The 144179-nt window shown below is 45.5% G+C and overlaps 1 protein-coding gene across 1 annotated transcript; it reads right to left on the bottom strand.

Annotated features, from left to right (window-relative positions):
• Positions 1–57324: 57324 nt before the first annotated feature.
• LOC309330892 (septin-2) lies at positions 57325–115961 on the bottom strand. The gene is made up of 13 exons (XM_081842829.1): positions 115834–115961; positions 106715–106766; positions 105834–105933; positions 101901–101987; positions 97917–98040; positions 91740–91874; positions 90337–90454; positions 85364–85465; positions 84969–85114; positions 83506–83589; positions 80861–80918; positions 68557–68648; positions 57325–58613 (listed from the first exon to the last, which is right to left on the bottom strand). Exons 2-12 carry the CDS (start codon positions 106739–106741, stop codon positions 68580–68582), a joined length of 1050 nt encoding a protein of 349 aa, XP_081698955.1. The 5' UTR covers positions 106742–106766; positions 115834–115961; the 3' UTR covers positions 57325–58613; positions 68557–68579.
• Positions 115962–144179: the final 28218 nt, after the last annotated feature.

Below are 144179 nucleotides of genomic sequence, written 5' to 3'. Positions count from 1 at the left end.
CAGGGGCTCACATCAACCACTGGCTGATGACTTCTCAGGCAGACAGGCCTTCTCACCTCCCAAAATGTCACTTTTAATACTAGACTCTGGTGCTCATCCCAAGAAGCAACCAATGAGTTTTAGCCCTGTGCAAATTAAAAACCCTCTCCCTTTTTGCAGAATTCTGTTCTTCCACTAGAGGGGTGCACCGGACTGCAATACAGGCAGCTAACACCTCCCCATCCTTTGTCAATCTTCCGTCTACTAAATTAGCCAGACCTTTGTTTGATTGTTTTCCAGACAGGGTTCTGTGGAAGGCTCCCCAGGATGGTCTGTGAAACATTGTCATTCTGGGTGAAATACTTATTACCACATTTTTCTTCAGTTTCATGCTTTGCATGGGGCAGGGAGAATAGAGGGCTCAGGTTCTGCAGGGTATCACGACCACACAACAAGGGTCCCTTAACCAAAAGAAGAAGAAAGGGGATTGAGAACCAAAACAATACAACTGAATTTTGTTAGCAGGATGTTTGGAATTAATAACTTTGTGGAAGAGCACTTTAGGGAAGAGAAACATTTGTCCTGGAATATGTCCACGAATGGTGGCAATGAATCTTGCCTTGGATGGGAGAGAGCGGGGCATGTGTAAAAACTTCAGAAGGTCACAAGGCTTGAAGGTGACATACTGCACAAAGGCGATATTCACATACCGTCCAACATTTTCAGATCAAAAATCAGGAAGCGCATATTCTGGGATGTACTCTCAGGCAGGTCACGTGACCCACTTCACTATCTCAGCCCCAAAAAGTGCTTGGGGGGGGGGGCACAATCTCACACGGCACCAGAAACCACACATTTGGGGATGATTTTGTTTCAACATGAGAGTGCATGAGATTGTGGAACTCAAAATGGCCACCGCGATCTCGCACGAAAAAAATGGGAAGCCCCCTTTTTCTGGGACACTCATGGCTTCCCTCAAGGGGGTGCAGTTTTTAAGGGTGCTGAGAGTTGTTAGGGAGACAGACCCCTGTGAAGAGGGACTGGGGGGGGTTAAGCCACTCTGGGAATTGTAGCTCTGAGAGAGGATTAAGGGTCTCTTAACAACTCTCAGCACCCTTAATAAGCACCCTGAATCCATTGGGCGGAGTCATGACTGTTCAAAGTGATATCATAGTGCTTTATATGGCTAGTGTTGATGAGGCTAAAGAAAATCTGTCGCTCCATCCACTTTCTACCTCAGACTGTAGACTTTGGGCCAAAAATATTGCCCATCCCCGACACACGAGGAGGGGGCATTGCAATCCAATATTGCAGGAACACCAGAAGCCCAGAGTGGCAAGGGCAACCAAGTCAGATGGGCAGGGTCAAATGAATTATTATTATTATTATTATTATTATTATTATTATTATTATTATAGCTGCTTTATCCTGAACCAAGCCATTGTTCCATCTAGCCAGGGCCCCCATGAGCCCTTGAAAGATGTTGGTACCCCCCTGTATATCTAATTCAAAATATAAACAATAATAAAATGTTTTTTTTAAAAATCCTGAAATGAAGCAAAACCTACAGCAAGATGGAAAAAAATATTTGTTTTTGTATACTTCCACTTTATTTATAATTGAAAATGAATTCTCCTTCTTTTTCTAATTGCAAAGTCTTTGATCAGATCTTCAAAAGCAGGCTTCCTCAAACTTGGCCCTCCAGATGTTTCGAGATTACAATTCCCATCATCTTTGACCACTGGTCCTGCTAGCTAGGGATCATGGGAGTTGTAGGCCAAAAGCATCTAGAAGGCCAAGTTTGAGGAAGCCTGCTCAAAAGTAATCTTGCATAACACATCTGCATCTATACTTAGTGGAGAGGAAGCAGCCAACCTGCCTTGTTGCATAGTTGTTCTGTTGGGATTTTTAATATACTTCAACTGAGAAAATGAAAGCTCAGCTGAGTGATTTGTGACCATTAATGTTAAAAATCCAGCAACGGGGAATTTCTGCAGTGCCCTCCTTTCCCTGATGCCCAAAGCACATGCTTATTTTGCTTAATGGTTAATCCAGCCTTGCATCTCACCCTATATTATCTATACAGACTGGCAGCAGTTCCCCAGGGTTCCAGACGTGGTCCTCTCCCAGGTGGGTATTCAACCTGGGCTCTTTTGCCTGCTTTGCCACTAAGCTACTCCCCTTTCCCCGTAGCTCCTCTGACAGTGATTCAGTGGCTAGCCCAGTGCTGGATTTACATACAGTGGTACCCCTGGTTTCGAACGGGATCTGTTCTGGAGCCCCGTTCGCAACCTGAGCAGAACGCAACCCGTGTCTGCGCATCTGCACGTTGCGATTTGCCGCTTCAGCGCATGCGCATGACGTCATTTTGAGCGTCTGTACATGCGCGAGCGGCACAACCTGGAAGTAACCCTTTCCGATACTTCCGGGTCGCCGGGGGACACAACCTGAAAAGATTTAACCCGAAGCGTCTTTAACCCGAGGTATGACTGTATAAGCTAAACAAGCTATAGCTTAGGGCCCCACTCTCTTGGGGGCTCCCAAAAAAATTAAAGGGGAAAAACTGGATGTACATTTCCAAAATATAAGATAAAAAACAAATAATATTAAACCCACATACAGCAACAGTATTTTGTGTTGTGTAGGCTCCTATGATGTAAGTAATGGGCCCCGCCTGCTAGCCTGCTCCCTAAAATATCACTGGTAATTATTTCACTATTAATATACTTCTTCTTAATTGTATTTCACTATTAATATACTTCTTCTTAATTGTATTTCAGTTCAACAAGTACTTTGATAAAATACATATTTTGTTATGTGCAAATAGCTTTAGGTCCATAAATTACCATATAGCATATATTCAACACAAAAAAACAGCAACAATTTGTTGTTGACAAAGGACAGCAGGACATATAAAGGGCCCCATTACCTTCAGTAGCTTAGGGCCTCATCAAACCTAAATCCAGCCCTGGGCTGGCCCAAGGCAAGTCATGTACAGTGGTACCTCTGGTTACGTACTTAATTCGTTCCGGAGGTCCGTACTTAACCTGAAACTGTTCTTAACCTGAAGCACCACTTTAGCTAATGGGGCCTCCTGCTGCCACCGCGCCTTCGGAGCACGATTTCTGTTCTCAACCTGAAGCAAAGTTATTAACCCGGGGTACTATTTCTGGGTTAGCGGAGTCTGTAACCTGAAGCATGTGTAACCTGAGGTACCACTGTATTCCAATTTCCACGGTGGAGATGCAAAATAGAGTTGGTTCCCCCCCCCCCCCACTCAAGGACTCTACAAGAGTTGGCCTCCCTCCAGCTGAAGCTGCCCATGACCTCGAGGGGAACAAAATTTTGGTATGAAGTGACAAGTATTATGTTCCTGAGCCAGCAATATCAAAGCAGCCGAACGACAACAAAAAGACACACACACCGAGGCCTGGAGACATAATACAAATGTGGATCCTCCTTTCCGATCCAGCGCAAAATGAAAACAACCGCCCTTTTGTCTTCTATCCTTGGCAGAGTGAAATCAAAGGAGCCTGGAAGCGCTTTGTCTCCATCTGACATGTTGAGTGCAGACATGTTTGGGAGGTGGCAGTTTTATGAAAGGGTGAATTATTTTACCCAAACGAGCCGTCGGTCAGCTGAACTGTACACTTGAGGCCCTCAGTGCTGGGAGCACAAGCCTTATATTGAGTCTTTCAGGCCCTTGGGTCCAGGGCAGGGCTGTAGCTCAGTGCCAGAGCACATCACATTGCACACAGAAGGTCCCAGGTTCAAATCTCGGCATCTCCAGGTAGGGCTAGGAACGTCCTCTGCCTGAACCCCTCAGAGATCTACAATTTCCAGAGTGTTTTATCAGTCAATGCCTCTTCCCAGAGAATTCTGGGATTTGTAGCGCTTTAAGAAGAACAGAGTTTTCCTAACAACTCTCAACACCCTTAAGAAATTACATTTCCCAAGGGGAATAGCTCTGACTGTTTAAAGTGGCATGATGATGCTTTAAATGTATGGTGTGCCATTTTGAATAGCATCATTGTTTTCTAACATAAATCTCTCACATTTCTTCCACCATGTACTCGTTGCAGCCCACATGCTCTTAGGGTTAATCAATAAATAAATCTGAACTAGACTGGTGAAAATTTAAGGAACTTTGGAATAGTAAACAGAAGACAATTAAATACAGTCTTTCTGCCATTTTTATGAGAAAGTATGGCATCTTAAAAAGCAGAGACATCACCTTGCCAACAAAGGTCCGTATAGTTAAAGCTATGGTTTTCCCGGTAGTGATGTGTGGAAGTGAGAGCTGGACCATAAAGAAGGCTGATCGCCAAAGAATTGATGCTTTTGAATTATGGTGCTGGAGGAGACTCTTGAGAGTCCCATGGACTGCAAGAAGATCAAACCTATCCATTCTTAAGGAAATCAGCCCTGAGTGCTCACTGGAAGGACAGATCCTGACAGTGAGGCTCCAATACTTTGGCCACCTCATGAGAAGAGAAGACTCCCTGGAAAAGACCCTGATGTTGGGAAAGATGGAGGGAACAAGGAGAAGGGGACGACAGAGGACAAGATGGTTGGACAGTGTTCTCGAAGCTACCAGCATGAGTTTGACAAAACTGTTGGAGGCAGTGGAAGACAGGAATGCCTGGCGTGCTCTGGTCCATGGGGTCACGAAGAGTCGGACACGACTAAACAACTAAACAACTAAACAACAACGATGGCTTCACCCGAAATGATCAACATTTTGAAGCTCAGAATAGCAATATTAACTTTATCATAAGTTCACTTCTTTTAATAGGTATTTGTTACTCCACTTCTGTACTTAATATTATTTTAAATGGGATTTGGACAAGGATTTACCCACAGGTTATTTTTAATAACATTATGTTATTCTATTTCCCAGGAGTTGCATTCTCTTAATCTCCAAATGAAATACTTTTTAAAGATAACAATAAAGGCAACCAAAAAGGGGAAGGTCTGTGCCTTCCTTCTTGTCGCACTTAACATACAAAAAAACCCAAAAAACCGACGAGTGTGTCGCTCCCATGGCAACCATTTGCTTGTTCCCAATCTCAGCGTGTGCCTCTTATTTGGCAACTGTGCCTCACACTCTTCCTAAAGAACTAATCCCTTGACACTGCCAACAGATGTCAAAGGCTTTGGTTTGGGCTCCCTCGCTCTGCGTTACACCAGCGACCCTGTTTGCCCTCCAGAAAGGTCCACTGAAGGCTCAAAAGGAAGATGGCGCCTGCCACCTCTCCAGAGTTGCCTCAGTGTCAGCATGGCACTGCCAGTTTCCCTGGGTGCTGGGTGGGCATGCTTGGCACACAACTCTAGAGCTAGCAATGACCAGACATAAGCCACATTTGCACCGTATGTTGGACTTCCCCCAAAAGAATTCTGGGAGCTGTAGTTTGTTATGGGTGCTGAGAGTTTTCAGGAGACCCCTGTATTTCCCTCACAGAGCTACAATCCCAGAGCACCCTCGGAATTGGGGTTGGTTCTTAAACCATAAGGGTTTGGGGATGGGTGAGTCTACGCCAGGGGTCAGCAAACTTTTTCAGCAGGGGGCCGGTCCACTGTCCCTCAGACCTTGTGGGGGGCCAGACTATATTTTGAAGAAAAAAGTATGAACAAATTCCTATGCCCCACAAATAACCCAGAGGTGCATTTTAAATAAAAGGGCACATTCTACTCATGTAAAAACACGCTGATTCCCGGACCATCCACGGGCCGGATTTAGAAGGCAATTGGGCCAGATCCGGCCCCCGGGCCTTAGTTTGCCTACCCATGGTCTACGCCTTCTCCATCTCTTTTTTTTTCTTCTCCTGAACTGCAACGGAAATCATCCTTCTTTCTCAACGCCAGAATTTCACAACTCTGCCAAGTCTGTTGCTCAAGCCCGCTTCAATTGGGGTCAAGCAAGTTCTCCTTTCTCAGGATTCATGGTTCCTCTTTCATCCGAGCATCATCTATGCAAATAGCTATCTGAATTCTCCTCGGGTAACCAAAACAGCAGCACCCATCCACGGGAGGAAGGTTTCGGCAGGCTTGGGGAACAAGGGCCCAAAGTTTCTAGAAGCACAGAAACTATTTTTCCGGGGGTGGGAGTGCAACTAAGCAGGAAAGCGACTCCTGAACAGCCCAATGGCTGCAGTGCAGGTTCAGTTGGCATGGAATTGTGACAGATGTTTGGAGTGGTGGAGGCAACGGAATGGAGTATCCTGAAAGAGGGTGGTGACTGACCAGTGCAACAGCAGGTCAGGAAATGCAACAGCTGTATACTGTCTGTACTTTGTTATATAATAAAAAAAAGGTTTGTGAGCAGCCTGAAGGACTTCATTGATCAACAAAAGAGAAATGTCATAAATAAAAATGATTAGTGACATGGAAGTTTCTCTGACCGTATTTTTCGCCCCATAGGACGCACTTTTCCCCCTCCAAAAATGAAGGGGAAATGTGTGTGCGTCCTATGGGGTGACTGCAGGAGGCAGGCAGGCAGGAAAAGCTCCCCAAAGCCGCACACAAGCTCCGCGCGGCTCTTGCGGCTTTTCCTCAGGAGGGACAAGGGACTGACGCAGCCAGTCAGTCCCTTCACCCTCCTCTAGAAAAGCCCACAGGAGCCGTGTGCTCCTTAAAGGGTGTGCGGCTCCTGTGGGCTTTTGCAGGAGGTGGGGGTATTGCCATAGCTGCACGCAGCCTCTCCCAGCTGGAGAGGTGGCAGGTGGCTATGGCAGCAGCCTCTTTAGCCGTGCGCCATCTCTCCAACCCGGAGAGTGTGCGCGGGGCTAAGGAATAGCCCCGCGACCCTCTCCCAGCTGGAGAGGTGACGCGCAGCTTTGGAAGCAGCCTCTTTAGCCGCGCGCCATCTCTCCAGCCCGGAGAGTGTGCGCGGGGCTAAGGAATAGCCCCGCGACCCTCTCCCAGCTGGAGAGGTGTCGCGCGGCTTTGGAAGCAGCCTCTTTAGCCGCGTGCCATCTCTCCAGCCCGGAGAGTGGGGGGGGCTAAGGAACAGCCCCGCGACCCTCTCCCAGCTGTAGAGGTGACACGCGGCTAAGGCAGCTGCCTCTTCTCTTCCTCCTCCAGCTTCGCTTGAAGGGCGCTGCACAGTTCTCCCTCTCCGCGCAGCGCCTCTCCTTCGCAGGAGAGGTGTTGCGCAGAGAGGGAGGACTGCACAGCGCCCCTTCAGCCACGCGCCTGCCTGGAAGCTGGAGGAGGAACAGAAGGGTCTCCTTCTATTCCTCCTCCAGCTTCCCAGCGAGGTCTTCCACTGCATCCCAAAGCCTGGGGCGTGCTGAGCTCAGTGCGCCCCAGGCTTCGAGCTTCGCGCAGCTCTCCACAAGCCATGGGAGCCCGGCGTGACTTCGCACAAGCCTGGGGGGGGGGGATAAAAATTTTTTCCTTTATTTCCCGCCCAAAAAACTAGGTGCGTCCTATGGGCCGGTGCGTCCTATGGGGCGAAATATACGGTAATTAAATAGGAAAGGGTGTGATCTACAGCCCCCCCCAAAAAAAATTTATTATCAATGGTCTTAGTATTAGATTTGTAAGTTGCCCTGGGTCACTTTTGTGAGTAAAGCAATTAATAAATATTATTGATAATAATAATACCGGAGGCCTTTACAGTCTGTAAAAAAAGGGCTGAAAATGGACTTGATTCCAATACACATATAATTAGTAGAAGAAGAAAGAGCTACCAGATGGAACTAGTTTAAGGAAGCTCATTTCCTAACAGCTAAGCAGCCTAGAAATTCCAAATCTTCAATGTACGAATATTCAGCAGAGGCAGAACATAAAAACATCATGGCTGGCAGACAATGATAGCTTTAAACTCCGTGAATCTGTCAAATTCTGTTTAGAAGAGCTGTGGTGAATCAGGCCAATGCCGTCTCTAGTCCAGCACCCTGTTCTTACAGTGGCCAACCAGATAAGGAGGCCACAAACAGGACTTGGAGGCAGCAGTTGTCCTCTTGCCCCTCGTGATTCCCAGCAACTGTTAATCAGGGGTCTACTGCCTCCGATAGGGGAGTTGGAACATCGCCACCCTTGTGGCTGTTAGCTGTCATAGAATCATAGAATCATAGAGTTGGAAGAGACCACAAGGGCCATCGAGTCCAACCCCCTGCCAAGCAGGAAACACCATCAGAGCACTCCTGACATATGGTTGTCAAGCCTCTGCTTAAAGACCTCCAAAGAAGGAGACTCCACCACACTCCTTGGCAGCAAATTCCACTGTCGAACAGCTCTTACTGTCAGGAAGTTCGTCCTAATGTTTAGGTGGAATCTTCTTTCTTGTAGTTTGGATCCATTGCTTCGTGTCCGCTTCTCTGGAGCAGCAGAAAACAACCTTTCTCCCTCCTCTATGTGACATCCTTTTATATATTTGAACATGGCTATCATATCACCCCTTAACCTCCTCTTCTCCAGGCTAAACATGCCCAGCTCCCTTTACCGTTCCTCATAAGGCATCGTTTCCAGGCCTTTGACCATTTTGGTTGCCCTCCTCTGGACACGTTCCAGTTTGTCAGTGTCCTTCTTGAACTGTGGTGCCCAGAACTGGACACAGTACTCCAGGTGAGGTCTGACCAGAGCAGAATACAGTGGCACTATTACTTCCCTTGATCTAGATGCTATACTCCTATTGATGCAGCCCAGAATTGCATTGGCTTTTTTAGCTGCCGCGTCACACTGTTGGCTCATGTCAAGTTTGTGGTCAACCAAGACTCCTAGATCTTTTTCACATGTACTGCTCTCAAGCCAGGTGTCACCCATCTTGTATTTGTGCCTCTCATTTTTTTTGCCCAAGTGCAATACTTTACATTTCTCCCTGTTAAAATTCATCTTGTTTGTTTTGGCCCAGTTCTCTAATCTGTCAAGGTCGTTTTGAAGTGTGATCCTGTCCTCTGGGGTGTTAGCCACCCCTCCCAGTTTGGTGTCATCTGCAAATTTGATCAGGATGCCCTTGAGTCCATCATCCAAGTCGTTGATAAAGATGTTGAATAAGACCGGGCCCAAGACAGAACCCTGTGGCACCCCACTAGTCACTCTTCTGTCGGTAACCTTCTCCTCCAGGAATTTGTTTCCCCCTTGTTTTGGAAGCCATCCAAGACGGCAGCCACAGTGACATACCGTGGATGCGAAATCCATCATTTAACTCTGCACTGTGTGAAAAGGTCTGTCCTTCTGTCTGTCCCCAGTCTTCCAACGTTTAGGTTCCTTGTATGGCTCCAAGTTCCAGTGATTTGAGAGAGGCGTTTCCAGAATTATAGGGACAGAACTACCAATTTTATTTTATTTTTTGTATTTTTTGTATTTTTTATTTTATTTTTTTGTATATTACAGTGGTACCTCAGGTTAAGTACTTAATTCGTTCCGGAGGTCCGTACTTAACCTGAAACTGTTCTTAACCTGAAGCACCACTTTAGCTAATGGGGCCTCCTGCTGCTGCCTTGCCGCCGGAGCACAATTTCTGTTCTCATCCTGAAGCAAAGTTCTTAACCTGAAGCACTATTTCTGAGTTAACCGAGTCTGTAACCTGAAGCGTCTGTAACCTGAAGCGCATGTAACCTGAGGTACCACTATATATATAATTGTATATATATAATTGTATAGAAATTGTGTGTGTGTGTGTGTATATATATATATATATATATATATGCAGGTTTTGGTGTCCTCGGGTGTCTTCCCGTGTAAAAGTTGGGGTGTCTAGGCGACGTTTCGACGAGGTCTCACTCGTCATCTTCAGGCTGGTGCTTTCGGCTTCTTGTTACTGGAACAGAGCAGAATCTCAGTGTTTGAGTTCCTATAAATACTGTAGAGGGGGTGTGGTGTATAGCCTCCAATGTTCTGGGCAGAGAGGAAGTTCCCAGGCTAGTGTGCCTTTTCTTCTTTTGTTCCTTAATTACTTGAGAGATATCTTGAGTGATTTCTTGAGTGATATCCTGAGTACCACTTAGGTGGGTCATTAGGTGTGGATTAGTTGTTAAAGTCTTTGTGTCTTGACCTCTTGAACTTTGTGAAGAGTTTTCCTGAGAAGATGGCTGTACTGTACTTAGTTGTGCTCTGGCTTGGCTTCGTGTATAGGGGCGAGCTGTGGTTTTGTGGCTTGTGTCAGCCAGATCTGTGTAGGGATTGCAGGGGGGTGCAGCATCCGGAGGTGCCACCATGGATTGGCTACTGGATGGTGTCTGTAATTCATCTGTGGAGAGGGTCTGGGTTTGGGTCTGGTGTGGTTGATTGGTGTTGGCGTTCTGTGTGCCTCTGGATCTGGTGTCAGTTTTTGTGGGGAGGGCTAATTTCCAGATGTCTGGCAAGCGGGATGTGTCGTCACGCTTGTTCATGTTGTGAGGGTGTTTCTCTATCTCGATGGCTTCCATGATTATTCTCTTGTGGTGATGTTCCGTGTTAAAGAGCAATTTGGAATCTGCAAAATTAATTTCGTGTCCTGTTTCTTTCATGTGTTGGAAAAGAGAGGAAGTTTTTTCTTCTTTTTTGACGGCATTCTTGTGTTCTGCGATACGTGCATTTATTCGTCTGTTTGTTTGTCCAATGTACGTGGCTGGGCAGACTTTGCAGGGTATTTCATAGATCCCTTGGTTTTCCAACTGGATTTTATCCTTGGGGTTTCTGAGGATATTGGCTATTTTTTGGTTGGTGCAAAAGGCTGTTTTGATATTGTGTTTATGGAGGATTTTGCTAATTTTATCTGTAGTGCCCTTGATATAAGGAAGGAGGGCCATGCCATTGTTTTCTTCTGTGTCTTGGTTTTTGGGGGGTGTTTCCTTTTGGATTAGCTTCGTAATCCTGTTTTGCTGGTATCCATTGGCAATTAACACGTTTGAGAGATTCTGTAACTCAGTTGTCAAGTGGTCTTTGTCAGCCAGGCGTTTGGTTCTGGAGATGAGAGTCTTGGCTACGGAGTTTATTTGTGCAGGGTGGTGGTGTGATTGTGCATGTAAGTAGCGGTTGGTGTGTGTTTTTTTCCGGTAGATAGTGTGTCCTAGGGAGCCATCAGGTTTTTTGTAGATTAGGACATCTTTCCATCTTCTCAGGAAAACTCTTCACAAAGTTCAAGAGGTCAAGACACAAAGACTTTAACAACTAATCCACACCTAATGACCCACCTAAGTGGTACTCAGGATATCACTCAAGAAATCACTCAAGATATCTCTCAAGTAATTAAGGAACAAAAGAAGAAAAGGCACACTAGCCTGGGAACTTCCTCTCTGCCCAGAACATTGGAGGCTATACACCACACCCCCTCTACAGTATTTATAGGAACTCAAACACTGAGATCCTGCTCTGTTCCAGTAACAAGAAGCCGAAAGCACCAGCCTGAAGATGACGAGTGAGACCTCGTCGAAACGTCGCCTAGACACCCCAACTTTTACACGGGAAGACACCCGAGGACACCAAAACCTGCATTCCTGTACCCGTGAAAATCTACGAAAGCAAATATATATATATATATATATAATTGTATAGAAACTTATTCATGTATGCAAATACAGCGGCAAGAATGTTACTTGCCCAAAAATGAAAATAAGAAGATGTCTGAGATGTTTTTGGTTGGGATGTGAGTGAGGAGAGGAAAAGAATTTGGTTCAGTTCACATTCCAAGGTGAACCTACCTAACAGACTGTTTCTGAAACAACACAATCTGAAGCACAGCCGTCCTTCAATGTTTGCTCTTCCCTGGATTTGCAGTGCAGTTCTCAACCCAAGTAACGGGTGCAACAATGCATCTACTGGGGTAAATTGTGTCTAAAAAGGCATATATTCATGACAATAACATACAAAAACGTGCTGTGTTAGGGGGAATTGCGTGCAAACAGGAGATTATTGGGAAAAATTCTGATTAATTTTCATGAGGACCTTTAAAAAAAAAAATGCAGACTGATGTGGAAATGTGGAGAATCGCAAATCGCAGACATCCTGCCTCCAGCCCAGCCCATGCAGACAGAGGTTATTATGTGCAAGCAATAAATAAATCTGTATTTAGGCAAGGAGCCTAAATACATGCCTTGAAGCAAAGTATTTCAGAGGAGGCCTGCGACATACCCTCCAACTTTTCTCTGATGAAAATAGGGGCATCCTAAATAATAATCCTAAACGGCGTTTCCGTGTGCTGCACTGGTGCTGGCTCGCCAGAGCAGCTTCGTCACGCTGGCCACGTGACCCGGAAGTGTCTCCGGACAGCGCTGGCCCCCGGCCTCTTAAGCGAGATGGGCGCGCAACCCCAGAATCGGTCACGACTGGCCCGTATGGGCAGGGGTACCTTTACCTTTAAATAATAATAATAATAATAATAACAACAACAACAACAATAACAACAACAACAATGGTAATAACAATAATATTTATACCCTGCCCATCTGACTGGGTTGCCCCAGCCACTCTGGGCAGCTTCCAATATATATAAAACATAATACAGGGCTGCCATACGTCAATAATTTCCTGGACATAGCCAGTATTTGTCTGTTGAAATTAGTGTCTGGTCAGAATTTTCAAAAATCCAGGCATATGGCAGCCCATATTGGAAGTGTTGATTTTTGGGGTGAATTTTCCAGAAAAATAGCTTTTAAAAGCGCAACAGGTTTGCGCGCGCACACACACACACACACACACACACACAAAGCTTTGGCAACCCTAACATTAAAAAACATTAAGCATTAAAAAACTTCCCTAAACTGGGCTGCCTTCAAATATCTTCTCAAGGTTATATAGTTACTTTTCCCCTTGGCTTGGGGGTCGGATATTTGCACACCCCAGATATTTCTCTGACGAAAATAGGGACATCCTAAGGCAAAAACGGACACGGGTGGTGCTGTGGGTTAAACCACAGAGCCTAGGTCTTGCTGATCAGAAGGTCGGCAGTTCAAATCCCCGTGACGGGGTGAGCTCCCGTTGCTCAGTCCCCGCACCTGCCGACCTAGCAGTTAAAAGCACACCAGTGCAAGTAGATAAATAGGTACCGCTCTGGTGGGAAGGTAAACGGCGTTTCTGTGCGCTGCTCTGGTTCACCAGAAGCGGCTTAGTCATGCTGGCCACATGACCCGGAAGCTGTACGCCAGCTCCCTCGGTCAATAAAGCGAGATGAGCGCCGCAACCCGAGTCGGCTATGACTGGACCTAATGGTCGGGGGTCCCTTTACCTTTAAGGAAAAAACAGGACATTCCAGGAACAAATCAGAATACTGTTGTGGGCAGAAGGATGCAATGGAATCTCTGGAATCCTGATTTGCAGCCCTCCATTCTGCAATGTTTTGTTGCGGGTCTCACTTGTAAGAATGCAAGAGCAGCTCCACCGGATCAGGCCAACGACCCATCTAGTCCAGCATCCTGTTCTCACAGTGGCCAGTTAGATGCTTATGGGATGCCTGAAAGCAGGACCTGGCTGCTACTTCCCACGTTGCTGGGAATTGCGAGGCATACTGCCTCCGACAGAGCACAGCTACGTTATCCCGTTTCTGTGGGGCAACTGGGGGAGCGGGCTGTTGCCTCCATGCTCTGCCTGCCAATTTCCCAGAAGCATCTGGCTTTCCACTGTGGGAAACAGGATGCGGGACTTAATGGCAATTTGGCGTGATCCAGCCAGGCTCGTCTAATATTCAAAATTCCTAATGCAAGCTGAGTTGCATGAGAAAGCGAGCTCACCACAGCCTCAAGAGCCCCTCAAGAGTCAGCACATGAATCAATCTTTTCACATCGAGAGAGTGTGGGTGTGAGGACGCATCGGTTTAACACATTTATATCCTGTCGTTCTCCCGTCACAAGTGGACTCTGCAACAAAATGTTGCAGCATGACAAAATAACAAAAATAAAAACAAACAACAGCAAACAAACAAACAAAACTGTAAATAAAAACAATATCAAATCCATAAAATGGGATTCTCCGAATCCCATGACTTTCCTCCCCTGGTTCCTTAATTTTCTTTTTCAGCTGCATATCATTTCTACTCCAAATTATTTTTCTCCCTCACGTTTCTTACATTATTTCTAAAATTACAAGTGTTCTTAAAATCCTGCCAGTGTATTAACCCGTTTACAATACTTTTGTAAGTACATAACAAACATTTCCCATTCTTTTTTAAATTTCTTGTCCTCTTCGTTTCTGAGCTTTCCGTTTAATTTAGTCCATTTAAAAATAAAAATAAAATGTTGCAGCATGAAGTGCTGCAGTTCTGCATTCTAGGCACTGCATACTATTCCCATACCTCCATTTTAAACTTTTTCTTTCTCCTCCTGCTTAAGTCCCATAAAATCCGCACTTCCATCTCCATTCCCCCAACAAACACCTCTCGAGGCCCCAAAATATATGATCTGACTGGCGTCAAGAGCATGAACAAAGTCCGCATGCAACTCTGGAAACTTAGAAGTCAAATTTTCTTTAGCGGGCCTTCTAGGTGCAGGAAACTGTCAACAGAGCAGAAGGGAAACATAAGCGCTTGCACACAATCCAAAGATCTCATGTTGCACAACTTATTTTACCCGTTTTTGCCAAAGAAGAAAAAGAGACCTTTCAGAACGTCGCTTGGTCTGCCTGCTATAATTATTACTTTAATCTGGTTCAGCAAGGCCAGTGAAGTTCATAGCTCCCGGGTTCAGAATACAGATCTGTCCAGCTTGAAACACCCGGTTACATACAGTGTGAACAGAGTGCCATTTTCCTGAAACAGTTCTCCAGTGTCGTGGACTGGCTGGACACAGAGGGATGGTGGAGGCACTAGCTGGGCCACCCCCCAAGGGACGAAGGCTCAGAGCCCGGGGGTTGGTGGTGCGACAAGGATGAGTGGTCAGAGGGAGAAGAGGGAAGGAGAAGACTGGGAGTATCAGAAGTGGCAACAAGGTTTAGTGAGCAGGAAGTGGCTGTGGAAGAGAGACCTCCAGAATCAGAGGCAGAAGTGGAAGCAGAAGAAGAGGGAGGCCAAGAAACAGAGAGGAGTCAGGCTGGTGAAGAAGCCAGGGGGTCTCCCCCTCCTGCTGCGATCAGCTCCCTTTCCACCAGCCTGCCAGAACCAGAAGAGGTATGAAGAAGGAGGAGCAGAGGCAGGCGCTTTGGCAGAGTCTCAGATTGCTTGGGAAGGATCCAGGAGATGAGGAGGCTTAGGCAGCTGTGGGGAGGTATGGACCTTCATATCATGAAATTCTACTCAGTATTGATCCAGGGTAGATTCCAATGTATAGTTAGCAGAGTAACAACTTAAACAAGTTGCAGGATTCCCATGTATTTCATCCAGCAGAACTTTACTGCTACTGAAGGCAAATGAGCATAATGGTCACAAATCCAATACATTCAGGATTGGCACTGCCCATAAGAAATCCAGTTGCAGCAGAACTTAACTTAAACTTACAATAACTTAAAATAAGTCTAAATCTTAACACTTCCTGCAGCCAATGGGAAGCCGCGCCTTGGTTTCCGAATGTTTTGGAAGTCGAATGGACTTCCAGAACAGATTCCTTTCGACTTCTGAAGTACCAATGTATAAGAAAACAAGGGAGGTGTCCATGGTGAATTCTAGCACCTCTTTTTCTATAAAAATAGCACTGCAAGTCCCTTATCTTGGATCCACTAGTTTCTAGAAACAACACAATTCTTTGATTCTTTTACCAGTGTCGCACCTTGCCTGAACTCCCTGCGATATTGACCTTGGACTGTCGCCTGACTTTGTCTGTGGACCACATTTGGACAAGCGTATTGTCAAGGCAGGGACATGGGTGGCGCTGTGGGTTAAACCACAAAGCCTAGGACTTGCCGATCAGAAGGTCGGCTGTTCAAATCCCCGTGACAGGGTGAGCTCCCGTTGCTCGGTCCCTGCTCCTGTCAACCTAGTAGTTCGAAAGCACGGCAAAGTGCAAGTAGATAAATAGGTACCGCTCCAGCGGGAAGGTAAATGGTGTTTCCATGTGCTGCTCTGGTTCGCCAGAAGCAGCTTAGTCATGCTAGCCACATGACCCGGAAGCTGTACGCCGGCTCCCTCAGCCAATAAACCGAGATGAGCGGCGCAACCCCAGAGTCGTCCGCGACTGGACTTAAAGGCCAGGGGACCCTTTACCTTTACAGTTATTGTCAAGGCATCTACGGCAAAAGCTCGCCTCTCCAAAACAGTATGGGAGAATGTGATGCTAATGGCCAATACCAATATGAAGGTCTACCAGGTTTGCGTGCTGAGCATGCTACTTTATAGTAGTGAGACGCAGGCAACATACACGCCCCCCCCCCCAGGAGCGATGCCCCAGCCAACATGACCAGTGGCTGAGGATCATGGGAATCGGAGTCCAACAACATCTTGGAGGGCCACAGATAAGCCACATCAGAAGAGGAAACAGCAGAGTTCGTGGAAGGGTCATCTTTGAAATAATTGCTTTTGATTTCCCCAAAAATCTGAAGAAAGACGTCGAACTCGGAGTGCCCGGGAGGCGAGGCGGCGATTGCATGGCAGAAAAAGGATATGACAGCCACACAAGACAAAGGCAAAAGCCACATCCAGCATGAGAGATAGAGAAATAGAGAGGGTGAGATGCAGTCAAAGAAAACGGTGTGTGCCAGATTATGTTTTGCTAAATGGCAACCCTGATGGAGAAGAGGGAAAGATTCAGAAGTCAGCACACTGCTGGAAGGAACAGCCCCGTAAGTGTGCTTAATTAGGGAAAGATCTCTCCATGGCACCTGCGTCAGAGAGACCGTTGTATCCGAAGCGACAGAATCAGGCTAGCTAGGAGGAAATAAAAAGGGCATCAATCACGGCATGTCAGTTTGGGGCACAATCCTGAAGCGGTTGAGGGGCTTTTTTTGCTAACAGGGTGCAAATCACCACTAAGGTTTTTCTTAAAGTTTCTTCATGATACAATATAGGAAACTGATGTAAGTAAAAACAAAACAAAAAAACAGCTTCAAAAAGTAAATAATAATAATAATAAGCAGTCCTCTCTTAATGGCAGCTCTCGCCACCCCCAGAAGGTTGTATCCCCTCGCAGGTCTTATCTGGGATGTTTCCTTTCTCCTCTCAGTCTCTCACCATGGGGGACCAGTATTTTCCTGCCTCCCACCAAGGCCCCTCCATCAATCATTTACCACCCCCATGAGTGTACAATCCCTAGACCCTAATAAAGGCCCTGAGCAGAGGTCACCAAAGAAGGAAAAGAAGAGGAAGAAAAAGAAAGAATAAAAAGAAAGAAGCAAGAAATCAGAGAAACGAAAAGAAAAATAAAATTCAAAGCACAATTCAAAGTGTTGGTGTTGACCTTTAAAGCCCTAAACAGCCTCGGCCCAGTATACCTGAAGGAGCATCTCCACCCCCATTGTTCAGCCCGGACACTGAGGACCAGCACCAAGGGCCTTCTGGCAGTTCCCTTACTGCAAGAAGGGAGGTTACAGGGAACCAGGCAGAGGGCCTTCTCGGTAGTGGCACCTGCCCTGTGGAACGCTCTCCCATCAGATGTCAAGGAAATGAACAACTATCTGACTTTTAGAAGACATCTGAAGGCAGCCCTGTTTAGGGAAGTTTTTAATGTTTGAAGTTTATTCTGTTTAATATTCTGTTGGGAGTCAACCAGTGTGACTGGGGGAACCCAGTCTGATGGGTGGGGTATAAATAAATTATTATTATTATTATTACTATTATTATTATTATTACTACTACTATTAATGATAAAGAAAAAAGCGAAATCTGGGAGTTATAGCTCTGGTAGAGGAACTGGGGATCTCCAAATAATTCCTGGACTCTTTAACCAACTACAGCTTTGGGTGTTTTAAGTGGGTTGCCACATTCCCAAAAGTGAAAATCCAGACAAAGGGGTTTTTGTTTGTTTGTTTTGTTTTTTTGGCAGGGGGAGGAGTTGTTGAGCTGGGGAGGCCCAGCCAGATGGGCAGGGTACAAGTAATAAATTATTATTATTATTATTATTATTATTATTATTATTATTATTATTATTTCTATTTCTATTAAGGGTTTTTTTGCAGGTGGAGTTGTTGAGCCTTTGTTTGTTTCTTCTTTTGGGAAACATCTCCCAGAAAAATATAAGTTTTGGGGCTTTGGGGGGATTTATAATGCATTTTTAAAAAGAAAAATCACACTACTTGCTATACATCCAGGTTTTTCTGGACATTTTGCCGACTCAGCAAAAACCCGCCCAGATGCCATTTTGCAGCCCAGATGTGTCCGGCAAGACCAGACGTATAGCATCCCTAGGTATGAGCCCACTTTAAATGTCCAGAGCAGATGGGCCTGTGGGCTGCAGGTTCCCAACCCCATCTTAAACCACCCCTGAGAGATGGAAAATGAAGCCAGCCACACTCCCCACTTCTCCCTTCCTCCCGCCTGCCACAACAAGTCCATAAACAAACATCTCCAAGTCCAAAATGCACATGGCACAACATAGTTTGAGGCCAAACATGCCCGTTCTGAATATGTCAAAAGTTTTCCCCGGCTGAGTAACAGAGAAGCCATGTAATGGCTGATGGGTCTTGAGTTTGAGCCTTCTTGGCAAGTGTCAAAACACACACGCCCCTTTGCTATATATTTTGGCTCTCCCCCTACCCAGGATGTAAATGGCTGCGTTCAGATTCAAGTCCACACCCTGGCTGCTGGAACATCTTAAGAAACATTCAGTTTGCCTTCCTTATTGGAAAAACAAAGTTAGCAAGGTGCTGCAGACTTTGAAAGAGTCTTTTCTGTGCCTTTTCCAGCTTTTGCTGATGGATTGGCCAAAACTGTACCAGTATTCCCCATAAGCCATCACGATCTGGCTCTGATGGAGTGCTCTGATGGTGTTTCCTGCTTGGCAGGGGGTTGGACTCGATGGCCCTTGTGGTCTCTTCCAACTCTATGATTCTATGTTTCTATGATTCTAGGTTGCACCATAGCTTGTCTCTCCCGCTAAGAGGGAGCTCAGGGTACTGAGTGCCAACAGCTACATAGCTAAGACAGAGCCACAATGCGGAGAGGGAGGGAGGGAGTGATCAGGCAAAGAGCAAGGTTTGTGTAAGAATTTGAAAAACCGTTAGTAGGGGAAACCTCACAACAGCCCAGTGAGGACCGAGCACTTAAAGCGGTCACATAATGCCGCTGCTTTTGGAGGAGGGAGAAATGAAACGTCCTGGAAGCTGACGTGGTTGGCATCTCGAACCACAGCACTTCACGCTGCAACATTTTGCTGCAGATCTGACTTGTATTTTACAAGTTCCCTAGTCTGGATTTGCCCAGTTGTAGGGGGTAGGTAATTAGAGTTAGGAGTGTCCGCTGGTAGAGTTTTGGGTGGCGTTAGGAGCTTTGAGCACCTCCATGCCGGGGGCGGGAGGGAGGGAGGAGAAATTTGATTCTGTTTGCTTCAAAAAGTAAACCTTCATAATCTGTACTTCTTGGAAAAAATATTCGAGCCAAGAAGAAGCCAAATTTGCAAATCTGAATTTTTGCTGTGCAGTTCTCCAGCCAAGCAATGTGTACACGAACTCAGGTACTAGGATAAAGTGTGCATAAAGGTGCATATATTTATGCAAATAACATGCAAATATACGTTGCTATTAGGGAGAATTGTAACATGTCTGTATACAGAGCCGGAATGGCGCAACGGTTAAGAGTGTTGGACTAAGACCTGGAAAACCAGGGTTTCAAATCCCCACTCAGCCACGAAACTCACTGCCTCTCAGCTTAACCTAACTCACAGGGTTGTTGTGAGGGTTAAATGGGGAGGAGGAAAGCTATGCATAGCCATCTCGAGAGAAGGTGGGATTGAAATAAAAAAGTAAAAATATTAGTCACTTAGAGGCCATTGCGGCTTGCGAGCAGTATATGAATCTAACAATTAAAAATGACAGAAGAAGAAATTTGCACTAAGATGCTGATGCATTTCTATGGGGACTTTAAAAAATAATAATCTCAAACTGTTACAGACATGCGGAGAACTTAATTTTAGACTAGAAGAATGAGAAACCAAAATGGACTGGCAAGCAGCTCTTCAAGATTTCAGGTAGATAACATTTCAAGGTGCTGAATCTGGGACTTTCTGAACGCAAGGCAGATGCTCTATCCTTACGATCTTCAAACAAAAATATATTGGAGGTCCTGGGTCACAGGGAGGTTAGGCTGGCCTCAACTAGAGCCAGGGCTTTCTCGGCTGTGGCTCCAATCTGGTGGAACCGTCTGTCACAAGAGACTAGGTCCCTGCGGGACTTGACATCTTTCTGCAGGGCCTGCAAGACAGAGCTGTTCCACCAGGCCTTTGGCCAGGGCACAGCCTGACCCCCTCCTTTGGCAATCCTCACAGAACTCTAGTCCAATGGTTGTCATTAATTTGATTTGTACAGATTTTATAATGAAATGATTTTAGAATGTTGTGTTATTTTACTGTTGTTAGCCGCTCTGAGCCCGGCTTCGGCTGGGGAGGGCGGGATATAAATAAAAATTATTATTATTATTATTATTATTATTATTATTATCATCATCATCATCATCATCATCATCATCATCATCATCCTTGGGGTTGCCAGGTGAGGAGCACCCTAGACCTTGAGATTTCAAGCCCAAATCTGAGACCTAGGGGCAGGCCCTGGTGATGTCATAGGGGCGGGCCCTGGCAGTTCTTCCTCTGTGCTTCCTCCCACCATTGATCCTGGGAGACGGAGGTTAATTGGGAGAGGAGAGGTATATGCAATACAGGCGTTCCCTCCACTTACGCGTAATCAACTTGTGTGCGACGGCATATACATGCGGTGCTGGGAAATAAAGAAACAGTAGATTTAAACCAGGAAATGATGGGAGAGAGCGGCAGAGACCTTGTGAAGAGACCCTCCCCAGAGCCCAAAGAGGACATAAGTGAGGGTGGAGGAACCCCTGAAGAGACTGGAGGTGCAGAGGGACTTCGTTTACGTTGCTCAGGCTCCCCGTCTAACAACTGACGCATGCAACAGCTGCCACTTTTCTACGGGGCCAGCCCCACAGCTTCAACTCTAGTTGAGAGGAGAGTAGCATGGAAAAAGATTGGGGGAGAGAGCTGGAGAGCAGGGGACGAGTGTTTAGAGGCTTTCTAGAGTGCTCCCCACTCACGCAATTTTCGCTTAAGGTCATGGGGTCCCGAAACATAACCCCTGTGTCTGTGTAAGTCGGGGGGATGCCTGTAATTTGCAGCCAGCTCCTGCCAGGATGATGCCTGCAAGCTGCATGTATAGTCTTTAATATAAGGAAAAATAATAAAGAATAATAATTTATTACTTATACCCTGCCCATCTGGCCAGGCCTCCTCAGCCACTCTGGGTGGCTCCCAACAGAATACTAAAAACACGATAAAACATCAAACATTAAAAACTTCCCAATACAGGGCTGCCTTCAGATGTCTTCCAAAAGTCAGTTAGTTGTTTATTTCCTTGACATCTGATGGGAGGGTGTTCCACAGGGCGGGTGCCACCACTGAGAAGGCCCTCTGCCTGGTTCCCTGCAACCTCACTTCTTGCAGGGAGGGAACCGCCAGGAGGCCCTCGGAGCTGGACCTCAGTGTCCGGGCTGAACGATGGGGGTGGAGACGCTCCTTCAGGTATACTGGGCCGAGGCTGTTTAGGGTTTTAAAGGTCAGCACCAAAACTTTGAATTGTGTTTGGAAAGGTACTGGGAGCCAATGTAGGTCTTTCAAGACTGGTGTTATGTGGTCTCCCTGCCACCGGGACTGGCAGTCCTAATCACTTAGCTATTTGCCCATCCCTAAGTGGGAATATGTGCCGCCACCCGTAGAGTCTTTTATTCCTCCCATCTATACACAAAGACTAAAAGGAAAAAACAACAGCGCCTGGGCCCACCGCTATAGTTGTTTACCAAGTAAACGATCCCGCTATGTCCTGACATCTCCCCTCGATGGAGCAGCCAGGAAGCATCAGGGGGGAGAGAGGTTTGGAGAAGAGAAAGAGAGAGAGCCCATCAGCAATTCAAATCGAGCCTCGCAATTAAAAGTCCTGGTACTGGCTGGAGCCTGCAAGCAGCTGCCCAAAAGGACAAGGCCTCCAGCCTTAAAACAGGAAAGCCTTTCACTCGCCGCCAGTGTGGGACGGCTTAAAATAATACTGCCACACAGCATCTTGATGGCATGCAGCCCTGATCAGTCACACACACCGAGCAAGGGGGGGGGGGGACAGCCGAAGAGATGAGGGAAGCTGGGATCTTTCTTTCTTTCTTCCTTTTTCTTTTTCCTCTACTGGGCTTTGTTTATTTAAACAGTTTTTATATGCGGAGTCAAAGCTCGGGAGCTTTCCCAGAGCCTGAGTGCGCATGGTGGAAGGGCGGAGGTTTCATCAAAGCTGCAGAGGGAGGGAGGGAGGCTTGTTTTCAAAAGATGACAACATCCCCGCCAGTCTTCCGAAGGCAAAAACAGTGACACGCTCGGAACGCCCTGATCCTCATACTGAGCGTCGCTGCTCAAGCCTCACCCTTTGCTGTCATACATTGTTGAGGGCTCTACCCTATGGCTCCTCCTCTTGAAAAGAAAAATGGACGAGGATACTAGTCCTCATCGTACTAAATAAAGGGTAAAATAAATAAACAAAAAGGGACATGGGTGGTGCTGTGGTGTAAACCACAGAGCCTAGGGCTTGCCGATTGGAAGGTCGGTGGTTCGAATCCCTGCAACAGGGTGAGCTCCTGTTGCTCTGTCCCAGCTCCTGCCAACCTAGCAGTTCGAAAGCACATCAAAATGTAGGTAGATAAATAGGTACCGCTCCGGCGGGAAGGTAAATAACTTTTCCATGCACTGCTCTGGTTCGCCAGAAGCGGCTTAGTCATGCTAGCCACATGACCCGGAAGCTGTCTGTGGACAAACACCGGCTCTCTCAGCCTATAGAGCGAGATGAGTGTACAACCCCAGAGTCATCCGCGACTGGACCTGATGGTCAGGGGTACCTTTACCTAAATAAACAAAGGGGAGAACATTGCAGTCCAAACTCGTAGGGACATACAGATGTGCGTCACATCACTGGTCCATCTAACCAGGAGACTTACAGACCCTGGGGAGCTGCACGCCCCTGCCTCCCATAAAGGGTAGGGAGACCAACCTGACCCCATCCATCTGTCAGTGAAAGAGGAGCTGCTTTGCTGCTCGCTTTCCTCTCCCCCCCCCCCAGTCCTCTTTCCTTTCATGAGTTCTGCATGGGGCTACCCTTTAAGGCAGTCCTGGATCTGCAGGAAGGGCAAAATGCTGCCACCAGAGTATTGGCTGGCATCTTGGTGTGGTGTCATAAAGCACTTATTTTACAGTGTCAGAACTGGCTACCTGCATGCTCCTGGGCCCAATTCAGGGTATTGATGCCCTGAACAATTTAGGACCCAGATACCTGGGGGTGGGCCTTTCCCCGTATCAGCCAGTCCAGGCTTTTAGATCTGCAGAGGGAGTCCTTATTTTTGACCTACTGCTTTGTTTACCATATTTTTCGCTCTATAGGACGCACTTTTTCCCCTCCAAAAATTAAGGGGAAATGTGTGTGCGTCCTATGGAGCGAATGCAGGCTCCTTGGCTTCAGCAATAGCAACGCAAAGCCTCCAAAGCGAAGAGGGAGCGCTCCCTCCACGCTCCGGAGGCTTCGCGTTGCTTTCGCTGAAGCCTGGAGAGCGAGAGGGGTCGGTGCGCACCAACCCCTCTTGCTCTCCAGGCTTCAGGGATAGCCGCCTGAAGCCTTTGGAGCGCAGCGGGAACTCACTTCGGGTTCCTTTTCCTGAAGCTAGGAGAGCAAGACTCTCCTGGCTTCAGCAGAGAGGGAGAGCTGCGCAGTGCCCCTTCAGCAAAGCGGGAGGAGAAATGGAAGGGGCTCAGTTTCTCCTGCCGCTTCGCTGAAGGGGCACTGAGCAGAGAGGGGGAGAATTTTTTTTTCTTGTTCTCCCCCTCTAAAACAAGGTGCTTCCTATGGTCGGGTGCGTCCTATAGAGCAAAAAATACGGTACTTGCTCAAGTTGTCTCTGAGCAGTTTGAGCATTCCTTCCAGATCTGTTTCCACAAAGCTTACATGGAGGTTAAATTATATCCGGTCTTTACTGAGCCTTCGATCTCATTTTCTTCTGAGGTGCTTGTAGGACAATGAGCATGGCTCCTGATTTTGACTGCGGGGTGTTTATAAAACTTCCCACTTGTCATTTGATCACCCAGCATTACTCAATGCATTTTCCCGTTGCTTTCCAAACTGAGTATTTTCTTAAGAAGTGGATGTGTTGGGAGAGATCTCTGATTTGCTCTTGAATTCCTTCCGCCAGATAGTGACAGTTCGGAGACAACTCAAACATTGCTTGCTGGGTGTGAGGACACAAGATTCCTGAGACTCTGGAGATGCTCACAGATGCTTACATTACTGATGAGCTTCCGTCGCTTAATTAAAACACATCTGTTCTCTCAGGCTTTTGGAGGGCTTAGCTTTCCGAGGGTGGCTTGTGTGATTTATTGGTGCTGCCGATTTGTGTCTCAGCTGCCATTTTGTTTTAAATGCTGTGTTTTATTTCCGGGATGGAGACACAGCCCTCTGGTTCTCCATCTGCAGTAAACGGCAGTCTACAAAATTTATAACTGCAAGGACATTATAAAAAGGAGGGTAGGGAGTTATGCAACCCCTGAGCCAAGGAGATAGGTAACTACACAACCTTTAGAAGACAACTGAAGGCAGCCCTTTATTGGGAAGTTTTATAATGTTAAATGTTTTATTATGTTTTTATATATGTTGGAAGCTGCCCAGAGTTGCTGGGGCAACCCAGTCAGATGGATGGGGAATTATTATTATTATTATTATTATTACTATTATTATTGAATAGGGTGTCCCTATGCTAATGAGAGAAATGTTAGAGGGTATGCATTTACTCTAAGTTAATTGTTGATCGAAAGGTTGGCGGTTCGAATCCCCGCAATGGTGTGAGCTCCCAGCTCTTGCCAGCCTAGCAGTTCAAAAGCATGCCAGTGCAAGTAGATAAATAGGTACCACTCTGACAGGAAGGTAAACGGCGTTTCCATACACTGCTCTGATTTCGCCAGAAGCGGCTTAGTCATGCTGGCCACATGACCCAGAAAATCTATCTGCGGAAACAGACAAACGTTGGCTCCCTCGGCCTGAAAAGTGAGATGAGCGCCGCAACCCCAGAGTTGTTCACGACTGGACTTAATTGTCAGGGGTCCCTTTACCTTTACCTAATTGTGTAGTGAAGGCTATAGCAGGACTCTATACCAAACTTAAAAATGGAAAGCGTAATGCATATGGTCAACAAAAGACGTTTAAAGACTCTCTCAAGGCAAATCTAAAAAAAAGTAGTATAAACACCGACAACTGGGAAACACTGGCCTGCGAGCGCTCCAATTGGAGAACAGCCTTTACCAAAGGGGTCATGTTTTTGAAGACGCTCGAACTCAGGACGAAAGGGGAAAACGTGCTACTAAGAAGGTATGCTTGGCAAACCCTCACCGTGATCAACTCGCGCCCGGAAACCTATGTCCCCACTGTGGAAGGACGTGTGGATTCAGAACTGGCCTCCACAGTCACTTACGGACTCACTGCTAAGACCGTGTTCATGGAAGACAATCTTACTTGGCTACAAGTGATTGACAAAGAAGAAGAGGAATAGCAGGAATGGGGACACTCAGGCCTAAAGTCCATGTGTGGTCCTCCATATATTTCTATCTGGCCCTCAAGACTCCCCACAGCCACATCCCTCTTTGTACTCTTCTTGGGTATTTCTGCCCAGTCAGGATGTGTCCCCAAACTCTGATAATGCGGGATGGTGTGTAGAAACTCGCCGAGCACCCAAAGGCAAAATGTTCACTTGATTTCCCTCCCACCTTTGCCTCTGGCCACCGTTGGTATGTGGCCCCTGCAAGGCTGCCCAGATGGTTGTGTGGCCCTCAGACTGAAAAAGGTTTGCCTCCCTCAGAGTAGAGGCTTAATCCATTTGGACTGTTGAGTCCATTTGACAGTTTGGGAGGAATACTTCTATACCTGCTTACAACAGCAGGCACCGGGGCTTACTTCTGAGTAGACATGCCTAGGGTTGTACTGTGCCTCTTTCTGAAAGCATTTTGAAGTAATAATATTAATTCTCACCCAGGTTATATTCCAACCAGCCCCGAGCCGTTGTAATAGGGCGGGTAGACACTCTCAGAGGCACTACATTTCATTCTCAAAATTTCTGTTTGGAAAAACTGGAATATAATTGCCTGCCTTACCAGTAGAACTGAGTGAGGATTAGCACTCAGTGCTTTAATAACTGCTGATGAAAAGAGGATGTATTATAGTCAACTTCTTCAGAGGCATCATCTCCACCTGTCATCACAAACTTGCCTAAAGCGTGAGCAAGATTAAAATTAAGAGTCGGAGCTGATTCAGTGAATCTGTCCATTTTCATGCCTCACTTTTCCTGTCTTAAATTCAGTTTCTGCATCAGGTTTTTTTAAAGCCCACGTGAACATTTCTCTGAATTTTAGGGTGCATTTCCCCTAATATATCCATTTTTTTCTGCAAGCAACTCCTCTCTCTCTCTCTCTCAGCATTTACATTTCTATCCCACCTTTCCAAGGAGTTCAGGGTGCCATCCATGGTTTTCCTCCTCACCATTTTTATATGCACAACAACCTTGCGAGGTAAGCTTAGGCTGGGAGTCTGTGACTGGCCCAAGGTCACCAAGCCACTTTTATGGCTGAGTGGAGATTCGAACCCTGGTCTCCCTAGTCCTAGTCCAGCACTTTAAATGCTGCACCACACATAATCCATATCTGTACATTATTTGCACTAGTGTGTGCATTTGTGTGTTCACTTTCTCCCAAACAGGGGTGGCAACTGGAATAAAGGATTGTGGGGGTCCAGGTAAGCCCCGCCCTTCTTAATCAATCACATGATGCAGTGCACACACATCCGTTGAATGGCGACGCCCATCAATTCGGGGGTGGGGCCTCAAATACTTTATTGTGGGGGCCAAAGCCAGAGTTCTCTGGTAGGGCTGAGCAATATCTGGTTTTCAACATCACGATATATCACCAGCTAAACACTGCGATATACTGTTATATCAAAATGTCTGAAATCAGGATGGAGCTCTGTAGAGGCATTGGCTGGCATCAAGGTTTTCCCCACATTGCGATTTTATGCATAGAACCAGTGTCGGATTTACATATAAGCTAAACATGCTATAGCATAGGGCCTCACTCTCTTGGGGGCCCCAAAAAAATTTAAAAGGGAAAAAACCTGGATGTACATTTCCAAAATATAGGATAAAAAACAAATAAAATAAAACCTACATACAGCAACAGTGTTCCTACATGCTTAGCTTTGGAGCATACAGAATTCGTTCTCACTGTCCTTCTGCAGAGTGACCTTAGGAGCCAATCCTCAGTGGATGATTCACCTCCTTTCATGCTTATTGGCTCCAATCAGGGCAAAGGGGAGGGAGAGACTTTTCAGTGGCTAAAGTGCTCCCTTTTGTGCTAACTTGTGGTTCTAGGATGCTGGACACAGGACCCCTGCTACAGAAATAGTAAGGGGTCTTCAGGCCACTAGAACCCCAAAGCACTACACCTTTGATTCCCAGGCCTGGCCTAAAGGTAAAGGTAAAGGAACCCCTGACCATTAGGTCCAGTCGCGGACAACTCTGGGGTTGCGACACTCATCTTGCTTTACTGGCCAAGGTAGCCGCTGTACAGCTTCCAGGTCATGTGACCAGCATGACTAAGCCACTTCTGGTGAACCAGAGCAGTGCACGGAAACGCCGTTTACCTTCCTGCCAGAGCGGTACCTATTTATCTACTTGCACTTTGACGTGCTTTCGAACTGCTAGTTGGCAGGAGCAGGGACCGAGCAACGGGAGCTCACCCCGTTGCAGGGATTCGAACTGCCGACCTTCTGATCGGCAAGTCCTAGGCTCTGTGGTTTAACCCACAGCGCCACCCGCCTCCCTTAGGCCTGACCTGTTATATGTTATTGTGTGAAACCAAACCTTTGCCTCCGGGAAAACTAACCAGTGGAAGAAAAACCAGGAGGACCTCTCTGAACCAAGATTTTGCTGGAATTGTATTTCCACTCCTTTGCCTTAAATTTCTCTTCGGGATGCTTGTTCAGTTCATGCCTTACCTGTTCTACCAGACCTAGAAACTCAGAACAATACTCTTTCAGGCTACAATCACACCCTTCACTTGGTTACTCCCACAAAGTTTCAGGTCACCTCCACACCCAAAATCCATCCCCAAAACAAAGTTTCCTTCAAGTTGGGCAAACACAGTTTCATCTGCTCTAAAGGCACCATCTAACCCTTATTTAGTTCACTCCACTCAACAACCATATATCATTGATTCATTTGGTTTATCCGTCTGCAGTCAGGTTCTCACCCTGGCTAATCAAATCCTTCAGCTTCCAGCTGCTCCAGAGAAGCGGACACGGAGCAATGGTTCCAAACTACAAGAAAAAAGATTCCACCTAAACATTAGGAAGAACTTCCTGACAGTAAGAGCTGTTCGACTGTGGAATTTGCTGCCAAGGAGTGTGGTGGAGTCTCCTTCTTTGGAGGTCTTTAAGCAGAGGCTTGACAACCATATGTCAGGAGTGCTCTGATGGTGTTTCCTGCTTGGCAGGGGGTTGGACTCGATGGCCCTTGTGGTCTCTTCCAACTCTATGATTCTATGATTCTATTATTCTACCCTCTAAGACAGGGATGGGGAAACTGTTCTGGCATCTTATGACTGACAGGTCAAAACCCAGGCACGCACTTGGGAATCGCAGCACAAGAAGCATTTCCTCCCCACCCCCCCACCCCTTTGCCCACCACAAAAGGATATTCCAAACATTGAGCAAGCATATTCCCCTGGTTATCAGCTGGCCTTTACCAAAGACAGAGCCTTTAGTGTGGCAGGCCCTGCCCTGTGGAACTCCTTGCTACTAGAAGGAAAATAACTTTTGTAATAGCACGCCAAACACTGTTGCAGACCTTACTCTGACTGCATAGTTCTGTATCCACTACATGCTTTCTATAACTCAATAAAAAATCATTTACCAAGCAAAAATTGTCCTGCCCACACAGGCCTTTGGATTGTGAAGTTTTATCAGCCGGTGTTATTGTTGTCGTGCTCTGTTGTTTATAAATACAATCAAATCTTGCTTCTCGAACACTTTGGCACGCATACATTTCGGTTCCCGAACACCACAAACCCAGAAGTGAGTGTTCCAGTTTGCGAACGTTTTTCGGAAGCTGAACGTCCGACACGGCTTCCGGTTGACTGCAGGAACCTCCTGCAGTCAATTGGAAGCCGCGCCTTGGTTTTTGAATGGTTTCGGGAGTCGAACAGACTCCCAGAACAAATTAAGTTCGAGAACCAAGGTACCACTGTATTTAAATAAATAAAAAAATAGATTTCAAACTCATTTATTTATTTCTACACTGCCCTTCATCCAAGAATCACAGGGCCATCCACAGTATAATAACACAGAAATACATACCATAGTAACAAACAAAAAGAACACCTCTCTCCACCAACAGTTTAAAAGGCTGCAGATTGTTCAATTAGCCCAAGGCCTGGTTGCAGAGGAATATTTTTTCCTGGCACCTAAATATATGTAGTGAAGGTGCCAGGTGAGCCTCCCTGGGGAGAGCATGCCACAACAGGGAGCCACCACAGAAAAGGCCCCGCTCTCGTGTTGCCACACTCCAGACTTCTCACAGAGGAGGCACAGGCCCTGAAGAAGGGCCTCAGTTGATGATTGCAGGGAATGGGTTGGTTTATATGGGGAGAGGCTGTCCTTGAGGTATTGTGGCCCTGAGCTGCTTCATATGGCAAGCTTGAGGGCAGGCAATGGTCATTATTCCTGGTATTTGCAATTGGTGTCTTTTCTTAGCGGCAGGAGCAGGCTAAGTGCTTTAGAGATATTAAAATGTGCCCCAGTTCTATGCAGAGCACAACCCTGAGATCAGCAAAGATAAAATTTATCCTCAGACCCTGAAAATAGCAGAGCCGTCGCTGAGACTATGGTTGGGAAGTTATCAGGAAGCAAGTTAGAGAACCTGATCAGAGGCTTTCAGCTCTCGACGTGCTGAATCTTGCTCTTGTGCCATTAAGATGACAAGCCATGTGAATCGCATTAGGACATCTTTGACAGTTGAGGGACATTTGCAAAACCACCCTTCCAAGAAGAATGTGCAACAGTAAACAGGCAGCACTTTTCTTTCTTTTACTCTCCCTCCCTTTGCTTCGAGGCTAAACATAGTGCTGACATTTTAAAAAAAGCAAAGAACACACGGACCACATTACTGACCACAGGGGAATTACTCTGTGTACTGAGGAACTCCCTGTCAACATGCACACACACACACACACACACACACACACACACGCTGATGGGTTTTGAATTGTAGATGTTGGATGGGACCCCAAGGGTCATCTAGTCCAACCCCCCACAATGCAGGATAAACATAAGTTTCTATTTTGTTCTTTTACAAATTTATAATCCGCACTTAGTACAACGTATAACTATAAAGCCAACGAAAGATTCCCCAAACCTCACCCAGCTGTCAAGTGACTGAGGTCACCGATGTTTTCAACTGACAGGTGGGAGGACAGGGTTCAATCCTGCACTGGCTGTGCGATCTTGATCCCAGCGAAGAACAGGATCCTGAAGCCAAGGCAGCAAGGTTTAATCGCTACTCATCATCTGAGAAGGGATTAAAGCCCTGCGCAAAAGCGTCCTTTGAAGCCACTCTCCTGAGAGAGCTACTTCAAAAAAGCTTTAGCAAAGGCTTTGAGACAGCGCCTCTGCTCCCATTTGCTCAAACAGGACTGCGGAAACCGTCTTAAAGCTGGTTGCCAAACCGCTCTCAGAAACAACCTTTCCCCACCCTACCCACTTTAAAAATTGGGGGGAAGTCTCGAGATTTAGAGAAATCTCATTTTACGGATATGTATTTGGTATTGTAATAAATTTATACTTGCATCTTAAAAAGCAGAGACATCACCTTGCCAACAAAGGTCCGTATAGTTAAAGCTATGGTTTTCCCAGTACTGATGAGCTGGACCATAAAGAAGGCTGATCGCCAAAGAATTGATGCTTTTGAATTATGGTGCTGGAGGAGACTCTTGAGAGTCCCATGGACTGCAAGAAGATCAAACCTGTCCATTCTTAAGGAAATCAGCCCTGAGTGCTCACTGTAAGGACAGGTCCTGAAGCTGAGGCTCCAATACTTTGGCCACCTCATGAGAAGAGAAGACTCCTTGGAAAAGACCCTGATGTTGGGAAAGATGGAGGGCACAAGGAGAAGGGGACAATAGAGGATGATATGGTTGGACAGTGTTCTCGAAGCTACCAGCATGAGTTTGACCAAACTGCGGGAGGCAGTGGAAGACAGGAGTGCCTGGCGTGCTCTGGTCCGTGGGGTCACGAAGAGTCGGACACAACTAAATGACTAAACAACAACAAAATCAAATAAAAATGTTTTTTTTAAAAAAAGTAATAAATGTATAAACTGGCAAGCATTTTGCCTGGACCCACCCCCTTTGAAAGGATGTTTACAAAAGGCTACTTGAAAGTGACAGCAATCACAGCTTCAAATAGATGAATCACTTGACATCACTATGACACCAAGTGACTGACAAATGAGCAGCCCCGCCCACTTGTCCATTTTGGCCCAATAGGGGTGGGGAAGATAAAGATCTCGCCCTCCAGCCAGGAAACAATCCCCACCTCTGAATGTAGACCATACTTTGCTCAATGGACCAATAGTCTGACTCAGTATAAGGCAGAATTCTACGTTCCCCCTAAATGTATGCATCTGAAATTGCTGGAGTAGACAGAACGGGGAGAGGCAAATAATGGAAAATCCAATTAGGGTAAAAAGTACTTAGAGTTTATATTCTGCAAACGGTTGGGTCCCATGTCAACAACACAGGGCATGGACGGAAAGCTTCTTCCCCCTCCCTGCGGGCCGTTTTATCCATTTGTCGGATTAATAATTCAAGGGAGAAGAGCCCAGCAGTGGCTCCACGATGCTGTTGGCAAGGCTTTGATGAGCAGGCCTCCAACCGCTGGGACATGCATTTCCTGACCTCCTTTTTGCCACCGACTCAAAGGCAGCAGAGGACAGATATTGTTGAGGTGCATTTTCCACGGGGGGGGGGGGAGCCTTCCCATGTGTCTCGAACAGGCCATCTGGCCAACGACAGGGGCTCCTGCCGCAGAGCCGCTTGGACAGATGTGCAGAAGGAGGTGAAGCTGGCCGAGGTTGAAAACCTTCTGACCTACACCTGACCCAGCCTGGCTAATATCCCAACTGTTGTCTTGTTCTGAGAGGCAGCACAGATTGGCAGGCTGCATTTGGGCACAAGGAAGCCAAACAGGCAGTTTTTCAAGAGAGAAGGAAGATGCATTTTTTCTTTACTTTTTGGTGTTCCTCTCTGACCTAGAAGCAGATGAAGAAGAAGCAGCAGTAGCTTTGAGCTTTGGGAAGGGCCGATAGCCAAATCGTCTGACCAAGTAGAAGGCAGATTCTTGTGACAGGCTTTTCCCCAGAGCTTTTCAGAGCTAACAGATGACTTCTCTGTGGCCAGAGTCCAAAGACCTACTTTATACAAATATTCAGGAGTTTTCATAGGCCTGGGCCAAGCAGGGGCTGGAGAGGGCATATGCCCCAAGCAGGTTAAGGGGGCAGCAAAACAGCATGTAATGTCAAAAGCTGCTAGGAGACCAGACCCCCCCAAAGTGTCCCTATTTTCCAGGGACAGCCCCAGATTTCTAATTTAATCCCGGAATGTTGCTTAGGACATGCATATTTTCGTCAGAGAAATGTTGGAGGGTATGGAGTTATGTGACGCCCCCAAAGTCAAGGAGATGAGTAAACTATGCAACCTTTAGAAGACACCTGAAGGCAATCCTGTATAGGGAGGTTTTATAATGTTTAATGTTTTATTGAAGACAGGAGTGCCTGGCGTGCTCTGGTCCATGGGATCACAAAGAGTCAGACACACTAAACGACTAAACAACAAACAACAATGTTTTATTATGTTTTTATATATGTTGGAAGTTGCCCAGAGTGGCTGGGGCTACTCAGTCAGATGGGTGGGGTATACATGGAATAATAATAATAATAATAATAATAATAATAATAATAATAATAATAGGACATCCCTATTTTTATTCAGTGTCGGATTTACGTATAAGCTAAACAAGCTATAGCTTAGGGCCCTGCTCCCTTGGGGCCCCCCGAAAAAATTAAAGGGAAAAAAACTGGTTGTCAATTTCCAAAATGTCAGATAAAAAAACAAATAAAATAAAACCTACATACAGCAACAGTGCTTTGTGTTGTGTAGGCTCCTATGATGTAAGTAAATGGACAAAAGTATAAAGATTCACAAAATGTTTAGGGGTATGCGTATCCCTGCGTACCCCCAGAAAAAAGCACTGGATAGATAGATAGATAAGACTATATATATATATATATATGCGCAATGGGAAAATATGGAATGGCTCACTGATGCAACATCATCTAAGCTCCCCACAAACAATTCAGAATGGATGCTCCTTAAACAGTCAACATCATCTAATCTCTTTGCAAACAAATCAGAATAAATGCCCATGGAACAGGTTATTTGGAAGCACCAGTGAAATCAGACGACTTTAACTTCCAGCCTCTACCTCTTCAACCAGCTGCTTCCAAACCTCTAGTCATCTTCTCCTCTGCTTGCTGCAAAGGCAACAGAAAAAAATTGTCCATCTGAGACCTTGTGGAGCCACTGGCATTCAGTGCACACAGTATCCTCTAAGGTAGTCCAATGGCCTGGCTTAGTATAAGGCAGTTTCTGATGTCCCTAAATATTGCCGTTAATAATAAATCAAGTTCCTTTGTCTAGTATAAGGGGCGGCAGTCTCCTTGCATGTAAAGGTTTGCTCTAAGCTGACTTCTGACACCTAAACACAACCGTAATCTTTGCCCACTGAAAAGGGAGCAATGTATTTATCACATTACCCTGGGGAATCCTGAGGTAAACAGCTGGAAGCTTGTCCAAGCACAGCACATCTGTTGTGGCTTTCTGTCTCTCACATCTGCTGCTTCAAGGCCAGTCACTTGAAGAATGCAGAGTCCAGAGAGAAAAGAAATCCTAATAACTACTTGCCTCTGTGGGGAGGGAATTCGCCACTTGGGGCTGCCACAAAAAATACCCTCTACCCTGGAATACTCTCACCTGCTGCCCAACTTCTGAGGACAACCAAGAGGGTCCCCCCTCTGCTGATGTTTACACCGAAGAGGATCTGTAGGGAAGGAGGGGATGTTGCAGATATTTGAGGCTTAAGTCATTTAAGGCTTTAAACACTAGCGTGAGTACCTTTAAAAGGTAAAGGGACCCCTTACTGTTAGGTCCAGTCATGGACGACTCTGGGGTTGCGGCGCTCATCTTGCTTTACTGGCCGAGGGAGCCGGCGTACAGCTTCTGGGTCATGTGGCCAGCATGACTAAGCCGCTTCTGGCAAACCAGAGCAGCGCACGGAAACGCCGTTTACCTTCCCACTGGAGCGGTACCTATTTATGTACTTGCACTCTGACGTGCTTTCGAACTGCTAGGTTGGCAGGAGCAGGGACCGAGCAATGAGACCTCACCCCGTTATGGGGATTCGAACCGCTGACCTTCTGATCGGCAAGCCCTAGGCTCTGTGGTTTAACCCACAGCGCCACCCTTGTGAGTACCTTTAGGGCTGCCATATTTCGAAAAGTAAAAACCAAAATACCCCAAAAGTTGTAAGCTTCTTTTCCAAAGACCCCAATGTTATTGAGCCAAAAAACCACAATTTTTTTATTGACTTGCATAAGATCCAAGACAAAGTGCCGCCTTTCAGAAATTTTCCCCTGACATCAATTCCGCTTTTGAAATCCCAGTAATGTCTGGGAAAATCTGTGCGTGTGGCAGCCCTAGTACTTTAGACTGAGCCCCCAAACAAACTGGCAAATGGTAAATATGCACACTGGAACACTGTTCCCCTTACGTTTTTGCACTTCTTTGAATTTCACAATATATTTCCCAGTTTTAAAATGCACACAAAATCAGCATCGTAGGTTATAATGTGTACAAAAATCACATATTTTAGAATACAACGCATTCCGTTTACTGTTCTGGGCGCCACAACTTAAGAAGGATATCGACAAGCTGGAACGTGTGCAGAGGAGGGCGACCAAGATGTTCAAGGGTCTGGAAACCAAGCGCTTTATGATGAACAGTTGAAGAAGTTGGGCATGTTTAGCCTGGAAAGAAGACTAAGAGATGGCCACGATCAACACCTTCAAATATCTGAAGGCCTGCCACATAGATGATGGAGCAAGATTGTTTTTTGCTGCTCCAGATGGGAGGACCCCAACCAATGGATTCCAGTTACAAGAAAGGAGATTGCGAGTAAACATTAGAAGGAACTTTCTGGAAGTCAAAGCTGTTCAACAGTGGAACGGACTACCTCAGAAGGTGATGACTTTCCTTCTTGGGAGAGGGATTCTTTGGCTGTGATTCCTGGACTGGAGGGGGTTGGACCAGTTTGCCTTGGGTCCCTTCCTACTCTACAATTTTGTGATACAAAACTTGTAAAAAGATATGTTCCAAAACAATGCAAATGTCTGTAGTCTGTAGGCATATGACACATGTGGAAAAAACAACTGGACTGATCTATTCCATTCCTGTTTGAGGCCCAGTCCTCAAGAACAGTTTCACAGCATTTACTCCCAAGGTAGTACACAGGAAGATAAGACCACATGGGATCCACTCAAGGATAAAACTGGCTGGGAATCTTTCTTCTTTTTTTTTACAAAAAGGTAACTCTGAAGTAGGGGAGAAATAAGATTCAGTTTGTCTGTAAATTGAACCTATCTAAATCACACCTAAATCACAACCAGCCTCTTAATTTTTCAAATAATGTGTACTCTAAGTAATGCATACAAAAATACATACAGCATATTGAAGGAAACTGCTTTGCAAAAATGTGCATATTGGGCAAAAATTGCACCAAACATGTATATATATCAGCAGAAATTAGCAGAAATATATTAGCACTAAAGTGCTGGTGAATTTCATGATAACTTTCTCTTTAGAAAAATGCAAACTCAGAGGTGCCTTAAAATGTCCTCCCACCTAATCCTAAATCAAATCCCACTGGGGGTAAAACTCGGACAGCAATAATATTTAATGATCTTAGAAAAATAAAAAGGTGGTACTTCATTACTCATTCATCATTTTTATAAGTTTTCTCCATGTGTCTAATTGTTCAAAAGTGTGCTCCCTGTTAATTTAGCAAGAGATAAAGCATTTCAATGAGCCACTGATGATATCATTAAATAAAATAAAAAGCAGAAGATAACTACGTTAATATTTACATTAACAGTACTACAATCCAGAAAAACCCAAGGATCGATCCCTGCATTTCTTTAGCCTATAATACGGTTCTTGAGATAAGCCATATCACAGACGGTTCCCCAGATGGTCTGTGCAAAAGGCAATCCTTTGATGGCATGAGTCATCGTTACAAAGAGTGGGTAGATCTTGCAAAAAGGGGTGGAAAAGAAGTCTCTCCAAATATAGAGACAGCCCTGTGTCTAATCAGGAGGTGCAGGAAAATGGGACAAGCCGATAGTCAGAAATTCAAGGCTAATTGGGAAAACGAGATCTACTGCATATTTCAGATGCCCACAAAAGACACACGCCAAGACAACAAAGCTTGTACAGCAGAGTTTGTGGAAGCAGACACTGCCTCCTGACAACTCCAAAATTTAAATAAATGTTACTCTCCTTGACAGGGACGCGGGTGGCGCTGTGGGTAAAAGCCTCAGCGCCTAGGGCTTGCCGATCGAAAGGTTGGCGGTTCGAATCCCCGCGGCGGGGTGCGCTCCCGCTGCTCGGTCCCAGCGCCTGCCAACCTAGCAGTTCGAAAGCACCCCCGGGTGCAAGTAGATAAATAGGGACCGCTTACTAGCGGGAAGGTAAACGGCGTTTCCGTGTGCGGCTCTGGCTCGCCAGAGCAGCGATGTCACGCTGGCAACGTGACCCGGAAGTGTCTGCGGACAGCACTGGCCCCCAGCCTCTTGAGTGAGATGGGCGCACAACCCCAGAGTCTGTCAAGACTGGCCCATACGGGCAGGGGTACCTTTACCTTTACCTTTACTCTCCTTGACATTATTTTCAGTCATTTTTTATACAGTCATACCTCATGTTACATCCGCTTCATGTTACATTCTTTCAGGATACGTCCTGCGGCGACCCAGAAGTACCAGAAAGGGTTACTTCTAGTTTTTGCCACTCGCGCATGCGCAGACGTGCAAAAGCACATGCGCAGAAGTGGCGAATCGCAACCCACCTGTGTGCAGACACGCCGCTGCAGGTTGCGCTCTTTTCATGTTGCAAACGGGCCTCCAGAACGGATCCCGTTCACAACCAGAGTGCCACATGCTTCTCCGCCGAAGCACAACAGACTAGCTGCCCGTTCAAAAAGGAGTGGTGCCCTCTCTGGGCATACCAAGGCCCCATCTGCACTATACATTTAAAGCAGTATCATACCACTCTAAGCAGCCCACCCAAGCAGCCCACTCTAAGCAGCCCACCCAAGGAATCCTGGGAAGTGTAGTTTCTTAAGGGCGCTGAGAGGTGTTAAGAGACCCAAATGACCCTTCAGAGAGCGAAAATTCTCAGAGCGGTTTCACAGTCAATCCCTCTTCCCAGAGAAATCTGGGTATTACTGCTCTGTGAGGGGAAGAGGGGGTCTCCTAACAACTCTCAGCACCCGTAACAAATCACAGTTCCCAGGATTCTCTGGGGGAAGTCAAGACTGTTTAAAGTGGCGGGGTGGTATGGATGAGGCCTTTCTCCGATGCTGTTGATGGGACAGAGTCTTCTGTGGCACTTGAGGGCAAGTCAGCCTGTGGAGGGCAGGACAGGTGGGACACACAGCTTGGGATGTCCAGCACTTAGCCAAATCTATCTAGATTTACGTCTGTAAGATCAGCGGTGCTTCTTTCAAAGAAAAGGCTTTTAATACTGCAGTGCAGTATCTGAATTTTAATAGACCTGTTTTTTAAAAAAATATTTTATATGGTTTTAATTTTCTTCTATTTCAACAGTGGCATTTTCAGCTGTTGTCTTTTATGGGTTTCCAGCGTTCTGTATTTTATCCAGGTTGTCTTAACTTTGGTAAGCCACCTTGAGTTTCGGACTGGAGAAAAGGCAAAATATTATTGATAATAATAATAATAGGATGGTTGTTATTCCAGCCCTTTCAATATCCAGGCACCGTGCAGATTAGATAGATAGATTAGATAGATGATAGATAGATAGATAGATAGATAGATAGATAGATAGATAGATAGATGATAGATAGATAGATAGATAGATAGATAGATAGATAGATTTGCCTTTAAATGCAAACTGAATCTAATTTCTTCTTCATCCCAGAGGCACCAACTTGCTCCCAAGACTGAGGAGAGCTAATGGAGTGAAAGCAAGCTATGAATACAATCCAGTTAGGGCAAAATGAGCATCATTATTATTATTATTATTATTATTATTATTATTATTATTATTATTATTATTATTATTAAATTATTATTATTGTGTGGGTCTGCCTTCCATTTACAGTCCTATTGCACTAAGCCCTCTCTATTTTCTTCGCACACCTCTGCCACTCTCTTCTGGTACTAATTGGTCATCCTTTTCCTAAATTATCAAGCTGCAATGCTTTGGGTCCCATACCTTTACCTCTTGCTATGCCTCCTTTGGCTCCTTTTTTTCCCCAGGCTACAGGAAGGGGCATAACTTGACTTCCAATTGATGGGGACCACAGGGTGGGCTTATGGGTTTCAATACGGCCTCTTCCTGAACACTGGCAGAGGAAGAGGGGTGCAGTGGGGGCGGATCGCCCCAGGTGCCATCAATGGGGGGGGTGACAAAATGCAACTCGACGCTGTCCATATCCCACCCTTGCGGGGGGGGGGGAACCCTGCCTTACCTCATGAGCAGCAGCACAGCTTCAAGCGTGGCCGCACACACACACACACACACACACACACTGAAGGGGGTGGCATTAGGCGCACTGCTCTCCTGCCTGCGACTCCCAAGTCTACCCCAGGTCGTCGGGGAAAGGCAGGGAGCTGCGCTGCTTTGCTGATGGCCTTCCCCCTTCTTTTTGACAGCTTGGGGGAGGCTTGGGAGTCGCGGGCAGGCAGCGCACCATTGCCCCGTGCGCTCCCAGGCTGCTGGAGGGGGGCAGGGCACGGCTTTCTTTGATGGGGGGTTGGAGAGAGGAAGGGGGAATTTCAATGTGGGGTGGAGGTGACAAAGAAATTCTGCCCTGGGTGCCACCTGACCTTGCTATGCCACTGCCCCAACTTTTGCCTACGCAATGTGAGCATGGCACATAAAATCTGCCCAGCAATTCTGCACAATCTCAGGGTGTGTCCATATTGCCACTTACTCTGCTTCCACTCCGACTGGAAAACTGGACGCAGAGGAAGCCCTAATTTGAAAATACTCTTTAACAGTCACCGCACATGCGCAGGTGACAGCTCAGTGAATAGGAGCAGGGAAACCCAGTATGCATGACATTTCAGGGCACCCCTGCCCTCTCTCAGATATGAACAACACCATGCAGATTCAGCTTGAAACGCAGCGGGGGAGAAATGACCTTGCAGCATTTCGAGCTGCTAATATTAACGTGCCGTCATGCTCCCTAATTGCCACACAGACAGGTAGTCACACTTATTATTGTGCACTGTTTCTTCCTTGAAGTGCATCTTGAAAGAGTACAGATGCCGGGTGTTGCCTAGCTACAAGACTGGATGCAGATGCAGAAAAATGCCTTCTGTCCCCAGCAATGCTGCTAAACCTATTCTTATCCCACCAAGGCTTCGTGTTTCTCTGTGACTTACTAGCTCAATCCCACTGTGCGTGCCTAGTTGACAGAGGGCCAGTTCTCAAGTTACACCTGTGTAAGCAGAATTAGTGGTGACCTTTCTTTCCCCCCCCCGAAGGCACACAGGACGGAGGCACACAGGACGGCAGTTCTGAAAAATGCAAGGTCTCCATATTGGTCTGAAAAACAACAGATCTCTCAGCAAAACATCTTGGGGTAATATTGGCATTTGATGTGCTGACCTTTATGGCAGAGTCAGGGAACCTTTCTTCTGTGTAGGACCATTGAGCCAATGGTGTGCAGACATCACAAGATTGTACAGATCTCTGTGAGCCACACAGCTCTGTGGGTTTCATGAAATTAAGGTTCTTGTGCAGCCTGTGGGTTGCAGGTTCCATACCCCATTGGTCAAATCCAACATGGCAGACATATTGAGGGTGTGCCTAACTGAACGTTAGTTGCAAACATAGGTTTCATTTTCCCCCCCAGGCTTTTGAGGAGGGGGGATTTAGAGCAGCGGAGGTCCCAACCCTTTCCCATCCACTGTTAACTCTAAGTTGCCCCATCTCAAGAAGTCTCCTTTGCAAAGTTCCCGAAGTGCATTTAGCAAGATACATATGCTTTTGGAAGAAGAAGAAGAAGAAGAAGAAGAAGAAGAAGAAGAAGAAGAAGAAGAAGAGTAGTAGTAGTAGTAGTAGTTTGGATTTGATATCCCGCCTTTCACTCCCTTTAAGGAGTCTCAAAGGGGCTAACATTCTCCTTTCCCTTCCTCCCCCACAACAAACACTCTGTGAGGTTAGTGGGGCTGAGAGACTTCAAAGAAGTGTGACTAGCCCAAGATCACCCAGCAGCTGCATGTGGAGGAGCGGAGACGCGAACCCGGTTCCCCAGATTACGAGTCCACCACTCTTAACCACTACACCACACTGACTCTACACTACACTACACTGGAATTCTAATGGAGGGCAGGAGAGAGATTTATGTAGAAGAAGCAATAATGATAGCATCATCAATTGGTTCGTCTGACTCAGAATTGTTTATTCCATGGGTGGCCAACATTATCCCCTTGAGATGTTGATGGACTACAACTCCCATCAACCTCACCCAACATGGCCAATGGTCAGGGGTGAAGGAAACTGTAGTCCAGCAACACCTGGAGGACCACAGGTTCCCCATCCCTGCTCTAAAGCAACCTTCTCCATCCTAGTGTCCTCCATTGACCATGGAGTCCAATGACATCTGAAGGATAGCATGTTGGCTACTCCTGGTATATAGGATAGCTATCTATCTTGGTTGTGCCTAAAACTAAGAAGGCAGTTACTTTGGGAGCATGTGTGCCTTTAATTGACTTATTTATCCCAGCACATAATTTGAGAATTACTGCGCCAAGAACATGGCAGCAGCCCAGCTAGATCAGACAGAAAAGGCCCATCTTGTCCAGCATCCCAATTTCCACTATGGCCAGGTAGTCACTCCTGGGAATATAGAGTGTTGCTATAAAAGGTAAAGGTAAAGGACCCCTGGACAGTTAAGTCCAGTCAAAGGCGACTAGGGGCTTGCGGCACTCATTTTGCTTCAGGCCTAGGGAGCCAGCATTTGTCCGCAGACAGCTTTCCGGGTCATGTGGCCAGCAGGACTAAACCGTTTCTGGTGCAATGGGGCACCGTGACAGAAACCAGAGAGCACGGAAACGCCATTCACCTTCCTGCCACAGTGGTACCTATTTATCTACTTGCACTTTTTGGCATGCTTTCGAACTGCTAGGTTGGCAGGAGCTGGGACAGAGCAACGGGAGCTCACTCCGTCGCAGGGATTTGAACCACCAACCTTCTGACTGGCAAGACCAAGAGGCTCAGTGGTTTAGACCACAGCACTACTCGCGTCCCTGGTGTTGCTATATGCCAAGTCAGACTTGTGGGCCACCTATCTCAGTATTGTCTACAACCTTTTTTATTTTTTCATAAAGGCCACACAAGCTTATAGCAGGTCAGACTATTCATCCACCTAACCCAGTATTATCTACCCTAGTGACAGTCAACATGTTGTCCTGAAGATGCTTTGGACTACAACTCCCATCATCCCTGATCATTGGCCATACTGGCTAGTGCTGGTGGGAACTGTAGTCCAACATCTGGAGAGCACTATGCTGCCTACCCCGGTCTACCCTGGCTGACAGTGGCTCTCCGATTCCCCCAGTGGTGCCAGGGATTGGACCCAGCCATAGGAAGCTGCCTTCATACCAAATCAGACATTTGGTCCACGTACTGCAAGAAGATCAAACCTATCCATTCTGAAGGAAATCAGCCCTGAGGGCTCACTGGAAGGACAGATCCTGAAGCTGAGACTCCAATACTTTGGCCACCTCATGAAAAGAGAAGACTCCCTGGAAAAGACCCTGATGTTGGGAAAGATGGAGGGCACAAGGAGAAGGGGATGACAGAGGACGAGATGGTTGGACAGTGTTCTCGAAGCTAGCAGCATGAGTTTGACCAAACTGCGGGAGGCAGTGGAAGACAGGAGTGCCTGGCGTGCTCTGGTCCAGGGGGTCACAGAGAGTCGGACATGACTAAACGACTAAACAACAACAACAACAAGCTCAGCATTCTTCACCAGGCATGGACAACCTGTTCCCCCGCCCAGATATGGTTATACTCCAGCTTCCATGATCCTTGGCCATTGGCCATGCTGCGTGAAACTGATGGGAGTTGGAGTCCAGAAAGACCAGGAATTCCAGATCTTGATCTCGATCATGCTGGAAGAACCTCAGGCCTCTCTATCCGGTCCCTCAGGCCTCTCCCCTGGCCATCTTCCTTGGGCTGTGCCCTCCACAACAGCTGGTTCTGGTGCCTGCAAGCCATGCCTTCAGTGAGGATCTTCCTTTGCAGCTTGAGTTCAAGCCAAGCCGCAAAGGAAGAAATGAAAAAAGGGGAGAATGCACGTTCCGGATTCTTTCCTTTGAAGTCAGGTCCCCGAAGACCAGGGTCACAGCTCCTCTGGTTGGTTCCAAAATCAACTGCTCTAAAGCAGAGTCATTTAGCATCTCTTAGAAAGTTCGCCTCTTGACTGGAACAAGTGATTGCCCCAGTCTAGGAGAAGGGAATTGAAGTCACCCCTTTCTCTGCCCCCTAGATTTCATCCTCCTTCTCTCAAGAAAGTGCAATGGCTCAGTGGCTGAGCACACAGAAAGTCCCAGATTCAATGAGCATCAGCAAAGCCACCACTTCAAGTCTGCACTTATCTGCCGTCAGAAATGATTAATAACCAGGAGAGTTGAAGCATCACCCCATTCACTCCCTAGGCCAATTGTGACGGTAATTGCAGAATAAACTATCTTCTCTCTCTCTCTCTCTCTCTCTCTCTCTCTCTCTCTCTCTGTGTGTGTGTGTGTGTGACACACACAGTCCGGTTTGTAATATCAAATACCAGCTTTTCTTTTCTTGCAATTCCTTTAACCTCTGGATTTTCTGTCCCACCAAACCTTGAATACCAAGCCAAGAGACATTAATTCAACTCTTCCTGTATCTCCATTGAGAATGATTCATGATACTGGAAGGCCAAACCAGTCTCCGTTCACTCCCTGGGCTGATGCTGAAGCTTAATCACCAGGAACAAAAAAATCTTTCTCATTAAATACACAGAGAGACACACTCCCAGGCTTCGGTTCATCCTAGAACGCCGAATAACAAACCCACATTTTAAAAGGCATGCAGATAGATCAGCCACACACACCAAACACACACATACACCATTTTCTGCTAGATGCTAGAAATACAAAGGCGCAAAAGAAGTCACAGATAAACAAGTCTTTCTTCCTTGATGCATTCTAGTTACATCAGCCCTTCCAAGCTCACGCAAACAGGCACACATCTCCAGAGAGATGTGTGCCAAAAGGATGCTGAAGAGGTGTGGACCACAGCAAGGAAGGGAAGTATCAAAAAGGAAAGCAACAACAGCATGCTTTTAATGTCAAAAGAAGGATCCCAGAGAAACGTGGGCTGACTGTGACATCTCCACCTGCCTGGCCTCTGGTCCTAAGTCTAGATGCATTCCAGTTCCATCATCCCTGGCCAATTGGCATGATGGTGGATGGAGCCCAAAAACATGCTGGAGAGGTCACAGATTTCCCAATCGTGCCCTAAAGCACCACGAGGGCAACCAAGTGAGGTTGTCTGACCATCCACTGGGTGTGGAGCCTTGCTTCAAAACACATGAAACCCACAACGCCATCGCCAGCATCACACAGAGAGTGGATGCCACCAGAATCCATCATGGGATTTTTCTTCCAGCCATTAAAGAGGAAACAGAGCTCCTTTTTCTCCTCCCTGCCTTCCCCAGTGTCAGCGACCGACACAGGCAGACTGGTAGCAAAATACACACACAAACACGTACAATGAACCTTCCACAAGTCCCTCAAGATTAGGGGCTGACAAAGAGGATGAAGGGGGAGGGGGAGGGGTGGAGAATAGGTTCTTCCTTAAAGCAGCAAAAAAAAGGGATGCGCCTCTTTTTCGGGGGAGGCGCCCTGATTTGATACCATCATTTGGGGACAAAAAGAGCCACAACCGAGAAAATAAAATAATAATAATAAAATCAGCCTCACCTGTTTTTCTTCTGCAAAGGGACACGTTGGGAAGCGGCAAGAGATGTCCAGGAGGGGATCGGAGAGGAGGGGAATAAAACGGGAAGGCATTAGCAACGTCCAGCATCAGTCCCAGTAATAATAATAATAATAATAATAATAATAATAATAATAATAATAATAATATAGATGCATGAATGCAAACGCACCCATTAGGAGCCTTACCTGGGTTGACCAGCTTGCTTTTGTATCGTATGGCCGTGCTCATCTTTTCTCTCCTAAGGGATCAGAGGGGATTGAACCAGATGTAGCTTCCTCCGGAGAGGCGAGCCACCCTCTTTTCCGATCTGCTGCTCTCCCTCCGGTCCTCCCTCCTGACTACAAAAAGGTCTCTCTCCCTCTCTCTCTCTGCATGCGCCTGTCAGCCAGAATCTGCTGCTGCCGCCGCTGCCGCTGCTGCATTAGAGAGGCTGGCCGAGGGAGAAAAATTAAAAAAAGGAAGGCGGGGCAGGATGCGGCCCAGCCCTGCCCACAGCGCTCAGCCAATCAGAGCCTCGCCCTGAGCCACCCTATCTGCATCCTCCGCCTCCTTTTCCAGCCTGCAAGCGAGTGGCCAGGGCTGGCCGTGTCTCTCTAGAGCATCCTCCGTTCTCCCTTCTGTTATTAGTATTACTCTTTCGCAGACATCAGATGGAAAAGGAGGGGGGATAAGCGAGGAGCATGGCTCTGGGCCTCCCTTCCAAGTTGGAAGCCCTCAAGCAGCTCGCAAGGAAACAGGTCTTCTGCATGTGTGCGTGTCTAGCTGTTGGGTGGTGATAGATAATAAAGTGTGTGTCTGCGTTATATGTGTTTTTATGACACATACATGCATGCCAGTGTGGAGGAATGGTTAAAGTGCTAGGACATTGGGACGCGGGTGGCGCTGTGGGTTAAACCACAGAGCCTAGGACTTGCCGATCAGAAGGTTGGCGGTTCGAATCCCCACGACAGGGTGAGCTCCTGTTGCTCAGTCCCTGCTCCTGCCAACCTAGCAGTTCAAAAGCACATCAAAGTGCAAGTAGATAAATAGGTACCGCTCCGGCGAGAAGGTAAACGGCGTTTCCGTGCGCTGCTCTGGTTTGCCAGAAGTGGCTTAGTCCTGCTGGCCACATGACCCAGAAGCTGTACGCCGGCTCCCTCGGCCAATAAACTGAGATGAGCGCCGCAACCCCAGAGTTGTCTGCGACTGGACCTAATGGTCAGGGGTCCCTTTACCTTTATCTAGGACATTGGGAGGTTGGGGTTCAAATTCGCAGCCAGCCACGAAGCCCACTGGGTGACTTTTGGGTCAGTTACCCTTGCACAGCCCGAACTGCCTCACAAGGTTGTTGTGAGGGTAAAATGAAGAGGGAGAGAAGTGTGCATATCACCTTGGCCTCTCTGGAGTGGGGAGGCTGGATATAAATGTAAGAATAAACAAATAAACTGCTTTTTGGTAAACCGCTCTGAGGTTGTTTCTACAATTTTACTTTTATTAAGTAAAAAAAAAAAAAAGCAGTGTAAGCCTGTGCACAGTTTTTAAAGCATCGCAAGTCTGTTCTGAATGTTTGAGCGATGATGTGTCAGTCACTAAAACCATCTATTTACTACAGTGACAGACAAAGCAGACATTATGGTCTTGAAGGCAGAAGCCGAGGCTTTAATATCTCTGTTTTGCTAGTCATTGTAATTCTGTCTCTCTCTCTCTCTCTCTCTCTCTCTCTGTGTGTGTGTGTGTGTGTGTGCAAGCACTCCAGATACACACAAATGTATGGAAGTTTATTTTGAGGGGGGAAATATTGATATTAGAATATAAGAGAATCAGTAAACGAGTAAAGAAACTAACTGATTGCAACAGCCTTATGCAGCAGGGTTGCCTGGGAGTAAGTTTCTCTGAATTCAATGAGGCTTACTTCAAAGTAGACATAAAAATGCTCGCAGTGTTTGCATATTAATATGATTATGAAAGTTAATTCATCAATTGCATTTTAAACCACTGTCTCAAGGTGATTTGCATCTCTCTCCTTTCTTTGGCGATCCCTTGTAGCCGAGTAAGATTATCATGAACAAGGTCTTAGCAATGAGTCCATAAGTGACTGTGGAGGCCAATTCTGGATCTACACATCCTTCCACAGTGGGGACATAGGTTTTCCAGGTGGGAGTTTATCACGGTAAGGGTTTTCCAAATGTGCCTTCCTGTTAGCACATTTCTCCCTTTCGTCCTGAGTTCAAGCATCTTCAAAGCCCATGACACCTTTGGTAAAGGCTGTTCTCCAATTGGGGCGCTTGCAGGTCAGTGTTTCCCAGTTGTCGGTGTCTACACTACATTTTTGAAGATTTGCCTTTAAACCTCTTTTGTTGGCCACCAGCACTACACTTTCCATTTTTAAGTTTGGAATAGAGTAGTTGCTTTGGAAGACAATAATCAGGCATCCACACCACATGACCAGTTGATGCTGAAGAATCATTGCTTCAACACTGGTGCTAAAAGGCTCTCCTAGTCACTGAAGTCACCTGTTCCTCCAGTGACAGAGTTGCATCTAAGAGCATCTCCACACTACACACCTGGCAGAGTGTGACCCCATCCAAGGTCACTTACCTTTCCCTGACCAGTACAACATGCTTGCTGGACAGCAGCACTAAAACAGCCCTAGAAGACCAATGTGTGTAACCTAGATGAGTTGTAGGTGACATTTTCAAAGAAAAAATACATGCATGAGACTAAGTCATAGAGTTGACCCATTGAAATTAATGAAACTGAGTTAGTCACACTCATCAGTTTCAATGGGTCTACTCTGAGTAGGACTAGCATTGGATACAACTCAGAGGTGCCTGAACTTGTTAGGAAGTGGAACAGAGCCTTTATGGGTATCCACATTGGAAATAAAACTATTTCCCCCTGGAAATAAACTATTTTCCCCAGCCAAACCCTCCATCAAATTAGCAAGGGTTGGTTTCTCCACCTTGGGCAATCTTGCAAATGGCCTATTGGGTTTCAATTGCTTGCATAGGAAAGGGAGATTCTGGCAAAAGAAAAGTATATTTGGAAAGGGACTCGACTGGCGAGCTTGCTCCTAGGACAAGTCTTGAAGATTTAATATTCCCCCACACACCCCACTCCGGTGTAACAAGAGTGGAGGCTGGGAATCCAGCATCCCTGTACAACTGTGCTCTCCTGGACGCATGGCATGCCAAGTCTATTTTTAAGGCTGGCAGCTTAATCATTTCTAAAACTCAAGCTTGGAAAGGAATTTGCCGCCTCCTCCTCAAACCTGTATTTGCCGAGTGTCGGCAATGTTGACTGGAGCCGTACAGAACAGCGGGTCTTTTGTACAATTCACCTTGTGGGGGGCGGGGTGTGTGTTTGACAGCCCACAGCACAGGTTGGGTCGAAGTTTACATCAGCGATCTGTTGGTAGATCATCTGGGTACCTGCAGGAGATCACCAGGGGTTGCTGTTTCAGCAATAGCAACAAATCTACTCTCCTGCACCTAAATTAGATTTCTGAAATGAAGAAGGCTTGCGGGTAACCAGGAGAGGATATTTGTGTGTCTGCGTTTTTAAGCACTGTGAGCTCAGCTCTGGTACTGAAAATGAGATTGCTAGGCTCAAGATGTGCTCAGAAGCACCCTGTTCTTTAATTCTAACCAGTGGGGACCAGAGCTGATTGGGAATCGTAGGGCAGATGTCCGGGTGCCTGTTAGTGGGTGGAGCCAAGGAAATGGGGGGTGGAGCCAACTAATTCTGGTTTTGTCCCTATCCTCTCTGCTGAGTTCTACAAAGGCGAACCTGAGACCAAGGAGAATACCCTAATGCAGGGGTAGGCAACCTAAGGCCCGGGGGCCGGATGCGGCCCAATCGCCTTCTCAATCCGGCCCGCGGACAGTCTGGGAATCAGTGTGTTTTTACATGTGTCCTTTTATTTCAAATGCATCTCTGGGTTATTTGTAGGGCCTGCCTGGAGTTTTTACATGAGTAGAATGTGTGCTTTTATTTCAAATGCATCTCTGGGTTATTTGTGGAGCATAGGAATTCGTTCATTTCCCCCCACAAAAAATATAGTCCGGCCCACCACATGGTCTGAGGGATGGTGGACCGGCCCACAGCTGAAAAGGTTGCTGACCCCTGCCCTAATGGATTGACCTCTACTGATTCTAGCTGACTTCCTTTTGCAGTCCTCTCTGATTGGTAGGTCTTGGAGCTGTAGTAAAAAGGGAAAAGGAAAAGGAAAGTAGATCTACGAAACCTGTGGTGTGCACATCCCTGGCCTGCAGGACTCAGCCAGCCAGTTCTGCGTTTTAAAACTGGATAGTGCTGTTTTCTGTTTATGAAAACAAGGGTAGGCCTGGGATAGCTCAGTCGATAAAGCATGAGACTCTAAATCACAGGGTTGTGGGTTCAAACCCCAAGCTGGGCTAAAGATTCCTGACCCTAATGGTCCCTTCCAACTATATGATTCTATCAGGCACTCAGAACACTTTCCAAGTCACATGTAGGCGCCATGACCCTCAAACCAGAACTAATAACAGTTCCGGGGGAGGGTGGAAAATGAGCTGGTCACATCATGGAGAATCCTGTCAGCCTGTTTTGAATCTAAGGCTGCTGCAGTTCTGCACATGCTTGCCAAGGAGGAAGCCCTACTGAAGAGGAAGAGGAAGAAGAAGAAGAAGAAGAAGAAGAAGAAGAAGAAGAAGAAGAAGAAGAAGAAGAGTCCCAACTCAAGAGCCGAGCACTTTGCTTTGCATGCAAAAGGTCCCAGTTCAATCTCCAGGAAGGACTGGGAAGGAGCCCTGTCCAAAACCCTAACAATAATTGAGCTTCTTGGGTCGCAGCTCAGCGGCAGGGCATCTGATTTTCACAACAGAATCATCACAGAATTGTAGAGTTGGAAGGGACCCCGAGCGTCATCTAGTCCAACCCCCTGCAATGCAGGAATCTTTTGCCCAACATGGGGCTTGAACCCACAACCCTGAGATTAAGAGTCTGGTGCTCTACCGGCTGAGCTATTTTCATGCAAAAGATCCCTCAGCATCTCCGGGAAGGGCAGGGAGAGAGACACCTGTCTGAAACCCTGAAGAGTCACTGTCGGTCAGTGTAGACAATATTGAGCTGGGTGGAATGACTCTGAATCAGACAGCATCACAGGGACCTAAATACCTGAATGATTTATTATAATTATGCGTTTTCTGAGTTCTGACCCAGAAGACCTTTGTGAAAGGGCTAGGCTGAATAAGTTGGGACGCGGGTGGCACTGTGGGTTAAACCACAGAGCCTAGGACTTGCCAATCAGAAGGTCAGCGGTTCAAATCCCCACGACGGGGTGAGCTCCCGTCGCTCGGTCCCTGCTCCTGCCCACCTAACAGTTTGAAAGCACGTCAGAGTGCAAGTAGATAAATAGGTACCACTCAGATGGGAAGGTAAACGGTGTTTCCGTGCACTGCTCTGGTCTGCCAGAAGCGGCTTAGTCATGCTGGCCACATGACCTGGAAGCTGTACGCCGGCTCCCTCGGCAAATAAAGCAAGATGAGCGCCACAACCCCAGAGTCGGCCACGACTGGACCTAATGGTCAGGGGTCCCTTTACCTTAGGCTGAATAATCAACTGTTACTTAAAAGAAATAAAAAAGAGGGTTTGGGGTGTTAGGGGAGGGTAGTACCTCTGGTGGGTGACATGTCCTGCTCCTTATAGGGTACTTTGTCCACCTTTGGTCCCCACACTGCACTCAGATCTCACCTGTGGCTCCTACAAGCTGTAAACACATGACAGTGGCCACACCCTGGGAATGGCTTTGACTGGCCGGCTAAATCAGGTGAGGGTAACCCTCAGTGAGTTAGGGATTTCCCCAGCATGCAAAGACAGGCTCCAGTATGTTTCCGAGCACAATTCAAAGCGTTGGTGCTGACCTTTAAAGCCCTAAATGGCCTCGGCCCAGTATACCTGAAGGAGTGTCTCCACCCACATCATTCTGCCCGGACACTGAGGTCCAGCGCTGAGGGACTTCTGGCGGTTCCTTCATTGCGAGAAGCAAAGCTACAGGGAACCAGGCAGAGGGCCTTCTTGGCAGTGGCACCTGCCCTGTGGAACGCCCTCCCATCAGATGTCAGAGATAAACAACTATCTAACATTTACAAGACATCTGAAGGCAGCCCTGTTCAGGGAAGGTTTTAATGTGTGACATTTTAATGTACAATGGTGCCCCGCAAGACGAATGCCTCGCAAGACGGAAAACCCGCTAGACGAAAGGGTTTTCCGTTTTGGAGGTGCTTCGCAAAACGAATTTCCTATGGGCTTGCTTCGCAAGATGAAAATGTCTTGCGAGTTCCTGCGGGTTTTTTTCCCCTCCCCCCCCTTTTTCTAAGCCGCTAAGCCGCTTATCTGCTTATCCGCTAAGCCACTAAACCGCTAATAGTGCTAATCCGCTAAGCTGTCAATGGGCTTGCTTCGCAAGACGAAAAAACTGCTAGACGAAGAGACTCGCGGAACGGATTAATTTCGTCTAGCGAGGCACCACTGTATTTTTAATCTTTGTTGGAAGCTGCCCAGAGTGGCTGGGGAAACCCAGCCAGATGGGCGGGGTACAAATAAATTATTATTATTATTATTATTATTATTATTATTATTATTATATACTTATATTCATGCAGGAAACTGGTGTGTTCAAGTGGTTGTTGCCATAATCAAATACCACCTTTCTGAAGTGATGCAGCGATTACCGCAGGCCTTCTTCCGTCACCTCTTCCACATAAAATGCTTCCCTCACGACGACGCAAAGAAGAAAAGCTCAGAAAGTTGGCCACTGGCCTGTCGCAACAAATGCATGTAACCAAAGCTGCTTGGAAACCTCTCGAGTTCTCGGTTCAATTCAGTCAATGGGGGTGGGGTGGGAAAGAAGAAATGGAGTCCATATCGGCATGATTTTTTAAAGGCCAGACAACCGCAAAGCCGTTTGAGTCTCTGCTGCGCAACAAAAGGCAACCTCACCGAGTCAGATCCATACATTGTTTGACAGCCTGCCACCAGAAATTTAAGTCGGATACAGACTAAATGGATAATTCAAAGCTTGTTCAGGAGACCGTGTCGTGGTGGGTTTCCTCCTAGCAAAACACCACAGAAAAAGAGGCCTGCTGCCTGGATCCAACCAAGGGTTCCTCTAGTACAGGCATGTCCAAACTTGGCCCTCCAGCTCTTTTGGGACTACAACTCCCATCATCCCAAGCCAACAGGACCAGTGGTCAGGGATGATGGGAATTGTAGTCCCAAAACAGCTGGAGGGCCAAGTTTGGACATGCCTGCTCTAGTACGGGACAAGTAAAGATAATGGGACCCCTGACCGTTAAGTCCAGTCACGGACGACTCTAGGGTTACGGCGCTCATCTCGCATGTGGCCAGCATGACTAAGCCGCTTCTGGCGAACCAGAGCAGCGTTTACCTTCCCGCCAGAGTGGTACCTATTTCTACTTGCATTTTGACGTGCTTTTGAACTGCTAGGTTGGCAGGAGCTGGGACCGAGCAACAGGAGCTCACCCCGTTGCGGGGATTTGAACCGTTGACCTTCTGATTGACAAGCCCTAGGCTCTGTGATTTGGACCACAGCGCCACCCGCTCTAGTACAGGACAGAGGGAGAGGTAATTTGCAGCTCTTGACTTAATCTCAGAAGACGTCTGCAAGAGATAATTTCAGAGCTATCCTTCCCTCTCTTAGCAGCCTGCTAGATGGGGAGTGGGAGGGCTAAAAGAGAGGGGGAAGGGATTGTCCCACCCACTTTTTGCTCTAGTCCCACCCACTTTGGCTTTGGTCCTGCCCACTGCTGGTTTTAGTCCCGCCCACCACTAGTCCCGCCCAGTACTAGATGCTGGTGAAGCAGATGCTCCCAGGATGCTTTGGGGAAAGTCATGTGACATGGACTGGCTGGATGCAGAGGAGTGGTGGACATGGGAGGCACCAGCTGGGAGCCCCCAAGGGAAGACAGCTCCGAGTCGGGGGGGGTGTGATTGGATGGCGATGAGTGGTCAGTGGGATCAGACTGGGAACAGGTGGTGTCAGAAGGTGAAGAGGCAACAGGATTTTAATGAACAGGAAGAGGCTGGGGCAGAGAGCAGGCCAGAATCAGAGGATGGTCAAGAGGTGGAGTGGAGGCAGGCTGCTGAAGAAGACAGGGAATCTCCCCCTCCTGCTGTGACCAGCTCCCCTCTCCACTGGTCTCCCAGAACACACAGAGAGATGAAGAGGGTGGAGCAACGAAAGACAAGACAAAGGAGCTTCAGATTGCTGGGGAAGGACGTGGGGATGGAGCCTTAGAGAGCAGTCGGAAGGCAGGGACCTTCAGTCCTTGCAACTGCCTCATTGGGGCAAGATCAGGCTTCCTCAACCTTGGCCCTCCAGATGTTTTTGGCCTACAACTCCCATGATCCCTAGCTAGCAGGACCAGTGGTCAGGGATGATGGGAACTGTAGTCTCAAAACATCTGGAGGGCCGAGGTTGAGGAAGCCTGGGCAAGACCTACAGTGGTGCCCCGCAAGACGAATGCCTCGCAAGACGGAAAACCCGCTAGACGAAAGGGTTTTCCGTTTTGGAGGCGCTTCGCAAAACGAATTTCCCTATGGGCTTGATTCGCAAGACGAAATGTCTTGCGAGTTCCTGCGAGTTTTTTCCCCCTTCCCCCCCCTTTTCCTAAGCCGCTAAGCCGCTTATCAGCTGATCCGCTAAAAGCCGCTAAACCGCTAATAGCGCTAATCCACTAAGCTGTCAATGGGCTTGCTTCGCAAGACGAAAAAACCGCTAGACGAAGAGCCTCACGGAATGGATTAATTTCGTCTTGCGAGGCACCACTGTACTGGGAAGAGTTGCTGTGATCACTAGGTCTGTTTGGGTTTCTTTGAATAAAGAGTTCACTGACACTAGAAATTTTCTTGCTGACCTGCCCCGGACTCCAGCTCCTGACATGCTTTTTTAAAGTGCTATGATACTGCTCTGAATGCATAGTGTGGATGTGGGCCTTCAGATAGAGGCTGCAAAGCCTGTGAGTCAGACCTTGGCTACTAAGCCATTTGCATTGGCTCAGCAGTTCCTGGGCTATTTCACCACCAACGGCACAACGGGGAAGAAAATCTCATCCCCTCCTCTCTTTCCCTGCCAACACCACCAGCACCAAGCAGAATCAGAGCACTCAGGAAACAGTCTATGGGAAGCTTAGAAGAGTTTACATTACTGTGAAGAAAATGACAGCTCATTTCCTCATCAGTGATAGTCCACGGTTTTAATCTCCATATCTTTCTTGCCTTTATGGACCCTTTTGATTCAGACCCTGGCTGAAGTTCTTCCCTTATAAGGCTGCAGGCATGCCATACATTTAAAGCACATCCCTCCTCCCCGAAGAACTGCGGGAACTATAGTTTACCCCTCACAGAGGCTACAATCCCCAACACCCTTAAGAAATTACTGTGCTTTGAATGTATGGTGCATATGCAACCTAAGAAATGGATTTCCCATTGACATTCCCTGGGATTTTAGGGAACTATTTGTATGCTCAGTGTTTAGGTAATCAAAGACAGTGACTTGTTTATTTTCCTATCAGCAATCCATGCCGAAGATCAACCCAAACTACCACATCAGTTTCAATTTCTGGATGGAGCCAACACCCTGCAAGGGTTTCCCCCATGAAAACACAGTAAGACAACTGTATTCCTTATGCACATTTATTTGGGAGAAAGCTCTGGTGAATACAGACTTGCTCCAGAACACGGGATTGGGCTGCAGCAAAACTACAGAAGGGTGCCATCACTTCCAAAATGAACAAGGGAGAGGAATTTCCTTGCATATCCCATTTCCAGGGATGGCTGGTGCCCATTTGGACTGGTGGGAAGCAAGGCCAGGGAGCCCAATGGCAGATGGAGCAAGAGCCAACCATTTCTGGTTTTGGCCCCATATTCCTCCTCTTTGCTGAGTTCTACAACGCTGAGACTTGAGAGGAAGAAGCAACCCTCTGGGCAGGTTGTAAGGAAGGTGGCAAGACAGGTGGGGGATGGCTGAGGTGGGTGGGGCAGAGCCCAATTTGCCTCAAGGACCAGCCCCAGCTGCCTTCTTCTGGACTTCCTAGAGCCATCTGCTTGGCCAATTGTAGGGGGAGACGATGCTGGACTAGCTGAAGGTTACCAGATTTCTTTCAATGAATCCGGGGACACTTTAAATACAGTGGTACCTCAGGTTAAGTACTTAATTCGTTCCGGATGTTCGTACTTAACCTGAAACTGTTCTTAACCTGAAGCACCACTTTAGCTAATGGGGCCTCCTGCTGCTGCCGCTGTGCCGCTGGAGCCCGATTTCTGTTCTTATCCTGAAGCAAAATTCTTAACCTGAAGCACTATTTCTGGGTTAGCGGAGTCTGTAACCTGAAGCGTATGTAACCCGAGGTACCACTGTAAATACATACATACATACTACGCATTCGGGATGTTGATGCTGCAGCGATGGTGGTGGCAGAGGGGCGGCTCATACCTCCTTTCTCCATGAGCCTGGGCAGCCCCTGAGTTATTGGTTCTTTGGTGGTGGTGATAGGGAAGCGGTGCGTGGCGGATAAGGCATGGAAAGCGGAGGAGGGCCGAGAGCGGCGGCAGCGAGGCTCGGGCAGCGCAATGCCTCCCTTCCCATCGGAGCAGCCCCAATCCCATTCCTACCTTTGTGCAAGCAGCAGGGGGTGGGGATCCCTCAGCTGGGAAGGGTGGCTTCCCATTGCCTAACTGAGAGATCCCTGCCCCCTCTGCTTGCACGCAAGCTCCGATAGGCAGTGTGAAGCCTCCCTTCACAGCTGAGAAGAAGAGGAGGAGTTTGGATTTGATATCCCGCCTTTCACTCCCTTTAAGGAGTCTCAAAGTGGCTAACATTCTCCTTTCCCTTCCTCCCCCACAACAAACACTCTGTGTGGTGAGTGGGGCTGAGAGACTTCAGAGAAGTGTGACTGGCCCAAGGTCACCCAGCAGCTGCATGTGGAGGAGCGGAGACGCGAACCCGGTTCCCCAGATTACGAGACTACCGCTCTCAACCACTACACCACACTGGCTCAAAGATCCCTGCCCCACTCCTGCTTGCACACAAGTAGGAGTTCAGAGGCTGCTCCGATAGGCAGCATGAAGCCTCCCTTCACAGCTTAGTTGCTGGGGTCAGGGAAGGTGGAGGCAGCCCAGAAGCTGCATCTTAGAGCCCCTGAACCACCAACATATGGGGACTTCTGAGCAGCTCCTGAAGCCAGCGAGAGCCAACTGCTCCGGGCTGCTGAGACTGCTGCTGCTGTGTTTCCCGAGGACATTGGATGAAATCTGGGAACATTCCGGGGATGGAATTTGTCCGGGGACTTATTTGCAAATCTGGGGACTCTCCCCGGGAAACGGGGACATCTGCTAAAACTAAACCAGATTGACACTTAGCCTGATCCAGCCAAGTTCTTATACGAATCAGTCCCAGTGAGTTTCAAGTCAGAATTAGTTTGCTGCAAAGCTGCACACGAGTCTCTTCCGTGCGAGTATCTAAGAATGATAATAGGATTTAAGGTGGGTTTGTTTTTACACATTTGTGTTTTATTTTGATCAAGGTTCACCAACGTTTTTGCTAACCGGTGAAAGAGTTGTGGATGCCATACACACAACTGTGCATACTTGGGGGATGTGGGTAGCACTGTGGTCTAAACCACTGAGCCTTTTGGGCTTGCCGACTGGAAGGTCAGCAGTTTGAATCCACGCGATGGAGTGAGCTTCCATTGCTCTGTCTCAGCTCCTGCCAACCTAGCAGTTCAAAAGCATGCCAGTGCAAGTAGATAAATAGGTACTGCTGCGGGGGGAAGGTAAATGGCATTTCCGTGCGTTCTGGTTTCTGTCATGGTGTCCCATTGTGCCAGAAGCAGTTTAGTCCTGCTGGCCACATGACCCGGAAAGCTGTCTGTGGACAAACGCCGGCTCCCTCAGCCTGAAAGCAAGATGAGTGCCGCAACCCCATAGTTGCCTTTGACTGAACTTAACCATCCATGGGTCCCTTAAAAAGGTAATGGTAAAGGACCCCTGACAATTAAGTCCAGTCACAAACGCTCATCTCGCTTTACAGGCCAAGGGAGCCGGCATTTGTCTGCAGACAGTTTTTCTGGGTCATGTGGCCAGCATGACTACACCGCTTCTGGGGCATTGGAACACCAAAACCAGAGCAGAGCACGGAAACGCCGTTCACCTTCCTGCCAGAGGTGTACCTATTTATCTACTTGCACTTTTTGGCGTGCTTTCGAACTGCTAGGTTGGCAGGAGCTGGGACAGAGCAATGGGAGCTCACCTCGTTGCGGGGATTTGAACCACTGACCTTCCGATCGGCAAGCCCAAGAGGCTCAGTGGTTTAGACCACAGCACCACCAGCGTCCCTAGGGGTCCCTTTGATACTTGAACACCCCACACTCATGCCTAACCAGTTCCTGGAAACTGCAGGAGAGGAGAGTACAGTACTCTTGTGTTTGGGTCCTACTTGCAGGTTCCCCACAGGCATCTGATTGGCCGCTGTAAGAACAGCATCCGGGCCTAGATGGGCCATTCTCCAGCAGGCTCTTCTTATGTTTTTACTAGCATTGTGTTTTCATTCTCCACCCCCACCCCACCAAGCGAATTTTGGGGGAGCAGGGTCAGTCACTTTCCTGGAGACTGCGGCTGGAGAGCGAAGAGGGGTAGGTATCCTGTGGTCCTCCAGATGTGGCTGAACTTCAACTCCCATCTGCCCCAGCCAACGTGGACGGTGGTCAGGGGTGATGGGAGTTGTAGTCCAACCACAACCAGAGGGCCATAGGTCCCCCATCCCCAGGTCTTTACAGATTCTGCCGACGTATTTTGTTTAGTGAACCAAAATAGAAGGATTTTAAAAAACCACACGCTTTACCTCCCCTCGTGTCTGTTCAATTTATTACAAAACTGCAAAGGGGCGTTTAGTGTCATGATACAATATAAAATAATTGTGAAAATACCGTTGTTCTTTCAACCGAGGAAAAACAAAACCTGTTCCGATAGAAAAGGTTGCTAAATTAGTACCTGAAAAATTCAAGGCGGATCTTCTAGGAGGCCTCTGAGAATATTTGGCATGTTAAGACATTTGCATGATTTTAAGGCATCGCGGGTAAAAGGATGGCTCATCCTCCCCCATCACTTTAGTGTTCTGTACCGTTTATTTGTATTTTTATAATAATAATAATAATAATAAAAACCAGGAAGCACCAAGGGGAATTCTACCCCAGAGAGCCAAAGCACAGGTGACAACACAGCCTTCACTGACCTAGCACCTGCCAGATGTTTTGCACTACAATTCCCACTAACCCATTGGCTCGGGCTGGTGGAAACCGTACGCCAACACATCTGGAGGGTGTTAGGTTGGCAAAGACTGGCTTACAGAGACAGACATCTTTTTTGGTGAGAGAAGAATGTTGGTCCCATATGCACTTAAAGTAGCATCATTCCATTTTAAACAGTCATGAGTTCCCCCAAAGAATCCTGGGAATTGCGGTTTGTTAAGGGGACCGAGAGTTATTAGGAGACTCCTATTCTCAGCACTCTTAACAAACTACACATCCCAGCATTCTTTGGAGGAAGCCGTGACTGTTTAAAAGTGGGGTGGTACTGCTTTAAACATACAGTGCGGACGGGGCTGTTCTAAACTAGCAACAAATCACACAATGGTTACACAAAGCCTAAACAAAATGTAGTTAGGAGACTGCAGACATTTATGGTAAACAGGTCACCGCGTCTTTTAGTAAGAAAGTTGCCACACACACACAAAAAAGGTATCATGTTAGCCTAGCTAAACAAAACGCAACATGGTTCATCAACCTACTCTCAAAGCCTACTGCATATAAGATGGCATATTTGCTTTTGAATTAAAAAAAAAAAAGAAAGGGAAAGATAAGGAAAAGTAAGTCCCACATTATAAGCACGAGCATATTATTACCAACAGGGTGATATAAGCAACATGATTAAGGAGAGGTATATATATATATATATATATATATATATATATATATATATATGGGGAGAAGAGCTGCTTTTCAATATGATCTTCAAGACCGCCAGCTGCTCCTCGTAGCATCCAGCCTTGCGTCCAGGAATGATCCATTGGCGTTTCACTAGTGTCACCGTTCAGTTTCAGATAAAGCACTGACCCATTTTAAGAGCATTGAGTAGCCACTGTAAGAAAAAGAAGAAAAGGCCATAGACTTCCTTCCACAGGTAGATCACCCTGTGTAAACGAACACAGCACAGATCCATTCTATTGAAAGAAACAGAAAACTTTCCCATGGACACAATTCCCTGGTATTGGCTTTCGTGCTCTCAATGCAGGACATGCCCTCCCCGCTGATATACTAGAGCTCCCCTCAACCAGTGTTGGCATGCCGCCGGCTCCAGAAGACTCACCTGTTTACTCAAGCATTTCCCTGAACGGAACCTGCAATTTTACGGTTTTGACAGTTTAAACATTTTTATTTTTTTACTCTTTGTTTTATTGTAATTTTAATTAAGGATAGGTTAATCCCCTGATGGATTTGTAATTGTGTATTTTAATTATGTGTTGACTTAATTATGTATTGATTTGATTGTGCATTGATTTCATAGTTGCAAACTACTTAGCAGCCATTCTGGCATCTGAATTAAATAATAATAGCAGTTACTAAACTTCCGAGCAGTTCAAACATACAAAGTTTTGCACATGCTGTCTGCCTCCAAATCATGCGAATGATACCAGTGTGTGTGTGGTGTTTTGTGTGTGGGTATGCGTAGGCTGCCTTGAGTCCCAGTCTGGGAAAAAGGCAGGATATTATCTGTTATTGTTATTATATTGTCAATTTAGCCCTTTCAAGAGTTAGGCACCACACACGTTTTTATTTTTATTTTAAGAAGGGGAGGAACCTGAAAAAAAAACCCTATCCTGCCAATTTCCTGGAAGCAGACTAAAATTAAGGGAATGCTACCTAAATTTGCTCCAGGGCAGATTACATTTTATTAGACACAATCCAGAAGCAGCGGCATCTTGTTTTTCCAGTTTCTTTGAGAAAGTGCCAGTTGTGCTGGGTTAGGCACTGTGTCCTAATTGAAAAACAGGGCAAGAGCAAAATGGGAAACGAGGAATCTGAGTCCAGAGATCTTTGGCAAGGGAATTAGGCTAGGGAGGGTCTGAAGAACCGTAAAAAGAGAGGGCAGGGCTGCAGACCCACCCTCCCCTCACCCCGGGACTATCTCAGGTTTCCACTTTGAATTCCCAGATTTGAAAACGTCAGCCTTTTTATCCTTCTACTTGGGGAGATATTTTTTTTTAAAGCAGGCTGGCCATATTCTGCTAAATTACTCACCAAGGCATAGTACAGTTAGAGAACTTTAAGCCAGGGGTGGGGAATGTCAGGCCCAGGGCCCAAATGCAGCCATCCAGGCCGTAGAGCTTTAACCAAGCCATACCCTGTTTTCCCCAGACCCTCAATGGCCCTGCTTCACACATCCTGGGGGTGATGAGCATTTTAGTCTGCAACATATGGACTGCACGCTCCTACCCCTGACCTAAACCACTGCTGTTGCTGTTTCGAAGGACCTTTGCAACAGTACATGTGGGCTCAGCAGCTGCAACCAGCTCTAAATTCTGCTCGCTGTAAATGTTGCAGTCTTGCCTTGACACAGTTGGTTTCCTCGGAAGAGTCATATTTTTAAATCAGACGTTATACACTGACAGATAAGTGCTGGAACGGCAAAGTTAACAGGTTGACAACTTAACATGCCTTTATTTATTGCCGAGGCCATGAAAGGACAGAGCAGTCAAGCTCTGCTCCTCCATGCCTGGATCCAGCCCCAGTTTAGACTCCTCCCAGCTACCAATTGCCATGGCGGAGGTAATCAGAGGGAGAAGCTGTAGCAGGCCCTCCACGGTGCTTACTTCCAGACTCCATGACCTGCTGAATTACTGCCTGCCGTAATTCAGGGGAGGGATTTGGGGAAACAAAGTTGAGATAGGCTAACGACCATCCCTGAAAGAGTGCGCTGTTCGAATTCCATATTTTGATGTTAGAACAAAGTTTGTGAGGCATCGCAGCATGCAAAAGAAAGTGCTGGAGGTGGGTAGTCTAAGGGCTAGGCCAGCGTTTCCCAAACTTGGGTCTCCAGCTGTTTTTGGACTACAACTCCCATCATCCCTAGCTAGCAAGACCAGTGGCCAGGGATGATGGGAATTGTAGTCCAAAAACAGCTGGAGACCCAAGTTTGGGGGGGGGGACTCAACTAGGCACTTCAGTTCAGTTGAACCTGCAGTTAGGTCCTGCTTAAGTTAGGGGCTTCCTGTAGGAATTTGGCTGGCCACTGTGAGAATAGAGTGCTGGACTAGGATGGGCCTAGGATTTTTCTGTTCTCATCTACTGAACTGCAGCCACAAGCCTTGCAGTTACTCCAAATAGGTTTCACATTCAGATGAGCACCAGGACATTTACTGGTCTGAAAGCCCTGGGTTTCTCCGTTCCTAACAGGTTAACAGCTAACCCATCTGGCATCTCCACTAAAGCAAAATAAAACGGCTTTCTTCAACCTAGTGCCTCTCCAGAAGTTCTGGACTATAACTCCCATCAGGCCCAGCCAGCAGGGCCGTGCTGACTAGGCCTGGCAGGAGTTGCATTCCAAAATACCTGGATGGCACCAGGATGGGGAAGTCTGCTTGCCCTGCTTCGATCCAAATCCGTTAAGCTGTTTTATAACGTGACTGAATTGCAGAATTCTGGCGGGAGGCCACTTCATACCCTTGTATATTTATGCAGCTGTGCTGGGAACATAGTTGAGCAGTCCAGGTAAGAGCAGAGGAAGATGCAAAAAATATTTGGGACATTCGCCTCAGAGGCAGGATTGACAGAAAACCAGGGGCTTACATCACCAGGGAAACAGCAGGTGCAAGGGTTTGTCACGAATCTCTCAAGACCTAGCACAAGAGGCCAAAACAAAACCCTTGGTCCACTGCAACTGAGTATTATGAATGTAAATGTCATAAGAAGCCCTTGGGATAGAAAAGCATACTTGCAGGAAGCGGTGTAGATCAAGCTAAATTGGCTGCCTCTTCGTTGATGAGCAAGGGTTAAATCCTGCTCTGTTCAGCACTCTTTCAGGCTAACCTCCTATTGATTCAGGAAGCTGTTTGCTACCACAATCCCCTGCTAAAACTGATTCCACCATCGCCCCCCCCCCCCATTATTTTAGTAGACCAGTCCATGCAAACCTGCATGGGATCCCTGCTAAAACAATGGAAAGCTCCCCTTTAGCAAGGGATTCCAAAGCCCACCCAGCCCTGAATCACAAAGAGGAAGGCATCGGAATCTCTTGCTAGAACAGAGGGGTTTTTTTAACCTGCTAAAATGAGGGAAGAACCTTTCCCTTTTCACAGAACCATGCAAGGTGCTTTGAAGCCCTGACTTTGGGATTTGCCATTATGATGCCATTATGGCACCATGTTTTTGACAGGTGGGGAACCCCACCCACCTTCCGAATTTGGCTGGTGAGTCCAATTCTAATTAGGCTCTGGCCCATGGAGTCAAAAAGCTTCCCCACTCCTGGCCTAACCCCTCTCACAAGGTTGTTGTTCCAGCTGTCGAACCCCACTCCCTTGCCTCAGAGAACATCAGTCAAAGCTGTTGTCTGGTAGGGAGAAGCAGAAGGGGAACACAGATGAGGATAGCAAATGAATAAATCCTGGTGCCATGGGGGACACCATGTTGTTTCTGTCCCCGATACCAGAATGGGGCTCTTTTTTGTGATAATCATTCATAAGCTACTTTGATCACCTCTCAGGGTTACAAAGCAGGATATATTAATCTAGATCAGCAGTTCTCAACCTGTGGGTCCCCAGATGTTGTTGGACTACAGCTCCCATCATCCCTGAGCTCTGGCCTTGCTTGCTAAGGGTGATGGGATTTGTAGTTCAACAACATCTGGGGACCCACAGGTTGAGAAAGGCTGATCTGAATGAATAAATGAATAAATGAATAAAATATTTTGTAAGGATAAAGTGCAGAGGCCGTGGGGTGGGTGGGACTACAATCATGTACATCACCTTGAGATCCTTGGCAGAAAGACGGGATAGAAAAGAAATTGATGGGTTAATGAATAAATAAAATGATAAGATTGCTAATTCCCCAGCCTCCTGTTTGTTTACCAACACAATTCTCCACGTGGGTTGCAGGTGTGCCATGAAGAGAAAATGTGAAATCTGGAAACATTCCCTTTGTACTGAACACATCAGTGAGGCTGATTGATGTATTTCAATCAGTCACCAACATTCCAGGTACTTTCACTTCTTTGCATTTACAAAATAAAAAAAGGGAATTTGTGGGGTGAAGCTTACAGAAGTCAAAAGGATACACCACAACTCCGTCTGAAAAGATCACTGACAAAAATTGTGAAATGACACTAACACCAAAAGGATTAGAGGAGACGAAGAAGCCACGTGGAGCCAGACTTTCACAATCATTTAAAAACTGGCAGCATGGGGAGAAATAAAACATGGATCACTAGTCATAGGATATTACTTGTTTGGGCTCTTTCTTTTTTTTAAGCACTCCTACTTGAACGGTTTGTGTTCTCTCTTACCTCAAGGATTAAAAGCTTAATACAAAACCCAAATCCTCTTTTAGCACAATATTAGTTATTGTACTTTTAAAATCATACAGCACCTTCCTCCCCCCCACTACCAATGCAAAGATGTTAAGAACACTAACACATGGGCCACAAATCTTGAACATTGTTTCAGCTTCCTGAAGTATCAGAATGCAACCCTCCAATCTTTAAATGGAAAGAAGCAGGTTCCTAGTCCTCATGATTATGATACAGTGATAAAACTGATGAAAGGACAAAAATCCAATGAATAAAAGGGATTTCAGGGCTCTGGGAGGGAAACCTTTTACGCCCTAGATGATTCCCTGCCTTTTTCTACATGGATGCTAACTGTCTCCTATGACTCCTACTGCTATCCCCACCATCAAGGTGGCATTGAGAGAAACAGAACAGAAAGAACAGAGATAGGGGAGGTTATCCTCCCCATTTCCTTTACTCCTCCCTTTCATACCGCACCACTTGCCCTCCAGATGAGCAACCAGCGAAACACTACTCATGAGCTCCACCAGAAACTCCATCCCAACAGTATTTCATGCTTCCCAAAATACTGTTCAACAGTGTTACTTGTTGTCAGTGCCTGTGGGCTAAAGGGATACAGCACAATCTTCCCCAGAATCTATTCTCTGGGTTCTTCATTATCTTCTGAGCTCAGGCAGGTGGCTACTGGCAAGAGGGCCTTCTCCCCAAACAAACCGCAAGTGGTTTGTTGTTTGTTAGAAATAAACTATGAGCCACGAGTCGGGCCAACGAGAAGAGCCTCATGGTTTGTTGCTCCCAGTGAGAGGTGGGTAGGAGCAAATTGTGGGATTTTGAGCAGCATGCTTGTTCGTATTAAAATATAGTTAGGCTATAGAATAAGGAAGCTGTAGAGTTGGAAGGGATCCAAGGGTCATCTAGACCAACCCCCTGCAATGCAGGAATATGCAGCTGTTCTCTAAGGGGATACAACATGCAACCTTGGCGTTTATCAGCACCATGCTCTAACTAACTGAGCTATCCAAGACCTGAGATTTATATCAGGGGAAACCCACTCAGCCATAAAACTCAATGGGTAGCCTTGGTCAAGTTGACACTCTGTCTCTGTCTCTGTCTCTGTCTCTCTCTCTCTCTGCCAAGCCTACCTCACAGGGTCGTTGAGAATATGAGTGCGCAACATACTGAGCCTCATGCTCCATGGAGGAAAGGCAGGATGCACACAAGATTAATGAGTTAAGGAGAAAAAGGGTTGCTCCCACCTCACCGGAGCACGCAATGACCTCATGTTAAGGAAGATCATTACCATGTGAGCGTAATCCACAGATCCAAGCAACCACAAAACACCCAGAAAAATCCTCCCTCTTTAAAAGCCACAAATCTCTAGGTCTTCACAAAGCATAAAAAGAACCGGAATTTTTCATTATTTCAGCATTACCCTTCAAAAAGACGGAGGAAGCTTCAAGCAGCAAGTGAACCTCATCGGAGCAAATCCCAACACATTTTCTGCAGACGCAACAAAGCAGACGGGCCGGCGTGACTCACGGCGAGGCAGGGGAGCCAGAGCGTTGGGGCAGCTCACCCAGCCTTGGTTAGCAAAACACCCCGCAGGCTACAAGGTGGTTGCTCCAAAAAGGCTAGAATTCTGCCTAAGCTTCACATTCCAGGCACCAGAAGCTACAGACACAAATACATCCTTCCTCCCCCACTAACCCCCCGAGATGACTTTTCTCATCACATCAGTTTGGCATCGGACCATGATTAAAGTCTGGTTGCTAGGGCGACGCCACACATATTTTTCTTTTAGAACCCCACGTATCCATTATTGTAGGGAGTGGGCTGTTTTTTCAGTTCTTTGCAATGTGCCTGTCAGGAGCATGACTAATGGTTTTAAAAGCAAGATAAACCGCACGTTGTGATAATACGGTCAAGTTAGGCGAAAGTAGCTCAAGAGTCCCCCACCCCCTTGAAAAAAAAAGCCAAACACAATAAACTCTTCCATCGTTATGCAGGAACATTACAAGATAGGTGGGATGAGTTAATTGTCGCAGTCTTTTCCAGAGTTTAAATTCTTGACTCTGGCCCAAAGATACCCCAGTTGCTATGTTAAATCAGCCTTCCTCAACCTGATGTCTCAGACAACAACTTCCATCATCCTTGACTGCTAGAAATGCTGGCTGGGGCTGATGGGACTTGGAGTCCAACAACATTGGGAGGGCAACAAGTTAAGGCAGGCTGCCCTAAACGAACTGGGCAGAATATGAAGGCGACCCAACCTTGCAAGTTTTTAGTTTAGTGATGGGAGATTATTCTTTGCCAAAAAAAAATTGGAGGGGGAGGCAGATTTATGTTGCTAATTCTCATTTCCAGAAAGAAAAACAGAAAGCCATCTCTATCACCTTACCGCAGCTATTTCGGCAACACAGGCAGATTGAGATGCCATGAGTTATGAAAATAATATAAAGCACTGGTCTAATTTTGAAAACTCAAAAAAGGAAAAAAAAAAGGCTTGGGATTGTTTTATTGGAGCCTGCTGCCAAAAAAAAAGGGAAGCCTGCAGAGTTGAGAAAGATGGAAATCCATCAGCCGACAGCGTGATTCTCTGCTGTGCTGTGCAGACAGGACTGTGCTTTCTGGGCTGGAGGTTGGGCTCCCAGATCCCAGATCCAGCGTGCCAGGAGACATTCCCAATCTTGCTTGCACTGGTGCTGATGTGCTCATCCACACCCACTCCCAGTGCTCCTATCAGCTCAAAAGAAGTCTGTCTAAACGGCAAGTGGTAACAGACTAGACCGAGGGAACAAGAAGAGTAAAAGCACATCTCAGGCAGTCTGAAAACAACATTCCGGCAGGAGTGGGGAATCTTTTCCATCCCAGGGATAGAAAGCCTGGCTTTAGATGACAAAGACATCCACAGAAGGGCCTCTACATCCTGACATACAGGCAGGCACATTCAAGTGATGCTTCAACTCAAATGACCCTAAGCAGGGAGGGGCTTTTCCAAGTCAAAACCAGCACTCTGAATTGAGCCCCCAAAAAGACAGAGCCAGTGCAATAGGCATTAGTACCAGCTGCTGAGAAAAACTCCCTGCCCCAAACCCTAGTTGACAGCGCTGAGCTAGGTGGGCCAATGGAATGACTTGGTGTAAGGCAGCTATCTATGTTCCTGCTTGCCATCTGTGTTAAACAATTCAGTAGCCTGTAGGCTGCAGTTGGGCCTGTAATGCTAAGCACCCCCCTAGAACAGGGATGGGGAACAGATATTGCTGAACTCCAACTCCCATCAGCCTCAGCCCACAGATGCCGGCTCCGTGGGGTCCTGAGCACCCACAAAATTCCCCATGAAGTGCCCGGGCTCCCACAAATTTCGGTGCCAGGGCTATTCATGCTGCATGGCACCCACGGCCCAGGGCACCCACAGTCGTGGGGCCAAGCAGGCACTCCTGCCTCAGCCAGGGTGGTCAATGGTCAGGGATGATGGGAGCTGTAGTCCAACAGCATCTGGAGAACCAGAGGTTTCCCATCCCTGCTCTAGAAGAACACAAGCTAAGGTGTGGCCATGGATAACTCTTATCCAGGCTTCCTGCTACAAATCCTGAAGGGTGAATGGTTTCACACATTCAGCTGTGTGTGTGTGTGTGTGTGTGTGTGTGTGTGTGTGTGTGTATGTGTATGTGGATACTCTCACAGTCACACAATTCTGTAAACATTTCAGTAAGGTTTTGAACAGACATCTCAAAAGTGCACTACCAATTATTAGAAGTGGGCTTCTAAACACGGGGGGGGGGGGGAAGGCTTTCTGAATACTTTCTTCCACTGAATAGTTTCGAAAGGAGTAGCTGTCTTAATCTGCCCGGGGGGGGGGGGCACAGGAAGGAGTCTCGTGGCACCTTATTATGATGGCATAAGCTTTTGTGGACTAGAATCCACTTTATCAAGAAGTGGACCACATCTGACGCAGTAGCATCTCGCCCACAAACGCTTATGAAAGCGTAAATTTATTAGTCTTTTCTAAGCTCCTCTGATTTTCTTTTTCTTCCAGTAAAAACACTCCTAAGAATTCTGAAATAGCTTGCAACTTGTTAAGAGCCCAGGTTCTTAACAATGCTACATGTTTTTTGGTCTTTTGAATACACACGAAACCCCTGTTGTCTTTTTTAACCTTCAGTGTATACTAGTCAGAAAGAAGCAAGTCAACTTTGAAAACAGGCTTCCTTTTGCTGGAAAATAGGCCACATAAGGAGGTGGACAAGGCTTGGACTGTATGCTTGAATCGCTTTTTCAGAATGCCAAATGCTGTGGCGTTTAGACCTCTGATAGCATCAGTGTTGTCTTAAACAGAATTCCAGCTGGTCCTTAACCACTTCCTGGCTGCCATTGTAAGCAGATGGGTTTGATTTTACAAGGTAGTGGGGTTTTGGTTTTTTTGTTTTTAAAGAGTCTTCCTTTATATTCAAAAGCAAGTTTGTGCTCCCCATGTTTTCATATTTTAAATGCAAAAGCAAATGCAATCTGCAAATAGCTCTGAGACTGGAAGGATTCATGAAGGTCCATTCAAGACCTGGTGGACAAACGCTTCCAATCCTCTTATGTTCATTCATGAAGCTCAGCACCGCCTCCCTTGCCTTCACTTGTTCCATGAATCCTATTTCTCTCCCCGCAACCCACCTCAGTTACCATGATTATCTTGGCGTTTGGGGAAATCGTGCAGGTGCCGTTTTGGTAAAGGACAGTATTACCATTGCTGCTGAAAGCCTAACTTTGTTCCTGTCCAGTAATTTGAACAAAAAAACCCCCCTAAGTGTTCTTAAACCACATCATCTGTTTAGCTTCTTGGTGAAATGGCAGAACAGGCTTCCTGAATTGTGGAAAGTGGTTTGTAGCTAGCTAAGATGTCTACAACAACGTAGAAGGGCTGTGTGCATGTGCTTTTAATGCAAACAGGAAAAGCAAAGGTTCAAGTAGAGGCAACAAAAAACTCCTTATTTAAGGGCTGGAATGTTGGCAGCTTGTCACGCGGTCATAAGGTAGAATATAAACCATTTTTACTCAGGCTTTACATTCCAGAGGACCAGCAAACCAAAGCTGGGTGTCTTAAAACTTGAGCATTCAGCAACAGTAGCAACAAACTTTGTGCGCTTTCCCCCCTAGGTTTTCGATTTCCATAGTTTAGGGGGAAAACATGAGAAGTGTACCTACCTTTCTGAAGCCAGAAGAGGCCTCCAGGCAGGGCTCATTCCTGCCAAGCTGTGCAACGTAGCCCGGTGGCCCCTCGAGGACCAAAGGAACCATATACACAAATCCATTTATTACAGAAAGCTGGAATTTAATCTGATCGTACTGCTTTGCATTTTCTCGTCGACACAAAACTGCCAGCCTAGTCATTCCTCTGCGTGCTTACGGTTCTTGCTCTTTATTTTCCAAGGAGCTGTACCCCCACCCCCACTGTTTCTTCATTGCTGCTGCTGAAAATTGACCTGCATGCACTTTTACAGCCAAGGCCTCCAAAATGTGAAGTGACACCTACCGTCGGCGGCCTGGTGAACCGTCTCACTCGTCGCCAGGCTTCAGCCTCATCTGGGCTTGCATGTGAGCAATCATCTCCTGCATACGACGCAACTGTATGGAAGAAGGAAAGAGAATTCTAAATGCCCAGCACAATTTAAACAAGTTCCTAGCACAGTTAAAACAAATGCCATGAAAACCTATCTTGCAGGGTTTGATTTGGCCAGGGTGTTTGGTTTGCCTCTGCTTTGTCAACTAAGGCCCTGGTTTTCAACTAGCTTATGGGTGGGGGTAACCTGTAGCCCTCCAAATGTTGTTGGGACACCAGTTCCCCAAGCCCACCAACCACACCCCAGCAGGGCCAGTACAGAATCAAGAGGGGCCGCAGGCTCATCACCTCTGAACTGGTGGGTTAGCCAGCCAGTGAGTTGCCGCCTGACCTAAGGCATGTCATAACAGAAGCCCTAAGGCAGAGAGGTAGCAGTTGCGTTGCCTTATCCTGCTGCAGCCGCTTCTTGCATTTTATTGCGATGGCTCTTAAAAATTACTAACACTTAAAGGAGCTGTAATTCCTTGTTTTATTATTTTCGTAAGCTACCTTAACCGTAATTCATCAGAGATCAGGGATATAAAGACATTAAAAATACAATAGTCAGTAGGGAAAGGAGTTCATGGGACAAAAGGCAAAGATGTTTATAGGAACAGGAAATAGGGAAGGCACCCTGCACATCAAATCAACAAGACTGTCAGCCGTTTTACATATATAATATTAAATCGGGGTTATCAGGAGCACCTGGCTTTCTCAGAAAGCTGCCACAGCTTCATCAGGGCATAAAACTAACATGAATAGTTAAGTAAGTAGCACATGAGACTCTTAATCTCACATTGGGCGAAAGGTTCCTGCATTGCAAAGCTTGTTTAACCTGGAGGTAGGCTGTCTGACTTGTGCATTGCTTTGTAACGATTTGTTGGGTCTCTGGACTGTAATAAAGATTGATTGATTGATTGATTGATTGATTGATTGATTCCTGCATTGCAGGAGGTTGGGCTAGAGGACCCTCATGTTCCCTTCCAACTCTACAATTCAATGATTCTATGTTCTCTAAGACACCTTTTAACAACAGCAACCACAACAACCCTTTTCAGGCAGCTGAGTTTAGCTGCCATTCAAGTTTCCCAAACGGCTCCAAAACCACAATACTGGGTCATTGTGGGAAATGAAAATGGCAGTTAGTCTCAGTCGCCTAGCATTGCTGCGACTCACCACTACCACATACATTTTTTCCAGGGCGCTTGGGCAGAGGAAGCCACTTTGGCCAAAGCCTCCTCAAACCTGGAGCTGGCCGTAGTCAAAGCCCCGCCTCCTTCCTCCAAGGGCATCAAGGCCAGTGGATATGGTCTTTGCCTGCCTGGCAGGAGCTGGTGGGAGTTGTAGTCCAGAACACTGAGAAGGCACCAGGCTGGTGGATAAGACTGCTGCATGTATTTATACACAAGACTTAATTTCAGTGACCCCTAACAAGGTTGCATTGAATGCACCCTCTTGGGGGTGGGGGGACACATTCCCTTTGGGAATGAGCAATTGTTTTCAACACTCTAAACTGACAGTATCATTAAAACCCATCTGCTCAGCGGTGCCTTCAGGAGCTTTTCAAGGCAGACTGCTCATCCTACGTTCCATGTAAAGAACTGAAATGATCTGGCCTCGTGACATTTACCTTTACGAGGAAGAAACAAAGAGCCTCTCATAAATATTCAGGGCAGAAAATGAGCTCCCTTTCCCCTCTCTCCCTGCGAGTGTGTGTGTGCGCGCGTGCACTCATGCTCATGCTGCTGGCGGAAAGTAAAAGCAGCAAGCTCAGCCATCCATAGGAAAGGATGTCTGCTTCAACTGATTTGAAAAATAGGCCGAGGAAAGAGCACATGAGCAGCCAGGATTCAGAGCCCATGTCAAGGCCCTGCTAAGGGATCTCCACCAAATGAGAAAGATGTAGTTGATTGGTGGTGGACTGATGGCTCTGCTGATGGGGTCTAAAGGAAAGGAAAGCAATATATTCGTCACCAGCTTGGCTGCAGGAATAGCTGGGAGGAGGCGTACAAGGCATTATCCAAGAGTCTTAGGGACTCTACTCTGGATTTGTGGATTTGGGTTTAATCCTTCACCTTTTCTCCCCCCAAAAATATCCCACAAAGCAGCGGAGGTGTAGGATCAGAGCTTTCCTTCTCCTAGATCAGCAGTTCTCAACCTGTGGGTCCCCAGATGTTGTTGGACTACAACTCCCATCATCCCTGAGCCCTGGCCTTGCTAGCTAGGGGTGATGGGAGTTGTAGTTCAACATCTGGGAACCCACAGGTTGAGAAAGGCTGTCCTAGATGAGCTACCTTCCCAGGTTGATGAGCCTCACCTGCCCCTCACTTCCCTTTACAGCACATGCAGAAACTGCTTTCTTGACCCTTGGACCCACAATCTGCCGGGGCCTGTCTTCGCTTGCAGGGGAAGCCCTTAACTCACTGAGGGTTTGAGACCCATCAACTATCCTCACCTGGTTTAGCTAGCTAGTTGAAGCCATTCCTGGGGTGTAGCCACTGTCACATGCTGACAGCTTCTAGAAGCCACAGGTGAGAACTAAGTGCAAGGCACCTCCATCGTTCTGCCCGGACACTGAGGTCCAGATGGGCGGGGTATAAATAATAAATTATTATTATTATTAGGCAGACAAACTAACCCAGGAGCGCCCCCCACCAGGGGTACCACCCCTCCCCTAACACCCCAATAATGGGACTATATGGTGTATACAGTGGTACCTCGGGTTAAGTACTTAATTCGTTCCGGAGGTCCGTTCTTAACCTGAAACTGTTCTTAACCTGAATCACCACTTTCGCTAATGGGGCCTCCTGCTGCTGCCGCCGCGCCGCTGGAGCACAATTTCTGTTCTCATCCTGAAGCAAAGTTCTTAACCTGAAGCACTATTTCTGGGTTAGCAGAGTCTGTAACCTGAAGCATATGTACCCCGAGGTACCACTGTATTATAAAATATTCAAATAAACTGCATGCATTTCTAGTCTTATACATCATGGGTACAAGCGGGCTATTTATTTGATGGAGGGCATGTTTTGACTAGTTGTCCAGCACAACTGAGCCACAGAGATTCCTCCAGTAGATCATACTAGGCCCTACTATGGACAAAAGGTAAGGAAAAAATAGGAGACAACCAGGACCGCTGCGGAGCCTGTCAGCCGTTTAGCCAACTAAAACTGAGAGAGACAGAAATAGCCACCTCTTAACTAATAAAACCCAGCAGAGGATTGTAGGGTGAAGGACCAAGAGAAGTTCCAGGGCCATGGAGAAGCAAATAACAGGAAGACGTTCCCACGATGCTAAATGCGCTCTTTGGTATTCAAGGTATTTTTAACTAGCCACTAATCTCGCTGCGCACAGGCCAAAAAACCCACACACAATCAGAAGCCAGTCTTAATGCTTATTTTTTTCAAGTCTCCCGCGGGAAACTGTTTTTTTCCATGGGACTTCTTTGGGCATCATAAAAGAGACATTCTTCAAGTGTGACAAGCTGCTGCGCCCTTGCTATTTATGGACAACAGTCCCCCCCCCCTTGTATTTAGAACAAGTTGAACAATAAAGGACACAAAATTATTGTCGTTCCCCCCCCCCAATGAACAAGAATTTAGAAAACCTGAAAATAGGCCTTCTGTGGGGCAAGGCAGGGGGAATCTAAGAACTTTGAACAGACAACTCAGAAAAGTCCCTTGCTACATGAGAACCAATGCAGAGATTGGAAGTTTTTGCCCTGCACCATCACGTATGAAAGACAGCAGGCCACCAAAGACCCACTGAAGCCAGTGTACTCATGTCCTATTTTGGGCTTCCCAGAGGCAACTCAATGGCCACTGTGGAACAAGGGTGGTTAACCCCACCCTCCAAAAGGGCTTGGAACTGGACACTGAGGTCCAGCTCCAAGGGCCTTCTGGAGGTTCCCTCACTGCGAGATGCAACGTTACAGGGAACCAGGCAGAGGGCCTTCTCGGTGGTGGCGCCTGCCCTGTGGAACGTCCTCCCATCAGATGTCAAGGAAATAAGCAACTATCTGACTTTTGGAAGACATCTGAAGGCAGCCCTTGTTAGGGAAGTTTTTAATATATGATGTTTTATTCTGTTTTTAATCTGTTGGGATCCGCCCAGAGCGGCTGGGGAAACACATCCGGAAGGGCAGGGTATAAATAATAAATTATTATTATTATTATTATTATTATTATTATTATTATTATTACTACTACTACTACTATTATTATTATTATTATTATTGCTGCTGCTGCTGCTGCTATTGATGTGACAGCAAAGAATATTTTCATTTTGTGAAATAAGCACAGTGCTCGTGTGGGCAGCTGTCTATTCAGCCCAGTTCTGTAACAGGGACAGAAATTTTCCCCACCCTGATAATCTACATGGATCGGCTAAGGAGGAAGCGTGTGGATGGGCATGGGGAGCTCACACCCAATCTGGGCCATACCCAAGTGGCCCCCGGAGGGCTTGGGCCAAAAAAAGGTTAGCCACCCCTGCACTATAATAAGACAGACAAATGAGAAGGCAAAGGCAGAGGACTTGCTATGCTCCATCCTCCCACGCTGACAACTTTTAAGCATATCTGGATCTTGCTAATGATAAGCCTTGTCCGTGCATTCTTTGAACGCTTGCAAACACAGCGTGTGTTCAGGAGCAGATGTGCAGGCGCCCCCCCAGTATGGATGTTGGTGAATTCTGATGAAAACAGAAACGGGAGAGGAAATTACCAGCGGGTTGCTTATATGGAACAGTAATAATCTACCCAGCAAACACAATTGGTATTTGCTGTTGCGTTTGCTTCAATCCGCAAACAGTACATAAATAATTGCATAAATCAGCCACATAAATTTCACCATGGAAGACGATTAACATGGGTTTTGGTGGAAGATGAATTGCAGCAGAACGGAAACAGCGCTGCATGTGATGACTACAAGGCAGAACAGAAAACGGTGCCTTCCTACACCCCTGTCCCCTCTGCCCCAAGAGGACACCTTCAGACTGGGAAATAACTTTGGAGTGCAGCAGGCACAACAACCAAGGTGTGTCCGTTCCTCCTACACACTTTATGCCCACACCCTATCTTTTGAACTCATGGAAAGGGCTACAGTCTGCCAGGACTGGGGAGCCCCACAGCTTCTAATCACCAGGTTCTGATTTGCATGCATTTCTCAGAATTAGCAAGGTTATCTTCTTGACCCCACATCCTGAGCAGCAGAATCAAATCAACATCTCTCATTCATGCAAATGAGAGAAGAGAGTTTCATTGCACCTCAAAGATTAACAGATCAACTGTGGTATGAATGCTTTGTGCAACTGTAAATGTAATAATCAACTGCATTTCAAAAAGCAAGCCCCCTAGACTTGTTAAAACCAGCAGAGTCATAAATGTACCTTGGAGTTCTTGTTGTAACAGAGTAACACAGTTAACTCCTCTGTTATTCATCTTCCATCAGTGCTAATTTCTCCAAGGGTGAATAATTTCACTTCACATTGAACTTTTATATTTGTGCCCCTGCTCTGCTTCTTACTGCTTCGTGTTAAATATTATCTTCTGGCTTTCCCAAATTCCTACATTATCTACTTATTTATCAGCCCTTGGGGAGTTGACAGCAGCCAAGTCTGTACCACATTACGCCCCCTTGTGGCTTCCTTAAGTACAGGCTTGCGTTTGTTTTGGTATAATAATCTGCAATATCAAAAAAGCAACATTTCTAGAAATAGGATATATAGTGAGGCCAAAGAAGGAAAATAGAAGTTGACGTGCACATAGTACAGCCATGCGTGTTAAATTACAGAATATGTTTACTGCTAACTAAGCACTGTTTCTTTATGAGCTGCTCTGCATTGGTTTAGAATGTTGCTTGTTTTCCAGAACGAAGACCGCTTTAAGAAGCTAATGCAGGCCAGAGCAAGAGAAAATGATTTAAGCCAGAGGTATAAATGTTGGGCAAGAGACATAAGGTCAGTCTTCAGATAGGAGTGCTATAGGATGATACCCTCCAGCAGTGGCCTTTGAGACTTTCTGTTCTAGTTCAGTGGTAGCCAAAATAGGCCCTCCAGATGTTCTTATACCACAACTCAATCACTGGCCATTTGACATGCTGAGGTGGGTTGATGCAAATTACTCAAGAACATCCAGAGAACACCACGCTGGCTACACCACTGTCCTATTTCAACCTTCTCCCTATGTTCTTGGACTACAATTTCCATCACCACCCCTGACCACTGGCCTTACCAGCTGCAGGTGATGGGAGCTGGAGTGCAAACACCTGGAAGGCACCAGCTTGGGGAAAGCTTACCTAACAAGTGTATGATCTAACAGGTGAACATGCCAACATGCGTGGTGCCATGGTGGGCGCACACAAACACACACCCAAAAAATGTTGGTAGGACTTCATCTACAAGAGTTGCTCTGTCTCTGGTAATGTGGATGAAGAGACCATTTGAAGCACATCTGTACTGGGCCTAAAGGCATGGGGAGAGAAGCACTGGTGTGGAAAGTCTCCCTACAAAAGGTGCAGATCCGAACAGCGGTAAAGTGGAACCTTAGAGAAGCCATGGGAGTGGCCAACACACACAAGCATTTTCAACACTCTTAATGTTCAATCAGACATAAACAAACAACCCTATTAATTTTTTGTTGGGGGTGGGGGAATAGACTAATTGTAACACACAAGGAGGCTAATTGTTTGTAACACAAGGACAGTAGACTAACTGTTTGTAAGACACAAGGACGGTAGACATAGCATCCTATGGCACAGTGAAAACTAGCAGGTCTACAGTAACAGAAGCTTTTGTGGACTGGCATCCACACTGATGGAGGCGTGGATCAAAACAAACATTGGTGACATCTCATGGTTAGCAGTGGAGGCTAGTCCATAGGGTGACTGGGGCACTGCACCACTAACCTTAGTCTGCCCTCAGTACGCCAACACCTGCTTCCTCCTCCTCCTTAGTCTCAGCCCTTGTAGAACTCAGCATTGAGGTAGATGACAACAAAACCAGAATGAGTTGGCTCTGCTTGTCATTGACTCTAGCTACACCCATTCATGCTCTGGTTCCTCCTACTGTTGGCCACCCTGCCAGTCCCAAATAGGCACCAGCCACCACTGGTGGCCACTGAGGAGCCATCTTAACTCTGAGAACTGGACTGGATAAAGCCAATCTTTGGCTTAGCTAAACCTAGCAGTAAGGAGGTCCAGGGGGAAACTCCTGTCCCGGAGCCCACACACTTGTGTGCACTTGCTAAACCAGGATTTGGCCTACTGTGTCATGCAAAGTAGCTCAGTATGTATATATAGAATAAGATTGTAAACAGGCCATGAAATGCAAAAAACACAGCTTGTCATATTTCTATTTGAAGCTCAAATATCCTTCCTAAAGTGACCAAAGGAGGATAGCAGAAATGTGCTTGATGGCACCTTGAGATCCGCAGAAGTGTAGTCACACTCCTTCTTTGCAGACACAACTAGTTTTGTATCTGGAGAAAAGGCATAAAAAAGGCAGTTCCGAAAACAAAAGCCAGCTGCCGGTGGGAGGGCAAAAAATAAATCTACACATGTCCAAAATGTTCTTGCAACACGGTTGAAGAAAGCAGGCAAGAGATTAATGGCTCCAACCAGCCAAGCATAGTGTCCTTTGATAAAATCCATAATGATTATTTAGCAGAAGTGATGTCTTGATAATGGTGGACCTGGCACCTGCCCAAGACTTCATCCCCCACCCCCACCCCCCGAGGTTATGTAAACCTTGCAAATCTGTAAATAGAACTTCAAGCATCATTACTGCTCAGAATGTAAAAACAGAAAGGGAAATTGATGTTTGTGTTCTCAGCAAAGGCCAAAGAATGTAAGCCCATTTCCTCTGGTTTGCCCCCTAACCCCCCAATCCTCCCCCCAACTCGACTCCTCAGCAGACTGCTTTGGAGATAAAGAGATTTCGTGCCACCTTATCTGCACAAGACTAAGCAAAGCCTCTTCGGTCCTTAACAGAAATGACAATCAACAGGAATTCAACAAACATTTGTTTTCTTGCAATATCTGTCCAATCCTTCCCAACTTTGAAAGGGCAGCTGTTTAGGGCAGGCCTATCTCACAAGAAGCTCACCCTCCAAATACAGCCAAAAGCCTTCAACGTATATTTGTTTATAAATTCAAAAGTAAGGCACAGAGGAGGTCACTTAATCCCTTCCGAAAAGAAACATTAAAATGCACTGGCCTCATTCCTGCAACGGAATCCTGGCTTAATAAGGCAGGATATACATGAGTATCATGCACCCATATGCCACTCCATTGCCGTCACTCTGCTTGAGCAGCAAACACACCACAAAGCAGCAGCTGACCACGGTTCCCCATTACGCGCAGATTGGAAACCATGGTTAATGGCTTCCTAACAATTCCAGAATTCGAAAGCCAACTTCACTACTTACATTGATCTTTCTGGGTACCCAGATGAGTGCCTACCTGCCAGTTTAGGACAACTGTTCACGAAGTGGACTTGTGTGACAAGACTTGGTCTGCTTCAATCCAGGGTTTGCAACCAAGGTTAGGAACAGAAGTAGTGTTAGCCACCAACCAGGCAAATTAACCAAATAGGGAACTAGACAAATCCTATGGAAAAGAAGGCTATCAGGAGCTAGTAGCCATTATAGCTATGTTCTACCTCCACTGTCAGAAGCAAATAGCTTCTAAATATTGCTGGGAATCGCAAGTGGGGAGAGCGAAGTCGAGCTTGGGTCCCTTAGGCATCTGAATGGCCACTGGGCATTCAAGATGCTGGACCTGATCCAGTCATGATGTTCTTCAGCTTCCAAAAGCTTTCACCACAATAAATTTGCTAGTCCCTTAAAGGTACTGCAAGATTCTTTGCGGGCTTTGATACTTCACTGCTTGCATAGTGCACAGCACTATGCAAAAATAGGTCACCTCATGTCACAATTGACAGGCAAGCAGACCTGCTTACCTATCAAACTTGTTCTGCGGGAGGTGTGAGTAATACAGATCCAGGGTGCTGCCCAGATCCAGTTCTCCAGCCCTGATTTGTCCGCACACAATTATACACGACATTCCAACCATAAGGTCTAGAAGTCTGCTTGCTTTCAGTTTTAGTTTTCATAATGAGACTTTCGGGAAAGTGGGTGTTGTGCCTATTAACACAAGAATGGGAGACCTGTAACCCTCCAGATCTTGCTAGACCTGACCACTGGCCATGCTAGATGGAGTTGATGAAAAGATGGCAGCCCAGCAACATTAGGAGGGCCACAGATTCCGCTCACTGTCTGCACTAGTGGGTAGCTGTAGAAACAGGATAAGGGAGCCGTTCATCTCATCAAACGTCCTCCCATTCTGCATTTGCACATTAAATGTGCATTCTTAATACGCTCGTCATATTTCATTATACAACAAAGAGGCTTGGAAATACATTCGGGAGAGTTCAAGAGGGGAAAAGGACGGGTGGTTTGCTTCTCTGTTGTTTTGCTGACAGTTGCCAAATACCCTGGAACAGGAAAACTCAGCAGGAAAGAGGAGAGTCAACATCAATATTATCACGGCATCTTGCGTGGTAGGTTAAGCTAACAGCTGCTACGTTCAGCCAAGTTAAAGACTCAGACTCCACTCAGAAGTCAAACTCTTGGCAAAGACTTTTCGAGAAATCCACCCAAGGAAAAAGCTTCTAGCCTTCTCCACATTTCAGAAGCAGCCCTGATGCCCCTATGTGTGGACAGCCGAAGTGGTGTAATGGTTAGTGTTGGACTGGAACCGGAGATACTCAGGTTCAGCGCCTCTGCCAGCCGTGAAGTTCACTAGGTCACCTTGGGCCAATCTTGGTCTAATCTACCCCACAGGGCTGCTGTGCAGACAGAGGGGGGGAGGCAAGGAAGAACCATCTGCATCACCCCGAGCAACTCTGAGGAATGGTGGGATTAAATGTGATACAAACAAACATTACATTGTTCAGGGGAAGCTAGCAGGCTCAAAAGAAAATAAGAGCCAACACTCTTCCAGTTTACAAAGGCTTCCTCCTACAAGACCTCCTTGACAAAGTCCTGCTCCGTAAACTACGCAAGAAGCCAAGCTTCCAAGAAATTTGGACTGCAGTTTTGGAACTAATACCTACACAGCCAGAAGCAGTGGGAGGGACAATGCAGGGAGGGAAATGTCTCCAATGTAATTATAGTTATTCATCTGGGACCCCAAAACAGCACTAACCCTTATCTGAGCATGCAAGCCTGACACATCAAACAACGGACAACCAAAATGGAAAAGCTGTGATTAAAAAGAGAGGGGGACACACACAAACAAGGGCTGAGGGAGGTAGAGAAACTGGGAGGCAGACAGGTAATAAGGGACTGCAATATTTTATTGTAACAATGTGAAAATCCTAATCAACTACAGTGGTACCTCGGGTTAAGTACTTAATTTGTTACGGAGGTCCGTTCTTAACCTGAAACTGTTCTTAACCTGAAGCACCACTTTAGCTAATGGGGCCTTCTGCTGCCGCCGCGCCGCCGGAGCACGATTTCTGTTCTCATCCTGAAGCAAAGTTCTTAACCCGAGGTACTATTTCTGGGTTAGCGGAGTCTGTAACCTGAAGCGTATGTAACCTGAAGTGTATGTAACCCGAGGTACCACTGTATAGATAAAACAAAGGCTTCCCCACTGATTAACTGGAGGCCAAGTTCACCCAAAAACAAATTAACAAATTTGTCTTAGGCCTCGTTTTCAAACCTGAATCTAGGCTTAACCACTTCATCCTGATAAAATGTTCCCCCACCTTGTTGGGGGTCAGGGATGGGGAGAAAGAGGAGGATTCCTACTGGGGGGAAACCAGCATGTCAAAAATTAATCTGGACTGCAAGCCTTTTTCTCTGCTGACACGCTAGCTTCCGACGTGGAAGGATTTACTTATTTGAAGTAAGGCGGGGAACAGATAGGTGGCTGTGACAAGTAGAAGCAGCCAGCAGTGGGCGCCAGATGCTTAGCTATCAAACAGAAGCGGAATAATATACAATGGGCCACACTTTTGGAGCGGGCAAGGATATGGGATACCGTGCAGTTCTGGTGGCTGAACCAGGAAAAGTGCATCATAGAGCTGGAAAAGGGGCTGCAAAGGACAACCGAAACGATTGAGAGGCTGCAGCTCTCTTATAAAAAAGAGGTGCAACATTTGCAGCTTTTCATATTAGAAAAAAAGCTGAATAAGGTGCAGGGAGGCGGACGTGACACAGGTGTATTAAAATAGGAGTGGTGTGAAGAAAGCAGGTAGGCCCTCACTCACAATACTAAAATTAGGGGATGATCCAATAAAGCAGAAGAAAGGCCACTTCAGGACAGGCAACAGGAAGAACGTCTTCATAGAGCGCATAGTTGTAACTGTGAGGTTCATTTCCACAAGGTGTGTCGATGGCCACCAACCTGGATGGCTTTAAAAGGGCAGCAGACACATTCATTCATTTGTATGTGCTTGTGTGTGTCTTTTTATATAATGCTGTTTTACTGGTTACAGGTTGTGCTTTGGTTTTTTTGTGATATATCGTTTCTTTTTTTAGACTGTACGCCTCTTAGAGTTATTCAAAGTATTAAAAGGTAAAGGGATCCCTGACCATTAGGTCCAGTCATGACCGACTCTGGGGTTGCGGCGCTCATCTCACTTTATTGGCTGAGGGAGCCGGCGTACAGCTTCCGGGTCATGTGGCCAGCATGACTAAGCCGCTTCTGGCGAACCAGAGCAGCGCACGGAAATGCCGTTTACCTTCCTGCCAGAGTGGTACCTATTTATCTACTTGCACTTTGAGGTGCTTTCGAACTGCTAGGTTGGCAGGAGCTGGGACCGAGCAATGGGAGATCACCCCATTGCGGGGATTCGAACCGCCGACCTTCTGATCGGCAAGTCCTAGGCTCTGTGGTTTAACCCACAGCGCCACCCATGTCCCATTCAAAGTATTACGCATATATAAATGCTTTTAAGTAAAGAATGTGCCTCTGAATAGCAGCTGAAAGAGGACTATGGTGCTCAAGTTCTGTTTCTGGACTTGCTGGAAGCATCTGATTGGCCACTATGACAACAGGATGCTAGACCAAGATGGGCCTTTGGTCCAATCCAACAGGGCTCTTCTGACGCCAGAAATAAGGATTGTACTCAAATGGATTTATTTTTATTTTTGTTTGCGCTCGTTCAGAATGTCATTAACTCAGCCAAGCACCTCGCTGATAATGAGATGCTAATTTAGTTTTGCTCGCAAGCTTACCTCCGCCTCCTTCTGCTGAAGGATCCTGTCTTTGTCCACAACTTCTTCTTCAACAGGCCTGTCAGGTACAAGAAAGGCACATTAGCATCACAAGTGCTGAAGGACAAGGGTTCAGATCTTGAGCAGAAACATAATGCAGCCAACTAGACAAATAATTTGTTCAGCTGGGGGGGAAACCTAGCTCCTTTAATCAGACAGATTTTTTTTAAAAAAAACACTTACGTATTTTCAATGCAAGTTCTTGCAAATATGCAGGTTACATCTACAGCCGTCTTAGAAGAGGCATTTCCTCCTTTACAGGTGGGAACGTCTCTTCTGGGATTATGCCCTGCATTATCTAAAAACAGGGATGTTGTTAGACTATAACTTTCAAGATCCCAGATCACTCGCCGTGCTGGTTGAGGCTGATGCAAGTTGGGAGTCTGGCAACATCTGATCTAAAAGCAAATAAATATGCTTTTTTGCTTCAGGACAACTGTTTTATTCATTTACTGACTGCTGTAGATGTAACCAATTAGAATTCAGCCAATGATTTGACCAGAGTTTCCATATTGTAACCCTTCTCCAAAAATGCAAAGGAGGAATTGCCTTTCTGCAGTTTTCTCAAGCCCAGGCAGCCTTGCAGCTGTCACCTTCTCATTCTTCACTCTTGTTTTGTATAAGGAATTTCCTGGATTTTTACACCCTAATTCTGTCCTACATTTCAGTGGAGCCATTTCCTCTGCCTAACCCCCTACCCACACCCTATGGGACCAAGTTATAAAACAAAGAACCAGCCCAGACACACACAGTCATTTCCTTAACTAGAAATATTTCTGCACTCTCGCGCCGAGTGATATCAAAGAGAAACAAGCTTTTTTGTCAGGAAAGGCACAACATGAACAGAAAAGATTCACACACTAAAAACAGAATGGTCAAGGGCACAATATTCACACAGAGGGACTGAAGTGAGTTTAGAGTGGCACCAGGAAGAGGAATTAAGACATTTTTTTAGCCAAGATAATTTGCCTGGTTATATAAAATTAACACAGAGAGAAGGAAGCTGGGACATTCTCAATCAAGAATCGTTGGACTACAGTAGTACCTCTGGTTACATACTTAATTCGTTCCGGAGGTCCGTTCTTAACCTGAAACTGTTCTTAACCTGAAGCACCACTTTAGCTAATGGGGCCTTTTGCTGCTGCCGTGTCACCGGAGCATGATTTCTGTTCTCATCCTGAAGCAAAGTTCTTAACCCAAGGTACTATTTCTGGGTTAGCAGAGTCTGTAACCTGAAGCGTATGCAACCCAAGGTACCACTGTACATTTCTGAAGGTTGAAGAGTCAAGCCTCACAGGCATGAACACCACTTGACTGATTCCTCGGCACTCAACAAGCCACAGCTGAATTAGTGAGTTATTACAGCATTAAACACACTGCATTTGAGAGGGCATTTAAAAGTTCTGCCCATATGGTGTTTGATTTGGTTTGGGGATGGTTCATTCAGGCACACAGATCTCAACTTGACATCAATAGATGAACATGTGTGAAAACATCCCTTTGCCTTTCCAGTGCAGTCTGCAAATGGGGACTCTGAACGCAGTCCACTGTGACCATCTGTGCATGCTGTTTTAAAATATACGAGATATGTGCAAGATGTATAGGAATTGCTGTGAGATCTACGCATGAGACAGGAAAGGGGCAACAGCATTGCATGCAAAAGGCTCAGCTCCTAAAATATTTAGTTTAAAACACTAGAAGCAGTCTTATACCAGGTCAGATTCATTGTCACCTATTGTCTACAATGGCAACAGTTCTCTAGGGACTCGGGCTTTCCCATATCCAGCTACCCAATCCATTTTAACTGGAGATTCCAGTGGCTGAGCCTGGGACTCTCTGTATGAAAAGCATGTGCTGTACTACAGAGCTACAGGGTGTCACAATCGTAGATTATGGATCTCAGGGAGTAGCATTGGGAGAAGATTTTGGTCTGGAAAGCTGCTGCCGGACAGAACAGGCATAATACGGCTAGATGAACAAACAGCCTGACATAGTATAAGGCAGATTTCAATGTTTGTATGCATATTCCCCATATCTATTTAATGGCCCAAGTCAGATGGGCAACATAAGAATAAAGGGTTGCATCCAACAAGGTCAACCCATTTGCACATACCTAAAGACACCTCCAGAGGATCAGGGGAATCCCCAGGAGAGATCTGGGGGGTGCATGGGAGTGGACTCTCCATTGAGCAAGCGGCAGTTCTTGCGGAAACAAGAAAAGTTTGGATACAACCCAAAGATTACATCAATTACTGAATGAATACTGGGTGGGGGAGAGAGATGTGATATTTCACAAAGCCCTTAGCTGGTATACTTTCTGGAGCTTGCACACACACACACACACACATACACACAAACACACACACCATCCTAGCTGGATCAGTGGTTTCTTCCCGTTAATTAACACAGAGGAAGCAATTTAAAACAGGAGCCCCTTCCCCTTGGTTTCCGTGTGTGTTTTCAGGCTAGGAAAAGGAAGGGAGAAGTTACGAGAATGAGATTAGCAGATACAGGAGTTGGGGAGGGGGTTGTTTCTGAAGCTACTTTTAAGAGCAAGGCTGGGCAGAGTCATAAGGGAGAAAGCACAACTCAAGAGAGGGACTCACTTGCCGGTGCGTTTTAGCCTCTCTGACCGGAAGTTTTCGTAGTGCAAATCTTGAGTCACTTCTTGAAGATCCTGCATGTGGGTCCTGAAACGAGAAATGCAGCTTTTAACTTCCTTTGCCAGGAGCTCCTGAGTCAAATTTTATTAAGTTAGGTTCATCTCTTAACTGGATACAGACATGATTCATGCAAGTGCTTTTTTTCATGCCATGAATGAATGGTTTTCTCCATTTTTACTAACCCATAGTAACTGAAATGCTGTATTTTCTGTCTTTTCAATGACAAGATCCATAAGCTTAATTTTAATTTTAACCGATTCCAAACTTCAAGTAAAAACAGACAGTATTCTGTTCCTACAACCCACATCCTCAACAATTCTCTACTGCGGTGCTACATATTCGTAAGCTTCACACAGGTCTACCCGCTTTAGAAAAATATCTATCTGGGATGTTTTCTTAAATGTGGTGCTAAGAGGAACTTCCTAGCCTGGAAAGTGTCATATGTGAAGGAAAATGGGAGTGTGGGGGACCACTTGACCTACAGACACAATAAAATACAGAATCTGAACCTCCACCTTACTTGCAGAAATAGTCTTCACTATCACTGTGGCTTCAAAGGTGAAAGTCACATGTGACATGGAAACAATCCAGCAGGGGGAAATCTTTCACTGAAACTTTACCAAGCCAAGGATGTATAATGGAATCAAATGCTACAGAATTGCTGTAACCCACAAAGCCTGATTAATGGAATTACCCTAGGAGGAATAACTCAGACATTATTAAGAGTCACACAGCTAAGTAGCACTTTTTGGATTATCAACCCTAACATATTCCTGGAATTTTACTATATTTAGTTTCTCAGCACTTGCTGCAAGGAATGCTCCGCTTGACTTGTTTCAAATCTTTTTTGGTACAATTGCATTGTCAGAGGAGATAACATGCATTAGTGGAGGTGCGTGTGCATGTACGGAGGGGTGAGAGAGAGAAATCTATACACTGACAATGAAGCTATAACATATCTTGTGGCTATGATTCAGAACAGATACACATTGCAGAATAAAACTAAAATCAACTCCAATCTCTTGCAAAAGCAAATATTGAAATAACTCAGATTCCAAGAATCCCCCTTGCCAATCAGAGCTGCAATATGATCAAGATGAATTCTGAAACATCCTGACATTTCAAATTTAAATTCCTTTAAGGATTTCTGCTTCAAAATATGGTACATTCCAATCAAAGCAAGCCACCTATTTCCTAACAACATATTTTTATTGATTATTTAGCCAAGAAACAAAAGACAAAAGCAGTTTCAGTATAAAGAAAGAAGCAGAGTTCTCACGTAAACCTTGCAGCTAAACAGGCGAACATGTTTTTGTGGACAGTATGTACAAGAGGGATCTCTCTCTAACAAACACATTTTGTTAGAGATGCCTGTAGTTTAAGACTAAATAAGGGACTCTACTTACACCAGCATGGTGCGTAACTTCAGGAAATCATTGTGCTCCGGATTCTCGACTTCCACCACTCCCCAGGGATACAGGCGACCTCTGATCTTTTTCCCTTTCACTTCAATAAGTTGGTTGGACCCAATCACAGCAAAAGGAATGCTAGCCTAGATGAGTCAATAAATTCCATTTTATAAGATCATCAATGAATAATGACAATGGTATGAGTCAACTTGCCACTTAATACCCAGAAACTGGAGTTGTGAGATGTTGGCAAGGGTATTATTTCAACTGCAAAAGTGAGAAGTAAATATGCCTTCCTATATGCAATAATTATAGCAAAACTAACACCTACACGAGGAATACATTTAAATTAGACAAATGCCTAATTTAGCACCTGTTGATGTTGAACCCACCTTCAGAACTCGGGTCTGTTCTTTGAATTCCTCGTCCTCATCAGAATCTGCATCAGGTAATTGGTAAATCCTTATGCCATGTTCGGAAATCTCATCTAAAACCTATGGGTGCAGGCAAGCAAGAGACAAAAACGCAGGTGCGATTTTTAGTTACATTCTACATTAGGTGTACATACATGAATTCTGAGAGCCTGCGGTGGTGCAGTGTGTTGAGACTTGGATCTGGGAGACCAGGGTTCAAATCCTTGCCCAGGTATGAATCTCCCTGGGTTACCTTGGGCCAGTCCCTCACTCTCAGTCTAACCTATCTCAAGGTGTTGTTTTTGGGATTACCGAATTTTTCGCTCCATAAGACACACTTTTTTCTTCCTAAAAAGTAAGGGGAAATGTCTGTGCATCTTATGGAGCGAATGTGTGGTCCTTGGAGCCAAATTGCCCAGGGGCAAAAAGCAGATCATGCTTTTCTTTTGAAAGCGGGAAGTAGGTGTTGAAACAAAGCCGTTGATCGTTTGCCGATCGGGAAGAGAGATATGGGACGCTAGAGATAAAGGAGGCTGCCTAGGAGGGGAGAGGTAAAGACAGCAAATTTGCAAAGGGGGGAACAGGAAAACTAAAGCAAAATCATGCACCCACTGTTGCGTGGGGCCGCAATGGCGCAAAAACGTGGTTACAAAGCACGGATCCACATGAATCCTCAGGATTTTTTCATTGGGTTACCCCAAATCACCATCAGATCACATGTCTGTGGCCACAGCATGAACCACAAAAATCATACATCCACTGTTTCGTTCAGAATATTTTTTTTTCTTGTTTTCCTCCTCTAAAAACTAGCTGCGTCTTATGGAGCAAAAAATACAGTAAATTAGAAGATGGGAAACCGTGTACACCACCTTGAGCTCCTTGGAGAGAAAGTTGTGACATAAATGAAATGATTACCATTAATAATAAATTGTATTCTTATGTTGTTGCCACTCAAACCCCAGAGCTTGCATTATTTCAGCTATTAAGGGATTTGTTCCTAAAGCACTGACCTATTCTTCCATTTTTCTTACATTCCTTCGTGATGATTAAATTAAATTGATTGCTTCCACTAGCAAATGCCACTAGATTGCAATATGAAGTTACTGTTTAAACACTATCCCTAGACAGAAGAATAGTTAAGAGTTATTAATTATTTAGCTTGTTATTGTGGAGCGGGGAGTGTTTGGTAAAAGAAAAAGAAAAAATAATTTTGCAACAGGGAATGAATCTGTTTAGCACTGCAAAATTCAGCTGTTATTTGGGGGGGGGGAAGCAATCGTGACACACTTTGAAGCTTAACAAAATTATGAATTGGCGTTTCCTCCCGCACAGAACCCAAAAGGCTAAGATAATTTTCAATTGTGTAAAATCCAGCAAGCCTCCCAAAGGCATGATTTTGAAGCAACTGGGCTTCTGGAGAGAAAACCCAAGACATCCAGAGAAAATCCTGACTTGTGAAAGGCAAGTAGTTCTTGTTCAGACAACACTAAAAAGTAAAGGTACCCCCTGACCATTAGGTCCAGTTGCAGACAACTCTGGGGTTGAGCCAGCGTTTGTCCGTAGACAGCTTCCGGGTCACGTGGCCAGCATGACTAAGCCGCCTCTGGTGAACCAGATCAGCAAGCCCTAGGCTCTGTGGTTTAGACCAAATCGCTACTCATATCCCTCAGACAACACTACCTTGAATTAATAAGCCATTATTTACTAAGCTGAGAACAAGTAGCCTGTCCACATACTCCCCGCTGCATACCAGCATGGTGTTGTTTCTATTGTGGTTTGTGCAAACCACAGTTTCCAGAATCTCTGGTTTAATTTTGACTTACTAACTGGGATCAGATTCTAGGTATACAGTGGTACCTCGGGTTAAGTACTTAATTCGTTCTGGAGGTCCGTTCATAACCTGAAACTGTTCTTAACCTGTTCTTAACTTTAGCTAATGGGGCCTCCTGCTGCTGCCGCGCCACCGGAGCATGACTTCTGTTCTCATCCTTGAAGCAAAGTTCTTAACCCGAGGTACTATTTCTGGGTTAGCGGAGTCTGTAACCTGAAGCGTATGTAACCCGAGGTACCACTGTATATCCCTGATTAGTAATCAGAGATTAAGCCAGTTTCCTGGTTTGAATGGGAAACTGTGGTTTAAATGCACCACGACAGAAGCATCAATGCCAGTGCACAGGTAAAGAGATGAAGCAGGGGTGATGGGCGAATATGGTACATCTGATGCTGTGAACCAGCCCATTCAGCCAGAATGGGTTATGAAGAATGGAAGGGGTCAGTGGTCAATCTGAGCACTGAAAAAGTTCCCCAAGAAAGACTTCACAGAAAGGGAAAGCAATGGAGTTGCTCTACGGCCTTCCGCACCGTCAATCATTAAATGAGATAAATAGCCAACAACAAATAGCGAGTCCACCAAAAAACCCAACACACTGGAGAAGGAAATGTATTCTCTATGCAAATCTCGGTACTTCCTTAAGGAAGCATGCCTGACACAGCTTGGTTTTAAAGGCACAGCATCTCTAGCATTTGCTACACAACAGAAAGTCAGTCTCAATGCAGAGGAGCAGGGTGGCATTGCAGCTTGCCTTTCACCAGAGGCACGGAACAAGAAAGCCCATTTCTCTGGGCAGAGATCTTAGCGATAAAAGAGGAACAATGGCGGGAAAAACCCAACAAGGGTGCTGGAATAATATATCACAGCTGTTCAGCCAAGTGCTTTCCTGAAAGGGGAAAGGGGGGGAGCAAATCTCAAGGAAAAACAAACTGCTTTTCATATTCCCAACAATGAAGCAACATTTTGCTGCTTCGGACATCGGTTTTATTGGCCCCAGGAGGTTCTGTGGTTCCTAAAGATTAGCATTCCCCGGGGAAATGTGTTAAGAAGTCAAAATCCAAGGTTCCCTACCCCTCCCCCAAATCCCCATTCTCATGTAATCATTCTTTTGAGCAGATTTCCTCTTGCGGCTTTGCAGCACGCAGCTTGTGAAACTGCCCTCCAATTCTTCTCACTCAAAAGAAGGGTGTTTTTATATTAAAAATGAAAAACGAAGTTCGAATTCCACAGAGTCAAAACAGGAATTACACCAAGCTGGGTTTCCTTGACAGAAGCCCCACAACTAAGCTTTCTGCTTATTCCAAAAAAGAAAAAAAAACCTCTCCACAATTCAGGACAAAAAACAAAGCCCAAAAACCCCCTCGCATTACCTTAGATTGATTGCCAAATGGCAGAGACATCTAAAAAAAAACCTAGCAAAGGCTTCAAAGCTCCATCAGGAGAGGCAGATCCTGATCCCCTGCCTTGATTACAGATTTTGAATACAGAGATGTTTTTTGAGTTAGAAAAATATACAGTAGCTAAGCTTTCAAAGCTCTGGATCAACATTAAAAGCATTCAATCTTGGTTAAGCTGCTGGTAACAATGGCTGACCCAAGCGGACCAAAGGGCTAAGATGTTTATATTTATTTGTCCTTTAAGTGCTCCTTATTAGGCAACGGTTTTGTTGCAGCTGGTGTTCATTTAAAGCAGCGGTGAGGATCCTCAGGCGGGGGGGGGGGGGCAATGCAGCTCTTGAACTCTCCACCAGCCCTGCTTCACACCCCAAGTGTTTTGGCGTGCATTCTCAAACTCTGATCAATCCTCTTGCTTGTCTGGAGGACAGAGGGGAACGCATGCAAGTGTGTGTAGAAACCAACCTACAAAGGTAAAATCTGCATTCATTGCTCCGCCCACGTCTGCCTCTGGTCCTGCCTGCCCCCCCCCCGCATGTCCCCACCCACACCGGCTGCCCAGAAGGGCATGCTGGCTGAGTAAGGTTCTCCATCTCTGATTTAAAGCAAAATAAATAGCGAACGTTAATAATAATAATTTATTATTTATACCCCACCCATCTGGCTGAGTTTCCCCAGCCACTCTGGGCGGCTTTCAATCAAGTGTTAAAAACAATACAACATTAAATTTACAAGTGTGCATTGTTAAATCTAGACTAAGAGGAATAGTTTCAGCGCATTTGCATTATCAGACAGCAGCCTGGAAAGAGCTCTAGCACATTATACTTTTTGCAACTAATTGCTTAATTAACTAATAAGGAACAGGCAGTTCCATCAATCAAAATGCTACTTTTTGAATGAAATGACTTGCATAAAATGATTCCCACCCACCCCATGATTGTGAAGATCAACAGTCCTTTTCTCCCTTTTAATGCAAGGGAATTTAATTGAAGAGTGGTGTGTAAATACTCGTGATAAGGAAAACAGCCTGCTTTGGTTGCGTTTATTCCTTCCTCCTCGCCCTCTGATTTATTCATTACCTTTTTGAAAAATCAAGAGCAGTTAAAAATAACGCTCCATCCTGCCCATTTGACAGACTAAAACGTGCTGTCCGATTAGCAGGAGAACAGATTGAACAAAAACATTTTTTAAAAAATACAAAACACAAAAGATGCAGGTTTCAAGTGCCATGTTAGAAGAGGCACACCCTCTTCTGCACCAGAAATTAAAGAGAACATCTAAAATGATGCCCATTATAACCGAATTGTGTCATCTGAAAACACAGAGAAAGTATACTCGCCCCTCCTCCTTTAGAACAGGTGTTTGTCAGCTGCCTCCCTACTTATGCCAGCCACCCTGTAAATTTAATTGATGGGCAGCATGAATGAAATTCATTATGGAATAAAGGTGGACTGCATACACTCTTAATATAATGCAAACAGCCTTCTACTCGGCATTTGCTCAGGAACTGCATGAAACAAAAACAAAAAATCAGTGCAGTTTTCATTCCACTATCTTGATTCAAAATGGTGTCCAATCCTAATATATATAAAAGTGATATCAGGAACTGTAATTTGGTTATGGGATATTAAGAGGTGTCCAAATGCATAGCAAACAGATACACAACTTTCTAAGGCATATACTCATCAGAAACGGGATGTGGCATTTTAAAGCTTATACATACATACCCTTCTTTTCAGTCTCTCTCTCTCCTTCAGTGTCAAAGTGTCTGCCTTGGCAATCACAGGGACAATGTTGACTTTCCCATGAAGTGCTTTCATGAATTCTACATCCAAGGGCTTCAGCCTGTGTATCAATTATTGGGGGGGGGGGAGGAAACCTCAATAATTATTAATGGAGTCCTGAGTGAAGATATCCTTGGCAGCATCTTATGGATCATCTGTTATGTATCTAAAGTCAAAAAGATCCCAACAAGCAGCAGGGCCTTTGCAAATGCAGCCCTGGAACTCCAGAACACCCTTTCATGGGTGGTTCATTTATCTCCCTCTTTAATTCCACAAACAGAATTAGTCCTCTGCTCTTGTGTTTAGTCCTGCTGCTGATATTGTTTTGATAACCACTGGGCAGGGGGGTTCTGCAGAGGATCGCCAAACGTTGCTGGACCACAACTTCCATTGCCCATGACCTGCTTATATACTCAGTAGCTTCTTAAGCTAATGTTTTCAATATCATTGAGTAATTTTTAAAATGAACATTTCTCCCATTGAGCTGCAATCTCCCAAATTTAGATCTTGGTCTCTAACACTCATCTGTCATCACATCAATACAGTTGTACCTTGGTTGCCAAACCCCTTGGAACTCATACGTTTCGGTTCCTGAACGATCGGAAACCAGAAGTGAGTGTTCCAGTTTCTGAATGATTTTCGGAAGTCGAACATCCAGCGTGGCTTCCATGGCTTCTGATTGGCTGCAGGACGCTCCTGTAGCCAATCGGAAGCCGTGTCTTTGTTTCTGAACAGTTCCGGAAGTCGAAAGGACTCCTGGAACACATTCTATTTGAGAATCAAGGTATGACTGTATAGCCAGCTGACTGGAACTGATGGGAGTTGGTGTCTAGCAACTTTTAGAGGGCCACAGGTCCCCCCATCATTGTTTTAGAATGTTCAATATTTTCAATATTGTTATTTCAGTTGGGGGCAGGAGGGCGTAAACCATTTTTAGAGTTTAAGCTGAAGTATAACTCTTGTAAGTTAAAGAAAGTTCTACTTTTGCTGGGAACAAACAGAACTTCCAAGACCCAGGTGAAAAGTAAAACTACTTACTTCAAATGTGGGTGGCTGACATGCTTAATTAAACTTTCCATTTACACATATGAAAAGACATAGTTATTACAACTTTTAAGTTTCTAGATAGTCATCCATTTTTAATACGTGCCCCTGACAAGTTTTAATAGCAAATCCTCTCTGAAATGGAGGTCATTAATCCCAAAGATGATTTTAATTGAGTTGGCCGACTGACAACAAAGAAACTTGCTTTGCTCGTAAGGTGGTTAAATCTCTTTGCTGGAATTTCCCCAGCGGCTGCTTAATGGTGAAAAAAAGTTTACCCTAGAATGCAAATCTTTTCTTACCCATGTCCAAAGGGGGATATGAAGTAAAAGCAGCAATGAACTCTGTTGTCTACAATATGGCGCCTGTTGAGGCCGCTCTCGTCATGAAGGTACCTTTCAAACTGATTGTCAATGTAGTGGATGATGGTCTTGAAACTGCAGTGAGAGAAAAGGGAAAAGGAGGAACTTGTGATGAGACAGGTTTGCATCCACTTGTGAACTATTTAGCTTCTACTTCTTACTGCTTCTTCTCTAGAAGCCCTAACCTTCAAGGCATTCAGAGCATGCTTCCTCACACTCTGTGCCTCCCATTTTTTCTTCACAACCATTAGTGGTGACTGGTGCCCACTTGGACGGGGGCAGGAAGCCCAACAATAAGTTGAGCGTGAGCCAATGGGATGTGGAACCAATTCAACCTAGTTTTGTCCCCCTTCTCCTTCCAGCGATTCCCCTCACAGAGCTACACTTCCCAGAGTGGTTTAACAAATGGATCCTTCTTCCCAGGGAACCCTGGAAACTGTAGCTCTGAGTGGGGAATAGGTAAAGGTAAAGGGACCACTAACCATTAGGTCCAGTCATGGCCGACTCTGGGGTTGCAGTGCTCATCTCACTTTATTGGCCGAGTACAGCTTCCGGGTCATGTGGCCAGCATGACTAAGCTGCTTCTGGCGAACTAGAGCAGCGCATGGAAACACTGTTTACCTTCCCGCCAGGGTGGTACCTATTTATCTACTTGCACTCTGACATGCTTTTGAACTGCTAGGTTGGCAGGAGCAGGGACCGAGCAACGGGAGCTCACCCCGTCACAGGGATTTGAACTGCCGACCTTCTGATCGGCAAGCCCTAGGCTCTGTGGTTTAACCCACAGCGCCACCCGCGTCCCTCTGGAGCGGGGAATAGGGGTCTGCTAACAACTCTGAGCCCCTTTAAACTACAGTTCCCAGGATTCTGGGGAGAAGCCATGACTGTTTAAAGTGGTATGATGATGCTTTATATGTATTGTGCAGAAGGGGTCTAGTTCTGCCTTTGTTCCTATTTTCCTCTTTGCTGAAATCCACAAAGGTAATACTGACACTAAGGAGGAGGGGGGAGCTGGCTGGCAGCCAGTGCCAATCACCTAGACTGGTTTAAAGTACTGTAATGAGTTAAGCATGTGGGGGCTGACTCAAGGCAGACTGATCTTGGTGGGGCTGCCACATTATGGACCAACATAAACCATGTTTACAGCGCAACACGCAGCATGACTTGGACACGTGACAGTCAAATGCCAGCAGAATTCAGTACAAGTGAAAAAAGGAAGCCACCCACCCAAAGCAGGAACACTTTCAAAAGGCTGACTAATTCTGAGTCACCTCTTTCGCAGCCCTTTCCCTTCCCTCCTTTCCTTTAGGACTAGAGTTATTAGGGTTACAAACCTCATGAAGCGTCATACCTGATGTTTCTCTCCCTGCCAACTCTCAAACCCACCCCAATGTTGGCTCCGAACCTCAGGGTTTTCCACCTGAAGTTTTTACAACCCAAACATAACCAAGCTGAAAGCTGAGAAGGGCAGTGTACACAATATTTTGCAAGTACGTGTGTGTGTGTGTGTGTGTGTGTGTGTGTGTGTTTATTTGTTGCTTGCATTTTTATCCCACCTATTTCTCCAAGAAACTCAAGGTGATATACATGATTCTCCCCCTCATTTAATGCCCAATACAACCCTCTGGGGTAGGTGAGGTTGAAGAAGAGAAGAAGAAGAGTTTGGATTTGATATCCCGCTTTATCACTACCCGAAGGAGTCTCAAAGTGGCTAACATTCTCCTTTCCCTTCCTCGCCCACAACAAACACTCAGTGAGGTGAGTGGGGCTGAGAGACTTCAGAGAAGTGTGACTGGCCCAAGGTCACCCAGCAGCTGCATGTGGAGGAGCGGAGACGCGAACCCGATTCCCCAGATTATGTGTCTACCACTCTTAACCACTATACAACACTGGCAGTGAATGGCCCAAGGTCACCGAGTGAGCTTCACAGCCGAGTGAGGATCTGAACCCTGAGTCTCTAGGTCATGCTATGACCTAACACTCTAACCGCTACACCACACTGGCTCTCTGAATGGGTACCAAGAATTGCTTGAAGTGTAGGACTGTTAAGGGAAGGGGGGACTCCTGAAGGGCAAAATGCTGGGGAAGAAAGAGTTAGGATTTAAAATACAGATGGTGGGTTTAGGATCAGGGTAGAGCAGGCTTCCTCAACCTCGGCCTCCAGATTGTTTTGAGACTACAGTTCCCATCATCCCTGACCACTGGTCCTGCTGGCTAGGGATCATGGGAGTTGTAGGCCAAAAACATCTGGAGGGCCGAGGTTGAGGAAGCCTGGGGTAGAGGGTGGATATGGTTCTTAGGTAATGGGCAGAGACGACCTTTTCAGTGGTGGCATCCCAGTTGCAGAATGCCCTTCTCAGAGAGACTTGCCTGGTATCTACATTATGGCCTCTTTGGCACCAGATGAAGACCTTATTAATATTCCATGGTGTTTCAAATTCTTAAGAACATCTGGTGCTTTTTAATACTGTTTTATATGACTGACTGGTGGTGTTATATCTACTTTTATTGTGATTAACTTTTATTGTGATTAACTGCATACAGTGGTACCTCGGGTTACATACACTTGAGGTTATATACGCTTCCGATTACAGACTCCGCTAACCCAGAAATAGTGCTTCAGGTTAAGAACTTTGCTTCAGGATGAGAACAGAAATCGTGCTCCAGTGGAGCGGTGGCAGCAGGAGGCCCCATTAGCTAAAGTGGTGCTTCAGGTTAAGTACAGACCTCTGGACCAAACTTGGTACTTAACCCAAGGTACCACTGTATTTTTACACCATTTTACAAAACACTGTTCACTGCCCAGAACATATCAGTTATTAAAGGTATTCAAATAATGTATTATTTTATTTTACTGTATTATATTATTTTACTGTTGTTAGCCGTCTGAGCCCGGCTTTGGCTGGGGGAGGGCAGGATATAAATAAAATTTTATTATTGTTATTATTATTATTATGTAAATAAATGGAAGTTTCCTATTTTGGGAGTTTCTGTGTAAATAGAATAGTTCTTTTGAAAGTTCTACTACAGTACAAGCAATACTGCACTCAGCTACAAACTAAGATTATTTGTCTTCAGTTCCCTTATGACTAAAAACTGTTAAATTAGCAAATCCTGTTCTGCCTCCCACAGAAGTCACATCCAAACACCCACCCCCAAAGCAAAGGGTTCATGGTGAGACGGTGATAGTACACACGTATACCAAGCTTCCTCAATTTTTCTACCTCCACAGGAATTACAAAAAAGGTTTGGCAATTCAAGGGAAGTGGGGCTGATGAAATATGATCAGGAGGGAAAACCTCAGCGTGTTGTGCCAGAAAAACTCTACTTAGCGCTTCTCTGTCACTGTAATTTGCTTACGTGCTCCTTTCAAGTCCTCACTGCTGTTCCGTTTTTCTGTAAGTGTAAGTCAGCAGTGAATTGTACATTCTACCTTCCGGGAAGCACCTGCTTTCCACCACAACAGTATCATTAGTTAAACAACTCCATATCCTGTACTATGCATTACAACAGCAAACAAAGCAATCTTTTTTTTTTCCATAGGGAAAAAAATGGTTTTTGAGAAAATGAAATAAGCCGAATGTTGCCAAAACACACGCCCTCCTTCCACCTAACAAGGCAGCAGCCCAGAAAGACTGGTCTTGTTGTAGTGGAACAAAAGGTTCAGAACAGAGGAAATATCACCTGACACCTTTTATTTAACACAGAGCCACATGACAGGTTTAATATAGCCGCTAGAGTCCTAGAACGGCAAAGGCATTTTAAAAAAGTATGTATCACTTTTCTTACATACTCATAGTACGTCACATTATATTATTCCTCCTATCCTTAATGACAAACCCATAAAATAAGCCGGTATTATACTGTATGACAGATGAGCTGGGCAAATGAGGCCTGAGACTAAGGAAACAATGTTTGATCACAGCTTCCTGGTGAGTATATAGCTGGAATGTCCCCCAATCTCATCGTTCTACTACGCTAACTCTCAGTTGGGACATAGCAATGACGCTGTAGGCAGAATATCAGTCTTCCATTGGATCCTGCCTGAGGGATTATTCACGGGAAAGTAATCAAGATCGACTAGCAGATGAGGGTTCAAGTGGTAAGACAAAACAAGAAGTGGCACGGAAGACTGGTCTTCAACAGTGGGTCACACCCTGAGCTCGGGTAAGTTGTGCCAGGCGGCCAACATTTTCAGGGGCATGCTGTGTAAATATGTGATATATTGCTTTCTTAAAAGTATAAATACTGTTGAGAAGATAGTTTTTACAAACCCTAGAACATTCTTATTCACTGTGGAAAGAAAGGGAATTGAAGCCTCCAACGTAGGGAGATGGGAGAAATAATAGTTTCTACATAGCCCTTGTAATCCTATTCTGCAAATTTAATTCTCTGTTGCAAATTCAACAACAGTAATGCAATGATGGACCGTAACACCATCTTGCTGCCTGCCGCTTGCTCGGCCTCCCTGCCGGAAAAAGTGGGTGGGGATTCAAACTCGCAGGATTCGCAAGAAACATTTCCGAAGAATAAACACGGCATCAGAACACAATCAACAGGAAGTCCTACTTGCAACACAATAGCCAAGCTAAAGGGGCTTGGAGATCCCACAGAAGGAAATTCTAAGTCAACTATTACAGAAAATGTTAAAAGCGATCCTGTGCAAAAAGACTAGAAAAATCACTCCAGGAAAGCAAAATTATTTAACAATACTGTGAAGGCCAAAGCAGAAGGATACGTAGCATCTGCTTGAAATATTGTTTTTCAACCCATCATAAAAGTCAGTTGCTCCCAGTTTACAGCATTTATTGGAGTGAACCTCTACAGAGGCATTGAACTAGGGCTGCTAGGCGTCCGAAAAATCCCAGACATTGTCGGGATTTTGCTTCCAAAAATGGTGTCTGGGCAGAATATGTAATTTCCGTTTAAAATGTCTAAGAAGACCTGGACATATGGCAACTCATGTCTCCAGCCAACCACCCACCATGAGCACGCGGGACGGATCCACACCAAAGCACTCCACAATGCACTTTAAAGTATACATGTTTGGCTTCCCAATTACCATTGCTTTGCACCCAGATGCTGTTTCAGCTGCAACAGTGAGACTCCCTGTCCCTGGGGTGCGCTGCTCGCTGTGGGAGAAGCGGTGCTCCAGCTTGGGCACCAAGCAGCGGCTGTTGTTGTTGTGGCACACGATCGCCTCCCCCAGAAAATAGGTCAATTGTTTTGTCTGGGTTTTCACTTTCTGAAATATGGCAACGCTACATTGAACTCCCTATGCCAGTGGTTTTCAACCAATGCCTTGAATGATGGTCAGGGGTGCCGTGGGCAACACTGGCCTCTGTCCCTCTTTCCTTCCTTCCCTCCCTCCCTCTGATTCCCTCTCACGTCTCTGCCTCCCAAAGGCTTGCACAGCCGTTTGTTGCAGCCCTGGCTACAAACTCCACAAGCGAATGGTGCCTCTGGGGCTGGCCAGGGAGTGCTGGTTGCCAGGAGCTGAGGCAGCCCTTGCTGTTGGGAATGGACAGACAAGTCACAGGCCCTTGTGGGGAAGTGTGAGGAGGTACCTCTCTTGGGGGCAGGGGGGGCAGCTCAGAGACCATGGGTGGTGGCTGTGGCTGCCCAGAGGACTCCCAAGGAGGGGAGGGGAGGCTGAGGGGAACACTCCGCAAGGGAGCATGTTCGAAAAAGCGTGAGCGGGGGCCAGGTCTGCAGGCAAGGGGTGAAATAACTGGGCTCCTGAGCCCCACAGGGGTGCCGCAGAAAGAATGTAGTTGGTCAAGGCAGCCAGCGACTCAAAATGGTTGAAAACCTCTGCCCTATGCATCACCTGATGTGGGGGGAATGTTCAATCAAGCTTTCTTCAAGGTTCGGGAAGTTTGGGAACTGACTTGGTACACCCAACCCAAGCAGGATTGAACTTTCTACACATCATCTGATGCATGGGGAGGCTCAATCCTGCTTTTTGAAGCTGTGTCTCTGCTGCCTAATCCCCAGCACCAATAGGAAGACATGAGAGTTAAAACAGTTTAAAGCATCACCAAAGCTGTAAACAACAGAATGGGAGCCTGGGACAGATATGAAGAGTCAGCATCACAACCTGAGGAAATAACATACCAGTCTTGGCTATTAATGGCATCTCCATATCCTGGAGTGTCGACTACCGTAAGACGGAGTTTCACCCCTCGCTCCTCTATTTCTACGGTGGAAGCTTCAATCTGGACCGTTCTCTCTATTTTCTCTAGAAGAGAAATGTCATATAATGTTAAAAGTTTCCTGGCCAACAAAGCAGTAAAATGTTATTCAAACTACTGAGGGAGGGAGGGAATATATAATAGAAATTAGGCTGGAAATGACATCCCACAGAAAAGAAATGCTTCCTATGGCCAGTCTGAATCCCCAAGGATTCCTGTGTATCCAATGCATGTGCCCAGCCTTTACTGAGAATTCCTCAGTGGTTGCCCTCAAAGAACTCGAAAGTAGCATGAGGATTTTGACGATTCTGTTGTAGCCACGGAGACCACCCTGTTCCATGTCTCACCACCACCTGATGGTGCAGAGGGTGAGAATGAAGAACAAGGCCTTCTCCCTGACAGCTCCCTAGTTATGGAAACCCTTGCCCCATGAAACCCAGCTGATGCCATTCCTTTTTTTAAAAAAATAATATTTATTAAGGGTTTAAGGATTACAAAAAGGAAAAAAGGAAAGAACAAAGTTTAACAAAACAAAGCAATACAATACATTACAAGAAAGGAAAAAAAAAACAGAAAACACTACTTAACAAAACAAAAACACAAACAGAAACAATTTAAAAAAAATACACACAACAAATATTCCCATAACTTATCTTTCATTTACTTGTTTCATTGACCTCCTCACACCTCCCTTTTTTGTATTCTAGTTCAATTAGCTATTTCAGCAAATCCTTTCCAACTTTCTGTTTTTGCCCTATAATTTGTCTTAACACAATCTAACCTTTCTTTTCCACCTTTGGCCAATTAATCTATTTTTACTTAATCCTTTATAACATTTCTGCTAAAGCCATATAACTTCGTTCCAACATCCTTCTAACATTCATTAATTTTACAATGTTTCTGTAAATAATCTTTAAATTTCTTCCAATCTTCTTCCACCGACTCTCCAGGTGATGCCATTCCTTTTCACAGTCAGGAATCAGGCTAAGGCAATGCTATACAGAAGTGTGTTTCATCAGGCTCCTCATTAATCTGTTTCAGTTTCAGTTTGGCTGCTGTGTTTTTAGGTCACAAAGCACTCTTAGGCCACTTTGACAGTCACGGAGAATCCTGGGAACTGTAGTGCCCACCTCACAGAGGTACAGTTCCTTGCACTCTTAACAAACTACAGTTCCCGAGATTCTCTATGACTGTCAGAGCGGTCTAAGAGTGCTTTAAATATGTGGGGTGGATATGATAGTATTGCTGCTGTTTGCAATTTGGCAATCCTACAAGCCTATTTGGGAGTTCAACCCAGCTCTATAATCACGTAGTGCAGGAAAGTGGGGAAACCCAACAGTCTCATTGAGAACTCGTGTCTGTATAGGGCAGCCTGCTTTAAGTATTCAGGTTGCCTCCCTATGACTTAGAACTCTGGGCAGTCAGGGTTCTAAATCACAGGGGTAACTTAAGAGCAGGTCTACCTCTCCTATAGAGGAGCTCCCCCCCCCCCCATGCATGGATGACTGCCTGGGGGTAGGGCTGGTAGGACTCTGGATGGGGTTAGGGCCAGGAAGGATAGTCATGATGTCCCACTTCCACATAATAGCACTCACATGGAATGAACACCCAAACAGAGTAATTGTGTTATGGTTAATGGTTGCTTTACTGCCACTTTTATGGTTTTATGGTGGCTGTTAGTTGTCATGTGGTGTCTCAGTTGGGGTGAAACAGTTCAGAAAGCAAGAATGAAGCTGCCTTGGACACGCAGAACACAGTGAGTGGCCCTTGAGGATCCTGTCAACGGGCTAGTTTATGGCACTTCATTCCAAAAAGCTTGAAGCTTTTTCTTCTTCTTCTTTTAAGTCATTCCTTAAAGGATAGATAGGAAGAACACTGTGGGAAATTAGAAGACAACCAAGGTAGACAATATAACGATTTCAGCGACAAGTGAGAAGCACTTTGAAGTCAAACAACAGAAGCAGTGATGCGAAAAAGAACATGGGACAAAAGGCAGCAAAGGAACCAAGTTGAATGGGATAAGGAACAATTTGCAACATGCTCCTTATATAATGATGTACGAAAGGTGCAAGCCTGAATATATATTTATTAGGACTGCAATATTAATTGAGCCAATCAGTTCATGAAAAATCTTGGGCTCAGTTAATCGAGTTTTGTATCCATGTCAATCCTCCAAACCCACCTGTTGCACTTATAATCTCTCACTGTCTTTGTCTTAGAAGGAGGCAGAGATCCCTTGTCTTTCTACAAGCTCCAGCAGATGACAAGGGAACTCTGCTTCATGCTAAGCTGGGAAGATGAAAAACAGTAACTTCCACCTCAATAGTGGGCTAATATTAGCATGTATACTATTCAATCAAGCACTCCTGCACCCTGGAGCACTTTGAGGATTAACTGGATGTATTAGCGCATGTGTTAGGCTAAATCATTTGCAACTGCATTCAGAGGCATAATAGTCCTTCTAATGGCAAACTCAGAGGGCAAGTGCCAACAAAACTTTGAGAGGAACCATGCATATTGCCATCCCACTGGCTTTTGAAGATGTACCTGAACCTTCTGTTTTAATTTCTCCAATGTTTTATTCTCTATTTTAAGTAACAATGTTTGTATAACTGGTTTTTCTAATTCATAAACCCCTTACAATCTTATTTTGGCATAAAGTAGTATAAATAATAGCCAAAAACAGACCACTGAGAAACAAAAGAGAGGTATCTACATGCAGAAATATGAAAATGTAAGAAGGCCACACACAAAAAAACCACACACAATTGTTTGCAATTAAGAGTGTTTACAATTTTTTACAATTAAGAATTCACAAGAGTGAATTAAGAGTGCTATAACCCCAATATCTGCTTTTTAGGTTCTACATGTGTTATAAGCCACTTGGAGACCTTTGCACAACAAGCAACTAATAATAATGTTGAATAGCAGTTGGAAAAGAAAAGAACAGGAAGCTGGGGAGAGCAGGATCTTCTGCCTGAGCCTCAGACCCAATGGGCCAAATGCAGACTGTGGCCCTCCAGCCCTCTCTACCCAGCCCTTGAAACTCTCCCACGGCTGCCCTCCTTCCCTAGGCCACTCCACACACCCTTTCTGCCTAGCTGGTATGCGTCTTCTCACCTGCCCAGGTGGAAGTAGGCTGCACATGGGAGTGTAGAAGCCTCTGACTTTTGAGAGGCTAGAATGTAGCCTACTGTGCAGAAGTTAGTGTCACAGTTATGCCCCACCCACTTTTGCCTCTGGCCTGGCCCATTACTGGCATGCAGCCTATGGAAGGTGCTCCAACCCTGGTTTATAGTATCAGGGTAGGGAAGCAGGAGAGAAGTGGCTTCCCAGCTAGCATGAACCCCAAACAGACACACTCCTACTAAAAGGTAAAGGTAAAGGTACCCCTGCCCGTACGGGCCAGTCTTGCCAGACTCTAGGGTTGTGCGCTCATCTCACTCTATAGGCCGGGAGCCAGCGCTGTCCGCAGACACTTCCAGGTCATGTGGCCAGCGTGACAAGCTGCATCTGGCGAGCCAGCACAGCACACGGAACACCGTTTACCTTCCCGCTGGTAAGCGGTCCCTATTTATCTACTTGCACCCAGGGGTGCTTTCAAACTGCTAGGTTGGCAGGCGCTGGGACCGAACGACGGGAGCGCACCCTGCCGCGGGGATTCGAACCGAAGTGCAGTTATTCTTCCATCAGAGGTCTTCCGTTTTATACACCTTAATCACTTAATTTATTGATTAAATCTACAGTTTGTTGTTGGTTGTTGTTTTTTAATGAAGCTACAGCCCTGATATTTATGAAAAGAAGTCTATCATCATCAGTACATAAGAACAGCCTTGTGCAAGCAAAATATTAGAGGAAGCAATGCACGTGAAATCAGAAAGCGAGCATTAAGAACAAACCGATTTACCTGCAGCTCCAGGAATGTAACGTTCAGGATAGAGATCGGTCAGAAATAAACTGTTGATTAAAGTGGATTTTCCCAAGCCAGATTCACCTGTAAATAAGATGGATGTTTAATTACTGGAATAATTCCGCCCCCCACTTTCATGCAAGCCACAGGTTTATCTCTTGCGGCCAGTATCCACCCTGGTTTTATAAGATAACAACATCAAAGGCTTTCCTAAGCTTAGCTAAAGTAAACAGGAAAAACAAGCCTGGGGAAAGTGAGCCATGCGAATTCTAAATTTAATCCACCTATTTTCATAATGCAACCCATAAGGCCAAATTAAGTGCTCTAATCAAATACCTACAAGACAAGCATCTTTCCAGCACTTTCTCTTCAGTTCCTGTATTTATTTGATTCACGTTTATCTCTCGATATCAAGTAAGTTCATGCATCACCACCAACCCACACTCGAAAAAGCAAAAGTTGGGGTGAATGGCTATGGAGGAAATTTGGTCTCCTAAAATCAATCACACAGCATTAGTCCATTCATTTCTGAGGTGGTAGCCATCAAAGATGGCTCAAGGTATTTGGGTTGCCTTGAATGAAGGGCAAGGTGTCACACTCCCTTTTACACATTCAGAAGCTAGCTGAATGTGGAGCGAGTGTTACTTCAAAGCTGGTGGCAAGACAGCATCCTCCATTGCACACGAATGGGGGCTAGCTAGCAGAAGGGGTACTGGACACGCCACACACAACTGTGTCCACCCCAACAGCTCACTGCCACCGTTGCCCCACAGACACAGAAGGAGATATTTTGACAAGCTATCTCCACCCTGGGGGAAAAAAACCTGGAGCCATTTCCCTCTGCCTTCTGTGTGACCCTGGCAGCTCTTTCGACATATGAAGGTTCTGACTAGGGATGGAAGAATTTGCCAGTTTTGGTCCTCTCAGTTTCCCATCTTAAATTCGGTTCCCCACATTTCTGCAGCAATTTGTGGTTTTCGTTTATTTTATAAAAAATCCTCACAAAAATTCTTCAACATTTCAGTGCAAACTTCTCCACACATTATTGTGTACATTGTTTTACTTAATATACACATTTTCGCAAGCAGCTTCTCTTAACATAATGCATTTCCGTATGTTATTTATGCATGCTTTTACCTATATATCCATTTTTGGAAGCATTGTTTGGTCAGAGAACCACCCCACAAAATTTGGTTTAAGTGTGAATTTCAAACCATGACTGTGTTTCAGTTCTCATATTCTTTCAGAAAGTGCAAATTTGATACAGTGGTGCCTCACAAGACGAAATTAATCCGTTCCGTGAGGCTCTTCGTATAGCGGTTTTTTCGTCTTGCAAAGCAAGCCCATTGACAGCTTAGCGGATTAGCGCTATTAGCGGTTTAGCGGCTTTTAGCGGATCAGCTGATAAGCGGCTTAGGGCTTAGGAAAAGGGGGGGGGGAGGGAAAAAACCCCGCACGAACTCACAAGACATTTTCGTCTTGCGAAGCAAGCCCATAGGGAAATTCGTTTTGCGAAGCGCCTCCAAAACGGAAAACCCTTTCGTCTAGCGGGTTTTCCGTCTTGCGAGGCGTTCGTCTTGCGGGGCACCACTGTAGATTTGGCTTTAATTTTTATTTTATTTTTTTAAATGCAAACCAAATCAAATTTCTCCCCCATTCCACAACTGTGTCTTGAAAGAATTTTGACAGTTCTTGTAAGCTTCCCAAGTGCCCTCATAGACAACTTAGAGGAAGTGAGTCAGAGGGAGTTTTGGTGGTGTTAAAACCTAACCGCAGTCAATGTTGGTACAAATGACTTTCCAATAATAGTCTAGGTTCAGTGTCTTAATGACATAATCTCTAACCGCGAGAAAATGTTCTCTCGCTAGCAGCTTCCCTAAACAGACCAAAGTGGACAGCACTTGTGAAATAATACATGTATGTACCAACATTTATCGGCCTAGTTGAGACGTAAGTCACCAAACCACATCTAGGAGATTGGGTGCAACTCGCAAACTTGGTGACTTTCATCTCCCTCAGGCACCAATTTCCTCCAAGTTCTCTTTTTGGATCCAACTAGGGTACATTTGTATCTGCCCACAAATAGACATGGTCCACTTAAATGCAACCAAAGTTAGGGACAGAAGCAGCGATGGCCACCGGTTTCGACGGCATTAAAAGAGGATTTGACAAAATTCATGTAAGATGAGGCTATCAATGGCTACACCTACAAAAAGGAAAGCAGGGGGAGGAAGGAAGAGCTCACAAGCTTGATGGTCCTTTCAACTATGGTTTGGGTAGCTGCTGGAAGATTACATCTGCATTGGGCCTCATTTTCAAGTTTCCATTCATGGTGCCCCCCAACTGCCTGCATTTTGCATGAGCAATTTCAACACAAACCAGATGTTTAGGTTTGCGTAAGTGAAGTGGAATAAAGCGGTCTGCCATGATACACACGCATACACACAAACCCTGGACTTTCTGCAGTTTGGAAATTGATGGGGAAATGCACTGAAAAGCGTGGGATGGAGGAATGACTAACCAGAAGACATGAAAACACTCTGCAAGCATACTGTATTAAAAAGGAATGCAAAATAAATTATCATCGTTGTATAACGGGGTGGGGAGCCTCCAGCCCAAGGGCAAATGCAGCCCTCAAGGCCTCTCCATCTGACCCTCATGACTCTCCACAGGTTACATCCTCTCTTCCCAAGTCACATCCCTCACTGACCCTCATCACACCCCAATTGTTCCTCCCAGGCTGGAATGTCTACTTGAACTGGAGGAAAACTCAGTCGGTAGAACATGAGACTTCCTACTCTTACGATTTTATGATTTATGGACTCCGGTAATGCCTCTTGCTTGCTTTGTTGGAGGATGGAGAGGGATGTGTGAGTGTATGTAAAAACTAACCTGCTGTACAAAGGTAAAATCTGCATTCAAACACAGATTGGTTTCAAATCATAAAAAGCCCTGTACGTGGAAGTTTTTTTAATGTTTAATGTTTTATTATGTTTTTATATAGGGACGCGGGTGGCGCTGTGGGTTAAACCACAGAGCCTAGGACTTGCCGATCAGAAGGTCGGCAATTCGAATCCCCACGACGGGGTGAGCTCCCATTGCTCGGTCCCTGCTCCTGCCAACCTAGCAGTTCAAAAGCACGTCAATGTGCAAGTAGATAAATAGGTACCGCTCCGGCAGGAAGGTAAATGGCGTTTCCGTGCGCTGCTCTGGTTTGCCAGAAGCAGCTTAGTCATGCTGGCCACATGACCCGGAAGCTGTACACCGGCTCCCTCAGCCAATAAAGCGAGATGAGCGCCACAACCCCAGAGTCGGCCATGACTGGACCTAATGGTCAGGGGTCCCTTTACCTATGTTTTTATATATGTTGGAAGCTGGGGCAATCCAGTCAGATGGGTGGGGTACTAATAATACTAATACAAATAAATAATAATAATAATATTTATTGCTCTGCCCACTATTGCACCTTGCATCATAGGCCCTCAGAAAGTTGCCCAGAAGAGAACTGCCCTTTGGGCTGAAAAGGGTTCCCTTCCCCTGTCATATAACCTTCCTGCAAGCAAATCCCTATTTGCAAATGGTAGAGGTTGAAACTGGGATCTTCTCCATGCAAAACAGATGCCCTGCCACTGAGCTATTTCCCTTCCTTCACCAGCAATGGCAGGAAGGCTGTGCCTCTTTAGTGAGATACTAACTTCAGTGCTCTTTACCTCGTCTCTTTCCCCACCCCCCAAGAACAGGGACAGACAATTCACAGGAAGAAATCCAGACTGAACTAGCTTCCATATGACAGTTTCAACAATAGATTTCCACACAAAAAGGAGGAAGAACTGATGGAGAGACACACACAAAAGAAAGATATATATTTAACAGCCTAAAATAGTCTAATAATGAAGTGCTTATAAAAAAAGAGGGGGGGGGAGCACCTACCAACCACCATGAGGGTGAACTCAAAACCTTTCTTGACAGACTTCCTGTGGACTTGGTTGGGGAGATTGGCAAAGCCTACATATCCTGCCGAGTCAGAAAACTGAGGAGACGGAGAAAAACAATAAAAGTTGTGAACTGGACATGGCAGTCGGTTGTAACAAAAGCACAGGGGTTTTATGACAAAAGCACACAAAATGAACCAAGAAAGAATCAACACAAATCGGCAGGACCACAGGGTTGGGTGTTTTGACAGAAGTGGAACAGCAAGAACAATAACTCATGTTTCCTCTTTTCCTGGGTCTCATGTAAATGTTTCATGGGAGGAAATGTTCGTGTCATCCACAAATTTGGAGAACGTGCCCTCTACACATAGAGTGCAGACATCCTGCCCTCACGCAGACTTAGCCACACTTCCTCTTTCGCCACTTCTCATGTGTGTCGGAAGTGGCACAAAGTTCTCTTAATAACCAAATTACTGCTTAATAACCCAACTCATGTTTGAGAATTGTGTGGTTTATACCCAACTGCTGACTATGCCACAAAGGATGGCTGCTGGAGGGCTAACCTTCTGCTCAAATCAATGTCATATAGGACTGTACAGCAGGAGTGGGCAACCCTTTCTGGCTAGTGGGCCAGATCACTATATCTCCACCCCAGGCAGGCCAAATTTGGCAGCTGACCACCTGGCAATCACACAATGTCACAGTAATGTCAGATGATGCTGTGCTTTGAAGCCTAGGTTGTCGGGGCTTCAAAGAGCAGCACGGTGGTTTTGAAAGTCCTTAACATGCAGCCCCACGCTCACAAGTCAGAACACACATACAAGCAATGTTGCTAGCACAGTGTTCTGGTTAGGTCTGCCACAAACCCATTCTACTTACCTTCACTTTCTCACCAGATTGAGACATGTTCTCACACTCCAAATTTCAGATCCTGGATGGGGATGGGAGGAAGAGAATAGGAACAAAGTCTGTGTTAAATGGGAAAGCCAAGAATTCATTTCATCATTTTTACTGCTATGGCACAGGGAACCAAACAGATGCAGACCCTCACCCACCTCTGGCTATGGAAATATGTGTTAGGGGAAAGGACTGTTCTGTCCATTATTTGGTATCATTTATTTTATTATCTGTAGAGTGATAGCAACAGGTTCAATTTAAGCTTTTTGAGTCCCATTGATAAGTTACCGCATTTTTCGCTCCATAACACGCACCTGACCATAATACGCACGTAGTTTTTAGAGGAGGAAAACAAGGAAAAAAATATTCTAAACGAAACAGTGGATGTATGATTTTTGTGGTTCATTCTGTGGCCACAGACATGTGATCTGACGGTGAGTTTGGGGTAGCCCAATGCAAAAATCCTGAGGATCTATGTGGATCCATGCTTTGTAACCACATTTTTGCGCCATTGCGGCCCCATGAAACAGTGGGTGCGTGTGTGTTTTTTTGTGCAGGCTGTAGCCATGGACATGCTATGTGATCTGATGGTGAATCTGGGGTGACCCAGTGCAAAAATCCTGAGGATCCATGTGGATCCGTGCTTTGTAATCACGTTTTAAGTGGGGAGGGAAGGAAAAGCACTCAAGGGACAAGGAGCACGCGTGGGGTGTGTGGAGAAGGATGCTGCTAATAATGCAGGAGAGGGGTTTAAGGGGAGAAGGAACGCGCGTGGGGGGTGTGGAGAAGGATGCTGCTAATAATGCAGGAGAGGGGTTTAAGGGGAGAAGGAATACCCGTGGGGGTGTGGAGAAGGATGCTGCTAATAATGCAGAAGAGGGGTATAAGGGGAGAAGACTCCGAGAAAGTTGCGGGGTTGGTTTTAGTGCTGATTTGTCATTATGTGCTTTGTTTTTAATGTTGCTTATTCTGTTGTACGTCTCCTAGAGTGTATTTTATTGGGTGACTCACAAATTATAAATACTGTAAACAAATTTACTATAACCAAGTTGGAAGCAGCAAACAAAGAAAACATCATTTTGCAAATGAGACAAGAGCGTGGCTCTTCAAGCAGTAGCTTCTGACTCTCAGCTAAGTTGCCATGTGATCGAAGGAGAAAAGAGCTCACATGTGAGCTTCTTGCTCAAAGCTCAGACCACATTGCTCTCAGAAGCCACTCTTGAGTTCCTATATCAATAATTTAGGAATTTTCACCACTGTAACTAAGCCAGGACTAGCAGGTTCTTATGTTTCTGGATTTCCAATATACTTGTCGTGCAGTTGAGTATAAAAAAAATGAAACCAACTGCTCCTTTATTCAGAAATTATACAGAAACAAAGGAGGAGAGACTCAAGAAGTTTAATCACTGGCCTTCTTGACAAACACATTTTGTGGCCTGAAAAGAAGGAAGTGACCTACAGACAGACACCTGTGACTTCTGGATGCAGATGCTTTCCTGTTGCTTACTAATGTTCAGTGTTGCTGGCAGGATGCAACACCAAGTTGTAATAGAATGCAAGAGGACTGCTAAATGTTTGCACCAGAAAAAAATGGTTAGAAAATTAGTTGGAGGGAGGGGAATCTTCAGCTTTTCCCCAATGCTCCCCAGCAAATATACAGATCACAAATACATAGATCAACCATTCACAGTGCTGGTTCACAGCGCTTGCCTGTTTGCTAAAGTTCCCCACAGCGCTTTTAGTATATTATTATTACCCACGATTCCCCAGCAGGTCCCAGGGCAGGTCACAACACTCTGAAACTCAGTATTAAAACGTTAAAACAAGTTACAGCCACAGGAATAGGGTGGGTCCTGAAAACACACAACTCAGGTGTCTGGAAACCAAGACTGATGAGGAACAGTTGAGAGAGTTGGGTATGTTTAGCCTGGAAATGAAGAGGCTGAGAGGAGATAGGATAGCCATCTACAAATATCTAAAGGGCTGTCACATGAAGAATGGAGCAAGCTTGTTTACTGCTGCTCCAGTGACTAGGACCTGAGACAATGGATTCAATTTACAAGAAAGGAGATTCTGACTAAACATCAGGAAAGAGCTGTTCGACAGTGGAACCGACTCCCTTGGAAGGTGGTGAACTCTCCCTCACTAGAGGCTTTTAGGCATATGGTCATCTGTCATGGATGCTTTAGTTTGACTAGATGCCCCTTGCGATCCCTTCCAACTCTACAATATTATGATTCTATGAAAGACCAGGGTAAAGGTGTGCATCTTCAGTAGAGGTTATCCGCACACAAAAGAAAAGGAAAAGCTGGATATGACAAACACTGGCTATGACAGCAAAGCCCCAAACTCTGCAATCAGTCTTAAGTGGTGTTGACTGGTGCCCATTGGGACTGGTACGGCAAAATGCAGGAAGCCAAAACAGCAGGTGGAGCCAGAACCAACAAGAGGGAGAACCAATTAACTATCATTTTGGCCCCATCCTCCTCCTTGCTGAATTCTAGAAGGACAAAACTAAGACCAAGGAGGAGGCAGCTTACAACCAGTACCACCCCCAGGATTGGTTGTTAAGTAGGAAGGTGGGGAGCTGGAGACTGGCTAAGGGCAGATTGAGCGTGATAGGGCAGTGCCCCTTCATCCTAACAGACCAGCTCCAGCTGCTCTAAACAGTGTAAGAGGTACTGCAGAGATGTGCCATCATACCCAAATACACATTTACTCAGAAGTTAATTCTCACTGCATTCGTTCGGTGGCACTTAGCTTTCTTTAAGCATGCATAGAACTGCCACCCTCATTAGGTTAGATCAGAAATAGGGAACCTGGTAGCAGGACTGGAATACAGCTCCTATCATCCCTGACTACTGGCTGCACTGGCTGGGGGTGATGGGAGCTGGGAGTTCAATGGCAAATGTTGGCTAACCCTGCTTTAGATGATATGTCTGTGTACTGCAGCTGGCATCTGTTGGAAGAAGCATTTTCTCTTGGACAACAGAGATGAGAGTAGATGGGATCACGTTTGCCATCTGATGTTTTGATAAAACAGTATTTAAAATTTTAAAAAAATCAGCTGCCTAATTACTAGTCATTAAAAAATAATAATCACCAAACATGTTTTTAAACAATAGTCTCAACGCAACTCCGTTACACGTTTTGTTAAGGACCTCCCCATCCCCAAAAAAGCAATGCAGCTGTACAAACAGAGCTTTCAGTAGTGTTTGGACTAATGCCCAGGTTATCTTTCGTAGAGGTCAGCTGATAGCCGAAGCTGAATTGACCAAGTACCAACGTCCAATAAACTTGTAGCATTCTCAGCCCTCTTTGCAAGCAAACTATCCAAAACCCATCCTCATATCTTTGTAGGTATGTTTGCAGCCAACCTATGCTACAAGCATCACAGCTGTAGCCTTAAATAAGCTTCATACAGGAGGCCCAAAAAATAATTAATCCTAAGAGACTAAATGGGGGGGGGGTGTTCCCCCGCTGGGCGGTGCTTTCTACCTAGTACACCAACATAGTAAGAACAGACCTCTTAGTCTCTCCTCAGTCAGTCCGCTTGGTTTCCATATTCATGGAGGGACAGGCTTGTCATCCTCCACTGACAGCATGGAAACAAAATGGGCTTGCAGAGGAAGGAAGAAGCAATCCATCCTGCAGGGATGTGGGGAGCAGAGCCCTCTTCTGACAAACACTCCCACCCCCTAACTGCTCTGCTATTAGTTAAAACTACACATGGCAGTGTGGAAGCAAACGCAGTCTTGCTTAAGGAACATCTCAACTAAGCAAAGGCAGACCTGATTCACAAAACTGATCAGCAATCGATACAGAAGCAAATTTCCATACTCAAGGTACCACTGTACTTGACCACATGTGGTTTAACAATTTCTAGACACACACAAAACTGTACAATTTATTTTAAAAAAAAAAAAAATCAGTACTGGGCATATTTTGATGTTGTATAACTTGGTAAGCCACCATTCATCAAAGTTGATTTCAGAAGGACACATACTGTACCAATAACATTTCCGATCTCACGGGAGCGCAGGCTTTTGAAAATTACACTCAAAGAGTACAGAGATCCACGTCAGTTGGACATGACAATCAAACACTAGCGTCCAAAGTATGTTGTCATCCCAAAAGTCCATTACGAGATGAGGCCCCTTCTGGAAGAGGCAGGAAGGAACCCAGGTCATTTCCTTTGTAACTTCGGGATGCAAAAAGTAAACTTAGTAGCTGGCATCTGAGGACTTCACTCTCCAGTCACAACAAAATGAAAACATTATATAAAGTTTTCAGGTTTGCAGTACACCCAAAAATTAGCCAATGATTTATCATCATGGTTATAAGAGCATGTGTGTATATAAAAACAATTCATTATTTATATCCTGCTGCTCTTGGTATCCGGAGTGATTTTCTTTTTTTTTTTTTCCCATAGTAAGTTGATTTTGTAATTGGCATTAAAACTTCTTAAAGACTAGAATACTTATTGTGCCATCAGTTTAGGGCCCTTAAAAATGAATCCATAAAAAAAAAGGGTAACATTCCCAAGTTTGCAGAAATGTCTATCATTGTGAGAGTAGCCATCGTGTGATGGTGTCTCTTTTAGCTTTTGTAATTCTGAAGTGATTACAAACCAGCTCAGACATCCATCTCTTATTCTTTCAAATCCTGCATGTCTGGCATGTGGAGCAGTGATTATGTCTGTAGATGGTTTTAACTGAGTAAGCAGCCTGATGCATTTTAATACCAAAACCAAAGACATTTTACAGCCTTCCAAGGGAAGAATAGTTGGATGAAAGCCACAAAAGAGCTTTTCCATCTCTCCATTTATTTATTTTAAAAAGGAAAGGGATATATGCAAGAATGAACAAAAAAACCACCCAACTCTTGAGCAGTGTGTTGAAGATCAAGTTTTCCTGCCAGGATCTATACCCAATAGCTTACACCAGACGCACTGGGTGGGGATGGAAGCAGGAAGTACTGGATCCATGCGGCATTCCTAAAATGCTTTCAGAATTGCAAAGCCAAGCACAAATCTGGAGCTTATGAGCACAGAGAAAGAAACAGGGGTTAAGATGGAGAAATCCTAAGTATTTAGCTGTATAACTAGATAAAGCTGTATAAAGCCATTCAGTGATAAATGGATGTGCATGTCTGACACTTAGCTCACTCAGAGATGCAATTATGTTTTCTAGTTTAGGGAAACAATATATATATTGCTTGCGTGTCGTACTTACAGCCTCTCCCATGTGCGGCTTCCTTGCAATTTTGTAGCAGCCTGCACGCATGTCCTTAACCCTCACCACTGCTGTTATTCCTCACTTCCCAATACAACAGCGCAAGCGTGCGTGGCTTTAAAAACCCACACAAAGGATTAGAAAGACAGCTCTATGAATGGCTGCCAAATAGGGCAGGACATAATCAGAAGCCACTTTCCTTCTTGCCAAAGCAGCAAGCAATGAATGGATTTCCCACCTGCGACCTGCAAGACCTATGCACATATGGACAGACACATGAAGCTTTAAAATATTTTAGCATTCGAAAATGCTCCCCACGCCAACAGAAAATTAAATTTCAATGCAGCTAAATGCAGCTTGCCTTACTTTTTTAACATTTCCAAACACACAGGTCTTCCTTTCCTCAAGCTGCCAGTTCCAGCTGGGGATTTACGCTGCAAAAAAATAATAATTAAAAATGCCCAGGCAGCTCTCAGAGCCAGCACTGCACATATTTCCCTCTTTCCACTTCAGAAGTGAGTTAACAGGGCATTCCTAGGAAGAGGGAGGAAGATACTAGGGGTGCTAATTCTTTAGATTAAAACAAGCATTTAGCATTCCAGTGAACTACTGCTTGATGCAAACATGAGGGAGGGGGGAGTAGCTCCAGGTTCCCATGATTACTTTTAAAGCTATATAATAGGTCAAAATTAACCGCATTCCCCATCATGCCTGCTTGGAACTATATTGCCTGCTTATTTTTATTTTTGCACCCAGCAAAGACACAGGAGCCCACCCAGGGACAGGGTTGGCTTTCAAATATGTGTGATAAGCAAAAATGCACAATGTGTAACTTTACACAGAGAGAGATATGGACTATCATCTAATGTGGAATTTTGCTTGATAGCAGCTTGGGGCTCCATCAGGAAATCCCGAGAGTAGATTTTAAATGTCTGCAACAGGCAAAATATCACCAGGTGAAGCTTTCCACCACTAACTATCCCACCCATCCTGCATATCTGTTCCAGCAGAAAACCGTCTATTGATTTTTACTATTTTTTGACTGATACAGAAGCCCTGCCAGAAACAACACAGGAAGCTGCCTTATATCAGGTCAAACACTTTGTCCCCCGAGCCCAATAGCTGCAGCACTGTGTCTCAAAAAGTAGTTCAGAGTTCAAGGTTCTTGTGTTAATTTGAAAGGGCCTTAACGACTTTAGTACACGATACCGGTAGCTTAAGGACCACCTGACTCCTTATATTGCTGCCCCATCACTGAGGTCTTCAGGGGAGTCAGTTAGTGGCCCCCCATGGCTTGGATGTGCAGCTCATACTTAGGGTTCTTTAAGACTTTGGCAAGGAACTGTATGAAATAAATCATTTTACCGTATGCCTTTTGTTGCGGTGCAAAAATGGAAGGGAAGTTTCTTCCGCGATTGATCTTGCCATGACAGCAGCATAGCGCCATCACACTCATATACATCATACACTCCATAGACTGACAGGAGATTTTTGTGCCCCTTTTCACCAGCCTCTGACTGTTGGCCCAATTCTGTAGAACTCCCTCCCAGCTTAGACCAGACAAGCCTCCTCCCTGTTGAACTTCCAGCTCTTACTGAAAACCTTTTTCAGCAAGCATTTCAAGTACGTTCTCTGGTTTTATGGTTAGTTTTAACCAATTTTATCTTTTTTTCTATCTTTTTATCCTTACTTTACATCACTTAAGAGACTATGGTGCTAAGAAGTATATACATAGTTAAAAATTGAAATGTTTATTATGGTCAAGCCCCATTAAATTAAGTACACAATACAAAAACACAACAGAACTAATTGTTTGTTTTTCAACGTGACAAAATCTTCCCAAAAAAGAATAAACACCCCTTATCCTTGGGAGGGGGGAGCATTATCAGGGAGAATGAATCACACTAGGATCTTCTGCATGCAAAGTCTATGCTCTACCCACAAAAGCACAGGCCCTTCTACCTCACCCCGCAAAAAGAGACTGCCACTACATATTCCTGGGAGCGAAAGCATTCAGGTTGTGTTTAATAACATTGACCTGGGGAGCTTCTGCATGCAAAACAGCAGTCACTTTCTTGATTTTACTGTTTTATCTCTTGTCTAACCACTTTGCGGTCCCCTTCCAACCTAGCAGTGTATGAATTTTATGAAGATAAAAATAAGGCAAATAAAACGAATGAAGCATGAACCAAGTCACAGCCCGCCCACCCCCTGCAAAAAAAACCCACAACCAACCAGTTGCCCCTCATTCAAGTAGGGATGTCTTCCGGGGGTGGGGAGAGACAGTAAATTAAGCTGTCTGTCTTCTAGCTCAGTTGGTCAAGTATGAGACTCTTAGCTGTCAGTTTGAAACCCATGTTGGGCAAAAGATTCCTGCACTGCAGGGGGTTGGACTAGATAACCCTCAGGGTCCCTTCCAGATCTACAATTCTATGATTTTTATACATGCCAACTAAAAATTTTTTTTGGGGGGGCAGGTAAGCCCCACCCTGCCTAACTGATCACATGACACAGCACCGACCCACCATTTGAATGGTAATACTCATCAACTGGGGGGGGGGCAGCCCCCTCAAATATTTTACGGGGGGGGTGGGCCCAAAGGGGTTGGCTCCTATGAACTGGGTTAACAGTTTGCCCTTTCCCCCCAACACAGCCACTCCTTGTTCCAGTTGAGGAGCTGAAGGAAGCATTCAAAGGAGGGAGGGAGGGAAGTTAATTTAGCCTGTGTCAGGGTGGATTTGATTTAAATCAAATCAATTTAAATCATGATTTAAATCACTAGTCAGTAAGACTTGATTTAAATCATTTTTTTACAGAAAGACTCATTCTTGCATATTTACAACTAGATGAAGGTTTCATTTTTAGAACAATAAATTTTTAGAGTAGTTTTTACAATTATATCAAAAATTTCTGATTTGGTTATACTACTAGAAATACAGAGACAGATAATTATGAAATTATTGTGAGGTTTAATAAGTTAACTGTTTATATTTGGACAGCTTTTCTGCTGTACTTTTTTGGAAGGAGAAAAATAATCATTTCCTTAATAACAATTCAAACAATTTATTTAACTAAAACAATAGCATATGTATCCATGTTTGTGAACTGATGTGGTTAAACGATTAAAAAAAAAACTTAGACTGAGTTTTAGCACACATGAAAAACTTAAAACAAATCCTTATTTCCTGATGAATAGCCTTTGGACCATAATGTAACTTAAGTAGAAAACTATCTTTAGAAATATTTTTCTCCCAAAAGCATTTTATTTTAAAAATCCGATTTAATTCTTTTTTAAAAAACCGATTTTAATTTTTTTTAAATCCGGTTTTTTTAATTAAAAAAAAATAATCATTGATTTTTCTCCACCCTGGCCTGCATGCAAAGTGCTCTTGCAGTGGCCCACATCACTTTCTCTGCTCACCCCCCCCGCACCCCCATAAACTGGGCACCCTTTCATTCCCGGATGGATGCCAAGCACAGCAGCCCTTCCTCCTCAGCGGGTGCGCCAGGGGCGCCAACTAAAAACAAAATATTAGGGGGGTCACTTGGAGAACGCACAGAGACGCCATTTGAATGGCAGTGCTCATTCACTGGGGGGGGAGGGCCTTCAAATATTTTATTGGGGGCAGGAAAAGGGACCTCGGCCCTTAGGAAAAGGGGGGGCACCACCTGCAACGCCCCAGTGGAGGAAGCTGAGGGGCAGCGACCCCCCTCGCCCCCCCCCACTCCAGGGGGGGGGCTGTCAAGTCAGTCAGCCGGTCTTCCTTCCCCTCAGTCCCCTTCCCTGTGGGGAAGGAGGGAAGGGGGTAGGCCTCAAACTCGGGAAGCCGGAGCAGCAGCCGCCGCCGCCGCCGCCTCGCCCCTTACCTCGTCCAAAAACCCCTCCTCAGGCACCGCAGTCGGCAGCCAGGCCCGGAGTAAGAGACAGCGCTGGGGGAGGGGAGGAGGCGGGAGACTTCCTCGTCCTGAAGCTCCGCCCGTATCCCACAAGCCTCGGCGGCCCGCTCTAGCCCTTAAACTCTCTGTGTCGGCCTGGCTGCCGTCTCCTGCTTTTGAAATCGAAGGGGGGAAGCGAGGGAGGGAGCAGTCGAGGAGAAAGTCCTAGAATGTATCTCTCTTTTTTTGTTATCTTCCCCCCCCCCCGCCCCACCCTCAGATTCCGCTGAAGGGATTCTTTTCCTGCCCTTGACAAGGAATGGGGAGGGAGGAGGCATTTGGTGGGGGTTTAATCTTCGTCCCTCGTCCACGTCCTCGTTTCAAATCCAGGAAATATATATAGTTACAGATAGGTAGCCGTGTTGGTCTGCCATAGTCAAAACAAAATAAAAAAATTCCTTCCAGTAGCACCTTAAAGACACACTAAGTTGTTCTAGGTATGAGCTTTCGTGTGCATGTGTATCTGAAGAAGTGTGCATGCACACGAAAGCTCATACCTTGAACAACTTAGTTGGTCTTTAAGGTGCTACTGAAAGGAATTTTTTTATTAGGAAATATATATGTGTGTGTGTATACACATACAACAATTGCAACAATATATTATGTGTTCTCTCTATATATATAGAAAACATAGTATATTGTTGCAATTATTATTATATTTTATTTTTAATATAAATTTCACTGGCTTTCGTGTGACAAGCATATAGCAATGACATCTCTAACCTCTTTCTCTCTGCCCCCACTACTCATTAGATATCAGGTTGTATATACATTAAGGTAACTGGTTTTTTTCTTTTGTTTTATGCTTTAATCAATCCATACAGATTCTCCAAACGTGAAGCATGTGAAGTCCTGGGGACAGCAGCACAGAAATCGTCTTATCTGTCATAGACGGTAATAATAATAATGTGTGCAGTTCAGACCGTGCTGTTTGCACTAGCAACGATGCTCTGAAGAGTTTGTCTTTTAAGACCATTATCATTTGCATATTGAATAAATGGCCATATTGCAAAAGAAAATAAATAAATAGCAACAATATATAGTGTTATATATACAGGGGTACCTTGGTTCTCGAACTTAATCCGTTCTGGAAGTCCGTTCAAAAACCAAGGTGTGCTTTCCCATAGAAAGTAACTCAAAATGGATTAATCCATTCTAGACTTTTAAAAACAAACCCCAAAAACAGTAATTTAACATGACTTTTACTATCTAACAAGACCATTGTTCCATAAAATGAAAGCAATAAACAATGTACTGCAGTCACACAGTCAATCAGTAGCTGAACTGGGTTCCACACAGTCACACACACAAAAACAGCCGCAAAAACAAAAAAGCAAAATTAATAGCAAAAACAGACAAACCTCAGCTTAACACTCAAAACTGAAGTGTGGCACTCAAATCGAAAATGTTGGAACCAACTCCCCTGGATCCGCTGCTGTGGGTGGAGCCTCCGCAAGTGGAGTGGTCTGAGTCTGTGGTAAGTCTGGCAGACCCTCTGAAGCGGCTCGGTTCGGCTCCACGCTGGCAGTTTGCAAGGGAGGTGTAGGTGGGGCCTCGCCATCTGTACGTGTCTCTTCTGGAGCCGCAAGTGCAGTTGGGGGCACCTCGGTAGTGTCCAAGTCCCCAACCCTGCGCCTAAGCTGGTCTATGTGCCGTCGCCACAAGCGTCCGTCTTCGAGTGCCACCTGGTACGAGCGAGGTCCAGTGACTCCCACTACTGTGGCTGGCACCCAAGGAATGTCCCCCACATAGTTCCGGGCAAAGACCTGGTTTCCTAGGACAAATGACCGTGGCGCGTTGGCACAGCCTGGGGGTTCAGCCACGGCAAAGTCCGGGTGTAGCCGGTCGAGCGGTGACCTGAGGCGGCGGCCCATAAGCAGTTCAGCAGGACTCCGCCCTGTGGCCGCATGAGGGGTGATGTGTTGCACGAACAAGTATTCGGCGACCCGCTCATGCCAGTCTCCCCGGTCCAGGCGCGCCAGTGCCTCTTTTGCCGAGCGCACCATTCTTTCCGCTTGCCCGTTGCTGGATGGATGAAAGGGTGCCGTTAGGGCATGGCGGATGCCCAGTCCCAAAAGATACCGCTCAAACGTGCCTGACGTGAACTGCGGTCCGTTGTCAGAGACAAGGACATCAGGACACCCATGCGTTGCAAACAGGCCTCGCAGCACCCGGATGACAGCTTCGGTAGTGGTGGAGGGCATCAGGGCGACCTCCAGCCATTTGGAATAGGCGTCCACCACTACCATAAAGGTCCGGCCGTGAAAGGGGCCAGCCAGATCGATGTGCACCCTCGACCAGGGTGTCTTTGGCGTCTCCCAGGTGTGTCCCTTAGCTGCCGGTGGTGCAGGCCTCGACTCTTGGCACGCTTGACAGGCGGACACCCAGGCAGTGATGGCATCGTCCATATTAGGCCACCAGACATAACACCGAGCCAACGCCTTCATTTTGACAATTCCCGGGTGGCCAACGTGCAGAGCCTTCAGGACGCACTGACGGAGTCCCTGGGGAATCACGACGCGGTCTCCCCACAGCAGACAGCCGCGATGAGCTGAGAGTTCATGTTGTCTGGTTGCGAAGGGCTGGAACTCTGATGCAAAAGGCCCTTGTGGCCACCCCCTCCACACCCAGTTGAGCACCCGGCTGATGGTGCGATCCTGGGCAGATGCGGAGGCCACAGTGGCAGCCGATACAGGCGCTGCCGGAAGATCCTCAATCAGAAGGAGCGATGAAGCTGGAGCCGGGTCTTCCACAAATGCTGGAAGAGGGCAACGGCTGAGGGCGTCGGCATGGCCCATCGATTTCCCCGGGCGATGGATGAGCCGGTAGTGGTAGGCAGCCAGGAAAACAGTCCATCGCAGCATGCGTGGCGAGAGGACCGGTGGAGTTGGACGATCACCGGCGAGGAGGCCCAGGAGTGGCTTGTGGTCAGTGATGAGGTCAAAAGTCCTGCCATAGAGGTATTCATGGAACCTCTTCACTCCAGCCACAAGTGCCAGTGCCTCCTTGTCGAGCTGGCTGTAATTCCGTTCCGTCGGAGATAGCGTCCTGGAAAAGTAGGCGAGCGGTGCTTCTCTTCCGTCTGGAGAACGGTGACTAAGGACAGCACCGATGCCAAAAGGTGAGGCGTCGCAGGCAAGGACCAGCGGCCTGGATTTACTGTACTGTACCAGCACACTGTCTGATGAAAGGAGAGCCTTAACCGCGTTGAAGGCCGCCGTCTCCCGATGACCCCAGGCCCAAGGCGTCTTAGTGCTAAGGAGTCGGTGAAGAGGCTCAGCCACTGTGGCTTTGTGGGGCAGGAACATGTTATAAAAGTTCAGCAGCCCCAGGAACGCCTGCAACTCCGTCTTGTTCTTTGGGGTGGGGGCCTGCTGGATAGCGTGGATCTTGGATGTGGTCGGGTGAAGGCCAGAGGCATCGATAAGATAGCCCAGGAACTCTACCTGTGGAACGGCGATCTGGCACTTCTCCCTCTTTACCTTGAGCCCGGCCTCTTGGAACCTGGTCAGCACGGCACGGAGGCGCTCGAACAGCTGCTGGTGTGAGTCTGCAGACACCAAGACGTCATCAAAATATGGTACCACGCCCGGAAGCCCTTGCAAGAGACGCTCCATAAGGCTTTGGAAGATGCCAGGAGCCACACTCACCCCAAACTGCAACCGGCGGCAACGGAATGCCCCCCGGTGGGTGACGATCGTCTGGGCTTCAGCAGTGGCATCATCGACTGGCAGTTGTTGATAGGCTTGGGCAAGGTCCAGCTTAGCGAAGACCTTACCCTCACCCAGGGAATGCAGCAGGTGTTGGACAACAGGAACCGGATAAGCGTGCTGCTGAAGTGCCTTGTTGATCGTGCACTTGTAGTCAGCGCAGATTCTCACCGACCCATCTGGCTTGACAGGCGTGACGATGGGGGTTTCCCACTTGGCGTGGTCAACCGGCTCCAAAACTCCTTGGGCGATCAGTTTGTCCAGTTGTTTGTCCACCTTAGCCTTGAGAGCAAAGGGAACCCGGCGTGGCTTTAGCTTGATGGGGGCGACTTGTGGATCAAGGCTAAAGGAGATGGGCGTACCTGTATATTGCCCCAAGGTGCCGTCAAAAACCTCGGCAAAGTCTTTGACCAGACCCTCAGTCTCTGCGTTAGAGATGCAGTTGATGCCGGTGACTTCCAGGCCGAGGGCATCAAACCAGTCTAGCCCTAGGAGGCTTGGCCGCTGACCTTTGACCACCACCAACCGGAGCAAGCCCGAAAAATCCTTGAAGGCGATCCGGAACCAGCCAACGCCTACCACTGGAATGTTGTTTCCCTGGTAGTCTCTCAGGTGTACGCGGTGAGAGTCGAGTTGCCTTTTGGACACTCTGTGTACCAGTCTTTTGATGGTGCTCCATGACACGATGGACAGGGCAGACCCGGTGTCGATCTCCATGTCACATGGAGCTCCTTCAATGAGCACCGTGACGTTCAGCTTGCATCGCGTAGGCGAGTCGGTTTGGCCAATCGTGGTTCCAGACGGGCAGCGGCAGTTGGTGAGAGCGAAACAACTTTCCTTGGCAGACTGGAGTGAAGACTTGGACTTGCGAGTCGATGAAGGGGGGGTGTCAGACGGAGCCGATCGGCAGACCTTAGCAATGTGGCCCCTTCTGGAACACTTCCTACAGATGGCGTCTCTGAATCGACACTTGGCACGGGAATGGTTGCCTCCGCAGCCGGCACATTCCGGTTGGCCCTTGGACTTCTGTTGGAACTTCCTGCGCTCCCGCTTTGTCTGGTGCACGTCATCGTCTTCACTGGAGGATGCCTCATCACTGCTGGCCTCTTCATGATGCACCGGAACTGGCTCCCTAGCAAGACGCAGGCTGCTGGACTTGCGGATCTCCTGGGCGGAGCGTTCAGCAGCTTCTGAGGCCACAGCCTCCTCAATGGCTTTCTGCAGCGTGAGGTCTGGCTTGGCAAGGAGACGGCGTTGCAGATGGATGTCCCGGACCCCGCAGACGATTCGATCCATCAGGGCATCGTCTAAGTCTCGGAACTCACAGTGCATTGCAGCCTGTCGCAGGGCGGTGGTGTATTTGTTGATTGACTCCCCCTCTGCCTGGTTCCAGTGGTAGAACGCATGGCAGGCAGCAATCTTGGACGGCTTTGGTGCGTAGTGGTTGCGGAGCTTCTCTTGGACCGTGTCCCATGGTGTTGCCTGGACTGCTTCAGGCGCAACCAATGCTCGGGCCGTCTCAAACACCTCAGGCCCACAGAGGCTGAGGAATAGGCCCCGCTTCCGATCCTTTGATACTGCTGTCAGCTCGTTGGCTTGGAGGTAGCAGTCGAACCGAGCGAGGTAGGAGTCCCATGATTCAGAGGCTGACGCAAACGGCGGTAGAGGCACAAGTGAAGCCATGATTCCGATGCCGGCGTGAAGGGCGATGGATGGAACACCGTGCTCTAGCCAGAACAGTCAGCTCTGAATTGGTTCTGTCCAATTCGCTCTGATTTCGCTCTGTGATTCAGCTCAGTTCAGAGGCTGGCCGCATCTGGCTGTGCTCTGATGTCCATCGATCCCACCTTTGTCGCCAGAGTTAAGTTGTGGGTTGACATAGCAGACGACACCGCGATTTCTCCAAGTAGCTCTTTATTTCGTAAGCTGGAATAGAACTGACTGCAAACAGCTCAGCCGGCCTGCTTTTATAGGCAGCCGGCTGTCAACATTGTAACAACAATAGCCCAGAGTTCCCGCCTAAAATAACTGACGTGGACCTGAGTGAAAACTATTTACAGACCTGAGTGAAAACTATATAGAGTATCCCCCTGCTGGCCCAGGGTGAAACTTCACTACATAACAATTTGCATATTGAATAAATGGCCATATTGCAAAAGAAAATAAATAAATAGCAACAATATATAGTGTTATATATACAGGGGTACCTTGGTTCTCGAACTTAATCCGTTCCGGAAGTCCGTTCCAAAACCAAGGTGTGCTTTCCCATAGAAAGTAACTCAAAATGGATTAATCCGTTCTAGACTTTTAAAAACAAACCCCAAAAACAGTCATTTAACATGACTTTTACTATCTAACAAGACCATTGTTCCATAAAATGAAAGCAATAAACAATGTACTGCAGTCACACAGTCAATCAGTAGCTGAACTGGGTTCCACACAGTCACACACACAAAAACAGCCGCAAAAACAAAAAAGCAAAATTAATAGCAAAAACAGACAAACCTCAGCTTAACACTCAAAACTGAAGTGTGGCACTCAAATCGAAAATGTAGCGATACCTCTGCAATCAATAGAGACTCTACAGGACAGCTTCCAAGAGGATTGGGCCCATAACTTTCACATTTTTATACACTGCCTTGGGAAATGATGTTGGCAGGACAAAAAAAAGGGGGGGGGACTTATGGCTGTTCTAACCTTTGAAAACGTGACTGCCGGGACAATTGTCCCCTGATTCCCCAACAGTAGCCTATTAAAACAATAATGTTTAGATAAGTGAAGGTCATGTATGCTTACTCGCTAAACGAATCCAGTGCATGTATTCAGTTTTTAACTGTTTCCAGCTTGATCAGAAATGTAGACAGAATCTTCTTTGTTGGGGTGTTTCGGGGATCTCCTTGTTAAAATTCTCTGGGACCATCTGCACTATGCATTTAAAGCAGTATCATACCACTGGAAACAGTTGTGTCTTCCTGGAGAGAATCCTGGGAAGTGTAGTCATGGGGAAGAGGAATTAAGTCCAAGTGTCCTTATTTTCCAAGGACGTCCCTAGTTTAGAGAAGCCGTCCTGGTTTCTGATTTGATCTCAGGATGTCCCATTTTCCCTTTAGATGTCCCTATTTTCATTGGAGAAATGTTGGAGGCTATGGAGTTATCCAACCCCCAAGCCGTCTGAAGGCAATCCTGTATAGGGAAGTTTTATGAACGTTTTATTACTGGGGCAACTCAGTAAGATGTGTGGGGTAGAAACCATATAACACAGGTCTTGAAAAACCTACAGTGGCTCCCAGTACATTTCCGAGCACAATTCAAAGTGTTGGTGCCGACCTTTAAAGCCCTAAATGGCCTCGGTCCAGTATACCTGAAGGAGCGTCTCCACCTCCATCATTCTGCCCGGACACTGAGGTCCAGAGCTGAGGGCCTTCTGCCGGTTCCCTCGCTGCAAGAAGCCAAGTTACAGGGAACCAGGCAGAGGGCATTCTCAGTAGTGGCACCCACCCTGTGGAACGCCCTCCCACTGATGTCAAAAATAACTACCAAACTTTTAGAAGACATCTGAAGGCAGCCCTGTTTAGGGAAGCTTTTAATGTTTAATAGGTTATTGTATTTTAGTGTTTTGTTGGAAGCCGCCCAGAGTGGCTGGGGAAACCCAGCCATATGGGCGGGGTATAAATAATAAATTAGTAGTAGTAGTAGTAAAATTATCATTATAGAATGGGACGCCTCTATTCTCTTTGGAGAAATGTTGGGCAGTATGTTAACTGTTAAAACACTCTGAGAATTGTAGTGCAGGTAGAGTTCAAGAAGCTCCCTCAGCCCTAGAGCAAGCACATGAGGCAGCTACTGAACTTTATGCCAGGTCCCCTATCAGAGCAGTTCAACTCTGCCCTGGAGGACCACCCCCTGGTCTTGGAGTCCAAGCTGTCTGGCTCCATGGAGTTCCTGGGGAAGTGTGATGCCCTGGAGAAGAAGACATCAAGACCATCAGCTGTGTGTTCAACATGGAGGTGGAGGTGGTGTCGCTGACAGACCATGACACCTATAGCCCACAGCACCAGCTGGTCCAGAAGAAGATAGAGGCACTCAACAGTAAGGTCTGTGTTAGTTTGCACAAACTCCCTTGCTCCTGGCCATCCCTGGGGATGCTTAGTGTAAAGTCCCCTGCAGGACACTCCTACATTGGAAGTTTTTAAGCAAAGGTTGGGTGGCCATTTGTCAGGTATGCTTTAGTGATGAAGCAATGATTCTTCAACATCAACTTCGTTGGACTGATCATGTTGTGCGGATGCCTGATTATCTTCTTCCAAAGCAACTACAGTGGTACCTCGGGTTACAGACACTTCAGGTTACAGACTCCGCTAACCCAGAAATAGTACATCGGGTTAAGAACTTTGCTTCAGGAAGAGAACAGAAATCGTGCTCCGGTGGCACGGCAGCAGCAGGAGGCCCCATTAGCTAAAGTGATGCTTCAGGTTAAGAACAGTTTCAGGTTAAGAACAGAACTCCAGAACGAATTAAGTTCTTAACCCGAGGTACCACTGTACTCTAGTCTGAACTTAAAAATGGAAAGCGTAATGCTGGTGGTCAACAAAAGAGGTTTAAAGACTGTATCAAGGCAAATCTAAAATAATGTAGTATGTTGTTGTTTAGTCGTTTAGTCGTGTCCGACTCTTTGTGACCCCATGGATCAGAGCACACCAGGCACTTCCACTGCCTTCCACTGCCTCCCGCAGTTTGGTCAAACTCATGCTGGTAGCTTCAAAGACACTATCCAACCATCTCGTCCTCTGTCATCCCCTTCTCCTTGTGCCCTCCATCTTTCCCAACATCAGGGTCTTTTCCAGGAAGTCTTCTCTTCTCATGAGGTGGCCAAAGTATTGGAGCCTCAGCTTCACAATCTGTCCTTCCAGTGAGCACTCAGGGCTGATTTCCTTACGAATGGATAGGTTTGATCTTCTTGCAGTCCATGGGACTCTCAAGAGTCTCCTCCAACACCGTAATTCAAAAGCATCAATTCTTCGGCAATCAGCCTTCTTTATTCTTCAATTCTTCGGCAATCAGCTCTCACTTCCATACATCACTACTGGGAAAACCATAGCTTTTACTATACGGACCTTTGTTGGCAAGGTGATGTCTCTACTTTTTAAGATGCTGTCTAGGTTTGTCATTGAATGTAGTATAAACACCAACAATTGGGAAACACTGGCCTGCAAGCACTCCAATTGGAGAACAGCCTTTACCAAAGGTGTCATGGGACACTCGAACTCAGGACGCAAGGGAGAAACATTCTAAGAGGAAGGCACGCTTGGCAAATCCACACCGTGATCAACTCCCACCCGGAGCACTGTGGAAGGACGTGTGAATCCAGAATTGGCCTTCAAAGTCACTTACGGACTCACTGTTAAGACCATATTCATGGAAGACAATCTTACTCGGCTACGAGGGATCACCAAAGAAGAGTTGTGATTCCTGCATTGCAGGGGGTTGGACTAAATGACACTTGGGGTCCCTTCCTCCTCTACATTTCTCCAATTTTATGAACTCTTTCTTACTGAGCATGTTGGAAGGTAGGCAGGACAACTACGTGACAAATGTCACCTCTAGCCCTAACAGCTCATTTATTTTGAAAGAGCAGAAACTTCCCTAGTTATAAACAAACTCACCCGGGGACACAGATTTTTTTAGTAACACGTCAAACTTGCACAAAGAATGATTGTTGCTTTTCATAGATGAAAATCACCTTTCCAGGATGCTAATTAAAAAACATCTCAAGAAAATGGCACTAATGAGGCAGAGAGAGAGAAAAAAATATCTCTGGATACCCATAACCTTGAGATCATAAATAGCTTAATCGCCTCTGCCAGGAACAGCCCTGCTCTGCAGTGTAATCAAAATAATTAAGGAAAATTAGGGTGGCTTCACCTTTGCACATGGATTCCTTTGCTGGAAGCAATGTTTTTCTCTTCCTTATATAACCACAGTGGAAAGATAACACAGTTATAACACAGATGATGCAGATACATCAAGAGTGTGAGAGAGAATGTGGGATTTTCATGTTTGTTTGTTTTTAAATGTAGTTTGCTTATATTGACACACAGTTGCAGAACTCATATTGACCTTGCTGTTGCAAAAATCAGATTGTACTGTCACCAATATTGTTGATGTGCCTAAAACTAGAATTGGGGAAATCCAAGATATTATCCACAGTAGTGTTCTTCAGTGTTGGTTCTCCAGATTTTGGACTACAAATTTCATCATCTAGCTTAGTCAATGTCCAGGATTGTTGGGAGTTGTAGTCCATCAACATCTGGGGAGCCAAGGTTGAAGAACCCTAGTCCAGTGTCTTAAGATATGATGAAATTATTATGGTTGCACACCATCCCAATGGCCATGTGTCCAACTTTACATAGGAAAGTCCTATGTTTAAAGGGTCATCTGGTTCAAGTCCAGTTTAAATATAATGAAGTCAAAAAAGGATGAGACTTAAAGTTGCCCATCAGCAAACTGAACAAGCACATAAATCACTTGGTCTCTCTCCCCTACTTTAGTTGTATGTATTGCATTGTAATACATTGTAAATCAGCCCTGAGTGCTCACTGGAAGGACAGATTGTGAAGCTGAGGCTCCAATACTTTGGCCACCTCATGAGAAGAGAAGACTCCCTGGAAAAGACCCTGATGTTGGGAAAGATGGAGGGCACAAGGAGAAGGGGACAACAGAGGATGAGATGGTTGGAGAGTGTTCTTGAAGCTACCAACATGAGTTTGACCAAACTGTGGGGGCAGTGGAAGACAGGAGTGCCTGGCGTCCAGGGAGTCACGAAGAGTCGGACACGATTAAATGACTAAACAACAACAACAACATTGCATTGTATTTATATTACAGGGACTGTTCCTAAATTTGCATTTGGACATATAAGTTAGCATTTGCAAATTACATGCAAATCAGTGTCCTCTTTGTGATGCAGAAGTGCACAAGTGGCCATTTTTGTAAACCTGGGACGAGGAACCAATGGCCATTCAGACATTGTTGGACAACACTTCCCATCAGCCCTATCAAGCTGCCAGAATCTCCATTGCCCCAAAATGGAAAACCTTACAGGACTTGGGGCTCTCAGTTCGGTACAAAAGATGTGGTGTTTAGCATTAGTTGAAAAAATGAATAAAAAATTACATGTTGCCAAAGGTTCAGAGGAGCCTGAAAAATATGTGTTTGGTGGGACCTTATCTCATACACAATACATACAAGACTCCACAATACAATGTGAAACTTGGCTTTCCAAATGGTCGTAAATACTATTAACTACCCTGATATTATTATTTTTTTAATTATTATCATTATTATTATCATTATTATTATCATTATTATTATCATTATTATTATTTATTATTATCTGGGCAACTTACAGTAGAATATAAAAACATAGTAAAATGTCAAATGTTAAACACTGCTCTTTTGTAGTTGTATTTTTATTATTCTTATTGTGTTTTATGTGTTGGATTTATTTCAATAAATATCTAATTTTATGTGCAAAATTGAGGAACTTGAGCCGCTCTTGATGCTATTACATTTCTTCAGAATCATATTATCCATTCATGTGAACCTGAAAGAAGAAGTGAAAGTAAGAGAAGAGGAATGCTGAGAAAGGGTCTGGCAGAAAAAAAGAAACTCACGAAACCTTAATGCTGTCTGGGGGGAAAATGAAGAAAGGTTAGGAGCCCTGGTTTTCTAAACTTCCCCTACTTATACAGATTGCAGGCCTCTGGCAGTGGAGACAAAACATAACAGCCATTGTGGCTAGTAGCTCTTGATAGCTTTATCTTCCATTACAGTAATCCAATACCCCCCCCCCCACAAAAAAACCCCACATTTTAAAAGGGCATAGGATGTCAATCAAATCAACCAAAGGCCTGGTCAAAAAGGAATGTTTTTTCCTGGTGCCTAAAGATATATAATAAAGGCACCAAGCAAACTTCCCTGGGGAGAGCATTCCACAGATGGGAAGCCACTGAAGAAAAGGCCCTTTCTCATGTTGCCATCTTCCGGACTTCTTGAGGAGGAGGCATGCGAAGAAGGGCCTCAGAACATCATCTCAGGGTCTGGGTAGGTTCATAAGGAAGGAGGTGGTCTTTGAGGTATTGTGGTCCTGAGCCATTTAAGGCTTTATAGATCAAAACCAGTACTTTGAATTGGGCCCGGAAACTGATTGCTAGCCAGTGCAGTTGGACCAAGATTGGTGTAATATGCTCAAACCATCTTGCTCTAGTGAGCAACCTGACCACTGAACCTGACCACCAGCTGAAGTTTCCAAACTATATTCAGAGGCAGCCCTACCTATAATGCATTGCAGTAATCTAACCTTGAGGTTACCAGAGTGGTGTTATGTACTGAGTTGAATAGGATCCAAAATGCAGCAGTCTGATTGGCCCTAGAACAATCAGATTCAGAATGCAGCAGTCTGATTGGTCCTAGAACAATAGGATCCAGAATGCAGCAGTCTGATTGGTCCACAGGAGCCACCCAATCCAGCTCCAGGTGGAAGTGAATCCACAACCTGATTGGCCTACAGGAGAATCCCGGAATAAGCCAATCACGTGGGGCTCATTGTGTAAATAATGTATATAAAGCAGACATTCTGGGGGAACTTCCATTCCTCCTCACCACTATGAGCTGAATAAAGAGCATGAAATCCACTCTTGACTCCGAGTATATTTCACAGAGCATAGGCAACAGTAGTTAGGCTATCCCTGTCCAGATTGGGGCATAGCTAGGCAACCAGCTGAAGGTGATGGAAGGCACTCCGGGCCAATGAGACCACCTGAGCCTCGAGTGACAGCAAAGGATCCACCCCCAAGCTATGAACCTGCTCCTTCAGAGGAAGTGTAACCCCATCAAGAGCAGGCAACCTCGAAGCCATCCGAACTGGGGAACCACCCACTAACAGTGCCTCAGTCTTTTCTGGACTGAGTTTTAGTTTGTTGGCTCTCATCCAGTCCATTATTGGACTGCAGGTGTAAAGGAGAAGTAGAGCTGAGTGTCATCAGCATACTGCTGACAACGTTCTCCAAACCCCCAGATAACTCCACTCAGCAGTTTCATATAGATGTTAAACAACATAGGGGATAGGATTGAGAATTTGTGGTATTGAAAGTCAGGAGATTTCAGCAGAAAATGATGAGATATGCACTAACTGTGAACAAAACACTGTGGCTACTCCAAACAATTTGCAGGAACAAGCAAGGAACAAGGATAATGAGCACAAATCATGGAGAGGGGTTATTGGTTCGGGGGTTTTGTTGTAGTTGTTATCATGTATTTTGTGCTTTTATATTGCACTTTTATGTTGTGAGATCTGCAGATGAAGGGCAGTGTCCTTTTTCCTCCACTTTTCAAAGTTTTGTTTAATTATTATTATTATTATTTTTCAGAGTTTCCATACATACGTACATATTCTACATATTTTCCTTCATTTATTCCCATTAGACTTCCCACCCCACCCTGGCTTCCTATTTTTCCTTTTTATGCTGCATATCCTCAAACAAAAAATTACCACCCGTTATTATTCTATTCATTATTCCAGTTTGTAATTACTTTTGCTTATATATCAATTCCTACTTGTAGACTTATTTGGTAGTTTTACCTCTTTAGGGTAGCATACGAATTTAATAAATATTACTGCTATACTACTCATAATGAAGCCACAATCAAAAGGACATCTGGAGGGACCTTTAAGCATGTGATGTACTCATTTGTGCTGCGAAGACAATGAGAATGCTGGCTTACTTTATAATTGCCCTAAAGATTAAAGAACTAATGTATGTGATGCTGTGAAGACAAGGAAAATGCTGGCTTGCTTTATAGTGATCCTAAAAATTACAGACCTAGCGTGAATCTACACACCGGGGTGGGGGGGGGGGAGGAACTATAAATAAGTCAGAAATTAGGTCATTATACCAAAAGGAAAAAACCCTATGTAAAATCCCGTAGAAAAGTTTTCTGCTCTACAGCGCCATCTGGTGTTGCATGTTTATAATGCATTCAAACCGTGGTTTTTTGACTAATGTAGTTAATGGATGTGAAACACTTTGAACTCTTAAAACAGGTATGGGCGGACTGTATTATTATTAATAATAATAATAATAATAATAATAATAATAGAGTTTATATACCACCCTATACCCAAAGGTCTCAGGGTGGTTCACATAAAAGATCCCAACATATATAATCAATATAAAAACAACAACCCAATAACACCCTCCCCCCAGAAAAGATCCACATTTTAAAAGGGTATAGGATGTAAAACAGATAAACCAAAGGCCTGGTTAAAAAGGAAGATTTTTGCCTGGCGCCTAAAGGTAGGTAATGAACTTCCCTGTGGAATACTCTCCCCAGGCAGGGAGCCACTGCAGAGAAGGCCCTATTCTCATGTTGCCACCCTCCGCACCTCTTGAGGAGAAGTCACAAAGGAGGACAGCCTCAGAAGGTGATCTCAGACTGTAACCCTCCAGGCAGCAGGAGAATCACCCCTGAATTCATTGGTTCATCCTTCATGCATATTGCTTTTCTTCAGATCCCTGTGTTCTCCTCCATCTCTTCCCTTCAGCCTTCCTGGCTGCGGTACCCTGGCACCACATTTTCCTTGCACTGCTCTCTGAAGTTTCATTCCCAGCCAACTTGACGCGCCAAACATACATTCTGCTACTGGAAGCTTTGTTCTCCAAGCTGCGGGAACACCGGTGACATCACACACTTGTGCCTGCCGGAGACTTTCCTGCTGCTAGCCCAGAGCAGAACATCCCTCCCTAGTCCCGAAAATACTAAGCTCAGGTGGCGAGTGCCAGCTGGACTGGAGCCCAAAACAGATGTGACGGGAAACAAAGAGGGCAGGATCAGAATGCACGGGGGAGAATCCTAGGTTGGTAGAAGTAGTTTTTAACAATCCTGCATGCGCCTCCCCCCCAAAAAAAGAATTAGAACGGAGCGTTCTTAGTGTGACCGCAGAACTTTTACTGTCTTTGGAAAAGAAGAGAAGGAATGGAACAGAATGTCCTAGAAGAGGGTACGACTGGCTGACCAGCTGAAATCCTGAAGAGGTGGGCTGTAGCATTTTTTTAAGAAGTCTGGGTTTGGAAAGTGGCTGCAGACATTGAAAGCAACTTGAAAGGACATTTACAACACACACACACACCGCAAAAGAATTCCCGTGCATTGCAGTTTGCCCCATGCAAAGCTATATTTCCCAGCACCCATAGCAAACTACAGTTCACAGTATTATTGAATACATATTGTTGTATATGTATGTTTTATACACAGCCAGCGTGGGTTTCACCATGTGTGTTGGTGATATATATATATATAGGCCAAGATCCAAGTTTGGGGCAAGTACTCTTAGGTGAGAGAACCCCAGCAAAGATTTAAAATCACAAAATATGCAGCAAAGTAAAGCATGGAATTATAGATTCTTAGGACTTTGAAATATGCGACATATCATATTAAAGCCCATGAAGTTCTAAAGAGACTGGTGTTTTTAGTTTTGATGTGTCTCAATTCTGGGCTGAGCTTTTAAGGATTTTGTATAGGCCAAAATGCTCGATTTTTTGAAATTTCAAACCCTCATAACTCACAAACGGGAGGAGATAAAAAAAATATATTTAGATTTAAACTTAGTTTTGATCATTCAACAAGAGTCAAATATATTAAGAAAAAAGTTGGATCACTTGATATGGAATGTCCCAGTAGTGAAATATTCTTGCGGTTTCAAGCACTTACCCAGGATTTGTGTTTCCTTTGGAAATGAGGCACTGCAGAGACCGTGGTGTCTTTATGATATATGGTTTATTTACACACATACCCAATCTTGGCCTACGATGGAGACTGGAGAGGTTCCCAGTGTTACAATCCAAGAGGATATTTTGCTTTGTTCCATAGGCACAGCAGCCTTGGCTCCAAAATAGAAACAAGCCATGCACTCTGTCTCCTTTTACAGCTTGTCACAGATTTTGCTAATTAAAGGACCACTGAATGGTTAAGTCCAGTCAAACTTGACTATGGGGTTGCGGCGCTCATCTCACTTTCAGGCCGAGGGAGCCGGTGTTTGTCCGCAGACAGCTTTCCGGGTCGTGTGGCCAGCAAGACTAAACCGCTTCTGGCGCAGCACAAGTAGTGTTTGCTAACACACCACTGCCAACTGCCATCCTAAAAACTCTCGCCTTTTGTTTCCTGCTAACTACCTCACTAGAGGAAGGAGGGACTTGCACCCCTCTCCTGCTTTGTTAATTGCCCATCTCCCTGCTCCTTTATTTGCATAACAACTCTGCCATTCTCAAACCCAAATATTGATCAATTCTTTTCGTGGACCCAGGAATTTACGGTGTCTCACACCCCACCAAATCATAACAGCATTAGCCCCTTCTTTAGTGGTGTCCAAATTTTGTTCATAGAGGGCCAGATTTGATGAAGTGAAGGGCCGTGAGGGCCGACCAAAGGCTGACCCAAGTTGTTAACCTTTTTTTTAGGATTGATGTTGTTGAGCTTTTTTTAGGATTTTACCCCAGGAAGTAAACTGCACAGAGGCCAGATTAAACCGACTGGCGGGCCGAATTAGGCCCCCCAAAGAGAAATTGGACATGCCTAAGCATGTTCATTATATGAGGCTGGTTAGGACTTGCAGCCTAGGACTTGCAGATCAGAAGGTCGGCGGTTCGAATCCCCACGACAGGGTGAGCTCCCGTTGCTCGGTCCCAGCTCCTGCCAACCTAGCAGCTCGAAAGCACATCAAAGTGCAAGTAGATAAATAGGTACAGCTCCAGCGGGAAGGTAAACGGTGTTTCCGTGCGCTGCTCTGGTTCGCCAGAAGCAGCTTAGTCATGCTGGCCACATGACCCGGAAGCTGTTCGCCAGTTCCCTCGGCCAATAAAGCGAGATGAGTGCCAAAACCCCAGAGATGGTCACGACTGGTCCTAATGGTCAGGGTCCATTAAGCATGTTCATTATATGATGCTGGTTATCCCACATGAAGTTCAAGGGCTTGAAGAAAGAACAAATCTTGCATGTTCTGTTTGCACCTAGGATGATGCTTCATAGGAGCCAGTGTGGTGTAGTGGTTAGGAGCGGTAGTCTCGTAATCTGGTGAACCGGGTTCGCTTCCCCGCTCTTCCACATGCAGCTGCTGGGTGACCTTGGGCCAGTCACACTTCTCTGAAGTCTCTCAGCCCCACTCACCTCACAGAGTGTTTGTTGTGTTGTGGGCAAGGAAGGGAAAGGAGATTGTTAGCGGGTTTGAGATTCCTTAAAGGTAACGGACCCCTGACCATTAGGTCCAGTCGTGGCCGACTTTGGGGTTGCGGCGCTCATCTCGCTTTATTGGCCGAGGGAGCTGGCTTACAGCTTCTGGGTCATGTGGCCACCATGACTAAGCTGCTTCTGGTGAACCAGAGCAGCGCACGGAAACACAGTTTACCTTCCAGCTGGAGCTGTACCTATTTATCTACTTGCACTTTGATGTGCTTTCGAGCTGCTAGGTTGGCAGGAGCTGGGACCGAGCAATGGGAGCTCACCATGTCACGGGGATTCGAACTGCCGACCTTCTGATCAGCAAGTCCTAGGCTCTGTGGTTTAACCCACAGCGCCACCCGCGTCCCTTGAGATTCCTTAGGGTAGTGATAAAGCAGGATATCAGATCCAAACTCTTCTGCTTCTGCTTCTTCATGCTTTGGCAAGGGGGGGGGGCAAGCCTACATCTCTGACTAGCTGCTAGAATGTTTCCTCTGGAATTGGTTTCTGCCTGCTCAGAGCATCAGGCCAGTTTCCTCTTTGTGTGGCTAATGCTCACTAGACCCGGCCATGAGACACTTTCACCACAAGCAAGTCAGGGGTTCGGATCAAAACAAGGAACCCAAAGCATTTGCACTAGAGGCAATTCAGTGACATAATCTCCAGCTGTCTTTTTTTTTAAGGCAGCCACTGATGTTTTATCTACTTGTTTCATTCCATTTCTTACCCCATCCTTTACCATAGGATTCCAGAGAAAGTTACAATGAGAAGATATAACAATGATAATGCAAATTAAACAGATACAGCCATAAAACAAAATTGTAGAAACAGGAAGAAAACCTATTCCATGCGTAAAAAAGCAATACAAAGGCTTTTAAAAGCCAATCTGTTAGATAAACATAATTTAAAATAGGTCCAGTGTTTTTGGGTAAAGATCTCCACTTAAAAGTCTTGATGAAAAAGGGAGGTCTTTGCTATAAATATAAAAAAATTATTTCCCCCCCTTTTAAAAAGTTTTTATTTATACTTTTCAAGTTTATACATTTCATTAGTTTTACAATCAATTTAACATTTCAAAGTCTGACTTCCTTCCCCTTCTTTGTGTGGTTCCTTAAATTTATTTATAAATATCTTCTGCATATCCAAATTCATTTAATTTGCTCATTTAATTATCTACTTTAAATATAATACTCTTATGAAACTGCATGTTCTTACAATAATCCTGCTACAGTTTTCATCTGTTTGCAATTTATCTGTAAATATTCAATAAGCCATTTCCATGCTTTTATTAAAAGTTTGTTATCTTGATTTCTTATTCTTCCGGTAAGTTTCGCCATTTCTGCATATTCCATAAGTTTTTGTATGCATTCTTCCTTTGCTGGGACTTCTGCTTCTTTCCACTTTGGGGCAAGTAGCATTCTTGCTGCTGTAGTTGCATACATAAATAAATTTCTATAAAATTTAGGTAATTCTGTCCCTATAATTTCCAGAAGAAAAGCTGCTGGGTTTTTTACAGAAGTTATTTTGAACATCCTTTTCAATTCATTATACATCATTTCCCAGTAAACTACAAGACCACCACATTTGATAATTTGGGTAGTTGCCAAAACAACTTTGTGTCCGGATTCTCACTTTTTGAGATATGGCAAGCCTACTGAATACACACTAACCTACTTGTAGCACAAAAATGTAGCTTTTCTCCAACTGGAATCTTTCCTGCTCATCTTCAACACGCTGCTTTCAATCTAGATTGATTCTAGATCCTGCCATCCAGAAGGGTGGGCATGGTTATTTGAGATGTATTTGAAAACCCTCAGAAGAAGTACCAACATTGAAAGATTGGCAACATAAATTTTTCGAAATGATTGAATTAGCAAAAATGACGGCAACAATTAGAATGCAATCTAATCAAAATCTCAAACAGAAATGGAAATGTGTAGAAGAAAACATGTCCAAAACATTTATTGATAAGTTAAGCAGATATATGGCTGAATGTTTAATTATTAAGATCCAAAAATACAATATCAATAATAAAGTTATAAAATAATAATAAGGAAGTCACGCACGGGTGGAGGGGAAGACACAGGGCAAGAAATAAGAAATGGATAAATGTGGGTACATAATGAAATGTGAAAATGTGAATTTACGAATATAATGCATATGTATCATTATGTAAAGATTTCATATATGTATTGCAACATTAATAATACCGGTAAATAAATTTTAAAAATAAGAATGAAAACCCTCCCCTGGAGGAGGTGATCCACACCTTTCCCTCCCTGCACATGGCCCAGGTCATGGGTAGGCAAACTAAGGCCCGCAGGCTGGATCAGGCCCAATTGCCTTCTGGATCCGGTCCGCAGACGGTCTGTGAATCGCTGCGTGCATCACCAGCGTGCACGTTCTTTCCCTCTCCCTCCCTCTCCCTCCCACGGCAGTGGCGGTGGCGGCGGAGCTTCCTCCCTCCCTCCTCCTGGCTTCTCCCCGCCCTGCCTAGAGGAGGAAGGGGGCTGTGATTTGTTGGTGCCAGCAGCAGCAGCGCTCCAGCGGCCGCCATTTTAAGCAACCTCTCTCCGGAGCCCTTCCACGTGCCACTCATCGTCCCGCTGCAGCTGCTCACAAGACACAGGTAAGCAGCCATCGGGGCTCATGGTGCTCTTGCATCATCCCCCCCCCCAAATATAGTCTGGCTCAAGGTCTGAGTGGACGGGCAGTGGACTGGCCCCCTGCTAAAAAAGTTTGCTGATCCCTGGTCCAGGTGAATGAAAAAGGGAGTGGTGATTACAGTTGTGGGGAACACCCACCCGTAATGTCATTGGGCAGCTGTGGGTCCACAAAGACACCATTGCCAGGACTGCTTACATCTGTATTCAAAGGGATGTGCTGTGGGAGCAATGCAGAGTCAACCTGCAGCAAGCTTTGCTTTTTGGAACGAAACCAAATTCTCAAGAAGCCTTTTTCAGGGACACACACAGAAACCCCAATGCGTCCAATTTGTGTGTGTGTGTGTGTGTGTGTTATGTGTGTGTCATGCTCACACAGGCGAAGAAAAAAATATTCCTAAAAAGGAAATGAATGGTCAAAGAGGGTGCACATGTAACCACAGAGGCGTCTTTTGTGGCAATCAGGAAATGACTACTGTATTGACCTCTAGCATGACATGTCAGGACCGATAGCAAGGAAGCGGAATGTGTGGAAAGAGCATCCTATGGTTGGGTCTGTGTCCCCATGAGTCATGTGTGGATTTAGTCATTTTTTTAATAATAATTTTTATTAGTTTTCAATTACAATTTTGTCATCTGCGGATTTAAACATGGCAAATAAATACCAAAAAAAATGACTTACATGTGGGCAAAATAACTTAGAAACATAGGGGTGATAATAACACTAAATTAGGAACATAGGGATTTCCCTTCTACAGAGTCTGCCCATTGGATCCACTTAGAATACAGGGACGCGGGTGGTGCTGTGGTCTAAACCACTGAGCCTTTTGGGCTTGCTGGCCGGAAGATTGGCGGTTTGAATCCCCATGACAGGGTGAGTCCCCGTTGCTCTGTCCCAGCTCCTGCCAACCTAGCAGCTCGAAAGCGCACCAGTACAAGTAGATAAATAGGTACCACTGCGGCGGGAAGGTAAACGGTGTTTCCATGCGTTTTGGCTTCTGTCACAGTGTCCTGTTGCACCAGAAGTGGTTTAGTCCTGCTGGCCACATGACCCGGAAAGCTGTCTGTTGTAAGCCCAATAGCAGGGGCTGTCTTGTTTTAACATTACATTACAGTGGTGCCTCACAAGACGAAATTAATCCGTTCCGTGAGGCTCTTCGTATAGCGGTTTTTTCGTTTTGCAAAGCAAGCCCATTGACAGCTTAGCGGATTAGCGCTATTAGCGGTTTAGCGGCTTTTAGCGGATCAGCTGATAAGTGGCTTAGCGGCTTAGGAAAAGGGGGAAAACCCCGCAGGAACTCGCAAGACATTTCGTCTTGTGAAGCAAGCCCATACAGAAATTCGTTTTGCGAAGCGCCTCCAAAACGGAAAACCCTTTCGTCTAGCAGGTTTTCGTCTTGCAAGGCGTTCGTCTTGCAGGGCACCACTGTACATATAAGCCACTGTGGAATTCTTTTTGTTTGAAGAGTGGGGTACAAATGATCTAAATAAATATACATATTGTGTTGTTGTTTCAAATGAAGTTAATATGGAGGGGATAGTTACTCTGCCAAGATCATTTTACTATCACTCTTTTTCATACTGAGAAGGGGTGGATCGGACCGCTAAAGGATAACGCAAATCTCCTCGTCATCTTAGAAAAATGAGGTCCACGGAAATAAATTGGCTTTATTGTTCTTTTCACAGAGCGCAAACCAACGGCCACAATTGCATCGCCTCGTTTCAGGAAACCTCTGGCGGCAACCGGACATCAACCTCTGCCTTGAGACTCACTAGAGAGTCAGATAATTAGTGCTAAGTGTATACTGTAATTCCTCCAACGCAGAGTGAAAATGCAGGTGTTTTATGGCAGACGGGGCATGTGTTTTGATGTCATAACGGGGGGGGGGGAATACTTCTGATAATTAATTACGCATAGGAAAGTTGCATAGGGAAGGGTGGAACATTTGTCGTACGGCTACATGGATCAGAGGACTGGCTGAATGTCAGATGGAGACATCCTTGCGCAACTGCCAGGGCCCCAATTCCTGGGAGTGTCTGTTGCTGACAGTGCCGAATTTACATATAAGCTAAACAAGCTATAGCTTAGGGCCCCACTCTCTTAAAGGTAAAGGTTAAGGGACCCCTGACCATTAGGTCCAGTCATGACTGACTCTGGGGTTGTGGCACTCATCTCGCTTTATTGGTCGAGGGAGCCAGTGTACAGCTTCCAGGTCATGTGGCCAGCATGACTAAGCCGCTTCTGGCGAACCAGAGCAGCGCACGGAAACGCCGTTTACCTTCTACTTACACTTTGACGTGCTTTTGAACTGCTAGGTTGGCAGGAGCTGGGACCGAGCAACGTGAGCTCACCCTGTCGCGGGGATTCGAATTGCTGACTTTCTGATCGGCAAGTCCTAGGCTCTGTGGTTTAACCCACAGCGCCACCTGCGTCCCTTCCCCCACTCTCTTGGGGGCCCCCCAAAAAAAACTGAAGGAAAAAACAACTGGATGTACATTTCCAAAATATAAGATAAAAAACAAATAAAATAAAACCTACATATAGCAAGTGTTTTGTGTTGTGTAGGCTCCTATGATGTAAGTAATGGGGCCCTGCCTGCTAGGCTGCTCCCTAAAATATCACTGGTTTGCTCATTTCTACATACAGTGGGGTACCTTGGTTCTCATATATTCAACACAAAAAACAGCGACAATTTGTCGTTGACAAAGGACAGCTGGACATATAAAGGGCCCCATTACCTTCAGTAGCTCAGGGCCTCATCAAACCTAATTCTAGCCCTGGTTGCTGACCCCTGCCCTGGACTCCTCTTCCTCCTCTTCACCAACTAAATTCCATTCAGAGTAAACCCCTTGAAAGGAATGTCTCTTAAGTTAGCTGTGCCCTCAGTTTCAGTGGGTCTGTTCTGAGTGGGGCTAACAATGGAGACTACCCCCAAATTTATACGCCACCCTTCTTCCCAAAAGCACCCAGGACAGCAAACACCAGGCTATAAAAACAATGCAATTAAAAATAAAATAAACATTTGACACATTTACAAACCATTAAAAACAGAAGACTTCTCTGAAGCATATACAGTGGTGCCTTGGGTTACATACGCTTCAGGTTACATACACTTCAGGTTACAGACTCCACTAACCCAGAAATAGTGCTTCAGGTTAAGAACTTTGCTTCAGGATAAGAACAGAAATTGTGCTCCTGCGGCGCGGCGGCAGTAGGAGGCCCCATTAGATAAAGTGGTGCTTCAGGTTAAGAACAGTTTCAGGTTAAGAATGGACCTCCGGAACGAATTAGGTACTTAAACCGAGGTACCACTGTACATAGCATTAAAAATAAAGTAAGAGACATATTTACAAACCATTAAAAATATTTTTAAACTATCACATATGCACACACCTGATAACTTCACTATTGAAAGACCCTTTTGCCAGGGTGAACAGGAATTTTAAGTTCCTCTTGAGCATTAATAATGAGGGAGAAAGACGCATCTCACCAAGGAGTACATGCCACAATGGGTTAAATAATAATAATAATAATAATAATAATAATAATAATAATAATAATTATTATTAAATGTATTTATATCCTGCCTTTCTCCTAAGCCAGGGAGAAATACATTGGGCAATCAATATAGCTTATAACATTGATATGGCAGCGTGGGAAAGATCTTGGAAAGGAGATGTAAAATTTACAGCATGCTATGCATTAAAAGGGACGCGGTTGGCGCTGTGGGTAAAACCTCAGTGCCTAGGACTTGCCGATCGTATGGTCGGCAGTTCGAAGCCCCACGGCGGGGTGAGCTCCCATCTTTTGGTCCCAGCTCCTGCCCACCTAGCGGTTCGAAAGCACCCTTAAGTGCAAGTAGATAAATAGGTACGGCTTTATAGCGGGAAGGTAAACAGCGTTCCGGTGTGCTGCGCTGGTGCTGGATCGCCAGAGCAGCTTCGTCATGCTGGCCACGTGACCCGGAAGTGTCTCCGGACAGCGCTGGCCTCCGGACTCTTTTTTTTTTTTTAATTCTTTTTATTAAGTGACTTTCATCATAACACAAACATCACCAAAACAGAAAAATGAAAAAACATTTAAAGGAAAAACAAAGAAAAAAAAAAACACATAGTGCGGCTACTCACTATCCCAGTAACAAGTGAGTTTAGAAAAAAAAAAAAAGAAAAACACAACGAAAAAAGGCAAAAAGGCCGAGAAAAATACAGAAAAGAAACTTAGAATATATAACAATTGACACATATCGCCAGACTCTTAAGTGAGATGGGCGCACAACCCTAGAGTCGGACACGACTGGCCCGTATGGGCAGGGGTACCTTTACCTATGCATTAAAAGAAAACTGCATGAAGATGATGTATAGATGGTATTTGATGACTAGCAAGCTGGAAAAAAATGTATGTCTAAATCCAATATATGCTGGAAGTGTAAAAAGAAAGAGGGTACTTTTTTCACATGTGGTGGTCCTGTAAAGTTGCAAAAGCCTTATGGGAAATGATTTATAATGAATTGGGGGGAGGGGTTAAAATAACTTTTGTTTGAAAACCAGAAGCTTTCCTTTTAGGTATACTTGGAGAAGGGGTGCTGAAAGATAAGGAAAAAAACCATTTATGTATGCTACCACGACTGCCCGGATGATATATGCACAAAACTGGAAAAAGGAACTGACACCAAAAGGAGACGATTGGCAACTAAAATGGATGGAATACGCAGAGAGGTTAAAAGATACCAGAGAATACCAGAAGGTTAAAAGATCAGGATGATAAACACTTTGTAGCAGAATGGGGAAAAATTATTGAATACATATGAAAACAAACTGTAACCAATTAGAAACATTAGCAGGATTGATATAAACGATGCTAAGGGAATTAAAAAGGACAAATGGGTAAAAAGGATAAATTGACATATGCAGTAAGAATTTGATAGAAAAATAAGAAACCCAGAAGAGGAGTGAGGGAAGCAGCAGAAAACATTATTGGATTTGTGTGTGATTTATAGTTATTGTTGAATATTGTAAAATGGAAAAAGATATTTAGAAAAACCACAAAGTGACTTACTTCTCAGTAGATGTGTTTAGAGAATTATAATATCACCACTTTATTCTGCTTGATGAGTTGCCGTGGGATTAAATCGGCTTAGGGCTGAGTAACAAAACTTCACTTGGGCTGTATATTTTTCATCTTCCAAAGTGATACATCTCGAAAGATCTAAGAGTTTGTCCTAACAAGCAATGGGAGGGAGATGGTTACTAAATGCAATATTTGCCTTTCATGATCCCCCGCCTTCCTTGATGGGGATTAGGTGTTCTTAAAACAATTTTGCCTTCTGTTCCTCTGCTGCAGTAACTCTTAAGTACCGTCTGGCAAAAGATAAAGGCTAACAGAAGAGTAACATTTGGTTGAACAACCAATAATTAGTTGTTGTTGTTTAGCCGTGTCCGACTCTTCGTGACCCCATGGACCAGAGCACACCAGGCACTCCTGTCTTCCACTGCCTCCCACAGTTTGGTCAAACTCATGCTGGTAGCTTCGAGAACACTGTCCAACCATCTCGTCCTCTGTCGTCCCCTTCTCCTTGTGCCCTCCATCTTTCCCAACATCAGGGTCTTTTCCAGGGAGTCTTCTCTTCTCATGAGGTGGCCCAAAGTATTGGAGCCTCTTAACAGATGCGAAAGAAAGAGGGGGCTTTGCCCTGCCAGACTTAAAGTTGTACTATGAAGCCGCAGCTTTCTGCTGGCTAAAAGATTGGCTACTTCTCGAAGACACTGACGTACTGGACCTGGAAGGCTTTAACAATGCTTTTGGTTGGCATGCATATTTATGGTATGACAAAGTTAAGATCAATAAGGCCTTTAAGAACCATATTGTCAGGAAAGCAGTGTTTAATGTCTGGACAAAATATAAAGACTTATTGGAAAATAAAACTCCAAGGTGGCTTTCACCTCTGGAGGCTAAGGCCCGAAAAAGACCCAATATGGAGGCCAAATGGCCAAAATATTGGGAAATATTAGAAAAAGATGGAGACAATTGGAAATTGCAGAGTTTGGAGAAAATGAAGGATAAGGTGCGAGACTGGTTACATTATGCTCAGATTAAAGAAGTTTTTAAAAATGACAAAAAGTTAGGGTTCCAGGTGGAGAAATCGAAGTTAGAAACAGAATTGTTAGAACCAAAGACCAAGGTACTATCTAGAATGTATAACTTGCTGCTAAAATGGAATACACAAGACGAAATGGTTAAATCGGCTATGATAAAATGGGCACAGGACATTGGGCATAACATTATGTTTGAGGACTGGGAAAGGTTGTGGACCACTGGGCTGAACTTCACCGCATGTAATGCTCTGAAGGAAAATGTAATGAAAATGATATATAGATGGTACATGACCCCAGTTAAACTTGCCAAAATATACCATTCGTCTGATAATAAATGTTGGAAATGCAGAGAAAATGAAGGAACATTCTTTCACCTCTGGTGGACATGCCCTAAGGTGAAGGCCTTCTGGGAAATGATATATAATGAGCTGAAAAAGGTATTTAAGTATACCTTCACAAAGAAACCAGAGGCCTTCCTTCTGGGTATTGTCGGCCAGAAGGTGTTAAAGAAGGATCGAACATTTTTTATGTATGCAACAACGGCAGCAAGGATTCTTATTGCAAAAAACTGGAAAACTCAAGATCTACCCACACTGGAAGAGTGGCAGATGCAGCTGATGGACTATATGCAACTGGCCGAGATGACCGGCAGAATCCGTGACCTGGGAGAAGAGAAGATGGAGGAAGACTGGGAGAAATTTAAGATGTATCTACAAAAACATTGTAATTTGGTTGAATGTTAAGAAGGATGCTAGATTATAAAAAATTGGCCACCACTAAACTAGATTTAAATTTGATGATAAGTGAGACTAAAGAAAATATAAAAATTTTTTGGAAGAAGTGTTAGATTATATTTGAATGAGTGGACATGAGATTGTAAACAAGTTGATAATTTGTTTGGAAAAAATTTTTAACGATGTAAATGGGAGCGGGAGACGTGAGGGAGTCCAAAGAAGTGTTGAAATTGTTGTAAAAGAAGTAAGATTGTTTATTATGTGTGCATTTATATTTAAAAAAACCTTAATAAATATTTATAAAAAAAAAAAACAAAGTATTGGAGCCTCAGCTTCACAATCTGTCCTTCCAGTGAGCACTCAGGGCTGATTTCCTTCAGAATGGATAGGTTTGATCTTCTTGCAGTCCATGGGACTCTCAAGAGTCTCCTCCAGCACCATAATGCAAAAGCATCAATTCTTTGGCGATCAGCCTTCTTTATGGTCCAGCTCTCACTTCCATACATCACTACTGGGAAAACCATAGCTTTAACTATACGGACCTTTGTCGGCAAGGTGATGTCTCTGCTTTTTAAGATGCTGTCTAGGTTTGCCATCGTCTTTCTCCCAAGAAGCAGGAGTCTTTTAATTTCGTGACTGCTGTCACCATCTGCAGTGATCATGGAGCCCAAGAAAGTAAAATCTCTCACTGCCTCCATTTCTTCCCCTTCTATTTGCCAGGAGGTGATGGGACCAGTGGCCATGATTTTTGTTTTTTTGATGTTGAGCTTCAGACCATATTTTGCACTCTCCTCTTTCACCCTCATTAAAAGGTTCCAATAATTAGTACTTATTTACTAACTAGGGATGGACAGATCTGTCAATTTCAGTTTCTATGCATTTCTCCAACCCTAAATTTTGTTCTCCACATTTCCACATCAGTTTTTGTTGTTTCATGGGTGCAGGTGGCACTGAGGTGTAAACCACAGAGCGTCTTGGGCTTGCCGATCGGAAGGTTGGCGGTTCGAATCCCAACCCTAAATTTTGTTCTACACACTTCCACATCAGTTTTTTGTTATAATGCTATTGTTTGTCATCTGCTTTGAATGGAAAGCAGTCTAGAAATACAGTGACGCTCGGGTTGTGAACGTGATCCGTGCGGGAGGCATGTTCGCAACCCGCAGCACCGTGTCTGTGCACATGTGGGTCGCGATTCAGTGCTTCTGCGCATGTGCAAAGCACAATTTTGCGCTTCTGCACATGCACCAAAACCCAGAAGTAACCCGTTCCGTCACTTCTGGGTTCGGCACGGTGCGCAACCTGAAAACGCACAACCTTAAGCATCTGTAAGTGGAAGTATGACTGTACAAAAAATTAAACCAAATGTTTAAAAGCAGTAACAGATAGGTAGCCGTGTTGGTCTGCCATGGTCAAAACAAAATAAAAAAATTCCTTCCAGTAGCACCTTAAAGACCAACTGAGTTAGTTCTAGGTATGAGCTTTCGTGTGCATGCACACTTCTTCAGATACCAGGTATCTTCAGATACCAGGTATCAGGTATCTGAAGAAGTGTGCATGCACACGAAAGCTCATACCTAGAACTAACTCAGTTGGTCTTTAAGGTGCTACTGGAAGGAATTTTTTTATTTTGTTAAAAGCAGTAAGTTCTTCCTCAGAGGGAAAGATTTCTCCCCACTGGTGCAAGCAGGTAATTTTGGACTCTAGTCTTCGCAAGAACAGACAAACTGCCTTATACGGAGTCAGACCATTGGTGCATTTCCAACACTGACTGGCAGAATTTCAAACGGGAGCTTCTCTATCTCCCT

The sequence above is a fragment of the Podarcis erhardii genome, assembly GCF_964252035.2.
Source record: "Podarcis erhardii genome assembly, chromosome: 15".
Lineage (NCBI taxonomy): Eukaryota > Metazoa > Chordata > Lepidosauria > Squamata > Lacertidae > Podarcis > Podarcis erhardii.
This window is presented reverse-complemented; position numbering and strand designations above follow the sequence as displayed.

What these genes read in the sequence shown, in the direction of transcription:
- LOC309330892 (XM_081842829.1), bottom strand. Translation starts at nt 106,741, where the DNA reads ATGTCTCAATCTGGTGAGAAAGTGAAG. An exon ending in ATATCCCCCTTTGGACATGG is followed by an intron (nt 90,455 to 91,739) that starts GTAAGAAAAGAT and finishes ATTGATACACAG; the next exon opens with GCTGAAGCCCTTGGATGTAG. An exon ending in AAGTTACGCACCATGCTGGT is followed by an intron (nt 83,590 to 84,968) that starts GTAAGTAGAGTC and finishes TTCTCGTTTCAG; the next exon opens with GACCCACATGCAGGATCTTC.